The sequence below is a fragment of the Opisthorchis viverrini genome (assembly GCF_000715545.1).
Source record: "Opisthorchis viverrini unplaced genomic scaffold opera_v5_10, whole genome shotgun sequence".
Taxonomy (NCBI): Eukaryota; Metazoa; Platyhelminthes; class Trematoda; order Opisthorchiida; family Opisthorchiidae; genus Opisthorchis; species Opisthorchis viverrini.
This window is the reverse complement of record NW_008751666.1, coordinates 788577-916215: the sequence shown is the minus strand read 5'-3', so window position 1 is coordinate 916215 and position 127639 is coordinate 788577. Positions and strand designations below refer to the sequence as shown.

Sequence of the window (127639 nt, the reverse complement as noted above, 5' to 3'; positions counted from 1 at the left end):
ACATTCAGTTGCCTGAGAACATCATAAACGAGAGATTCAGCTGGGTTTCAGGTGAGTCTCTCGAAAGAACCAAATTAGTTTGCAGATGAGTGTATATTCGCCAAACTTACAGTTATTTTTTTGAGCAATATGTATAACATGCGGATCGATGACTCATTCACGTCCCTCTCCTGAAACACCCAATGCAAGAATCTTGGACTGCCGTGGACCAATTAAAGTAACGATGGAAATAATCGATAGGTTTTAAAACTGCCCAAGACACCGACGAAAGGCTTTTTTCACTACTTTTCCTTACGGCGGTTAATCGGATGACCAAAAATGAAGCATTCTTCCTCTTTAGTTCAAGTAGCTACAGCTGCAAGAAGCAGTAGACTCTCACCTCCAAAGCTAACCACAATTAAGTCACGTACGAATGAAAAAAGTGGCTTAACAGAGCTGCTCTGGAACAATACCAACGTTTTCAAAGCACGTCGACAGCATGCATTTTCGACTTATGTTCACATAAGGTTAATAGGTATTCTTTACTTGTCACTAGCTCATAGAAACCATCACTTCATAGTCCAGGTATGTTGTATCATCAACGACCAGAGATTATGGGCTATCAGTTAAGATTGTTTTGAGAGGGTTAGTCATCCTTAACGGCCAAAGATTGTGTAGTAGAACCCTGCTTTATATTCAAGAGATGTCTGCCAATGGTATTTCCAGCAGAGTGTGCAGCAACTTTAGGTTGCTCATGGATTTTCAACGCAGTTTTTAAGTTCTCACGCACGGAATTCGCACGGTTTGTGCTTTTTAAAACGAGCAAATCCTTCACGTATCTAATATGTATCAACCAGAATTGTTATCAGCATGAAAAGAGGGCCCAACAAAAAGCTGTAAGCTAAGCGGGCAACGTTTTGAGAAAAAAGAAGATATCTGGTCTTCTCAAGTGTGCATGAATAGGCGATGGCTTTTGTTTCCTGTCCGTACTAATTTTTCCCAAGACAAATGTGCTGGCACCAGTAATTGATGTATGGTGCCTTTTGCCTTCCCATATCATCCATCCTGCTGACGTTCAGTTGCCCGGTTGTTTCTGTGTTGCCAACAGATGTGACAAGAAATTGTGTGTAAAACATGAAATCACCATTTCCATCACACTGCATTTAAAGAAGTCCATAAATTTCTCTCACTGAATTGTGCATGTATATGTAAGCCACAATCACATGCAGACAAACACTACAAAGACAGACGAATCAAACACCTAGAAGCCATGACGTTTTCAATACAGCCGTTGCTGCCGTGAACCAGACATCCGGCACTTATTCCACGGTGTACGTTGGTTCTAAAAGACCAACAGGTCAGTTTCAAGATAGGTAATTATCTGCACCTTTGAATCGATCAATGCTTAGGTCCAACTAATTTATGGGATACGACTTAAAAGCCTATTAGCTCTTGGTTCCGCCAATGTCGAGTAGTTCGGCAGACAAGAAAAAACAATCCCAACACTTACAAACGCCTGTTCAAGGCCTGTGAAGACACCATGCGTTTGATTTGTTTGTCGTAGAAACTGTAAAGAAAAAAGGAAATTATCCATGGCGTGCGCTCAACATTAATATGAAATTCGGCTGAAACGGCATGCTACTGATTCCAAACGATAACAGTAGAATATTTAGTGTAAAAAGGTAGTCTGCTGGAAGATTTCATCGGCCCACTGCCCCAGTGAGTGGTATTGCAGAGGTCGGATGTTCTGGAGAAACATTACAAATTCGCACCTTAAAGGGGACTCCTATGGGTGGAGTTCAAGCAGGTGATGATACCCAACGAGAATACGACACACATACAGGACTTCTTGTTTTTAACCCTGACATTTCTAGCTTTACGCTACACAGGTCTTTTTGAAAAATGAGAAAACTTCCTCATTAGCAGCTAAGTGATCACTTGGGAAGACACTGAACAAAACAATAAACAGCTCAAAGGAAGAATGAATTCTGAAGGTGCGTGAAACTTCCTTCTGGGCAGTCATCACTCGTGAAGCTGGTCAGCAGCTGACAATGTGATTTGACTTCTGTGTCTGAAGGATCATATACGCTATGTTCTATCTAAGTGGAAGTCAGTCACACTGCTAAATTACCACTCGTGGCCAAACGATTAAGTGTTCAATCACTGACCGGGGGGAGCGGCTTCGAAACTCTGAGTTTCGTGACATGCACAATACCGATAATTCTCAACAAGGATGAAGCAGGGCTTCTCCTGACCGGGGGAGCGGCTTCGAAACTCTGAGTTTCGTGACATGCGCAATACCAATAATTCTCAACAAGGATGAAGCAGGGCTTCTCGGCTTTTCAGCACAGAGTGACTACACTAACAGCATGACATTTTTATTGAAATCCTAATATCGTTCAATGGACGAACCAATCATCCCCCCGAAAGAAATTGTAGATAATTCTGTGTGGTATAGTTCTGTATCGTCTACCACAACACCGGGAGGTTTCTGACGCTAGGCAACGTGCACCATTATGGTTTATGAGCTGAAACCTACCACAAACCTATTCTAGTTACTTGCTTACCTCACGTCATGGCGATTATCTTCTGAGAGAAGACGTGGCGTTTTAAATTGTCACGAATTTCGGCGACCGAGAAATGGCTGTCCTGACCACCATCAAGCAAAGCACATGGGGGAGATGACAAGAGCAATTAACAATTACAACATATTCTTACACAAGTGCGACATTCACCAAAATTTGCGGACATACTCTAGGGTGAAATCGATCTGAGAATCTCGATAGAATTCCCTTTTCGGAGAATTTCAACCATTCTTGCTGACGTTCACATTTGTTTGCTTGATTGTTTGATTTCATTAAACATTCTTTTTCATTTAATGGTGATAAGTTCAATTGTCTGGTTCCACTGGTTGTGTCCCATTCTTTTAAACGTCAGTTGCAGTTATTTGAGGGAGGTGTAGCATTCAAATTCATATAAATCTCGTTTGAACAGTCCTGCTCCAGTTCTGACGCAGTCATTCCGGTTAGTCTACTTCAAACGGGAGAAGCTCTGGTCTCGATTTTTGGCTCTAATGAAAGTCATCGGCATTACTTACCCCTCGTCTCCCGTGGTTTAAACTCAAGACATGCTAGGCAAGCATGTTATCATAACACTATCAGCGCAGGATCGGCTAAGTAATGACATTGACCTATATCATTTACTGATACACCGGATAGAGTGGTGTTGAACCAACGTGTATGACTTGGAAATTATCTTTCACAGCCCAGTTGGTATAGCAGTCGCGTGGTGGGAGGGCGGTCATGAGTTCGAGTCCCCGTAATGGACTCAGCATTATCTTGTGTATCATGTATACTTGGCCACCCCTTGAACGCCTACACCATACGAGCCGCCAGTGCCTTCCCCGCGCATGCGACCGCAGTTCCCCTTTAAAAACACATTCTGCCATCAGTCTAGTGAGCTTTCATGACAAGTTGTTGGTCCAGCGATGGTTCCTCACCGTTGTGCAACTGCCTGCAGGTGAATGAGATTGGCACACTCCATGACGACAGAAGGTGACAGGCCGATCGTGGTGGAACTAACGACTCAATGCAATGAACTAAGAAAAATACTTCATACCCAACGAGTGTATCAGAGGATATTACAGTTATAATTGTGAACACATCTTGTACTGATTGTTAGTGTTAAAGTTCTTCAACACATAGTGCATTTAAAAACCATGGATGCAACAAGTTAGAAAGCGAGTTCTACACAATCAAAGCATATGATCTGTTGAAGGTATATTTTCAAGTAAAACGTTGTCTACAGCTTCTGTTTCGTTGTCAAACAGTGCAACAAATAAGAATGGCGGCAGTACGCAAGAGCTTATAAAAAATCTGAGTCAGTAGTGAGTGGCAAAACGTACGTCAGCTGAGTAGGCCGTCCAATCGGTATGACACAGCATTACAAAATGATTCCCTGCAAAATAGTGGCCCCCTATATTGTGGTTTTACGTTGGTGCTTCTTTGTTCCAAGCTCGACTTATGAGGAGTGCTTGGTGAAAGCTAAAGAAATACGGAAATATTTCATTATGAACTGTTAAAAGTTTGAACAATTGTCGCTAGGGAAGGGGAAGGTGTATTGATCTGCATTTTATGAACACACTATCAGTTCTAATTGATAGCACCAATAGCCACTCTTTCGAGCAAACGGGATAGTTGATATCCCACTGATTTTGTTTGCTAAATTCCACAACTTCATGGCCGGCTGTAAAAACATTCTTTCCCATTTTGTTCATTAGACCCGTTTTAAACGTATTTAAGAGGATGCTTCTCAACTGAAACATCACAGTTTAAAGACGACAAGAGTTTTTCTTGAGCTTCCGTTAACCTTGTTTATTTACACTATAAGATAGAGGAGAGCCATTGTTTTAGAAAGTAATCTGACTGGACGCTTGAGACAAAATCTGCCTCCAATGAGACCCTGTTCAGTTTTCCAACCATCAAGTAATAGCTATGCCATCCAGTTCTTGGTCTGTTCCTTCCAAACTAGTGTTTCAGCAGAAGGACCACCAACGGTACACAAAGTGTATTAAACGTCCACAACACAGCAAAAGCTCATGGAAGGCGTTTTATATTCAAAGTATACTTAACGATGACGCTTTAGAATTTCGTCCGCCTTCTGGAGGCGGCACTGGCAACCAGCATTCAGTGGAGACCAGAACATGACTGATTGTTGGGTCCACATTTTTGACCATTCAGAGCTCACCTAGAGGCTGGATCGGCGAGTGGTCCCCTATTCTGACAAATCACGTGCAAGTTGGGCTTATTAAAGGTTGTAACGCCTAAGTGGTGGCCGAAAGGCAGTTCTGACGCACGATTCCTTCGCCATCAGACACAGAGAAATAGCTTGCCCCACTGGTGCACTTTCACAAATGTGTTAGCCTTCATTTATGCCAGTTCCACTGACCGGATGGTTCCTCTGATCACTGCAAATTCCCTCCCAGATGAACTTTCCCTGATTCAGTGGCATCAATAACATTATAAGCATCCAGATCGAGGGCCTTGGCTACATCATCTTTAATGAATCTCTAGCTGACCAGCCAACTAAGTAGTTTTGATTACTAAATGACATGTCTGAGTGGCCGGGCCGCCTTCTTCTATGAGGCGTAGCTCCATTTTTCCTTCTACAACCAAATTTGGGAAAAAGGAACCTCATAAAAGCAGACCTGCAATGAGGACATTCTTTTGAGCAGCGGCTTTGTGTACTATATTTGCTATTCATTCAGTGGTGTAGATAATTTCCTGTGCTGTCTGTGTGCTGTACGTGGTGCTGTTGTCAGTGATGGGGCAGCTAACCAAAACTTTTCAGGCCCTCTGATTTCTTCGTCGAGATCCATAAAGTTGTGCACTGTCGTCAAAAATTTTGAACTCTTAAGGATCGTATCTGTCGAGCACTTTACGAATAAGCTGGAAGAACTACCCACAATTGCCTATGGTGTCAGTTGATTCTGTTTTCTGCAATATTTGTCAGTAGTCGTTTCTAAGCAATCACTGAGCAGCTCCTTATCTTAAAGGTCGGTATTTTGGTGCATTTACCAACTTGGCAGAATTTCCCAGTACACATTAAAGCAATATGAGCTAAGATATCCATTGTTTGACTATGTGAGCTGGATATTTCGGTTGAGTCTATTAATTAACTGAAAAAAATCAGGTTTGACCACCGGTTTCGAATCGAAATAATCGTAAAAGCAGCAGATCAGTCGAGTTTATAGAAGTGAAACAGCAATTGAACTTCATCACTCAGGGAGGCACCGTTAAGTTTCTTTCTCTAACTGACGAATAATCGAAATAACGTAAAAGCCGCAGATCAGTCGAGTTTATAGAAGTGAAACAGCAATTGAACTTCATCACTCAGGGAGGCACCGTTAAGTTTCTTTCTCTAACTGACGAATAAGAACCCTAGTAATCCGATGTCGATCCTGTGTCCAAACTTGTTATGACATACTTGCCTTGATGTAAACAACAAATTAAATGTGCAAGGGCATCAGCCCCAATAACCTTCGCGTCACTTTCTCAAGAAGGGATCTCCGAGGAGTTCGCCTGGTCTGTCCGAATGTCTCACTCGAAACAAACTAAGATAACGCGTTAGATGGGAGGATAGGCCACCTTTAATTGTACCATAGCTTACCTACCTAACAGGCACGGTTATTTTCAGAATACAACCGAATACTTCCGGCACTGCAGCTTCATTTGTTTAAGAATGGTGACATTCCCTTTTGATAAAAAAGTTGTGCCGATCCACCCAACTAGTTGGCTGTATTTATGCCCAAAAGTATGTTGGGTGACAGGATTTGGCAGAATCGTGCTGTCATTTGGGTGTTCGTCTTACCGCCGCCAGACACCTTTGCAAACAAGGTTTGAACGTGGACGACAATCAAAACAGTTTCGCTGTTACCACAAACCTCGCCAAACTCAACTTCACGAATTCGGACGTCAAATAGATCCAAGGTGCTGGTTAGTTTGGCCAGATCACATTTCTGCACCCCGGCAAAATAACGTTTCCCGTGAAATCTATTTACTGCGGTTTTAAATGAATCCAGAAGTGGGAACGCTAACTTGCCGCATTCATTCTCGTATTCGGATCATTATGATTCGTACGGCCTTCATAATTGAAATGTTTTCGCGTAGGTGATTTTTAAGCAGCCAGGGAGTGGTCAAGCCACTCTATGCTAAAAGCGATGAAGGACCGTTTACTACTTTCTTCCTCATAATTAGCCCTCAATGGCCTGCACCTCACAAAGAATAAATATACAGTGAACCGGAGATCTTTAGATATTAAACAGTCTAACTTTAGGCCTCGTCCACAGAGTCGACAAATTCCATTTACACGCATTACAGCACCCCAACCGTGCGAATGGAAGTATTGTACGCCCAGTGACTCGAAAAGTATTGTTATCTTGTTTTCTGATGGACTGCTGACATTACTTAAGCTATATCAGCTAAATTATGACGAGAAATAATGGACAAGTTATTGTGCCAGTTCAGCTTTGAAAGACGATAACAACAAACACCTCATTGGGCCTTTCGTGTTTTCTTGGTGTATATCCGCGCTTCAGCGTACCTGCAGTTCATAAAGTTCAAAAAGGCACTCCACTCCCAGGAAACAAAAACCGAAGGAGTAATCGTGCTATGAGTGGTGCATTGATCTATGAAATGAATAACAGAAAGCACAGTTTAGACATATCACTCCAGCAGAAGACAAGTAGTCTAGTTTATGTCAGTTCACAAATTGACAGCTTAACGCTAAGGACAGGCTGTGAAATCAGCTGGGTTGTTAGTTGCCTTCCGGTGGTCAGGTGGATGAGACATCCATGTTCTGTGACAGCAACAGGCGACTCAAATAAGCGCCAAATAGTATGCGTATATCTTAACTGTTGTTCCCAATCTACAGCTGTCCGTCTTTATCTCTTTATCTTTACCATACCGTTGAACCCATCGTTAATATCGGCAACATTTTACTTCGAATTGGTGGTTATCCACTTCACAGTTCCACTGCCAGTGGACTAAACAATTGCAGTTGCGACTTCTGTGGAAGTAATTCATTGTGGGTGAATGTAGTGGAGGGGAATGATGACGACGATTGTGTTTATGACGATAATGAAGCAAGGTACGAAGTATGAATTCATCTGGGTAAAACAGCTATACGTCAGTCGTGTATGTAGTAAACTCACTGCATGTACTTAGAGGTGACACAGTGAAAAGTGGTCTGTGAATTTCAAAAAAATCTGGATTACTGCCAATGTTACCACCGTCCTCCCAATATTTATTACATTAAAACCCACAACCCATAGTTAACATGTCGTTCCGAACATGGTTGTCACATGGACACGTTCCAGTGTCCGGAAATCTCATTATGACAAAAATAGCTGTCCTCTTCTGGATTCTATCCAACACTGGATTTATCGCCCCCATTATACTATTATCTCAGGGTAAACTGAATGGTTGACAGTTTTTACCGTCAATCTGTCATTACTGACGCGCTGGGTAATTTGCTTCTTCGGTACGTACATCTTAAGTGAATAACGGTTCTTCTTAACCGAAAATATGAGCCATTAGCGTCCCCGTCAATACCATCGAAAGTGTGTACCGTGAGCCGTTAACCAGGTAGATAACACGATACTCGATGTTACACACACACGCACTCGTGCGTAGTTTGGGTGGATGGCTAATTCTCCTTGGAGGAAACTTAAACAAGGACACACACACTCGTGCGTAGTTTGGGTGGATGGCTAATTCTCCTTGGAGGAAACTTAAACAAGGAGAACGGAATAGATGCCCAAAGCTGTCAGACTGTCACTCACTCTCGCTGACAAGGAAACAGAAGTGCTGTCAAGAAGAATCGGATTTTTTCTCCCCAAAATGCGTTTTAAGTGGTAGTCGTGCAATACGCGCTCTGACTGGGTAACTACCGACTCGAAGCTGGTAAATCCTCTGTCAAGAACATTGCTTTGCAGCTGCCAGTACAATCACCCATCAGTCCCTTCCGGATATCTCTCACTCCCTTTACGTGGGACTTGCTCATTTTGCTACTGCTGCCGCTGCTGACAGTCCCTTCATTCTTGAAACCAAAATAAGCTGAAGTGACTGGAAGCTTGATGCCTCACTTCTACACTGGGTTTATACAAGACGCGATATAGGCTGGCTATTCCGGACTGACAGATTGATAGAGTAAGTAATTCGCGTGTGGTTTCTGTCTGAAGCTTGTACAAAACCTGTCAGTCGCTTCCACTCGTGATGCCAACGGTCTGGATAGTTGCTGAGGCAGGAGGCGCAGTTGTATGTTTCTAAGAAATGCGTGGAACTGATGTAAAAATCACTTTATAGGTGCTCAGCTAAATAAGGGGCTAAATTGGAGTCAAAAGGTAAATGAAATCAAGTACAATGTGCATTTTATTATCAAAACGATAACATAGAATCAGGTTCCGTGCAAAGTATCAAAGTCTGGACAATCGGACTACGAATGATAGTGCTGCTGGGAGTGCATTCAAATAATTCGCGCTCAGTAGGTGTCAAGTGAACAGAAACCGTGGCTTGTATACGATGACAGAATTTTTAACTTTCGAAATTCCATGCAACGAGGCTAAAATACCTTGTAGAGATATTCATTTCATAGTGTCGAAGTTCTTGAGGTAGGATCAAAACATGGAACCTACCGGACGAGGGAAGGACTCAATGGATTCGAGGTGCAATGGTCAATGATAGGGTAGTTTACTTGCACTGAGACCGAGTATGATACTACTTTTGTCTCATCAGGGTAGATTTCAAACACATGGACATACTCTCGGGAAAATGTTCAATACTATCAAACCAGTAGCACATGAATGGAAAGCAAGTTTATAACAATAAAAGCTGCGTAACCATTGCCCTGTCCAATTGGCTTTCATGTCATGAAAATAGGGGAGACCACTCATGGTTATTATAATCATAGTACTTCCTTCTGGGACACGGTTGTGTTTTACTCGAGAGAAACTATAACTGTATCTCACCATTAAATTATTATACTGTGTAAGGCTGTTTGCTTCCCTTGATTATCTCTGTTCTATAACCGCTTTTGTTCTGTCACGTTGAAATCGGCATCAGGGCTTGCACTTAACATTACGACTAGTTCCTCACAAATAGCATTATCAACTACGCACAGATATCCACTGATTGTCTTGCTGGTTCTTTTCAGAAAATTCTCCTTTCTTCCGCCAGATGAAGATCCAGAGTGGGCGAGCTACAAAAAAACTAACTTTAACGAAAAATGGAAACTCCAACCAGTGGTATGTTATTAAGGTCTGGCGTCGAAAGAGAGTGGTGGCGTTCTCAAAATGTCTCATAGAAGAAAACGTTAGTGAATGCATTGCGCGAATGTAGTCTACTTATGAGGACCTAAATAGTATTTTTGGTATTTTTAGTTCTCATCTCGGTTGTGATAGATATCAGACTAGATATTTTAAAATCTCCGTTCTTGGTAGAACTTGTGTGAGGATAAGTCCTGTTCAAATATGCCTGCTGGCCAACATATGAAGATATCTCCTTTATAGTTGGTTGAAGTCATGCAAAGAATTTCGAACCTGACTTAAGGTGATTTTTCTGCATCAGCTCTTCGTATACAAATCGGCCATTTGGGTGTACCTGTTTCACCATTTCATCTGCCTACACATTAATGGGTGTAAAACAGAAAAAAATCATTCTCCTGTTCCCATGCCTGTCGGTAATATGGATTTAATGAAGGTTCAGTCTCGCAGGCGGATTCTATCTGTACTGAACTTTAGAAAAGCACGGTACATTCGTTCCCTCCTCACCACCAAGGATGAAAAACTTATGAAATGCCTGTGGGATTTTCAACAAATGCCAGCCTCAGACAGTGGCATGTTCCAGCAAGGTAGTTCCAAACAAGTTTGAACCTGTCAACCTAATTCCCCCAAAATTTATAAGCTAAATGACACCAAACTCCCAGAAATGTTCGATGAGAGAAAGTCAACTTTCATTTAGTTCCTGCCGCTAAGCATCATTACTAGGTCCAGGCTGTGTAACGCTCTGTCATTCCTGTCTGATCCAGTGGATTCAACCTCATTGGTGTCCTTGCCATTCCAGCCTGAGTTGTAATGAGTGAAAAGCGCTTATTAGGCGTGTTCACTTTCACCTTGATGGTCCAATGTCACTGGGCAACGTTTTAACGGTCAAGATCCATTTACCAACGACACCCTAGCTGTCATTATATGGGAACTCTACTAAAGTGTCCCCGCTTCTACAGTACGGTTTTGTTCCTCAAGGTTACCATGATTATACCAGCAATCAGAGTTGATCTATGTTGAAGTGCCAAGAATCATCGTACCGCTTTCAAGAGAAATTCGAGTCAGTGATATTCAGGTTGGCAGCTGAAAACTCGACCACTAAGCTACGAATGACTGGATAATAAACGGATTAACCTACTTTCAGACAATGCAAAATCCCATTCTTCCTTAGACCACGCCGTGTCTACCACGTGATCCGGTGTTGAAAGTCTCCATAGCTGACACCTACTCAAATAGAGGAACAACGAGTTATGTGGGATGTCTTTCTGAGTATACCGTCTGGACCTTGTGGCTGTTATCACCCATGTGGACGAACTTCAGACCATTTGTCTCTGATGCAAAGGAATAAGTTTCGGGTTCATTCAGGTTCACCTATTTCTGGTCAAAACTTCCTTAAAGCTAGTTTTTGTTTCAAAACTACTGGCAATACTAGTTCCATAATTAGTTGCGTAAAATTCAGCGGTCCGGGAGGTATTCAGTCAAAACGAAAGTACTAAAGCATGAAACCTTTGAAGATACACTTACATGATATTGCTAGCAGGATTGAACCATCTCTGCTTAGTGTTGTTTTCCATAACGTGTGTAACGTGACCTAGAGACCACGTGGACAAAACCAGTCAGCACTTCTAGTATAAGCTGCCGATAATTTATAGGCAACATACTATTCGACCTGCATGGGGCTCGTCATGTATGTGCAGGTCCCAAGTTTCCGTCAACTTTCAGTTCTACTTGAACCTAAACTGGACGAATTTCCGTAAACTCTCATTTTTGCACAAATTTCGTTTTAACAGGCGACTTAACTAAATCCAGCTTATTCTGTTGCTTATGATGGTCGTGAGTGGTCGAACAGTTTTCAACAGCTTAAGGGCTAGCGCGTTACGTATTGCGATATCTCAGGTATCATATCAAGTGAAATATTAGGCGGCCTGATGCAACACATTCAGTTGAATTGGACCATTACAACCGAGATGTACAGCTGGATTCAGTTGAGCCTCCTGTCAGAACCAAATTTGTGTGCAAATGAGTGTTTGTCGACATCCATATATTACTTCGATTGCTCACGTTCGCATACACGGGCATTTGTGGACTTGAAAATGTGGCATTAGATGTAAGATCATGAAGAACCGTGAGGTCTTTTGTAAAAATTATTATTCAACTTTCATTAGAGTTCCCAGCTTCCACCTCATTGAACCTTGCAGACCTAGTGCTTTGAAAATATGTTCATTCCACAGTATTGTTTGTTTTCCCAGGAAGGTGCCTTCATACCTAATTTCCAATAATTTTCTACAGTCTTCCCAAAAATCATTCAGCTATGTTCAGCGAAATAAATGGAACAAGATTCTGACAGAGTGGAGGTACTTTTACAAGGAAGGAGGCATTTCGACTGTGCGACAGCGTACTGAGTCTTGAACGTCTTTGTCACGGTTGTTTGCAATTATTGACCAAGACGGTAAGCACCAATTAAACCAATGTTATCTTGAGTTAATCTACTTTGGTAATGCACCAGGCTGCAAGGACAAGCATTTATAGAATGTTGTTTTGTTGCAGATTATTCCGTCATTTTTCTGGTTCATTGTCTCGGGCTTTGGCTTGGATAACTAAAAATGTCCTCACCTTTTGAACATCTTTTTTGTGAAACCAATTTGGTCACCTCTGTTTACACACCTACACATTGGCTTGGTTGAATTTCCCGATAGGGTTGAATTTGCCCGCAACCAACGACCAATTCAGTTGATAGTTGATATTTCACTAATATTACTATGATGGATCAATTTTGTTGAAAAGTACCCTGGTCTTGGTCGGGGGTCAGTGGTTTGCCTCTGAGTACCATCCGTATGAAGTGAGTTCAAGCAACCTTCTGGCACCCGCTCCACTTTGATGTGCGGTGGAGTAACATTTCAGAGCCGTCGAATAATGGGGAACAACTTCAAAAGATTGGGAGTCTTGAATCTACTATACTTCGGCATGTAGGCCAGAATACATCGCTATAGTTCATATCAGCTATCACTGCTCTATTATCTTCGTGACCATTCAAAATCGGGGTCCACCTGCCGTCTTTGATGGCAAGCACACTCATTTTTAATATGGTGAATACTTTCCCCTGACAACTCTTGAAGAAATCAACCATGTCTGGAGTAAATTGAAGACAATGGAGAACAGGGCACCTGAATGAGGAATGATGGGTAGTCGTGACTATACACCTGCCTCTTTCAGTTGCATATGTGAAGACCAGCCATTCATTTACCGCTTTTACACTTTACTATTTATAATTAACTGTACTCTGTCTTAATCACAGACACAAACACACACCTGGCAGGCCAAGCGGACCCCAAGCATTCGCTATTCCCAATGCTCGTCCAAAAGGGATGCTGATCCATTATCATTGTCACTAGACTAGATACTGTCCCGCAAGCAAGGTGGAAGTTTGCGTTATAATCTACTAAATCGCAGCTCATTCATTAGCAAAATTTTGATATAAAAAACTGCAGTACAAGAGCGTCGTGGAAAATTAGACGTATTGCGATCCAACCCATTAATCAGTCTACATAATCTTATCGGAACCATCAGAGAACTGTTTCGATAACAGGATTTGTTCATTCCTGCCACCTGCCGTACTTTCAGTTCGCCCTTTAACCATAGTCAGCCGGGTACTTCACTCCACCCCAATTCCGCATGCCCAGTACCAGCCTTATCAAAACCCTACCCCTCCCAATGGCCATCAAACTTCTCACTCCCACCCGTTGATGAGCTGTTTGAGTGAATGAGTGAGTGAGAAATTTAGACTCATTTGACTTGTCATTGTTGTCGTAGGTAGCCCAAGTGCTGATACTGCTACAGACGCTGGTTTGGGAGGTGGTGTTGGTTCTGTTCCACACCGTCATCGTAGTGCGGATAGGCAGAACAGCAGAACAGAAGGGTTCGGAAAGTAAGGTAAGCAAGCAATTTATTACACCAATCAGCAGATCAAACGAACCGCCTCATAGTTGGAGACAAGCAGAGCATTAAATGTAATTAATGTTTCTTTATCAGGCAATGTATGCATATGTTAACTCACCCCGGTTGTTTATAGGCAGTGCGGCATTGATGCACAAACTAAGTTTATTGCGCGCGTGTAGTCATGTATGGAACACTAGAGACAGAATACTGCCTCTGTATAATGTAATATACAGTTTATGTAGTCCGCAAATTGGTAGTCCTGATCTTCGCGAAAGTCCCTGTTTCACATTTGTCCTGGCAGCACTTCGAATTCCAGCTTGTCGTCATCAAGAATGGAAGAGTAGATGATTGCGTTGACATCACAATACAGGGGTGCTGTCGTTTGGTGAGGACAGCGCAGTTTGGACACATAGGTATGTGTGCACAATCATGCTACACATCAATTACGTTTGAAGATCGGATGTTCTTGGTGGGTGAGGGAATTGTAGCAGAACTGAGAGTTAATTTATGAAGTGTATGATTTGGTAAAGGAACTCGAATACTGAGTAAGAAGGCGAATGCCACCCCAAGCGATGTCCTGACGTTGTGTGCTCAAAGCGATTAAACGCACTGATGTAAGTAGAGTCAGATGATGAGTTATATGCGACGTTTTTTGCTACGGAAATCATCTGAATTCAAAGAATGGAATGTGAGGTAGGTCACGGGATAATTGATAGCCCCTCATTCACAGCAGCTTAGAGATTGTCCTATGAACATGGCGAAATAATTATAAAGGGGCTGAAAATTTCCAGCGAAAAATCATGAGAGGCCTGGGGAAAATTTGAAAATCAAACATTTACTAATAAACAATGTGATGTTTTAAAGTCTAGAGTTGAGTAACTTCCACACGGCAAAATATTTTATGTATTGTCAGATTTTTACTTACCAGAGACCGGAACGCAAAAAAGGGAAACGGCTCGAACTTTGTTGACGTTAAATTAAATTACAAGCCCAGAATTTCTGGCATACAACACAAATGATGCTAATAAACCAAAAAACAACAAAAGCAACAACGATTGGAAGATTTGAACAAGGACTTAGGTGTCTCGTATGTGACAATGCGTTTGAGCCTCCCGCTATTGAGTACATGTTAGTAACTATCCAGGATACCCGTTTTGACTGACTGACTTTTTGTCAGCTTGCTGATATGAAGACAACAACTTTTAAACTGAGCTTCTACCTTCATGTCTATGCGACGGGTTTGGCGAAATTCTAAACCAATGAGAGATGAGGAATTTCTTAATCTCTTACTTAGGGAAAGCACGGGTACAAGTGAATCACAGCACAGAAGGTCTATTGTAGTTGCATCCCCTCGTAGGATTAAATGAACCAGTCGCCAGAACTTAGTATCTTCTAGTATTTTTCACCTCCCGAGAATGAATCAGTGAAGGACTTATATAAAAGTGAGAAATAGTTACTACTCACACGGTTGCTGAAAACTCTTCGAAAGCCCACTGCCGGTTTCACCTTCTTGGGGCTCATCAGGTAGGTGCAGTCCCAGATTTTCCGTCACTAGTTTCTGAAATGGGTTTTGTGGTGCATTTACATCTATAGTTTTCCTCCAGTTTATAGTGCTTGTTAAAAGAGTTTCCGTCACTAGTTTCTGAAATAGGTTTTGTGGTGCATTTACATCTATGGTTTTCCTCCAGTTTATAGTGCTTGTTAAATCTACATGTTGCTTTTTCCTAAAAGCAAACGGGCTGGGTTCGCTCAAAGTTTGGAATTCTTTGAGACAAGATATTGGATCAAAACTAAGAAGCCTCAAACTAGAACCATCCGCGATGGTAAAAGCAGTATCGTAGTTAGAGGCAGATGGACAAACACGCTGTCATGTCTAATAAAGTATTTTAAATGAGCAACTAGAACAAAATGCGTGGAAGCTTTTCAATTATATCAGCTTCAAGCTTAACAACATAGCACAGAATGACTAGAACAAAATGAGTGGAAGCTTCAAGCTTAACAACATAGCACAGAATCCAACTAAGGTCATTAGTAGCAGCATCCTTGTTGCAGCTAATAGCTAGGAGTGACAGCGTTCCTCATAATATAACTTGCCTGTGCCTCTACACGTGAAAAAACATTAAGGACCTGGTTTTGGTGACACAGAATCGTCTATTGTACTGTTCAGCGCGTCGGACAAATAGAATGCGCGATAATTCAGGTTGTTTTCGAGGTTAATTTTGACAAGTTGAGGTCATGGAAACATATAAAGACAAAAGTATTATGGCTAACGACACTGATTCGTTATTAGCGGGTTTTGACGGCTTGGCTTGTACAAGAACGTGGTTCAAGTTCATTGATGTTACATCCCATAGCCCTTAAGAAATAGCCACTGATACAGGTGACGTCGGAAAATGGACAATCACATCCATATCCGGTCAGCCCTGTCAATGACCAGCTTTTGTACAAAGTCCCAGATCCGAATCTGGAGGACTAAATGAGTGAAAACGACCTAATCAAACAACAATGGAGATAGGTTCTCATCAACAAAGGTTGGCTTGAAGTTTTAATCGGATTACCCTTTGCATCTTATTCTTCGGATGTACCGCAAACGATAACTGCTAACTAATTTGATTCGTACTAGCCAGTATTAGGAAAGGACCAGTAAAAGGCATCTACCTTTCGTGATTCATAACCTTTTGTGTCACTCTCAGCTATTCGACCGTTAGGGTCAACGCCCAGTCTGTTATTTAAAACCAACAGTCACAATTCAGTGCTGCTTACTTCCCCCGAAACAGCAAACTATCCGCGAAAGTTTGGTGCTAGACAGAACTAAACAGGCATGAATAAACCATTTGAAAGTCCACGAGTGGCAGATGGAAGATGACCCTAAAGTTTAAACCTTCAACTTCAGTCCAACAATAGGCCTCTTAGAAGATCACGTCGTTTGTCGTGATATTGAAACCAATTCCATTACTTCACTATTCGTATACTTCACATCGATCTTCACAAATGGTTAATGAGCACTCAACCCCCTAGTTGGATACAACAACTAATAATCTTTTAGAATCGTCCCTGTAACTTTGGCTATGGACACTTAATTGATTAGATGCTGACATTTGTAGTATTACTGGCTGGAATGATTCCAAATTAGGTCAAAACGGATCAACCGCTGACGTTTTCTTTGCATAAAGTAACTATAAGCTGTTTAGTATTTCACCTTGGACACAAAATTAAAACAGCCAGCTCACATATTTCTAGCCCTCGATCAAAACGGACAACCGCTGACGTTTTCTTTGCATAAAGTAACTATAAGCTGTTTAGTATTTCACCTTGGACACAAAATTAAAACAGCCAGCTCACATATTTCTAGCCCTCGATCATCTGTGACAGTCAACCTATTCATCGACTGAAGATAAATAATTTTCATTTCCACATGTCATTTATCATTCTAGATCGCAAATGTCGAAACACCCTTTGGAAAAATCTTGAATACCTTGTGTTTTGAACTCCTGTCTTCTGCCAAAACCTCCTGCCCACCACCCATGCTCCTTTACTCCCCCGGTTCATGCAGCTGTCTTTGTGTCAGTACTCCCCAACCTATTGATTGGATGGCAGTCAGACATCTGCAGTCACCGTAATAGCAACAGCAGCCGTAGCCTCGTACTACTGTTACTGCCGACACAAAGAGGTAAAATTTCAAAGTTCCATAAATCAGCCTTTCATGCTAGATGACATTCAAGTCGGTGTATTGGCAGGCTGCTTACACTCTGACAGTTCGCATGCAAAAAAATGCCTGTTCAGACTGACAACCTGAATAGACGTGCATACGGACAATGCGCGTGTGTGCAGAGTAGCATAGAGGATGGGGAGCGAATCACATGCTCAGCGCTTGCCAACAATCAGTTTCCAAAGCTGGAATCAGGAATAGTTTAGGTTCAAATGGGTACATATGCGAATGTAAGTGAAGTTTGTAAACTGGTTCTCCTAGAGCTGAGAACCGATTTTAGATTCTTATTATACGTTTGACACACTGACATGGGATTACGTTGACCATAAACGGAACTTGACTGTTTGAAGCCACCAGAGGAGGACATCTGTCTGACTATCGAGATCTGAGGGTTCAAGATCAGATTAGAACTGGACTGTGGTTTTTTTCATTTCACCTTTGGACAGTTGATGTCTAATGTGCTGTCGCTTTTCTAGGCAAATATGCAAACTGTTCTTCACAATGGTATACCACTTGTTAGTAGTCCACGAACAACCGTAGAACATTTTTCGTAACATCAACTATCACCCTGTGGTGTCTAAGGCACAAAAACAATCCCAATCTCTCGATTCGAGCACTTTCATTAATCGAATTACATGAGTGTGAATCAGCTGTGTTTGTCACTGGCTACCAAATCGTGAACGTTTCAGCTGGGCTCACTCGATGGGTTTTCGAAAGTTCTGACTGGCAATATTGACTTCGAGTTGCAGAATTCCGTTTTATTGATTAACCTGGAACATAGCCTTCCAAACAGGAGACTAAGCTGCGAATTCGCATTCACATCTTCAGAATTCTTGGACGTGGACAACCACCGTAAAATCCAAGCAGTTTTTACACTACTCGAATAATTGTAGTGGTCTGTAAAAGAATACTTATCGAAAGTGCGTTCCACTCAATAACACCTTCACCATGACCTTGAGGCAATGTTCATGCGTAAGTTTCTACAGCTCCATCGTCCTATATAAAGAATCAGTCAGATTTGTACCACCTGTCGCTCGATCGCCCGCAGCTCCGCTGACGAATGAGTGTTCTGTGCCAAGAAATGCGCTCTTTTCTCCAAAGTAAAGGTAGGTCTCAGCCCTGATTTGAATTAGACAAATTTAGCATTGACTAAGCATCTAAAGTTTCGATAAATTTGCTTTCATATCTCCCTCTCGCAGAAGCCAATGCACAGATTCTCCTGCAGCTGATGATGATGATCCCCTGGGAGTCACCATTCAACAAAAAACGTTTGCTAAGGCCAAGTCTTACAAGGAACTTTTGTCCTAACCATACATAGCAGGTCAAAATCAGGACTCCCTCCTCAATCATCAGGCAAAATCCTTCTAACTCTCTGAAAAAGGCCAATGCCTTCCGGACTACCGGTAAGTAGCGATATCTGATACAGCTAAGTGAAATTGTGTACAATCATCGGTTGTGTCTCTACTTACTGTTGGTTGGCTGCCTAAGGCATGCGTCTCACGGTTGTCTGTCTATTTCAATATACCGGCGTTGACTCGTGAATCATCAATGTACATCAGTCTGGAACTGACATTGTACAATACACCAACTTTCTTCATTGTCCAGTAATATGCCCTGAAACTGTGCTTTCGCAGGTGTGATTCGTTAAAAAAGCACCGTTTCAGATCCATTGGATGTTTTGTTTGCCAGTCGCCTTTTTCTTCTGACATCCAGTCAATCTTTTTGTAATGTCAAATTTTAATGGGTTGCAAATAGACAACCAAATGAGATATCACAAGCTTGCATCAGATCAATTAATCCTGCCGGAAAGATGTTCGTTCCTCATCTTGTCTTCAACGGGAATGAACGCACGAAAATAGGAAACCGACCAAACCAACTTCATTAAAACACGCAAACTCTAGAAGAACAAATATTCGGATTTATGTTCCGGGAAAACTAGAGAACAGAGTTTGAAGACTTGGTAGCTTCACCTGACGTAGATTGATAAAATATGGGTTCAGAGTTGAAATGTACTCCATCATTAGCCTGGGCTGCATTGACTGTATATTTTCTGATGGAGGAAATTACTTAGGAATATTATAAGTCTTGGAGTTAATCTCTTTGAGGTTCATCAGGAGATCAGCCAAATATGATTATTAGTTTTGATATTAGTTTGATATTATTTGTTTTGATAAATCTTAGAGAAATGCTATTTATTTACATGTGGTTTAGAGTTGAGGGTTCACCAAGTTTCTAATGGGTAGAGCAAATGGATCTGAGTTGCCGAGAATTTTGGACGCGAAGTGAAATCGTCGGTCATAAGTTTCATCAGCCTACACAGGACTTCCTAACTATCACAGCTCTAAACAATCGTAACTGTGGCTGTAAGAAGTACCAAATGCTATGTTTTTTATTTCTGGTAAAGTCTTGGGCTGTTGTAGCCTGCTAAAAAGCGAAAACTTGCTTTTTTCCAGGTGGCAGACTTGTTATTGCACTAATGTACTGACATTAAGAGCGGGACACAAAAATTTCTCACCAATTGAAGTGCACAACCAAAATCAAAGCTGAAGAGAAAATTCGAAATTTTGATGAGGCAACTTGAACTATGTATATCAGAGGTTGAAGCGCCAAGACGTGTATTTGGAGGAATAAAATGTGGTTGTACAGCTGGGGACACATTTTTGACCGGACTACATCATTTGTTTAATGTTAAAAACACAAGCCCCCTGAGCAGAAGCTGGGAAATCAGCCGTGCAGTATATGTTAGAAGAATGAAATGCCGGATATTATTTATATTTCCAATCCAGCAAAGGACTTAAGGCCTCACATCAAACCCACCTGACGTTAAGAATATGTCTTGTACTTAAAATAAATTATCTGAAAAGTTCATAGGTATATATGTAAGATGTTCTTTTGTGTATATGCACTAAGATGCCTTCAGCTCAGTCCCCTGAATTGTTCATAGCTTCGGATCTATGTTGGTTTCAAAGAGATTACACTTCGTGATCTCAATCAACTCTTTTAGAAGAAGGAGTGGTTTTACTCAGAACAAAGCAACTGAACGGTCTTTTGGAGCAAATCCCTTCCACCACGGGACAGAAAATCGATAAAGACGATAGGTATTGTCATGGTCCAACAGAGCTAGATAGACGCGTCCATCAACTACATAAGGGCGGACATCCGTGCACTCTGGTACGAGGCGGCCTGTTTCCAACAGGTTTGAGTACGCCTGCAAAAGTGAAGCAGGAAACTTCATCAGATAATAGACATTTCAACACATCTAATTTAAACGTAGCTTATGTCTAGGAATGAGTTTCACATGTAGAAAAGTCCCGTTTGCTGGGAAGACTTCTGGAAAAGAAACATCATCTGCGGAGTTTTACAAATAAAATCTACGTGATTTTCAAGCTGCGGTACTCACACAAAGTAAAATTCTTCTGACAATTAAAACCTAAAGTACTAATTGCTATTGCTGAAAAGACTCTGGTTGCACTCCAGTCACTCAATCAAGTTCTCTCAGAATGGTGAACCTTTCATAAAGTTGGAGGATTTAAGGAGTCACTTAAAAGGAATAAAGCTGGCCTATTCTGGAAGTGATATCTTCTAAAACTGGACTCGTCTGAGTGAGTCTCAAGTGACCAAGCCATTCGGATTTTGTTCTGATGAGTGCTTTCTCCTTAGAGTGGGAGCTCCGTGGCATGATGATTATCTGTCTCCTATAGACTGATTGCATAAACATTTGACAAGGTAGTTATGTAGAAAACGGCAACAATTAACACAAATTTAGAGTTACGCACAGTTGTGATTATAAACTGTTGTCATTTATAAATATGTCTACTGGAATGTGAGACAGGATTTTCACAAGTATTTAAAAAAAACGTTGGGAATTCAGCTATTCACTGGATGCAGGCATTTTATTCAGTCTGTCGCCTTGTGAACGCTCTGTGCTCCGTGACTGATATGTTTGGTACCGCTTGCCTCTGCTCAAAAACGTTGGAATTCAGCTATTCACTGGATGCAGGCATTTTATTCAGTCTGTCGCCTTGTGAACGCTCTGTGCTCCGTGACTGATATGTTTGGTACCGCTTGCCTCTGCTCCATATTCCGTCATCTTCAAGGCAACAGACTGTTAGAAGCTTGAGGTAGAATACTTTTAGAATACTTTTAGAAACTTTGCGTACTAGATCTGGTTTAAATCATCAGGTATCCCACACAACCTTGGTCTGAGCAGACATAACAACTCCGCTGCATATTCTAGAAAATTTTCAGCCCCGAAGATGTCCCATGTTTGGAAGCATGCTTGAACTTCTTAGTCAATTATTATTCGTTATAATATAAAACAACACCCAGTGTTTTTAAATGAAGATAGTCGCATTACACAGCTCGGAACAGCAGAAGAACAAATCAACTTGAAGTATTGTTTGTTTGATTAGTTACCTAGGTGCTATAGGCAAACCACGGAACTGTTTAGTCCACTTGCTCTTTTTTATCGAGAAGCAAGCTACGAAGAGGTTAGCACAAATGAACTCCCAAAATGTGGTCGGTTTAAACACATCAAGGTTTAATGCAGCGGGCGACCAATCAATCAGGCACGAAACGCCCGAGCCAATATGTTCGGTTATGTTCTCTATTCATATTCGATTCTGTCACTTCAGTGGAGTAATGAATAAATTTACAGGCGTGTTTCCCAAGAAGCATTGCCTGTCGTGAAAGTGCAGGCCTGGGAAGTTCAAAGTTGGAGTGAATCTCAGAATATCCTTCTGAGATTATGTTTCACTAACCAGCCAAACACTTGACAAATGAACAAACTAGTGACGAAATTGTCTAGTTCTAGTTCTGCACATTCTTCACAGCATCACCAAACATCACTTTTATGTGCAAAAGCAATACCATACACGATACTGGTCTCCAAACTTCTAGTAAATCTTTCGTTTGCGCCAACTACTGAGCATCACTGTCGTTTAATTAATCTGCCAGTACCTAAGCAAAGTCTGGTAACGAATTGGGTTTTCACCGAATGAGTATCATGCCAAAATCGTATATGATGCACATATCCATCAAATTGATGCTACGGCGTCCGAAAGCACTCCCACAAAAAATGTTTTGCAACCGCCGAGAAGAACTGGAATTTTAATCACTTGAGTGTTGCATGTTTAGGTTGTTTGCGGTTTCAGAACCTCAATATCCCCGTTTGGGCACGCTTGTTGTAAACATCGGATGAGAAGTACACTTCTGTCAGCTGAGGCGGCTCCACTTTCAAGCAGCTCCGAACTAAGCATATTTGCAGCGGTTTAAAACTTCAGAAATGTGGCGAAAATGCTGAATATCCCTCAAGTTAAAAGAGTAGAAACTATCCATCTAGTCAAACTCGTGCTGAAAGCCACAGAGGAACATTGTGGTGTTCAGCCATCAAACTGCGAAGGTTTTTGGCATTCGTGCGATACTAGCTCAATTCATATCTATTAGCGGAACAACCTCAGCGGACTCGCCTAGTTTATTCCGCTCATCAGTTCGACAAGTTTGGATAAGTCACTATGGTGGCACGTTTCAGGTTTGCATTTCTGGTTCACTGGAGTCTTACTGGTACGGATGTCGATGGGGTGTGATACAACCTCAGTTTAGTGTGATCAAAGGGCGTATGCATCTTTGATGGTACTCAGAAGTTATTTCACACGCGACTTATAGTGTATGTTTCGTTAAGTTATGATATTTTCCCCACACAAAGCGGCTTCATAACGGAGTTTTTGGGTGGATGGGAGAGGACGATGCATTTTTTCTTCGAAAAAGGGTTGGATTTTTGGGATACTACTGCAACGTGCTACTGTTAACCCATTTTTTTATTTTCAACAATGATGTCTATTATTGCGTATTTAGCTTGTTTTACGCTACATATCCCATCTTTCTTCGGGAGAAAGTCGCCGTTAAACAAACTTAAACCTAATATACGTTTAGGTAAGAGCTGATGAATCATATGACAAAGCACTGACAGGAGTAGAGCCTCATTCATTTCAGCGGGATTTTAGAAATCGGATAATAGAAAATGGTACGGTGAGATGAAATTTTGGAATTGCTGGAATTACGTGAACATGTGCAGACTTACAATGCAGGTGGATTCGTCATGTTCATTACCCCAGATATAAATATTGGTCAGTGTGCTATTGGTTACGAGTGATTCGGCAAGCGCGCACAAACCTGGGCCTCTCAGTTCACAAAACTGGACTGCGAGTCTGGAGAGCAAAGTAATCAATAGACCATGTAAAGAATGTCCACAAATATGGGGCAGCTCACTTACAGCAACCTCTCTTATGAGGAACCAATGTCCTTTAAAATTCACAACAGTCCTTACTGTTGGTCACGATGACCTCTTTGAAGAGTGGTCACCCTTGAAATATGGGCCTAATACGCACTGCTCCCGTAATGGACTCTCTCGAAGAGAAAATACACAGATCTTTCGTGTCTTGGTGTTTTGTTCTGCGTCACTAACCCCCAACACATGAAGAGCTTTTGTTGCTGTAGTCCTTCTGGAAGCTCTTCAACGCGCACTGGAGTATGACAATTTGGTAGTAGCTCACATACCATGCCCCTCTTACTATACATCAAGCATAACATAAAAACATCCAGTTAAAAAACATCGTAAACGAGAGACTGAGTTGGACTTCAAGTAAGTCTTCCGTAAAAATCAAATTGGCATGAAAATGAGAGTATTTGTCGAATTTGGTGCAACTTGGGTTCAAGTAGAACCCGGGGACGGCGCCCATCTGATGAGCACAAGACAGGACAAAGAGCTTTCAAAAACTTACGAGTATTGGTTAGCTGTTTACACATTATTTCATTCCGCTCAATATTTGGTAACTTGAGAAGATTCTGAGGGAAATCTGTAATACCTGACCTAGTCTGTGAATAGTCGTGAATAAACTCATAAGATTTATTCAAACTTTCAATATGGTCAATCATGGTAAATTAGATTAGGATGGCAAGCAAATTATTGGCTAATCAGCACACTTGCATGGATGTCCCTAAAGTAGTCGAAAAAAATATTTTCCACCTTTTTGACTTAGTAAATTCTTACTGCATCATTTTCAAGATCGCCTCATTAAAAAGCCTCAAATACACATGATATAACTTAGAGTGCCCTACGAATAGCTGATAATAGCAATTCTGAAACCCTGAGAATATTTCAGACCTTCCGTATGGAAACATCCTGCTGACGATGAATTCTCTCAGTGGCTCATTCCCATTTGTTGATCATAATGCCGACTGGTCAATGCGCTTAACGGAAAGCCAACATATCCAGATCAATTAGTGATGCCTTAAAAGTCGTTAGGCGTTTACTTGGTACTAATACTTCTCGCATGTGAACCATGTTAGTGGCGAAACTTCATGATTTACTCCAAAACAAGCTTTGAATTACATTGAAAATCAGGTGACAAGCTGATCAGAGAAACTTGCCGATATTGGGCTTAATTTTTCGGCGAAAAGTGAAAAAGATGTACTAGAAAATCTGAATAAATAAGAGGATTTTCCACCCAGAAATGAGTATATGGCCATTTTTCATCTGTAAACACTTGGAATGTATCATGAATGAGATGGCGCAATCTAAGCATCTTCAGAATTTTACCAACACTATAAAAGTGAGGTTTATAACACTACTTGTTGGTCCGGTTGGACATGGCAATCGCAGTAACCATACGTTCGCATATCAAATATTGGGTTTTTGACGGAATCATGCATATCAATTACTTGTATGGCTGATTCAACTTTAACCGGACTATTTCTTATTTTGCACTAAACTCCGGTGAATACGGTAGGTTCTTTACACATAGTTATGATTTTGTGCACCTGTACACTCAACGACTTAGCAGTGATTTTCTGATAATCACAGAATGTGATGACTCACGATAACCCAATTTATTGTGATTAATTCAGAAATCCCTACAGGCCCAAAAGATAATATTCGACAGGAACCTCTGACAGATAAGGATCAGTTTAAATCGGATATTCTGTTCGCTCATTACTTTCACGCGGGCTGAGCAGATGGTAAATTTATGGACCAGGCGTGCCCTACGTTTTGACAAACGAAATTCTCCAAAACCCGCCAAAATCGCCCCGATTTTGCCCAAATATGACGGAAACATCCTTTGAAAAATCCGTCTCATCTGGTCAACATTGGCAGTTAATGAGGAGGAGAGCATTTTCCACTCACTTACACTTTCAAACGAGTGTTGGTAATCAGGGCTGTAGCAAGTGCTTTGGCACCAGCACACTGAATGCGATTGAAGGCCAAGTCCAAAATAACAAGGGAACAATTGGCCATTACCACACGAGAAAGAGCGATTGCACCGTCACGCGCTACGCGGTTGCTGAAGAGAAGCGAGGTTGAAAGTTTTGTTCAGAATGCTTGCAGAGAGTGGGGGAACAAAAGTTAGTTCAGTAAGAACATGGTAACGCTCATCATGAAGGACGCTTTTCCAGGCGAAATTTTCTGGCCAATACGATGGTGCAATAAGCACTCAGTGCTTGCCGAGTCCACATATTCAGAATAAAGATGAACACGGCGTGTTACTATCAGGAAACTAGTTAAACAATAACGAATAAAGCAAATGGAGGCCAGTCAACTTGTTGGATTTTTCGAATAACTGGAGTCATATTTCATTTTCTGTTTGTGGTAAACACTTTACTAGGCGCTCCACTTCCGTCATTCACAGAAAAATATAGAGAATTTACCTTCTGGCGGTAGTTTAAAATGTCGAAACTTGCTATTTGTGAGCTATTTTAGGGAAAACTTAATGATATATTCGTGGTCGCCTCATCTTTCAAACAGTTCTGGTTCAGTATCCGAATCCCATTAATTCGGATAGTCCTACTGCCAGGCCGTTACGAGCGTTGTGATCAATAAGCACCAAGGCAACCAAATCTTACAGCGACTCACAACGCAACCAATTCTAAATGGTAAATGCACATTGGTGTCCAACTGCGATTTACAGAAAGCCAATTAGATATTTCTTTCACTTAGATGCGATGACCAAAAATGCTTATTTCATAAAGGCACTAATAACCCAAGGTTTGACATTTCAGAATGTGGCCACTATTGGAAGCGTCAATTTGTTTCCTCAGCTGCGTAGAACTAGAGCAGTCAATTATCCCTACTTGTGGAAAATACTCTTTAGAAAATTAAAGTATTTTACTGCCTCTAATGGAATGCTTATTGCTCTAGTCAGACAGACCAGATACAAGAATGAACTAAGTTAGTTCGTTGACAGTGGTTTATCTTGGCGGAGATATTGGTTCGACTGGTGCCGGCCAAAAACGAAAAGCTAAATTTCCCTGTCAAAAAACTATTTGAATAGGATCTAGCTGCTGAAATAGGGTACTATAATTTACGGACATCAACTTACGCACTAATGTCCAACAATTCCAACATGTGGTTTCGTTCCAATGCATCGGCCAACCGCTTCGCGCCGAAGTCCCTCATGTCCACCTTGGATAAATGTAGCTCCCTCAAGGTGTTATTGATCTGAAAAAGAAAGAAGACGCCTATATGCAGAATTTTAGCACTCACAAAAGACTTTCTACAGCGATTAGAAACCCTCACGCAGTGGTTTTGTTCATCTACGGAGCCCACACATTGCTCGTTCACAAAGCGAAACTCATTTAAAGCATGACTGACATCCTGTACCTTAGAATGATAAGGTGTGTAGGTTCACTTTCGCTCTCGGCGCTCTATCAAGCTCAAATTCTTCACTCTTACGCCAATCCATCCTGTCAGTTTGGAGCAGTCAGCTGAACAAAATAAACGACGTTCTTCCTCATCCACTCTTTTATCCTCTTTCGTTTCAAGACCTAAGTGGTTGCATAACAATGAGGCACAACAGATGTTACTATCCCTAATGATGATGATGTTGACGCGTAAGCACCGAAGCCGCCATTTCAACCTGAGTGGCTTCAACTTACCAAAATACCACGACTGCATATGCCAAAAATTTGACAATAACTGAATGATTTTACCCGTGGTCGCACATTTAATACTTACTGAACTTTCAGACAACCAATTTAGCTACAGTCATTAGCTTAGACTATTGCATTCATGTATCTAATCATTTAGCGAATATCCACAATAGGCTATCAGGAGATTGCTGTGAATCGTGAAAGGAAAGCCTTTTCTGTTGGTTGTTTGTCAATGCGCTTATCCGTAACCTTATGCTGTCTGTTAAGGATAATTTTCCTTCATACGAAATTCAAAGGAGTGACCGAACAATACAACAACTGCTTCTCTAGAAACTTGTCGTTCCAAACTGTAAATGTGAAAAATTTTCATCGCAAGCAAGTTATCCTAACAAATAAACTCACGCAAAGCATTTCGGCAATGTGCACTGTAGGTTCCTCTTGCAACGTCCATAATAACTGACGATTCAAATTCAAACTTTTAATTGTTTTGTTCTGGTGCAACATCGTGGCGAAGGCGATGCAGCTGGTAATGGTCTAGCGAAATAAGGAAAAAAAACTTTCATATGAAAATACCGAATATATTTCCACAAGATGGCACTGCGACTTCAGTGGTTGTGACCTTGGCGAACCTGTGAACATTGTTCCATATAGCAAAACGAATGGTAAGGTGTCACTTTGCCGTTCTTTTCTCGTTCATAGCAAGCGAAGACAAAAGAAAATGATGTCACCAGATACTGTTGGCGACTGTCTTGTTGGACTTGCAACCAATTCAGCTGAATGCAAAGTTGTGCCACATGGATGATGAAATTCCTTAAGGTCAAGCAAGCACTAATCAGCGTCTCTTCATGAAAGGGTGGCTCAAATTCTCAAGGATATCAGGGACTACAATCCACATTTGCAGCACTTCTCTGTAACAATAAGATGATAGCTAACCCCTTTCTGTCATGCAGTGTAGGCCACTTGATCAACCACCAATAAACGTACCCAAGCTACCGGTGTTCCGGAGCTAGGCTTATTCGAAGTCACTCTAATGGATCATTCGATTATGAAGCAGAATATAAGTACATTTTTACCGACTACCCTCGAATAGGCGACTTTTGTGAAAGACTGGGTACACTCTATACACACTCAAACACAGTATGCCTCACCTATTTGCTCTACGATCTTAGAAACACATTGTACCAGAATTCAAAAAATTCTTCCAAAGTCGCATGGTAATTTAAGTAATAGGTGACTTCGTTGAAAGCAGACGTTGAGCCCATCTACCAGCTTAGTGATTTATAGGTTCCCTTTGTTGGTGATTGGTTTCAAACTTCAGCTTATAATCAAACTCAAAATATGGGACATTCAGAGTCTCCCAATTTCATTTTCTGGCCGTGAGAATTCAATTTTTCTCAAATGACTTCTAATATCTCACTCGCTTTCCTGAGTTCAAACCAAGAAATTTCAAAACTTCGTTTATTGTCACAACTTGCATCAGTAGTTCGCTGGAAACATGGAACCTACTTTTTCATCATGTGCGTCGGTGCTTATTTGACATACTTAGAGAAAAATACATTGAAACCTTAAGCTTGAACTCCCGAATGGGTCATTTTAGATTCCCAGAAAAATCATTTAAAGGTGCTTTGACAGGGATGACGGACCATTACATTAACTTTTTGAAACGGATTATTTCGCAATAAAAAGTACGTTAATCGCGTGGAAGATTTAGTTACATACTTTTGCGTTTTAATAACTCTTCTACAGAGTGACAAATCGTATCAAATGGCGTGGTCAATTACTACTACTCATGAACAGCATTCACTGGATGCTGGACCAAATTTCACGAATGCGAAAAACCGTCAGACTGTTTCCAGTCGACTTTATTCTGTTTTTATTAGCAATCATAACACTAGTATTTTTAAGACTGTTAGTTTTTTCGCCGAATTCACTGAATGTATCGCTATAATATTACAAGCAGGTCGGTAGTCTGTCATTAAAATGAGTGTCATATGTCCTGAAGACCTTCAAACTAATTTGGATCACTTCGGTCGATAGGTGGAGACGTTCACATGCCTGGCTATCAGGCCATCCTTAGTATGGTCTTAGAAAATATAACTCTTCTTAGGAAAATGTTAACGGTAAGTAATTCTGATACGCTCTAGTTAAGTGGTTCCTAGATTAGTTGGTACGCCTGGTTCATTAGGTAAATTCATATGTGAAGCACAGAAAATGATCTTTTGAGAATCAGAGCATGGATTATTTTCTGCTGGATAAAGGAACGCAGATCCTACGAAAACCCACTTGATCACACTCGCCCAAGTCGATGAATTCCAAAGTACGGTTCACTTGTAGAGCCTGGGCTAGGCGTAGTCCTCCGGTAGATCCAATCGGGTTTCCGGTCATTTTCAGTACGAGTAATACGTTGTTCGTCTAGAGAACAGCAAAAAACGTTAAACTAAATTAAATGCGGACTTTTTATTGTTTTGTTCGGCAACAGGTTCTTCTTTATTACATGTGCTGACTGTTGTAATGACGTACTCAAACACGAATTCCACAAGCAGTCTCTTGGAAATTTTTCAGCAACTCTTCCCACACTCCGAAAAGGAGAACGATTTGACGTAGTTCAGTATCATCAACTAAGCTTCTAACCCGAATAGCCATGGACTAAATTGTTTCAGCCATATACAAGTTACTTCTTAAATGCTGCAATGAACTCGGCCAACGACACATCCAAGTCACATAAGAAAGAAGTAGGTGGTTGACAACTTGAGTTCCGTGCACATACGTCACACACGCTGTTCAACATCCGAGTGGGATCAAGTACTCCGGGTCGTTCGACACATTAGCAGCATGAGTGCTAGATTTAAAAAAATTTAAGATTCTATTAACGCATGTTAAGTCGTCTGTTTCAGCTGTCTTTCGCTAAACGCTGCAGCATATATTCTCCCACTTCACTCCCACTTTGCCCATAGACCCAGAAAGCCATCTCTGGATATTATTTTCTCATGGTTTTCACAGGATTTAGACTGTACATGACTTGCGGTTAAGTCTAGTTTCACCATTCAAATACCTAACCTCTTACTACCCCTATGCAACGAGAAAAATAACTACACAGCCGAATAACGCGTCACAACTTTGCTACAAAATTTTAGGCTGCGAAGTCATCCAGGCGATGGCTACGCATAAGATTGGCTGAAACGATGAGCAGAGTGACTACAGTCTTAACATCCCGATGGCCAGTGCCTTGCTTGGTGGACTTTTGCTTCAGCAGACAGTGGTCCTCGGAAAAAACTCGTCTTTAATGTTTGGAAAAAAACTTTGGTCACCAATTCTGTGGAAGTTTACGTAATTGTAATGAGGGATGTACGAAATGACTGAGAAATTTTGTGATTACCCAGTGATCACTAACCCTCATCATCATCATCATCATCATCATCATCACAAAACCAGTCATCGTCATCAAAAGCATCGGCAGCATGAGACTGGTTTTCGACACTTATGCTTTGCTGCCGCAAAACCATGATTCATTTGAAAGCCTTATTGTGAACAGTCATTGGTGACTAGAAATATAGTGTTCCTTACCTAGAGTGACTCGTCCTCTTTTTAGCGGCCACTCCGTCAATAATAACGCTTTTAGTGGAAATTCCCAAATCCTACGGAACATCTACAGATCATACTCCTAACCCACACAGCCACCATTTTGAACGTAGGCTTCTGCTACGGAATCTGTACGGCGTAGTTTCGTCCGCCGGTTTGTTTGCTTTTATATTATCCGCAACGGATCTGTACAGTCAATACTTGTGAGAAACGTGAAACCCTACTAATCTGTGTACCTATAGCAACTCCCGGTCTAAATTCCTAGGTCGCCAAGGGCAAATTGTGGGATATTCTGCTACTAAGTCTCGACACAAAACATCTTGCAGATTTATCATCGTCATTGTCAGCTGTAATAACCGCGTACTTGTCGTACAGTGATTGTAGCTGCTGCAGTTTCGTTCACCGAAACGACCGCTCATTTTTGAACACTCACCGTTGCGTCCCACTAGTATGAGTCTAGTTCATGTACCTACCTACTACCTTGTGTCATTCCAGAAGAACGATTCTCTTGTTGTTGATTTGCGTAGACAATTGCCATATCAATGAAAATGCACTCCGCAAAACGGTAGGTCCTTCTAAAGACTCCAGGCTTCGTTGGGAGCATAGGAAAAGTTGTCAGTAAGTTACTACGTTGACTAATGGAACATTGCATTTACCCTGATATTTAGCCGCCTTCATGTTGTCTAGCTTTTGTGAAGATCATATGGGTAGGAAGGATTGACTGAGGGCTAACCTTGGACGCCAGTCACTACTCATTTCCAGGTTAAGTCTATATAGCTCCAAAAGAAGAATTAGGCTATATAGGTAGTAATGATATACCAATCGTGCAACACCCTTTCGGTGCCCAACTCCCATGTCATCCGAAGGAAGCATGGGGGCTGGGATACCCCGAGGTTGCCCAAGCCTAAACAACACAACTTCAGATGCAGTGGTCGAGTTCAAACCACAGATGGCAAACAACAAGGTACGTCGCCAGTTACCACGACCCCAGCGCAAAAATAGACAGAGTTCTGCTGTGGGAAGTTGATGAAATCCAGTATGATCTGCTACGGTGCTCAAGCAAGGCACTTTCTCGCGCTTGTGATGCTTCCAGGCAACTGAATGTGTGCTGCACAAGGTCGCCTCATGTTTCAGTTGCCACGATATTCGAGATATCGCGATACATGTATATATGTATATACTGTTACTGCTGTTCTGTTGGCTGTGGATCGTAGTGCATACTTTCCGCACTGTCTAGTCAATGGGGAGGTTTCCTCTGAGAGAAGGACGTTTCCACTTTCTTTCCATTCTCTTACTTTTGGTCTTTTGAGGATGCCAGAAGATTGGCTATTATGCGTTGCTCTGACCATGAAATTTATCTTCGTGTGCACACTATCTCCATTATCCATGTATGCGTGCGTCGACGCTGCCCGCGGCCTAGGGTGCAAATGCTTTAACTGTTTGTCGAACTACTTAATTATCTATGAGTAGCGCAAAATATTAAAGCAAAAACACAAGCCAGACTGACGGCATCAGAGGACACCCTTCACGACCACCGCTAAAACAAAAACATTACATTTTCTCATTCAGTGCATTGCCGATTATTCAGCCTGTACATCACGAGTTACATTCGTAAGGGAAGTGCCACCGCACAATACGGGATAATACACACAATATGGCAGAAATTCCACTACTTTCCCCACCAACAACAACCAGGACCGCTTATCCTGGTCCGGTTAACATCTGCATTCCCAGTAGCAGACTGCTTTGCATGCACGAACACGGAAAAAGAAACAACTCATCGTGGTTTACTTCAGTAGACACAAATATTTTGCACACCGACCTGTATCACCGCTGCCCATTAGACCATTATCCACCATTCCCGACCAATTAACAGCCTCTCTAAAAAAGGTCTATCGGAGTTTTGGGGTGCAAACAAGGGAACACCTATTTTTACGTCAACTAGGGTAAACCTAGAGCTCATGTTTGCCGTCATGTGAAGTTCAAGCAGGATGGAACATCTAAAATAATATTCTCTGCGTTTCCCAGTGATCAGGAAGTCTTACATACCAGGCGGACTCACGTTACCTGAGGTTCACATATATTCATCTCATAGGAAGAAACACTATTGACCTTGAAACTGCTATACTTCTGCTTGTCAGTGTCAAGTCGGACGAAATCTTTTCACAGAGAGAATCGACCTGTAACTTTTTCCCCTTTTCCCCATGGTTTCTACGTATGACATCTGATTTGCAATCGTGTCATCTGGTAGTCACCTGGTTCTGGGTATACTGTTCGAATTACCCAGGAAGGAGAGGTGTTCCACATAACTCAACACCCCGCTGGCTCACAGTTTAGGTCCATTCAGTACATTGGTCCAGGCATGGGTCAAGTCTAAAGATGTGTACTTATGGGAGAGGAACACCCTGGACTCCGAATTTTTGACAAATATACTCAAAATGTACGTAGATAAAGGCTTTGGTGCGGTGTAGTTGGTGTGAAAATAGGGTGAGGCCATTAAAAATAACACCACACGATTCTTCAGTTGTTCAGTAAGTAAAAAAACGTACGTTATTTTTGACAGAAAGTACAACTCACAGGGTTGTTGGAAACTCCTTGAGAAACAGTAATCGGTCTTGTCGTTCTTTTGGCTCACCAGGCAGGCGCAGTCCCCGTATTTCCGCCAATATTACGTCCCATTTCAGTTCGCTAAACACACTCATTTGCAAATCGTAGACCCAACCAAATCCCACCTGAAAATCTCCTCTGTGAAATTCTTCAACTGAATGTGTTGCACACAAGCCGTCTAGCTTTTAATTTGGTATGATATCTGAGACTTTGCAATACATTTTCTAGACTAAAATGCTATTCCAAGATTACGTAAAAGTCTCCAACAGCCCGTGAATGTTTCTGCCCTTCTTGAAGCTCCATAAACAGGCGCAGTCTCTGAGTTTAAAAAAATAGATATTGCACTGTCCTGTTTCGTCAAGAAAAGTTGATGCAATATCTCAAAACCATACTAACAGAGACATGAGATGGCCTTTGTGTGCCACATTCATTTGCAGAATGTAAGAGGCCATCTAGTAGCACCAAGCTGATATGTGAATGAGTTTTTTCGTCAATGAACAGTTTTGTCTACATACTGTTAGCACGGTACTATCCCTGTTTTCAAACCTTTCCTCGTTGACGGTGAACTTCTCTGACCAACCAACTGCTGATTGGTAAGATCAGTTTACCTGAACAGACACTGATGCTCACTTGGGATGTTTGGATATTTTAGTGTACCATCTCTGGAGTTCTCTGGATCCAACTTCATCATGACCACCTTAGGCCTATAAGAAGTATAATTTTTCGGCTTGGCAGAAAAGTCATTAGGTGGCTGTTTGGTGGTTATTATAAACCAGTAGCACCAAAGCTCTAGGAGAAGTTTGGTACCCAAATGTTGCGCGCAAAATATAATACAGTGCATTAGAAACTCATTGTTTCTGTTTACCTCCTCTAGGGTCTATTATTTACACATTGACCACATTTACCAGGTACATTTCCTTTATGTACGTTACTTCATATAGGAATAAACTCACCCGTAACGCAGTTGCAATGCAAGCGGCGCCAATTTCGGTTATATCATTGCCCACCAGGTTTAGTTCTTGCAGAAGTCGATCGTCCTTAATGATAAAATTAAATTTCAGCATACAGTTCAAGTAAATTAATATCGTATATGCTGCTCCTATTGCAAAATCATCGTATGTGGAACTTTCACAACGGTCTAATATTAATGTACCTGATTTCCTAAAAGTGACTGCTGTGACAGGCTACAACCAACCAAAACCAAAAAACGGGTGCACCTTAATTTGTTAGCTTGCTTCATATTCAGTGAACTACAAAACTACTACTGCTGCCTTGACCAATAGAAGTTTTGTAAGGTTAGTTGAATATTTTTTCACGTGACACATTTGTGACAAATCTGGTAGTATCAGTACATTAAAACAGTTCGACGAAACGAAAACACGTTACCGACGAGATATTTTTGCTCTACTGGTTCTGAGGACTACTTACAACGGATCTAGGTTCGAGTCCCATTCGCAACACCAGAGTCCATTCTCGCCATTGAAGCTCAGTGTTGATGGAAAGGTTGCCTAACACTATTTTGTTTGCCACCAAACGATAAAGCTGTTTTAGATGAAAACCCTGCTTGATGCTACCAAACTGATAGTTTTGAAGTCGTTCCAGAAAAACATAGTTTACTAAATAACTGTGGTAATTAATGTCAGTTTCTGCAATGTATTTGTATGTATGTATGTATTCGTATTTGGTATGATCTTTCAAACACAATACGGGTGTGAATAAATAATCCCAAAACAATAATTACCGTCAAAAATGATGCAATAATTGCGGCTCCCTCGTCCTTGATGCGGTTATATCGCAGATCCAGCATCGTGATACAGGGTTTTAGCAAAAGTGCTGTACAGATTGGCTTGATGTCCCGATCTTCAAGACGCACTGCTCCCATGTGACGATTGTTTCCACACAACTTCAGGTAGATCGCCAACAACTTTTCATCCCTGCAAGGACAAATTGTAGAACGATTGCTGCATATTGAAACGCACTTAGCTCACTATCTAACCCAACCGAGGAATAGAAAAAAATTATTACAAACGAGTGTGAAGGAAACGTTTGTACCTACGGATAAGAGTATAGCTTACCTCTAATGAGTTTTACTACATTATTTTTATCTCCGTATTTAGTTCATGAGTAAGTTGGTAATGGTTGAGTGATACATCTGGTACTAGATACAGTGCTAGTCAAATGAAGTTAAACGGAGATCTCATCAACCGCCCGCTGATTGTCCAATAAATGCTTAGCCCTGTCTATTGACAACAATTTTTCCAGAAATACTGGCAGCAGTTCAACGTCACAACTCATCATTTATATGAGGTTTTTAGCCTTCACCTCTCAAAAAATGAATTTAAAAACTTTCTCTATTCCATAAATTTAAACGAGCTTTTAAAATCACACTTTCCTCCTACCCTTTGTTTTTGCTAAAAAGACATTGAACAGTGCTCAACATTCCAAGTTGGCATCTTCATCATGGAATGGTTTTGAAACGGAAATGGTTGGAAAACACAAAAAAGTAAGACAGGGTTTCACACATCTTGCAAATGACAGTTAGCTTACTCTAAGTCACGCTCATACTCACGCCGGATCATACTTCTGATAAACTCAGATGCCGGAGTTTCCTCACCATCCAAGCATTTTGAGTAGGCGTCTTCCAGTTCAGAAAGAACTGACAAATTTGTCTTTACGTCCACCGTCTCCATTACATTAGTTTGGCAGATTCGCAAGACGGCATTTGACGGAATGTTGCTAGCTAAAAGAAAACGACAGTAGTCAGCTTGAGTTGCAGTGACAATATAAAGCAAACCAAACTTAATCAAGATGGAGAGAAAGCGGGCTTTCCCTTATTCCTTCGTGACATGAAGCTTAAAACTTATGATGCTATATAAAACCTAGCTTTAATTGATAAATGTGATAAAGGTAAACCACTCTTTTAGTGCATATTAAGCTTAAGCTAAGTCTGCACCATTCCTTTAGCTTTATTCATACAACAGTTGCGTATTGCGCCTAGGTTTAGATTTAGTCCCGCTTGCTCCTCGATTGCATGTGTTCTCTCAGGCGCCACCGAGCTCCTGGTCCGGATGACCTTCCACCCGCACTGTTCAAAGACTGGAGTGAAGTCCTCAGTCGGCGCCTGTCCGATCTGTTTGCTTGCATTTGGGAAAAAATCTGTTCCAGACAACTGAGGAGAATCGGTGATAGTGCTCGTCCTCAAAAAATGGGCGCGTAGTGAGTGTGGTAACCACAGGGGGATCAGCTTGACTCCGGTTGTAACGAGACTGTTAGCGTCAATTGTGCTTCGTCGCCTTACGGTGGCTCGTGAGATACTGACTCGAGAGCAGCAAGCGTGATTCGGGCTTGGTAGGGGTTGACCAAATCTTCACACTTCGCCAGGCGATAAAACGACGCCATACGTAAAAGCGACCCACAATTCTAGTATTCCCGGATTTCCGAGGCGCATTAGACTCGGTTGATCGGTCTGTTCTTCTTGAGACGCTTGCCCACCAAGGAATGCCCCGTAGGTTGTAAACATAATACGTTCTTTGTATTCTCAGACTTCCGGACGCGTGAGAGTGTACGGAGAGCTCTCCAAAAGCTTCCGCACACAAAGCGGTGTCCGTCAGGGATGCCCACTCTCTCCATTCTTTTTTAACTTCGTGGTCGATGAAACAGTGAGACAAAGGCCGCAAGGTCTCTAAAACCCTGGTGTTCAAATAGCCTGTGAATAAAAACTTGTCGATCTGGAATATGCAGACGACATCGTTCTCATGTTCGAAGAGGAGGAGAAGGCGCAAGTATTCTTGGATGAACTGACCAATGTCATCCCGTTCTTTGGAATGCACTTTGCACCAACAAGGTGTAAGGTCATGCTCATGAACGTGCAGTCAGTGAACACTTACAATCCAGGAAGAGGTAATGAAAGTCGTGGATCGTTTTACGAACCTTGAAAGTTGTATTAACTCTGATTGTAGTGTGACAGATGAGGTAAATGCACGAATTTGCAAGAATCGGGCTGAGTTTGCTAACTTGAGACACCTATGGCGTCAGAATAGTTTATCTCTGAATCTGGAGGGACGTGTGTATATGGCTGTGAGACTTGGCCTACTCGAGCAGCGGAACTGAAACGTCTTCAGGTGTTCGGCAATCATTGTTTCAGAACCATAGCTAGCGTGGGTTGGTGTCGGCGAATTCGTAACAAGGCAGTTGGAAAGTGCGTTTTCGGTTGTGTAGCGGGTACTTCCATTGAAGAGTGTGTCCAGTACCTTAGCTTCAAAAGTTATTAAATGGTAACTATCCTTGTTTGAGAACAACTTTTACTTAGCGGTCTTTAGTGCATGTTCACCGCGGACGCATAGAAGATACAATACATTGAGGGTTTAATAATTCAGCGTAGAACATAACAATTTTGTACAGAGGGGTTTTAATTGGCTTGGGATAGTTTTGGAGGATATTAAGAGGGATCGTTTATCAGTCTCTGAATGTCATTCTACTGAAGATAATGACATTGTTGTAGCTTATTAATGACAGAGTTTTTAACATGATCCGCGCCCAGATAGTGAAGAGAGGGCTGATGTTATTTTCATGTAGAAAATAAGTTCGCCTCAAGCTCAGCTCCAGTTCTTGCTTGTGGCTGACCGCATATTTTGTGAAGTAATGAGACTCTGTCGACTTCCAGAATTTATCATGTACGCACAATTAAGCATTCACCATTTCGCTCCACGTACGGAAAGGCTGTTGGTGTTGTTGATTCATTTATTGGTTTTACACAGAGCTCCAAGAGGTCATGCACACATGGCACTAGTCAGTAATAAAACATCAACCGTGGGACCGCTGGCATTCTCCAAGATGTTACGTAGACCGATTCAAACATTCAGATCTGCAAATGTTTGTTTAGTTTGTAGTGAAATGTCGCCAATGAGGTATTTTCAGCCACTACAGGATCCTGCACAGTGCATTTTCGGAGATGAAATTCTTGAATATCTTAAAAGTCCTATTACAGTGGTTCTCTTTGATGCTTTTTCTAAAATTTTGCATTCATTGGCAAACATCTCTAGGCGACATTTGATGCTTTAGAGCATTAATTTTCGGACAAATTTAGGAGAAATTGTTTTTGGCACCGTATAGGCATAAGACTCAAGATGAATTGTCTCGCAGAAATGTATGCCACTCTATATGGGTTGACAGACACCATTCGCCTTTTTGGTTTTCACGTGTTAACCGAGAAATCCTAATAGACCATTCAGAGGAAACAGATAAAATTACACAGCAAATGCTCAAAAAGCATGCTTTATAAGGAAGCTTGTTTAAACTAAGTACACTAGATTTATGCCGTTTGAACCACAAATTTTATCAATTTTTTCTGTTGTTTGAAATTTATTTGCATCTGCATCTATGTGTTTTAGAACGCTTCTAATCACTTAAAGGTATCCTTTTTTGTGGATAGTCTGACGCTACTGTTCTCCATTTAGAAGGGTTCTCATAAATTAGAAACACATCTATTAGCTGAATGTTTGGGACTTCCATTGATGTCATGCAGTGGTGTCAGATTAGTGGACAAATCGGGACATGGCTTACTGAAATCAAGATTAATGTCGATAGGCTCTACCTTCACCATGTTCTCGTCGTTCGTCAGTGGAAAACAAATTTGACCAACGTATGAGACGTTTTTGATTCAGATGGTTGTACTTTGACTGCGATGGACCGCCTAAACTTACCCATGTGCGCATCAATTACAGGCACAATTAGATGCAGACAAAACCTCTAAGGTTTAGGAGTATGGTAGTGTACAACTAAGCAAAGGAGGATCGGTTCACTTTAGTGAACGGCTAACTTTTGTAGTAAAGGTTTCCTTTCCACCAATATAAATGGATCGGATTAAAATTTAGAAAGGAGTTGACCTAGACTGCAACGGCTCCTCGATAACTATAGCAAAAAGGTATAAAAGCATGTATTTGTCATCTCAAAATCCCTTATGTTCTCTTTGAGCCATGCTTCAATAACGTGAATAACAGCCGGGTGTGCTTTTGTAGCTTATAATCTAAAGTCACTTTTCTTGTTGAAGAAGTTCAGAACGCTTGCATGGATGAAAAAGAATATCAATCCATTTATGATCTAAAACGTCATCGTCATTTTCAAAGACGGCAAATCAGTGTTCATACTGACGTTACACTGCGTACAACCATAGGGTCTGTCTAATTATATATATAATTATATTTGAAGCTCGAGTGGAAAGAAAAGAAAAAGAGTGGGTGAGAGAGAATATAGTTCCGGCCTATGTCAAGCATTATGAGGTGCCTCTACCTCCAACCGCTCAGTCAGACAATCTGGAAAGAAGCTGACAGCACGACCGCCACCTACATTAGTTAGCCGCTATTTCTTGCGGCGTTTCCAGCCAAGCACAGGTGGCATAATTTTGCGTGTTGGTTTGCCCTTTGCCTCAAAGATATTTTGGCACTTGATCAATAAGCTGCTGCTTTCCGCAATGCTATGAGGCTCCATAAAACTATGTTTGTAAGAGTTCGGGTGCGTTAAAAATGACAGGCCTCCTGAAGCAACCTTCGGTAAACACGGTTGCTGTAGCTGCAAAAACCACGTACTTGGCTGTGGTTGCTGGTTGCCAATTGCCTGCCATTTGTCGAATTACCAGTTCGGACGGTTTCGGTCCTGGTTTCTTTGGGTGGAGGAAGTTGCTGATTACGGTCTAAGTCAGCGTTTTACTATCCACTCACTCAACTCATATTGGTTGAGATATCTTGACGTAGCTTAGGCATACTTGTCATAAATGACCAGGGAGAGTTCTTCTTTATAGTTGTGAGTTCTGCCCTATCAGATTCGTTGATCGAATAATGGTACTTCAGTCTTCTAAATTCTTGCTGTTTGTAGCTGTGTGACGTGGTATGCTCAATGGTACAGAATCAAGCGTGTTCTTGTTTTCAGCAACGTTTGTTACAGAGCTGTTATCTGTGCCTTTTCTGAGGTCTTTTTTATCGGTTTGAGTCAAGATAGAGATGAACCTTAACTCCAATTTTAAAGTGCATAACACTTAATCCACATGCTTAGAAATCACCGTATGGTCTCAAATGCTTATCAGTACATATTCCAGGTGATATTCCAAATAATTTCAGACCACAAGTACTACAATTGAACTGCGCACCGAAATCCGCTGATAGCCCTATGTTTTGAGCGCAGAGTCAGAATCCGTCTTCGGAGTAAACAAGTGGCGTTCCTATACAAGTATTAGAAATAAATGGAATACGACCTAAGAGGTTATACTTAATTAACATCATCGTCGACCGCATGACACCACATTCACTGCGGTTGCTCCGCTTAGGTACGATGCTGATTTATTTGTAAGCCGTGTTGTGAATAAGTGAATAAATCTGGATGGAGAAAGGGACTTGGTGTTAGCCTACTACAATCAGTTCGAGATTCCTCCACTCCCAAACACTCACTCAGGCAATCTAGATAGATAACGGGGAAGTTATTGATATCGATTAGCAGCCATATCTCACGGCTTCTTAAACTAAGCACAATTGGGATTACGTGACCCTCATCCTGGCACTGACAACACCCAGACTTTTTCTAACTTCATTCATGCAATCCGCCAGGTGAATGGTTGGCCAAAACTCTGCTTCGGCTAACCTGAATTGGACACGAAAAACAGCACGCTTGTTGGAAACTGATGGTTCAGAATGTGCGCTACATCATCCTAGCAACGCAGCTTCTTGTACTGGACACATTATTTGACGGAAGCACTCATTTCACACCCGCCTTCTGGTTACCTCTTTACGGGTTCGTCGACGTCAACCCACACGAGCTAGGCTATAAGGACAACGATAGACGGTACAGAAAATGGTTATTACTCATCAGTATAATTTGGATCTGAAACACATCATAACACAGTGCATCAATGATGTCAACGGGGAGAATTTAAAGTGGAAATTTTTGTGTCATAAAGAAAAACATGCTCGTTCCTATTTTGGAACATCTCGGGAGATGAAAGGAGCCTCAACCAACACTTCGCGTTAGAGGTTCATGGTGAATCCGCCTACGTAAGTATGATTACAGATAGTCACCCAGTACTGACCATCTCCTGAATACAAGAAAGCTAGCTAACTAGCTGTTGCAAAACACTGAGGCACGCCATGACGACAAATTTTAGCAAGGTTTCTGTGGAGTTCGAGATAAATAGCATGAAGATACTGAACTATGGAAGAAGTTATCAGGAGTACCCTGGCTCTAAAAAAGCCTTTACAGCATATTTTTGCTACCTGCCTTGGTAATTTTGGAGCTTCTGGCCATCGCACTTGTTCCCTATCTATGTCAGACGCATACAATCATATCGTGTCTTCACAGTTTTGCTGTAGTTGTCTGATTATATTCTTCGACGAGCATAACCTATAGACGGCGTGACCATCAAAAATCTGCGCGACGTCGCTACGGTACTCAAGGTCTTCTGCTGGAAAGTCCTCTTGAGTATTAGTTCGCTGAATATTTGACCCCGATTATAGTTGCTGTAACATTGCAAGTAGGTCTATTTTTCGACTCGTCTCGTCTCGTCTCAAAAACGCCGAGAATCATTGTCCTATACCTTACCAGTAATTCTGATTGTATGTTGCTCTAATGGAGTTTTGGCCAAGAATGCATTCACGGATTCACGGATTTATACTCAAGATCGATGTTTTTGCCCAAGATTCCCGGGTGGGTTTCGTTCTTGTCGTTCAGCGGTTGTCATCCACCTGTAAGGCACAAGTGAAAAAAGGAAGTAGGACCGCTCTTTATGTTCTCAGCGCGGGGCAGTGTGCTTGCCAGCGCGAGGATTCGCATAAGTAAATGTCTAATAGTGCTTTGAACTGGGATCTAGAAGGAACGTGGACAACCGTCGGGGGCAGATCATTCCGCGCAGCTACCGACAAAAGTGAGAAAGAACCTTGCCTAATGAATATGTGCGCTCTGAGCTTGAAACTTTTCTTACCATCTCCCTGCCGTGTTTGCTGGGTTAATGGTAATTTCTGGTGTCACCCATATTTCGACGATTTTACAAAGGAATAACAAATCGGCCCAGTAGATTATAATAATAACGTTTAGTCCCAGCTTGTGGATGGCACACCGTCAGGCATGGTCATAAGTTTACAGCCGGAATAAAACATGGCTGTGGGGACTTGCACGTACTGGAGAGTGCGCGGAAAAAAGCACAATGTCATAAACAGTGGATAGTATCTGATTCCGCATTCAAACACCCAACAATTAATCGCTGACTGATTTGCTGAGGAGGGAACAGGATAAACCGTCATAGTAAAGCTAATATACCATTCACTGGCTGGCACACAAATTGCGGTACGGTGTTGTAGCTGTCTGTGAGAGATGTGCTGGGTGGTGCACCTTGTCGTCTTTTGCATATCTGCCAATTATGCCGCATATTCAATCACAAGACAGGCAAAAAGCGAAGGTGGTGCACCTTTCACAATGGGTGGAAGTCACAGCAAAATTTGATGGCCCTCTAAGGAAAAATACAAAGTTGGGTCAGTGAGAATGGGCAAGAAAGAAGCATTTACGGTTTTGAACTAACCGCCCAGAACAAAGGTAGATCAGGGCATTAAAAATTTGCAAAATCACAAGACCTAACTTGCCTGGCTTGATGAGCACGGGCCTACAACGTAGCATGTCCATGCCCAGTCGGGAGTGAGCAAGCGTTCGGCCTTAGCTTAAATTTGAGTTTTCCTTGGTGACCCAAACTACCATGCCAATAGAAAACACATGGTTAATAAAGAAGTTGAGTCAATTGAGGCATGATCGGGCCGATAAGAACTGAGCGAGACAGGCAGCAACAACACGGTGAGAAGGGCAAAAACGGGGAGATGTGCCTATCACGTGATAAGTCATCGCAGCAGTGGAAACAAAAACCGGAACAATGGGACTTGGGGTATGACAATTCAATGATGAAGCAGTTTAACTTATTCTGAATTCGAAAAGAGATTACCTGTCATGACTGGGGCCGGGCGGTTGTGTAAATGGCCGGAATCACGAAAAGCTAAATTGAAGATGAAGGGACGGAAAAATTTGAAGTGGAGAAAAATGGCAAGTTTCATCTCAAAATTATGGCTTACAATGACACGTTTCTCTCATGTGCGTTTTAGGTGTACGACAGCCGCTGAACTACAAGAACAAAACCCACCTGGGGAAACTGGGCGAAAGCATCGATCCTGTATCAATCCGTGAATCCGTGGCATCCGTGAAGTAGACTCGCTGATGTCGCTTTTGGAGGTAATCCACGCGTAAAAAATATTTTCGATGCGGATATAGTGCTAATGCATTGCTCTGAAGTAACACAGCGAATGAAATCGTTGAGGATGTGGAAGGGGTGAACTCAGACTCGAGTGGAAAATCTGAGTGGTTAAATCCGGACGAAAAGTTTGGCGGGCTAGAGTAAACTCGTCTTAGGGGCAGTTGGATCCGGGTGAACAGTTTGTTCGTGGATGCACCTGCAAGCTCGGGTGTGAGAGCTCTCAGTCGAGTCGGAAGGAAATAGTTGCAATAATGTAATCAGAGCGGCTATGGTAGCGCTGCACCATCATTGTACTGACATGCCTCAGTTTGTGGATAGTCCCTAGCTGACATCAGCGTTGTAGCAATCAGACAAGTGATGCGCATTCCTGTTGTAGCTGGGTCTGGGTTAAACAAAGGTAGTGGCACAGGTAGAGTCGGACCGATGTAGATTAGTGGTTACTTTCGGTTTAATGGGTGTACACCGGGGACCGGCCAGAATGAACGACGTTTAGGCGTGGCGCTCAGGGCAGATAATGCCGAAGTTTGAATCCTGGGAAGAGGAGGGAATTGAATGACATAACTAGAGTGTGGTGAATTCACGAGGTATCAAATAAGACGGCATACACCATAAAAATCTGAAGGGGGATGAGAGCAAGCTGAATGAATGTACCGAAAGGTGATGTTTTCGGTTGAAGTAACAACCAGGGACCGGCAGTGGGTTCCGATGTAGCAGGACGACACAACAACGCTATTGGTCTGTATCTTCTCGGGAAGTATGCAATACATTCAGTTAGCAATGCTAGAGGACAGTATTGGTGGTAAGATTGGTCCCGTGGGTTGCACTGAGTGTCAGTTGGTCAGTAAGCGGAAAGTTAGGGCGAGTGCAATTGGCTTATTTTTGAAGGGGAGGACTCAGCCAACGAGGTAGCGGACAGGGATTATGGTCTTTGGATTTGTGAGCAGAACAAGCAGATGCTACAGAAGAGTTGTAGGTAAGTTGTAGACAGTCATATGTGCACAATTAACAAGCTTGGTCACCATTCTGGGTGACTTCATATTTTGGCTCCTGATAAGGATGTTGTGGTTACATATAGCCAAAGAATCGTGAAGGAGTGAGTCCAATATAAGGAGAGGATTTCCTTGAGTCCATTAGGGGCGCAGCCTCGGTGGTGAACGGCGTTATTCTTATCCAAAAGAGGCACCGATACTAAGGCAGGGTCGGAAAATGGGACGCAAACAGAAAATGGGCCATCGGAATGTGTTCGGAATAGCAAGTTTGGCGCGGCCTACGGTAACACACAAAATCAGGAATGGTTATAATTGCCAATCATTATAGAAGCCCAATAGTAACAGATTTTATAAAGAATGATACTCAGGGTGGTCTTGGAATCGGTGCCTTAAAAGCTTATCACTGAGGTGGGAGTGGCAGGATATCGAAGTGGATAAGTGTAGCTATGCAAGAGTGTGAGGCACGCACGCCACACTATACACTATCTGGTTTATGTCAAATTGTGTGGTCTGGCAGTCTGGGTAAATAGAAAGCTAAAGTGCAAAAAGTGCAAGTCATCCGCATATTGTTGCAGGACATGTTGCCGCTTCAGTTTCTTGGTCTTGAATAAAAGATAATTCCGCCGTAATCTTAGAAGCTGGTTTATTCATGTGCCGGACAGAACTTTTATCCCTGTCTTGGGGGATGTTCCGCAAACTCGAGTCTTACGTGATTCAAAAAGATAGTGCACTCGCTTAATGCCTTTCTATCAGACAGAACATTTTGGGTGATAGTAGACTAGGTCTACTCTTCTCCGATGCCAGTCTCCATCGGAGTTACTCAGGTTGCTATTTTGAGGCCATTTCTGTTTCTGATATACCTCAACGACCTTCTAGATATTCTTTCAAGTCCATGTCCACCTTTGGAGGACGGTCTGAAAGCCCGTAGTTCTAGTTTCGCTGCCCTCCAAAGGGATGTAGATGCAGCAAAGTGGCAGTCTCTGGAGGGACACCTTCCTCTGAATGACGAAAAGGGCGTCCATATGTCATTCGGAAGAGATTAGGCAAATGTCATCTTCCTGCATAGTGAGAGTGGACACGAAGATATTATGAGCATAGATGCTCAAAAGCATTTTGGTATCTGACTTTCCTGAGACTCGTCTTTATCAATGCAACATGAGAAATCGGCTCAAACCGCATTCGCCGTTCAACAGATGATTCGGTGAACCTGTACGGGGCCTGTGTCAGACCGCTTCTTGAAAATGCCAATCAAGTCGTCTACTCATGACCAACCAAGGACGTAACCTTCATTTGGCGTGTCCAACAAGCTGGTTGGCGGCCTTAAATCCAGATTATTAAACGCGTCGAGCGGTGCTTGACCCCTCCCCTCTGGACCCCGAGGAGACCTAATGCTTACTTATGCGCTGTTTGGACATGTTAGACCAACAGATTTTTCACAGTTGAAATTTTTCAATTTTTTCCGGGTATTTGGTTCATGAAATAGCCTTCCTCCGACGGTCGTCCATGCTCCAACTAGAAACCAGTTCAAAGTAATATTAGATACTTTTCTACGCGAGCCATCGCGCTGGTAAGTTTACTGCCCCACGCTGAGAACTTAAGCAGCAGTGCTACACCATTTGTTCGCCCGTACCTTCCGGGTGAACTGCTGTCGCTGATCGTAAAGAACGAAACCGCTCCGAGAAGCTTGGAAGAAAGCTTGTATCTTGTGTATCAATCCGTCAACTATGGTGCTAAACTGGTGCGTTTTAACCAGCCCACTTGTTGGCCGAGAAAGTGCGGTATTTGAAAAATGTACACAAAAGTTGTAATCTGTTAATGCGCACCAATGCTGCTAAGCTCGATGGTTAACGTGAAGTAAGACATTAGATATTATTCTCTAGGACTTGTTTCACTAATGGTGTTTCCAATTTTGAATATACACTGCATTGCCTACAATATAAACGCCAGCTTAATGCCGCTAGGTTGGACTGAATTTCATTGATGTAGCCTAACGACACCAAGTAAGGTAAGAAAATAAAAGGATACCAATATGAAATTTGGCTGATGCTATTACCACAACATCGGAAGCCATTTAGCTTAGCTCGTAACATACAAATTGGACCTGCACGATAAATACCTCATTCTCGAGTGTATAGTTATACATAGTCGCTGAATGGTGCTTCAGGTATCACTGATTTGTGTTGACAACACTCCCATGCATGTAGAGACCGTCAAGTGGGCTGGGGATTATATTTAAAAAAGTATTACAACTTACGCAAAGACGGAGAGCGACTAGAACAAACACTTAAAAACGCTGTTGCAGTGCGTATAAACCAAATTAAGGTTCTATTTATTATTAGAATCCCACGGAGCCTTTCATGAACTCCTCATAGGTCACAAAAATGAAGGATCGATAAGTTGTGGTAATAATGATATTCATGAAATTTCGCGGGCCCCGACTGGTGTTGGTCGCTTTCCCTAATAGAATGTTTGTCCAGTAGCCTAGGTGGTTCATGGAGCACTAGGACTGTAACCCAATCAGAAGTCCTGGTTAGCGCACGCCGCTCTACTAAGTCCTCCTTAAGGTGATGTCTTCAGCACTACTTCAGAACCGGGCTGGATTATAGTGAATCGTGCTATTACACGAGCGCCTCACACAGCAATCCGTTTCAAACAGCCCTTTATCTATAACACAAGGTCCCTTTCATCCACACCGGAGATTGGCTGACGCTTTCGGATTTATGCTTTTGTCCTCAGTCAAGCTGTACACTTTGCTTTAAAGTGAACATCAAATCCTCTCTCGTCGCGGTGGTTCTTTTGGTATTGACGTTTTGTTTTGGAAAATCTCCGAAATACTTATAGCGCTTGTTAAATGTATTTTGGGTTGAGTAATCGTGGAGGCCAAAAGCTGGGTAAACACATGGACAAGTAACTCCGTTTTGCTCTCTGTAAGCATAAGAGAGCCGTTTGACTGGTGGATTTGTGAAGCAAACTTTTGTGTGCTAAAAGGCATCCCATCAGCATCCTGTTAAGAATATTTTGTCTTTTTTGAGTAGCTGTCTCCAGAAGAGTTCTAGAGGACCTGTTTATCTGCCCACTCAACCCATTACGTTGTGTTTGAGAAGCTTCAACTTCCAGATCCTTGCGCATTTTGTGTACAAAGATACCTTTAGAGTCAAATCCACGATCACAAAAAATTTTAAGCTCTCACCTCGGAGACAGATTTAGTGTTTGATTGTTGCATTTTCCACAGCGATTTTACCGACCATCTGAAGCAGTTTGGTAAAATAACTCACCAGTAAGATTACATGATTGCTGTCTCTTCATGCTTCATCTATTAGGCCCATGATAGCAACTCCGAATTTCCCTCCTAAACAGACGGTTTTCATTCTTTGGAGAAATGCTGTTTGGATGCGTCAGGTGCTTTGTTGGCAAACGTGTTTGGCTTGATTTTCAAGGATGATAACGTCCCAATGATGCTGTGATTGCTGGCATGTTCTGTTTGGCTATATCAAGGTGGCTTAAATATCTTCATGTTACTTTTTCAACACCACTGAAAGCGGTGGTTTACTCTGTACTGCATATGACTTCGAAAAAGTTGGACTCGGAAAAGGGCAGAGTCCTTGCTTCTGCATGATAAAAAGAATGTTTTCACTGTCCAGAAACCTATAATTCCGGGTTGAACCGTAGAGAGCTACCACTGTATGTGCATAATCCTTCAAAACCTGTAGCCTCATGAAACTGTGAAAATGCACTTATTTTCATGGTCTTGGTTAAGCCGTCTACCGTCGTTGATATATACCCTGTTTGATTAGATTATGTTAGAGGTAGACGGTTTAATGGCACAAGTCGTATTTAGAAAATTTTATCGAAAGTTCCAACTCCTGAAACTTGTATGGCACCACCTTCAGGAGCTCAAATGCAGGCTTCCTGTAGATATTGATAATGTTCAAGTGGACCAAAGTAATTAGATCTGTTGTTGTAATTTTTATAGGTCATTGAAAGCTATTTGAGTTGCGTAACAACACAGATGGCGTCGCTTGATATTGTTTAGACTCAACAAAAACCAGGAAGCCATTTACTACCTATATTTTTTATCCATTTTTACCCACCAGTAATCGGATTCCGGGTGTAGCGCGCTTAGCTCTTTAGCCTACGCAAATGCGTCACCCATATTTCTGAACTTTGGTTGCGTAAACATGCTATAAACGCTACCTGATTCAACATTGCTTAGTCAACAGTGGGCAGGGTATTATAACTTAGAGGCTTACCTTTAGTGGAATACCCGAAGTCTATTGGATATAGGGCAGCACTACTCTGAGTCATCTTTAGGGAAGATGTTCAATGACCTTGTCCATCTTAATCTCTCGCAGACAAGGCACACTTTTGGTTTATTAGCAATTCATCTTCCTGCCTCTGTTGGTAGAATAGTCTGACTGGTGTAGTTTGAACTCTTGTTGATGTAAGAAACTACATGGATAGTCCTTTGCTGTTCGTTGGCTTAAGAGGATGCCAAAGCATTTATATGTCAGCACTCAAACTATTGCCTTGGATTTGTGGTAATTAAAATGCAATAAACCGCAAATAAGCGGATGAATAAGATAAGAAAACGGTTGGTTTTTGTCGGTTATATCCAAAAGTGATATCTCGCTAAGTAACCTTTCATTATGTTGAAGAAGAAAAGAGCTGACTAGCAAGCATTTATTGGCGACCAATCTATCCTCCAAACAGTGGATTTATGAGGCAAAATTTGTTTGTTTCTTGTCTCTTAAACCCCGAGCCATGCAAATGATTCGTTTGGAACATTTATTGTCCTCTTAAAAGGCAAAACCTTGAAGTGTTCTGGTGCTTGGGTTTTTCGGACGATACCGATGATACTTCTTATAACATTATTTCAGGGTAAATTAGTGTCAAGTTTGCTGATGTTTCTTGACCACAAACTGCCTAGTGCACAAAATTAGCTTTGTATGTACGTATTGGCACCTTAGCGCACACGTGTCTAGACAGTCATCGTAGTATCTTTTCTATATTATTCTAGTCCATGAAAATTGCCGTCACTGCATATAATGTAAGATGTTTGTGATTTGGCACATGTTGAAGGATCATTTTTATATATTTTGCAAACAAATAGTTTTAAAAGGAAATCATCTTTGTGGCGACTCTATAAAATTGCCAGTTGGTGATAAGTTGTATCCACATAAAAGCCACTTCTGTCATAGACCTTTGACCGTTGGTTGGCTGCTGGTCATGCTGAAAATGAGCAACGCCAGCCAAAAATCAGAAAACATTTTTTTCGTGGAGGAATACAGTTTGGTGTTAGAGGTATTTTGTTACGTCCATTGCTACACGCAGTAATGATCGAGGAGGATGTGGCTTTGTACAAGGCGCCCAAGAAAGGATAAAAACAAGCTCTTTAAAACCTTGCTGTGCGATCAAATGAGAAGTTGTGTACTCTTGCATCAACCGTCCCGCGCTTTGCTTTGGCTTTTCTTGGTGCAGCACAATTTCTCACTTGTCTTTTCTGCTCTGATTGCTCTGAATATTTGATGAAACTCACATTTCCCGTTCCTCTGAATTCGCAAAGAGTTTAGTGGCCATCGAACATGTGACCGATTCCGTTTTTCACTAAAGCTGTGCAGTACCCTATGGGCATCTAATCAAATCTTCCGTATTAAGATATGTTATCAACGTGTCCGCTGTAAGTGAATGTGTTTGCACAGCACGCTTTGGTTCTGCGGCCTAGAGATGTGAGCCGATGATAACCACAAACCGTGAAATCTGGTCAAGTTACCTCATTACTAAAATACCTGCCTTATAAATCACCGTACGCGTCTGTATGCGTCAGATGCGTGCGATAATTAAAACTTTGTTGAGATTTCTCAATGTTTTTCGCATGCCTATATGACCACGTAAAACAATATATATATGTATGTATATATTTGTGGCCACCAAGTTCTGGTTATTTTCAGTGATTACATCTTGCGTATTCGAGAATGCAAGCCAAACCAATCCAAAGTGTGTAACTGGATTAAGCTGATAGCTCACTGACTTGGGTACAATAAACTGCCAGTCCCTGAAAATTCTCCTTTGATAAGATGCTGAGAAAAACGTTCGGTTCTATGAGTCTAGCCTCCGCAACCAGCAGAAATAACCACACAAAAAGGAGGGCAGGGTGAGTCAGTCAAATGAGCTTGGTTACTTAAGGGTGGCTTCAAAAATATAATTTTACGTAATTATGGCATAATTCATACCACTATATTGTAGAAAAAAATAGATTGTAAGAATTACCTTGAAAATGTACTTTGTTTGAGCTTTGAGTGGCTCATTAGTTAAGGCGCACACTTATTGACCTGAAATTTTCATGATCAAAACGCAATCCTGACATCTCAGTTACTCTATTCTAGCCCGGTGGAACCTGAAAATACCTCTGAATTCTTGCTTTCTTGATGTGTCATTGCAACCAGGCACTAAAAGAGTTATTGTTCCATTGTTCTGCTTGTGTAAATTGCTGGCTTTTATTGAATATTGTATTCAAATGCGGCAACAACTACACTCTAATCTAATAAGGTTGCGCCAGACACCCTGTTAAATGATGCATTCGAATGACAAAGATTACTGTCAGTTGCCATGTTGTATTCAGATTAAAACAGCCATGTTTTATTTGGGTAATCTCGCCTACCTGGCTTGTGTTTTTGCTCAGCTTGGAAATGTTGCATCCCAGTTTTGTAGTCCTGTTGGCACAAATTGATGCCTACAGAGGTTGTATATATGATAGCCGCGGGGTGTTTTCACAAGACAAAGAAAAACAGCACCTAAAGCTAAAACTTAACATACGTGCTTCCGGAATCAACATATTTGTTTATTTGGGTTTCTCTGCTAGTGATTTTTTGTTGTCATTATCGCTTCTTGAATTGGGACTTTGAAGCCTTTTGGACTCTGAGGGTAATCTAGCCAGAAGTTAAACGATATCTTTAGCGGACAAGTGGTTACAGCAATGTGTGACTCTGGAAATAAGTGAATAAAGGAGGTCTTGGAGATTACTCCACCTTGTGTACAATCTTGACGCCTAAGGAATAAATTTTGGAAAAAGCATCAGATGTAACGTCAATAAACAACAAAAGCCAGCTCTCTAATCTCTAAACCGAGTAGTCTTTGCAACGATCAACCTAAATGTTCCATTCAACCCGTCTTACTCAGGCCGTGAGCCGCATTTTGATACTCCATTGGCTTCTGAAATAGTAATACGCATTTCTAATGTTTAAACCCGTTAAGTAGCGGGGTTAGATTATGTCTCTCAGTTGTATTTAAAGAAGATAGCGGATCGAAGTGCTTTTTTCCGGATTATACACTCTAAAGTAGGAACAAAACCTACGCTAGAAAACGGAAACTAGTCAATTATTGTGTCTTTACTCAAAACAAGCCAATCCCAGATTCAAAGTGGATAATCTCTCCGTGGTTTGGAAACGCCCCGTCTTGAAACGATAGTCTGAGAGCACTAGGAAGATTTTACTAAGGTAGTGGACACAACATCCACCTGTGCATATTAGGCCAGGCTTTGGGCGGCGTTACGCATGCCGCCGACAAATTATAGCTTTTTTAACGTCAGGAAAGCCCAACAATATTGAAAAGTTCGTATACAGTGCACCATATACCACCGTGAGTGACTTAGTGTTTTGTACATCAGAACCCTCTCAATAGTATTGAATATCCACTTTCCATATCCACCCCTCATCGTCCGGCAGGAAGACTCATCGGAAGACCCACTAAATCGCTAGTGTAGTGGTGTCATCTCTAACACGAACATAAATATTTTTCTTTCTATTTGCTACTTGATGCTTTTTACATCAGCTTCAAAGCAGTTTACATGTATAACATGTACCAGCCTAAGCTTTTAACAAAGAGGCACTTAATGTTTTCTTCAAAATCTTGCCAAAGTTTGACGACAAATGCAAGCTGGGTAAAAATTTTATCTTAAATGATAAACTCATCTTAACCAAAGTGGTAAATTATGTAGCTCTCCCCAGTAAAGGTGACAGAGTGATTGCCATTTGGAATCCTGCCGAAAAACTGAGTGCTATCTAGTGATATGTTCACAATTCATACTAAAAATTTCTCTATGGAGACGGTGAAAGCTATTGCATGGCCAACAACTTTGTGTTTGAATAAAGCCAAATGTTCACATTTGCGTGCCTTCATCCCACCGATTCACAGGTTGCTGATCTGATGTATAGCTGTCGGCTTCCCAGAGAACCTCCGCAAAATGAAAACGCTTATGCACGGCTCACTGTTTACATACATACATACATATTCTGAATTATACTGTGAATACCACCAACATCCAAGGGGTGCGCAAATAAGCTCTCTAATTTCAGAGTTGATCAGCGCCCGCATCGTAGTTCCATATGCCATTTCAAATTAACTAAAGCCGGTACTCAGACAAAACTTGCTTCTCGTCAAAAACAGTGAGCTGTCACGGTCGATCAGACTATATTGTTTTCGATCATAACAATTCCACGATGGAAGCTGAAAACAACGAGAAACTGGCTTTATTAGATGCCACTGTCCCATGAACATCAAAAGGACAAACAGACAAACGGAGTTATAAACAAAGTCTATGCACGTGGATCCGATTTCAACGTAATACAGCAAACATCCAAGCTGTTGCTAATAGAGTTGCATTCTGACACTATTTAATGAGCGCTAACGCATTTCAACACATGGAATCCAAAGTAAGTGGAAAGGTTATACAAATTCCTCCAGTAAAATGGTTAGGCAAAGAACTCCATTTAGAGATCTCTTTGGAGCTGTTATTCAGCTAACTCAAAAACCTAAAGATGAGGTAAGGGAACTACTATACCATACATATAAAAAATTTATGAGACTGACGCAAAGATACTACGGCGGCTTGATATGTTTAGCCTACTTACCTACACTTGCAATGTGAACACTGCTAAAGTCTTCTAAAATGGAGAGAACCGCTGTTATTTGCAGAGCTCAGTGCAAAATGTACAACAAAACTCTACACAGGTTGAAGAGAACTACCAACCGTAACTGGTGTACACCAGAAGACACACGCCGTATGGTGTTTTTGCACATGAAGACTGCAACGGATACGCTTCCAAATGAAACGATATCAGTGTAATATATAAAGCAAGGAGGAACGAAGAAGGGGAGTTTTGGAGGAGATAATACTCCGTGGATTATTGGAAAAGAGCTCTGTTGAGATCAGTTCTGTCTGTCTGCATATAAGAACAAAGGAAATCCAGAACCATCAAACCATGCTGCACAATGAATCAAAGAAGTAACCAACACAGATAAAAAACATCCGGATGCAAAGATTATTTTGACCTCACCTGAATTCACTACCCAACATTGAATAGCAAACGCTAATCGAAGTGGCCCAAATGATGGGAACTCTGCAGGAAGTAGTCGTGCGAATCAACCAATCAGATTCAAGAAGAGAAACCACAAGCTGGGAATGGATCTGTCAGAATAAAGACAGGAAACTGCCAAAAATGGGGGCGAACAAATACACAGTCAACGACAATAAAGCAGACCAAAACGCAACACAAGTCACAAACGGACGCTGAGAACGGGTATCAATAAAGATCAAGAGTAGTATGTAATGGCTCAATCGAACGCAAGACATGCAAACAAGGAAATGACACAGGTCACAAACAGACAACTACTTCATAACAACTAGTCACATCAGAGCGTAAGGACACTTATTGACAACTGCATAGAAGAAATCATGAAAATGAGAATCGTCCACCCAACCAAGCACTGATAATGTCTGCCTGAATGGTGAAGAGGCGTCCGCTGGTTGGTCACCAAGTTCGACAAGTAGCTGAACGGTCACCGGTCAAATACCAATAACTGTATCCGAGCTGCCACTATTCCAACACATTATCAATTACCCTGCCTAAATTGCGCGCAGTGTGTTGTTATCCGTTGCGTCTTATTATGTCCTGAATTGTGCATAATGACCTAAAAACAAACAGCTGGCCTTTAGTCACCAGCCCTCAGGTCTGCCGTATTTCTGCAGACTCAGCACATTTTATATTAACTTTGTGTAGGAAATAACACACGGACAGGCGAAAAGCAACTAAGTTATATACTTTGTAACAAGCAACTTTTAACTGCGATTGCTGCCTCTCACCCACACGTGGAACCATAATAGAACAATGGAGGTTAGCTGTGAAGAGCAATCAATTTTTAATAGTCAACAGTGAGTGACCAGAAGTTCTCGTCTCTCTGGAGGTATGTAACTTGTCTGAAGGAGTCAGTATAAACCATTCAGGAAAAAGTAAAAAGCCTCCTTTCTTAGCAGCTGGATCCCATGGGACAGTCAGTTGTATACCTTTCTCCGGATATCTTGTGGCATTTTATTTTGACTGAGATGCGAGATATGTAAAATACGCGTCGTTCTGCAGCAAAAGCGTTGAGGTTTTTCAATCCGGCATGTGTACTGAGAACAAAACATTTCGACTGAGCCTAACCCAGCCATACCGCTCACGGCAACTAGAGCTGGGAACTGAAACAATGGGTACTATTCATGTGAGTTGGGATAATGTAAAACAGAATTGTAAAAACTTTTATGTCCCAAAGATTTCTGCCAGAACAGCGTCGAGAACTCCGAAATACCAAGTAAACCTTGATGATAATTATTCGGCTTTTCATTGATACAATGCTTCATTCCGCACGTAGTGTACACCAAGAACAACCTCTATCCGACTAGTGTCATCAAACTATTGTTTGGTAACTTAGATGTTAGCACAATCTAGAGCGTGTTCGCCTGTTTAGGCGTGATATTTCAGATGTACCCAGTGTGCGCTGGTTGATTGGTGGCAGCACGTTTGCCGCACAGCTCAGACGCACATCGTTCAACTATCCAAAAAGCCAAGGATATACGCTCCTGATGAGTTCTAATAAGATAGAAAATCGAATTTACCACCTCCCAGTTTGGTATACTTTCATGAAACACTAAGAGCACCGTAAATGATCTGAATGTGGGAATCATACGTGTTCGAGTGCCGGACAAGTGCGGAGGGTGACGTTTTGTCTCTTCTGGACAGCATATGCTTCAGATTGTGACTTCCGACACTTAGTGATAGATGAACCTTCCAAGATTTGCTATTCCCAAGCTCAGTGGACAGAATGACATCCAAATCTACAAGGCCCAAGACCTTTCTGTAGACACCTCAAAATATTAGGTAGATAGTGTTTAGAGAGGATGAGCAGTAGCTATATTCCAAAGAATGCGAAGTTTTTTTGGAAGAAAATTCGGCGTTAAAACTTACCACGGCCATTGGCAAGCCTGTTTCAAAATCAGCCTGATGAATACAAGCCAGTAGCTTCATGGCTTGAAGAAGACATAATACCCATTTTGCTGATGCGCTTCATTTTTTTTGCAGTCAAGACATAATATGGGGAGGTGGTCACTGAGTTCTTTTTGCAACGCTGGTACTCGAAAGGTTCCAAAACTCCAGAAACCGATGAAGAGTTGCACTCTAATATATGAAATTCAGATCTCAAGCCGGATACCCTTCTTCTAGACTGTCGGAGGTGCATCGCTTTCCAAGTACGCCGTAGCGTGAAAAGAATAGCACCTGTAAAAGCGTGCGTATATTCTGGAATTCAAACTTGGTACAGGAAAAGCATTGATGACGCCACCAATACTTCGTGCGTCTCTGGTCTCTGCACTTGAACTTAGAATTTGTAAAATAGGATAAGACTGGAAAAAAAGGTAGATCATGGTCACCATGGCTGTTAAATTCCAATGGTAATCTGACAACCGCCCAATACATCGGTCCTGCTGCGCTTTCTGGCCGATGGTGATCCAGAATCTAAGTTCATCCAGTGCTCCCATTCAACTCCAGTAAGAACACCTGTGCACCGGAGGAAAGAAAGCTTCACCATATAAAGTTCCCCAGAAGTAGCTTCATGGAATAAAAAAAGCCAATTTGAGTCTTTTTTAGCCCAAAATCATGCTGAAGTATTTTAAAGCATTCAAACGGTTTTAGCTGCTCTAGTTAAAGCATTTCAGTTTTTGTATCAATGTACAAAAACCCAATTTTAGCAAAATATTTGAATCTCTATTCCCCACCACAGGCTTTCTGAATCGACATGACGTCGCCCCATCTGAAACGACGCCTAAATGTAACTGAAACGCTTCCTAAACCGGTGCGCTCTTCCTCATCCAACCAACGGGCTTTTTACAACCTACCGGAGAACAAGCCAACCGCTGCCCAAATCGTTAGGGAATCCCGCGAGTGGCTGCAAGCCGTTTCAACTCGACGACCCTACACACCAAAGGATCAAACCAGATCTCTCTTTGGGTCATCTAATCACAATGTGACTTCTCGGCCAGCTAGTGCCTTCAAATTTAGCGCCAAAAACTTCGATCCTCTTGATGCAACAAAAAGTCAGCGTTCATCGTTACACCAGGCTGAGGTTTGTTTATCTTCATTGTTTGTTCCTAAGTCCTCAATAATCGAAACTTTCATCTATAAAACAACATTAACACTGTTCAAGAAGCCAGTCACTCAGGTCATACATTACCGGGTTTGGAGGTTGATGTGATTCTCCCTTAAAAATACTTAATAGGCAAGTTGGTCGCCCCCCAAATTTTACTTTTTTAATCTCATCTCCCCTGAGGCATATTTTTTGTGCTAATTTTCGATCCATTTGTTTGCCATACATTGCACACAACTGAAGTACTTGTCTTTAGGCTCTTACTGACCGTTCCTGTGAGCGTTTCATAATTTCTATTTGATCAACAACTGTGTACACGGAATGTATTCGTATTTTTACTAGAGGCAGAAACGAACTACGTTGACTTCTGACAACAGTCCTTCTGCAATTCTGCGGATAAATGTGGAAGTGTTAGGCGGTGAATAATTTCAAAAATCGTCCTATTTATGGCTATACAGAAGCATGGGTTGGAAAATTTGTTCAGATTGTTTATGAATTTTATGTGACTCAATCCGCGAAGATGATACTGATAGTAAATGGTACGGTAACTCCAAAACTGAGAATTGCAGTGCAATATACATTGCTGTGTTCCTTGACAATTTTTATTATTGCGCTCCAAATTGAGCGACAACGAATGCATGTATCCAAGAGCGGCGTTTCAATGAGACGTTGTATGTCATTTTTGTATGTTTGCCCAGGCTTCGGATCAAACACCTGTTTCCCCTTCTCTAATGAATGTGAATATGTGGTCATTAATGGCCAGTTAACTCCAAAATCGTATTTTGTTTTGGACTGACCGCCACCAAATCATTTTCCCTTTGGCCAGTTACTCCAAAATCGTATTTTGTTTCGGACTGACCGCCACCAAATCATTTTCCCTTTCGTTGTTTCATATATTCTCATAATGTTTTTTTCTGGGATAGGCGAAGTGGACTTTGAGCTGAGTGTTTTAACCCTGATACTGCTTTCGTGTTCGGTTCGTTATCCTCAGATACTTCGTGGTTTAAGATGGATTTTCGCGGATTTTACTGGATGCCATCCAATCTCTGAGGGCTAAGTTGTCGTGGTCAATTAAAACGTCTAAGTTGTGCTACAAGTTTTGGCCATTTTGCGCCTAAAGCCGGCTCTGAATTTTTCCAAAGTTCAGCAACAAATCTACGTTAAGATAGTGAGTAATGTGAAAGCATCAGCAACTGTGTCAATGTGGCATTTAGGTTGTTGGATCTCTGACTATCGGCCAAAATATTGCGAATACATTGATTTCAGACTGGAAGATTAACTGATCCAACGACCTCTGGCTTCCAAGAGGAGATGACATCTAAGTCCTTTAAGATCAGGGACCGCATTTTTTTTATTTAAGGCGAGGTCATGTGTGTCCTAACTTGTCTGAATTGCTGTAAATGAATTCTGACTCTTTAGTTCATTTATTTTGTCGCACACAATCAAGGTGGTAACTAAAGTCTATACAAGTGGGAGCCTGAACGCGCACCCAGACATTGTCCTCTATATCAAACATTGATCGCAAAACTACGGCGCACCAAAGTCTGGAGTGTTTGGAGCTTTATTTCGTCTATCTTTGATAAGACGAAGTCCCCATTTTTTTCATTACCGTCAACAATGTAACTATTAGATATGCCGATAAGATGCAGAAGGCTACCAAGTCTTGATTTGATTGCACCAATGTCACTAACTGACCTGCCTGGAATGAGTAAATACTAATGCCAGGCCCAATTCAGTGGACTCATCATCGGTCTATTTTGGGTACGAAAGAACATCAGAGTTGGTCTTTTCCTATCCCCATTTGTTCTATGGTTTTACCCTCACAACGAAGGGGCTTCTTCCACATTATCCAGCCTAATTTCGTATCAATGAATCTTTGATGATTCTAACCCAGGCAATTCTCACTGACACACTGACACAAGCTGAGCAAACAATCACGCCTAAACTGGATGGTCATAGTCAAAACTTTTGAACGAAAGCTAAACAAACGCAAACCATAGGGCAAACTCTCATGGAAGGTCATTCATCTCCGCTGGGCTTATGGCTGACTTTAAGCTGCGCATCATTCGTTTTTTAGTTCAACATTATTGTTGGTTCGTCCTGAAATTGGATCCCTCGGTTAGAGGAAATAGAAACGCTTAAACGTGCTGATGATTTGGGATAATACTTTTAGTTGGAAATAAGATTTGAGGACTCTTTATCGATAAAACTACGTACTTCACGTACCATCTACTAGGATCAGTCCTGCTTGTAATATAATTGCTTGAAGTGTCATTAGAATGAATTTTTCCGGTAAATAGATGCGTAGAATTGCAATGCATGTAGATACAGTTTAGTGTTTCTTAGTACCAAAATGTGTCTTAAAAGACAACGACAAAAATTACATCCACCATCCGGAGTGTTGTGGCCATCGTGAGCTTTAAAAGTGGAGTTATTCAAAGGACGGTCTCTTATGATTAACTGTCAAATTCAGTTCCCATTATTGATATCGTTGCGTAAAATTCTGTTTACATGCCTTGCACCTAGCAAGGGAAACGGTCTCAAAGACTAAACGAAATAGATGGGAATCATCCATCTTCTGCTACGGATGGAAAATCAAAGCCAAAAAGACGTGAGGCCACGCTGAAAAAATGTAAGTTCTTATTATTATTCAAGGACTTACACCGTTCTTACTCTCCTTTTCGTTTTATTGTTTTTAACCTGTTCAATGAAATACGTTTTTCACAGATGCAACACTGTTAGGCGTTAGAACTAACTGAAAATAGGGCGAAAAGTGCCTATCCCTACCGGGTTATTGTATGTACCTCTGATGCAAGTGTTAGACTGTAGTTAAAAACATTTATATCTGGGTGAGTTTGGGAATACTCAGCCACAGGCACTATATTCAGTGAATTAAGACTGCTCTTCTACCGGGTCGTTCATCTCAAAGATCTTCATACTAAGAGCTAAAAATCACCTATATGGCGGAGCTATTCGCCCGAAATTTCCATAAGCTGTATAACTATTTTTAGCCTGCAACTCTGTAGGATATTTTACAATGGTAACAAAGAGTCAGAACTGAGCAATGTATCGCTTTAACTCAGTGAATTCACTGTCTTCCATAGTCGTTCCTACCTCTTCAAAAGAACTTATATACTCTCTAGTTTTCCGTGTAATTCATCGCTTGTTCTACATGTTATAAGGCTTTTTGGCCCATTTTTAACCAAAGCTTGTTCTTCACAATATGTGTCCTGTGTGAAAAGTATACCTCTTAACAGCAGCCTTTAACATGTCCTGGATGAAACTATAAGTACATCTGAAATACAATACAATATAATACAATGGTTCTTAGACAACTCGTGCAGTTCTATTGAGGACATATTTCGTGCCCAATGATTTTTTTCCGCTGTCCCAGTCTTGTACTCTATACTGGGAACATCTTCTGTTGGCAGCTGTTTCCGTATGGTCCATATGTAGGAGTAGAAAGCCCTCTGCTCGTGATTTATTTTGAGAAAATAGTTACGCTTTCTTGCTTTTTACCACAGTTACATCCTTTGATGGAGCTATCCCAACCCAAAAAAGGATGATCAAGTCGGCCACAACATCCAACATTGCATCGGCAAGTTCTACTGCACGTGTGAAGCAGCCACAATGTGGGTCTCAGCAACCAACTGAACTACAGCTTGAATTAAGAGGAACACAAACAAAGCTTTTATCCCATTCACAGTGTCGCTTAATCTCCCCCACGTTCGCGCACCACATTTCAGAATCGATGCTTGGCTCAGCGGAGAACATTCAGAAGGGAAATGGTGGGGCTGTTGTGAAGGGTAATCCACGTTCTTTGTCCACGTAAGTAACTTATCTTTAACAATAATTTTACCCTACAAAGGACCTCGTCAAGTAGTGCACCAGAGCTTCACAACTGAATCATTAAGCTTCTGATTAACAGACCGACAGTTGACAGCATAACTCTTGGTTACACGCGCGACATACAGCGTCCGACATACAGTGGTCGTCACATAAGAGGCTTATTAATGGCATGTAGTGATATAGGCTATTTAGTAAGTATGGCGAACCCACTCTGTAGTATTGGTGAAGGACAGTGAGGGTCATCGGTATCTAAGCTGGCATGGTACCTTCCTGGTGAATGCGAGGTCAGTAATTCAAAACCCCTCAGAAGTGTCTTTTTGTTGGTGCTACATCTCTCTGGGCTTCTTGATCTATAAAATCTTCCTGCAACTTTTGAAATTTTATCTCACTTGAATCAGGTTGTTCAGCTGTTTAGCTAATGAATTGTCAATTTTTGACCTTCTCGCCAAGTTGGCCAGTGAACCAAGTGACAATCGATTAAAGGATAACCGGATACTTACTGCTTACGTCTAATGACGCTCCAGTGAAACCCGACAATTACCCAACCAGTCAGATTTTTGTTCTGTAAGAGGCTGAGAAGCACCGTACAGCTTTTTCACTTATATGGTGAACAATTTCACGAGTTTTCAGGGGATTCTTAAGTTTCTACCTCTCAGTTAGTAGTTGAACACCAAACCGTTTGGCCATAGGGCCGACCATCAGTCTTAGTAACTCACACTGAGACGGTACTTTCCATTGCTCATCTTCCAATAAAGGAATTCGTGTTACGTGGTCACTGATGGACCGGATCCTTGAGTGATGACTTCTCAAACGGATGGTTCATAACACTTGACTTATTCCTCTTTTTGCTTCCAAAGAACTTCGAGCTTTCACAAATGATGCATGCATAGATGGCTCATCCTGGAAACGCATTTCAACAAGTATTTCAAGTTTTGGTCTCATCAGGTTCAGCCAGCATGATTTTTCCGCCAAATTTCACACTCCTAACCACAATCCTGAAAACACCACCGATCCCACCTCAGCGTATGGCGTTTATCCAAAACACGCATCGGGACATTTCAGGAAGCCCGCTTAAATCGTCGGAATATTAGTATCGCGGGTGCGCTTATTACCTATCGGTTATCTAATGACTCAGCTCAGTCATTTGTTGGCAAGCTTTTGCCACAAGTCAAGAAGAAAACAATCAGTGCGCACAATAAAGAAACTTCCTCAGGATCTTAGCTAATTTCTCCAGTTAACCGGGGTTATCGAGACAGTTCTAGTCGAGCAATTCGGACAGCATTTTCCATTGTCTACTTTGGCAAGCGGACTAGGTGTATGTTCCACATTATTTGCCAATTGCGCAGTTATCAATTTTATGGGTTTCAAAAAGCTTGGTAATCCAGCTGTTTTTTTAATTTCAGGTCAACAAAGCGAGAAGAAAGTGCGAACTTCAGGCGAATCCCTACACCAACACATGCGCGCTCTGGATCCAGAACTGGAACTCCTCATAAGTTATTGGATCGCGCTGAATTTGGTTCTGAGACAGAATCTCACCTAGATATGCAAGTGACATACCATCAAGAGCGAAGTTCATCTCGTTGGTCACTGTCCACCTCGATAAACAATCCACAATCCAGGCCGAATAGTCCAGTGGACGCTTTTCTCCAAGATCCTCTGAGGTCATCCAACAACGTCCAGTCCGCTAAAATAATAAAACCAACACCAGATTCGGAGATTATGGTGCATCCACAAAAGGTACTGGGCTCAGCACGCGCACTGACGTCTTACAAAAAATGTCCTGACATTTTGCTGCATTTTTTTCTGCTACTTGTGGTTGTGAGGCTCTATTTCCCAGTTGGTGGGGTGTATCCATTTTTAAGAGAGCCGGAGAGGTCAAGTGGATGTAATTCCCAACAACGAGAAACGTCCCAAAAATGCCACTTGCTCAGAGTCTTACTCCTAATGAGGTTATCTTTTGTGAGTTGTGAAAAAGTCACAGGAATTTCGTCCCTGCGTCATTTTTAACCGCACTGGGTCACACCGCTTGCTCCACAAAGGCCAAAATTGTAGTGTGTCGATACTCAATGAAGTGCAAACATTAACATTTTCTGGAAAATACAAAATACCTGAGACGCCTGGACGGCGGAGATATTACCTAAATTGATGTAAAACACCGTTCTTCGCGGAACTATATGTAGATCCTACTCAAACGTCCCATTGTTCGAAATTCGTATTAAGCGCACACCGAAAGAAATGGAATAAAATGGAATGCTAACCTGTATATTGATAGCCATGACACTAACGGTCAATTTTTCGTCTCGGAAGTTGGGATGCGGTTGCTGAGGATCCGAAAAGAATATTGCATAATGACCACTGTTCTTACACTAATAAACAGGCCACCTTCATCGGTAGTTATGGTGTGCCAAAGTGCGGAAAAGGTACTTTTTCTTAGGCGCAGTAGGTAAAATACCATTGAAGCCAAAGAACTGCTTTATTATAGCAACCCATTTACAACATGACGTCATAGAATTCGGAAATTCTATTATTAAGAAAACAGCAGGCCTGGTTTTCCACTCCCTTACCCTTTAGAAGGAAATGGAGGCGAGAGCTGATGCGTGGCACAGTATGCTGGTGCGATGTGGTAACAAAACAACATGGTTGAAACTTTTTTTCTCTTCACGCAACAAAACTCACCCACATATTTAGGACGAATGGTGCTGAGGAGGTTATAGAACGTGAAAAAAGTAGTGGCGCGTGATCAGATTCCCTGTGTCAGGCGGGGGAGCAAACACTAGCTGTCATTTGAATATTTGGTTTTGCTTGAACCAGATATAACACGTTTTCTTCATTACTTGATGATAACCATCAAATTTAGGAAAAATTTACCCGAACCTTGTTAAATATTTGACCGGTAAAGCAGAGGTGCCGTCTACACCATATTTACTTAGGTCCGTATTTGAGGTTTTACAATTTCATTCCTTGTTCTACGCCGACTCCATCCACCAAATGTACTTCATAATAACTTCTTGACATCCTTTTGGACAACAGCCGTTGTCGGGCGGATGCTCGGGTCGGAAAGCAGTTACAACTGACGCTATGTTGTACAGCTCTCCAAGCGGTGATTCGGGTCTGTCATCCGGGAGCGAACTCGATCATCTTATCGCCCGACTCACGGAATTCCCCCAGCTTCTTTCTAATGCCTCCCAAAATCCAAAGGACCCACTTGAGATAAAAGGAAGGGAAATGGTCCACGACTATTCAACTGAAACGGTTTGCCAGAGAGTAACTGACGTGGAACAAAACACTCGAACGGAGGAAGAAGCTATTCAAATAGCAAATCGTCTATATACCACACTTTGTGAGAGCGGAATTCACGAGAGACCGAATTGGTCAGGGAGACCGATGATATTACACACGGTCTTCGCACTGTTGGACAAACGTTCTGCAAAGCTTCACATTGCTCTCATCAAGATTATCTTTCTGGTGAGCACACAATTGTTTGGCCTTAGTGAGTAGACGGACTGATTGCTGCTGCCAAGTATTAAAGTCTGTCCGACAAATGATACGCGCACTTGAAAAACGTCCTTACCCATCTAGTCACTCAGTATGTGATTCATAAGATTTGCTAACTCGTAACTAGATTCAGGGCACCATAAAGTTGGAAAAAACATGCCATATCATTTCTTTTTTCGCTAGCGCGATAGATATGTAAATCTCAGGGTTTTTTTGTTCAGTACTCAAGAAAACCATATTTATTTCTGCCCAAATATAGCGGCACTCTTTCAAAATTGGTTTGCTTGCTCCTAAATTGGTTCATTGCCTCTAGCAGACGTGAAAAGATAGGTAAGATTATGTGGTACAATACTCTTCTTATATCATGACCCCGGGAATCTCGGGTGAATTTGGTCATCTGAGAAGTATACGAATTAGTAAAAGTCGAATAGTCTTACATTCTGACCACCTTGCACATCCATGTGGTCGAATGAGAGGGTGATCCAATAACGGGAAGGTAGCTAGCTTTATCACGCACACTGAGTCCGGTATTGAACAACGTACATCCGGCTCATTTCCAGTATTATGTTTTGAACTAAGGGACGCCGTCCTTGAGTAATTCGCCTCTAACATAATTATTATTGATGATAACCAATCGCTTATGCATGCCAAGAAAATACTACAGATTATTAACATTTTGGTGTATGAAAACTGCACTGACCTGGCTTGTTTATTTCAACTTTAGCTTTTTGAAAAGAGTACTATAGATGTTTGCATCCACCGTAAGTTCACTCAGTCATTTTAGAATTATTATGCTTCGTCTAGGAGTGAAAAACAAGACTTTAAACATATTATGAATGCTAAAGTCAGGCTCTAAAAATGTAAGGTTGTTACACTTAAGCAATATATAGGAAGAAAGAAGCTACTGTTGTGTTCTGGTGACAATATTTGTTGTTCTGAACCGATACGAATTTCTTCTCGGTCAGCCATTTAACCTAACAAGTCCCCAAATCTTGTCACAATATTGCCACTATAGCAGCATCCGTTTTTACTGCTGACCCCTAATAAATCATTATTTCTGTTTGTTAGCTTGGCGTGGGTGGTTCCAACCTGGTCAACTTGTGTAAACTGTTGTACGGGATAGCTAAAGACTCTGCAAATGACGCACTGTTTATGGAGCATCCGAATACGCTTGGTAAGTCCGAAAGTCGTATGACGGTTTGGTCAAGTCGTTTACCTAGAGCAATAATGTACGATGCAAGCACTAAATTTGGAGCCATTCGTAGAATCTGGAGTCATACCTCTTTTCCCCTACCCACACAACCGAATCCATGGTTGCGGATCACTCATCACCAGTTAAAAAAATTAACAGTCAGAACAGATAGGTAGTGGCGAGTGTTCCAAGGATAATTTTCCCAACCTTTGGAAGACTTTTTGCGTTTAAATGGTTGTCAAGTGGCTAACTTTCAAAAAAATTTTTGGAGATGTGCGATGCAATTTTAGTTAGCTACTTGGTTAGTTAGCTACTTGGTGTGGGTAGTGCTTATGACTCACCAAAGAGTATTCAAAGCTGTACTTTTAACGGGAAGGATCAGTGAAATTTTGTTATGTGGTTCTTTCCCCAGCGTCTGTTAGCTGACATTTTTTGTTAAGTTGGAGGTTAGATCCGTAGAATTAATGTTCATGCTGGGGATTTTTGATTATCTGTAGGTGGTATTGAGATCCGTGGAACCTACTTTCACATCCTGCAAACAAACACGACTAATCAAATATTGTGTAGCAGGTCTCGAGCCATCGTGGGGCTACCTGACCGGGTAGTACCGACAGGCGAGTCATTTTATCCACAAAATCGCTACTGAGTCGTTGTTGGCGTCGTCAGACAAACCAATAACACCACTCAAGCCTGAATATATTCGTCTACTCTCATTTGATAATTCAGGTACTCCAACGTGCGTTGGTGGATTAGTTGAAGCAAGCCCGCGTCACATCAGGTGAACGGAGTTTGAACTCTAAGAATATGCACTTGTGAGTAGCTCTTAGAAGAGCGTGTCCAATGCTTTCCCGCTTTAGTACAAACTACCCAGAATACTTCCGCCAGGACTGAAGGAGGAAGTATCAAACGAGATTTATGTGAATGCGAAATTTTTGTTTTCACTTCCAAATTCTGGAAAGTTATGAAGCTTGAAACCTGCAGTCCCTGGTCTCGACGGAATTAAATGTCACCTCTCGGAAGCAAGAGGTCGTTGGATCAGTTAATCTTCCAGTCTGAAATCAATGTATTCGCAATATTTTGGCCGATAGTCAGAGATCCAACAACCTAAATACCACATTGACACAGTTGCTGATGCTTTCACATTACTCACTATCTTAACGTAGATTTGTTGCTGAACTTTGGAAAAATTCAGAGCCGGTTTGCGCTTACGATCTAATTAGCTTTCCCTCATTCACCAGTGTGTGATAATAATAACTTGTTTGATGAGGCTTTTGCGACTTAGGTGGTTAATTGTGCATCCCAGAGTTAAATTTCTCAACTGCATATCGCTCTGTTCCATCTGTCATGGTTTTGTGATGTTAGTGCCTTCACTAAGGGTTGATGATGATCACTAATTCATATTGAGAACTCAAAGAGTAATGCAGTTTATTTATCTGATTTCATTTTAGATGCTTTGATCAATACATTGCATATTGGAGAAGATTTGGACTCTGAAGTGGCAGACGATCACCCACAGACAACGCTAGATGCTCTACTCTTCTTAACTGGGACATTGAAATTTTTGTCTACCAGTCCAGTGGTATCTGACAGACTAAACTCCCATCCAGGCTTCATTCCTGGACTTCAAGACGTGCACCAGCAAGTCGAAAAGCGACTGCAAATCCTTGACCGCGAGCGTAGTTGTGACAAGAAAAGGAATGAACCATTCAGTCAGCTAGGAGAACGCTTGTATCACGTACTAGTTCAGGTAGATGACAGTTTTTCGTTTGATGGTCATATGATGCTGTCATAATTCCTACGTGGGTTCAGTAGTGCTTCTTAACATGGAATGTCCTTTACCATCGACTGTTTGATTGTCTGTCAGCAGGTAATGGAAGCCGGTGCGAGCCCCTACTTCCCCTATTCGGGTTATCTTTTTAAAAAGCTTTTACTGGTCAGAGAAAACACTGAGTGCTAGACTAGATGACACAATGACCTTCCTTAACTTGCCACTTATATACGCTCCTGTTGAATTTTTCCCAGGAACCAGAGCTTCATACACCCTTTTTAAAATTGGCCCAAACCATCCTATTTGTAGAACTCCTTATGCCAGGAAGATACTTGATATCTTCGTACCCCAAAGCTGACTGTAGACTATGATGAACAAAAGATTCATTCCAGCAATTCACTCATTCGCAAAAATTACCATGCAAATGAGGATTCATTCAGTTGTTTGCTGAATAATTCAGGTGAATGGAGCAAGACACGGAATACGTTTTTCACCGACTGGAGCAATGTACCAACGCGAACGCATACGACTAACAAGCGCCCGATAGCTGGAAACCCTTAAAGTAAAAGAAAACTGTTCTAGGCAACGGTGATGACTTCACGACTCATCAAATGAAACAGCCACAGGGGCGCACTTACCTTATGACCGCGGTCAACGTGTATTGTAGGTACCTGGTGGGAATGGCGCATCTCACCAATCAGCAACCATGCTTTAAGCTGAACAATCCCTGTGATTTTTACTTGTAAAACTGAGTTGGACTTCATTTCACATGCGATTCCGTTTGAACTCCCTAACCGATAGGTTGTTTGACTTTGAGCAGTTGGATCAAACAGTCAATGGTTTGTCTTGGGTTTATTCTAGGGTGTCACGTTTGAAGTAACATCGTTACTTCTGTCGACGGTTAGTGATTGTTGGGCAAAAACGAACGAAAACTTTAGTGTAAAGAAACCGGCTACTGCCACTGACCGTCAGGTGTTGACCAACGTTTAGTGCCTACTAGTTAATGTACATGGCATACTGAACCTGCTTTTTGTGACCGAGTTCTTAAGAAGCTTTAGAAAAACCTATTAAAATCACATCTATCCAGGTGGTAGTTGATATCCTTCAGGTTATTTTTTGCCATACCGGTCAGTCTGTAGTTAACAAGACAAGATAATGGTGAATGAAAGCTGCTGCACATGTGATAGTACCACCGCAAGTTCAACGACAAATCTTCTAGTAAGCTACGGGTCTATCCTTGAAGGATTACTCCTGTAAAAATTTGCGGCTTTTGTGCAATGGGTAGACCAAACATATCAGTGACTACAACTATCACTGCCTTCCAGAAAACATATACTCTCCACTACGAAGAATTTTTATCATACTTTCGGATGACCATACCGTTTGCGCGTAGTTACATCAAAGGTTAGAATGTCCCATCTATTGCTTTCCGAGGAAAACTACAGGGAACAAAAGCAGCAAATTTAAAACGCAGCTGGTTGACCTAGCTGCATACTGAAATATGAAAAGCAAGCAACTAAGGATGTCCACTACATTTTTTGTCACAAATCGTGGAGTTCCCCAGTATCACCTGCTCGACAATGGTCTACTTAATGTGAACTTTAAAAAAAGGACTGTAAGTGGAAGTCTCTTTCGACAACAATTAGTAATCAAGCTCTGATCAAGGTCGAGGTTGCGTGCTTTATTGGGGTTTAAAACAACGAACCGATTGCAGTGGTGGTTGGCTTGTTCTAGTCTCCATGTAATTCAGTCGAGCAGTGCTCACTAACGCTGCTTGACATGCCTATTATGGTACGAACACAATGCCCTATGCGTAAGCATAGAAATGAGTGCACACAAGTAATCCAGAGTGAAGTGATTTAGCCTTAAGAGCTCTCACAGTAACTCAGCAGCATGGTAAATTGGTTCAGCTATGTAACACAAAGACTGTTTTCAAGCCCCCCCTAAATTGAGCTGTCTTCGACCAACAAGTTGCGATCTTGTGCATGATAATCCTAGTTAAGAAATGGTGCTTAGGGTAGTTTATTTATCTCTTCTCTTTACGATGACTTTTTTGGAGCAGACTGCAGTAAGACCTTGTCGTTTAATACCCTGGAACCGATCAATTCTCGGCCACATACGTCAGCTTTGTGATTTTCCCATGAGTTCTCTCTATATGCATTCAATTTTGTTCTAATGGATTTCGGATTCCTTTTAGCTTGAAAGCCTTAGTAATTATAAAATTTGTGACTACAGTTTATTACTGCTACCTCATCTGACAACTTTTTCTCATCACATCGCTAACAGCCTTTTGTGTATAATTAAATTTGGTTAAGATGTATGGTAGACATCGCTAACTGCAACGTCGAAGGCATCTTTCTTTTTTTGTTTCCATTTTTTGGCACTCGTCGTGAGCCCTCCAAAACATGGTGATTTCCGCCCGTGATTTCCTGCGGCTTGGTTCGCCTGTTACATCGCGGAAAATCTCCAATCAGCTTGAAGTTCAGAGAAGAATACACTCTTAGTTTGGTCGCTGGTTACCTTGGTTACTGATGCTACAAACAGTGACATCATTGATCTTCTGTTTCAAGTCCTCCTTTTGTTATCAAGACAGACTGCTCAAAATGTGTATAGTTCCTTTGTGCGGACGCTTCGTAAGATAAACAAAAAAACAAGACCGCGCTGAATAAGTTACCATTGTAAATAGACCACACATGCCGTATTTTCACGTCCATTCCAGATAAAAATAGATAGCTCATGAATAAGCTTAATCATTTTCATAGGATGAACTATTCACAAGGTTGCTCAAAGCTTTTCGACAGCCAACGACCGCTTTTACCCCTCTTGGGGCTCATCAGTCACGCATAGTCCCCGAGTTTCCTTCAACCTCCTGTTCTACTTGAACCCAGGTTGGACAGATATCCACAAATACACTCATTTGTATATTAGTTTGGTTTTCACAAGACTCAGCTGAATCTCTTCTTTGTGATATTCTTCAACTAAATGTGGTGCACCAGTCGTGGGCTGTCGAACGGTCTTCAGCAACCTTGTGAGTAGTTTCTTTTGTGAAGATATAATGCGATACCTCGAAATCTTACCAAGTGAAACATGGGGCGGCCTTTGCTCATCAGATTCACTTGAAGGATGTCATATCATCTCCCGTGAAACACGGTTGGTATGCAAATGGGCGTTTTCATAGAGAAACTCAAATATTCTACATCAGCATCGACTGAAAGTTGAGTTTTTAATGCACACACCATCCTGAAGTTAGTTACTTTCTGCAAGTTGGTTTCGTCCTTTCAGGTATTTCGAATTTTCGTACTTCATGCCGACGATAGCAAAGTATCAAACTGCTGTCGCTCCCAGTGTGACAGATTATGAACTGGCTGAAGATACGAATGCTGTAGATTCCATTCGATCACATTCTCAGCAACCCTACCTAACTAGACACAGTCCTGGACTAAGATCAGTGTAGTTACATCGGTATACGGAAATAAATTATGGTGCAAAATCTACTAATGTTGAATTTCCAGGCTTTTTCTTTGGATTGTGTGGTGTAAAATCTTATCAGTGAGCCTCTTTGTTAGGTATCTTAGCTTCACACCTTTTTTCAGACATTCGTGATCAGATGTTTGCAACTATAGAGCACCTGCAAAATGTACAGGGTAAATGTCTTGCGATGCAAGTGTATTTATGGAAGAGAAGATTCGTTAACTCAAACCTCGACCTCAAAGTTAAGGTATTTCCGTGATACATGCTGGCATTTGTCAGACATTTGGTCTGGTCTAGTCGTGCTACAATCCCTGGCACTCAGTCGAGCTCAAGCATTTTGGTTTCCCACAGTCCGTAATATCTTAAGTTTCCTAGGTCCATAGTAGTTATGAATTAACTCCATTTTCGTCATTGTAAAGGTGGTCTTGTTTTGGCTGTCGGGACATTTGGGGTGTTGGATATGAAGGTCAGAGCATAAAAGTATAGTATTATTTACTGCTGGTTTTCCGAATGTTTCCACCACACGGAATTACCAAGATCTTGACAGAATTCATTAGCGCATCTCATAATAGTTGGCCCACACGTCTTTTAACCTTACTCAAAAGGAGCCGTCCTGTAAGGCAGATAAATTCATTTGACCTGCTCTCATTGACCGGTTTTCTATGGCCACAAGCTCTAATTGGGCCTTCGTTTGACATGTGCTGTACGACTATATTGTTTCGCTGTTGTGAGAAGATCTGTTAAAGCAAACTCTATGTGGCCATGAAAATAAAAAAAAGCTGGAAAAACGAGAATGGGCTTGAAGCAATATTAGAGTTCCCGGGTTACACCCTGTCTATAGACTACATTAGTCCTTCTGCACAACGACAACTCACAGGAGAACGACTCAGATTGGGGATGGCCTTTCTCGAACAAAAGATATTTTATTGATCGCACAAGCTGATTGCAATATGCATGTTCAGGAATTGGTTGCTAACACAAGGAAGCATTGAAAATGGTAAAGTAACCCCTTAATAAGACCTAGAATAAAACGAACGCCTTAGAATGACCACAATTACCGTCCACAGAGGTTATCATCCTATAAGTTGGGATAACTACGTTAAGAAACAATTAGTTCACAAACACTTCCTAAAATAGTAACAATAGTTTTCGTTTGTATTAAAGAATTTGTGCCACCTCACTTTGAATCTTCTCATTTCATCAAATAACAGAGGTCAGAACGTATCTGCAACGAGAGAATTCACTCTGTTGATGTTTGCATACATCAACATCATCGGCAGCTCAGCGTCACTGTTTAACATTGGCGCTTTGTCACTTTACGACCAAGATTTGTTTGAAAGCCTTGCTGTAAAAAAATCATAAAAGAGGCTGGCTGATTCATCACAATTGGTACTAGATGTTTATGCCTCCAGACACTCATGCAGACAACATGGATGGAAACTATGCCGTTGACTTTGATTCAGTGCCATATCTTGCAGCACTTCCAAGCACGCACAGTATAGATCAAGGGGATCCCATCCTGGAAGGCGAGTTACACCAACAACAACCAAAATTTTATAATCTCTTCTATACCTTTATCAAAGACAAAGGTTGACCAAGTCTCTGATTTTCGTCAATCTGCGTTGGTCAAGAAAGACCACATGATGAGTCACACGCGCAATACATGACCGAACCTCACTGTTACGGCTTAACGATTATCTTCCTTTCCATTTTCATGAAGAATACAAATAAATTATTACATTCACAAACTTTAGGGTCATAACTCGACGAATAAACACGTTGAAAAGAACAGACAGGTTAACCGTGTCGAATGTGCCTTGGAAAACCAGAAGTAGCACAATTGTGAGTAGTTTATATGTATGGCACTGTTTTAGCTCACAACAAAATGTAGAGATGACAGCGCGCCTCCACTGGACCAAAATCACGCTTGCTGCTCTCTTAGCTCACTACTCCACGAACCGAGGTAAGTAGTGTCAAGAGTTTCGTTACTACTGAATTCATAACGACCCTATTGTGACTGCCACATGCCACTGTGGGCCTTTTCAAGAAAACAGTCACTATCCCCAGTTGGGATGGTTTCCTTTCCTCACTGAAGCCAAATGAATCAAACAAACGCCGACTGGCGACCTAACCTACAACGTTGGATAATGCGGGTGGGATGGTATTCGGTCCGGAATCTTGACAGCGCTTGAGATGGTTCTGCATCCATGAAGTTCAGAAGCTGTAGAAGAGTCCAGCCTTCCCATCCAGGTTACTAGTGTAGTAAAAAAGATCCAACTGAGTAGCGGCAAACAGCTATGAGTGCTGGTGATCAAAGTGCTCATTCTGGTGTTTTTCTGTAATAAAGCTGATCACACCAGCTTGATTGTTGATCGTTTTGCAGCTTTTGGAGACCGGTCAAACAGTCTCCAAATCTACAAAAGTGTTCAAAAGAAATGGACAGTCAGTACTTATCCACGCCACTGGTGACTGATAATGAACGATATGATCAAATTGAGTCTGCTAATGGCGTGCTGTTGGAGGGCACCAAAAAATAAGATAATTCCGTCGTTCCGAGACGTAATGCGACATAAAGACAGTTTGTTGTAGGCACATGATTGAGATATTCGTTCGTCGCTGTCCTTACATACTTAGCCCATTTCAGTCATCGGTACTCGAATTTCGTCCACTTGTGCCTTCAAATCCCAGCAACCATAACGGTATCCGAGTTTTGGCTCTCCATAACAAAGCACCTAAGATGTTTCGAAAGTTACTTTCAATGGTGATAGAGCCATAGTCGCTGTTACTACTGTCACTGGGTACCCACCCAGTAGAGGAACATTCCATTCGGTGACTTCAAACGCTGCTAACGCCTCCACAACCTGACACAGTGGGTTGTGGATAGCTGGATAGCCGGATACGATTAGATAGTGCTAGGGTATTTAGCTCATCTGCCATGTCTGCGTTTTTAATTGCGGTTTCTGAAATGCAGCACATATCCATGTCAAGTAGGTCCAGTGTGAGAGCATGAGCAGTCTGTTGTTCCGCTTCCTCCGGAATGCGAAAATTAAAACTGCCAGGTAGAGTGAGCGTTGAAGCTTGAAGGTAATTTTGAGATGCCTGAAGCCATCGGCACCGACTGACGTGCGGATGTTGCTACCAGAACCAATGCAAGGCCGTCAGTCCTAACTGATAAGCCTACATGGAGAAGGTTGGTAATAGGTTGAGTGGAGGGGAAGAAAAAGTATGTGAAAGAGGAAGAAGGAAAGCATCAGCTTTGGCCTGTTTTCGCTGACATGCCGAACTGTACGCACCAAGTGAAGTGACGTAACTGATTAAAACACACCGTAGCCGATGTAGCGTGAAATTACTCCTGCTGGAATCGTGCTTGTACGTGGATTGGGAAACCGAAAACTAGACAGAAGGATAACTAGCGCTGTCAACCAAAGCCTTCGATTCAAAAGCCTATCTGCGAGGCCTGGCAAGAAATGAGGTGTCCGGTGTGAAGTGCTAGTTCATTACATTTGTTTAAAAGAGCAAGTCGTCACAGGCACTGCAACCCCAACCGGTGAGCTGCATTGATCAGAATTCTAACCGTTGACATCCCAGTATACGAGGTCACACATATCGCACAGGCACTGCCAGCTAGCTCACTGGGACATGGAGGTGCACAAACCCTCACACTAGGGTATGTCTTACTTGGATGCAGCTTACTGCAGACCAAGTTGTCTGCAAACATATACCGTGCACAAACGGGCCAACAACTCCAGTATGACCTATCGGTATGATTACTGGTATGTTCTCAAAGATTGTAACTCAGATATTGTGCCCCGAGACACAAAGCGCGTAAAAGTATCCATTTTGTCATCAAATTTTATCAGCATCAACCTTTAATATATGGTTTATCTAGTTTGTTAGGACAGATAAAAGACTGTAGAAGAATGACTAAATTTAGAAAGATGGTGCCATTAAAACCCCTAATCTTTCAACTGAGTGATGACTCTATCTTTTACATGGTTGTTTGCGTCTGAATAAAATATCGCTAGGTACAAACCGGTACTGGTCTGTTCTCGATGGTGTTTTTCTCTGGTAGAGTTGTGATCACTGAGGCTTCAGGGAGCATGCAGAACTGGCCGCTTCCAAGACGTAGTTTCTAATAATGAGGTTCATCTATAGGGGGACAATTGTAGTGCCATTTGGTTCATTCTGATAGCAGCCTACAAAGGGGTGCGTCGTCAAGAGATATTCAGGTTTAGTGCTTAGTGCTGTAGTGACTTTTAGAATATTAGGTCACAACTGTGTAAGCTCACTCATCTGGCGTTAGCTGTGGCATAGTTTCTTTAATCCATTCTATCCTCGCAGCGAATAAGACAGCCCGGCTAGTGCCACTACGCTGGTATTCCCAAACCTTCGCACTACAATACGTTGAAGCCTCTTCGCAATTGATCTTTTGTCAACAGGCAGTAATTTGACATGCTGAATACTTGACAGAAGATGCTGTGTCTGCCTCTAAAGTTGGTCGTTTATTTGAAGAGTGGTTCACAACTTGCACTCCTTTTTTGATTTGGCATTCGGCGAATAGCGTTGGGCTAACGAGATAATTGTCGATAGCTGTTCAATGAAATTCTAAATATATAGGAATAAGTAACATACATTCTCAGTTTTGTCCACTTTTCAGGCACCTAACTTTTCTCTTTTTTGGAAAAATTCACAGATTTCTGAAATATTCTGTAATCTGTCCAGCAAATCCGGTGCACGTTGTAAACTCTACTGTCCTAATGGAGTGATGGATCACGTGATAGACTGCATCATCTATCGAAATACTTTGGACCCTGCCAATCAGCACTGGACTTCAACGCACGAGACAGCCTCCTATTTGGTCTACTTCAATTGGATAAGGCTATTGGCTCGCTTGACTGAGTATACTGACGCATGCCACAAACTCGATAGGGAAGTTTCTTGTCAGGCTTCACACGAATCCTTGGCACTAGAAGACAGTCTGGAATTCAACGGTATGACCTCAACGAAACTCCACTCTTTGGTTAGCAAGACGAACGACAGAATCAGGGCGTTCTGTTTGGCCCTCAAAAATATGTTCAACTGGTTCCCAGATAATGAGGTACGTTGCTATTGGCAATCTATATTCAACGAAAAGCCTTTTCTCCTATAGCTTAGTTTTCACTGAATTATGTCCAATGGTCATTTAGTCGGTTACTAGTCACTGCTTTTGGCAGTCAAAGGGCGCTGCTTTAATGTTCATATGATCCGATTTATCGGTGGAAAATGCTGTATTCAGGAGAACGTGCAGGACGACCGGGACGACAGGCGTAGAAAGAGCATCGTATGGCATTGGCTTAAATCAGTTGGATGGGACTGACAAGACAGATAGATTGTTTGGTCAGGGCAGAGTCGATACGGATAAACCGACCCGACGTTTGCAACAAAATTGACAAGCTTAGCAAAACAGTTAAACTGAAAAATCCTTCAACGAGTTTTTAAACTCCAGTAGTTGACAGATTTTTAGGGATGTCCTCGGGTGAGAAGACATTTTCCGGATTGTAAAATTTGATTGATTTTAGCTGCATTTTTGGCCGAAAAATCAGGTGCGGAATTTCCCCAATACAATTAAATTAAATAAGAACATTGGTGTGGAGCACTTTCGCGCTTTTTATTGTTAGTTGACTACTTATTACGGGGGTGTTACTACGCTTGTTTATTTTCAAGGAGTTCGTTGTTCGTCTGGCCTACCTACTGGGTAACCTTACGGCACGTTTGGAAAGTGCACGTGAGGCACTGTTCCCGGACAATGAGAGCCTGAAGAACTTTTGTAACCTGTGTTATCGGTACGCAAAATCGCTTGACTTGAATCAGCCAACAGTTCCCATCAGAACAAATTCCATCAGTACAAAAATGAATGCTTGGATCGGTAAGTGTGAACTGTTCCACTACTGCAGTTGTTTTTTAACAGTTTTCAAACAATTAGTTTCTATGGGAAGTAAACTCGCATTAGGCGCTTTGAAATATTAGCAAAATAAAACATAGATAATTTCGGCGCCCTACGGGTTATTTCTTTATCATGTTCTATCATACGAGCGTAGTTTCAAACTTCTCGTAAGTCTTATTTCTTGCTTATCGCAAACTTGAATGTGTGGTTAACACAAGAACAGGCAGAACTTCGGTTCTTCTGTGGCCGTTTAAATCAGTTTTATACGCATGCCTGGGCAGCCAGCAATCGTAAATAAGATATCAAGTATTGCTTATCGCTGAAGCAGTAATTAAATATCTTACTAAAGCCAGCTGATCTCACCCGAACGTAATTAAGCCGCAAGCTGAACAGTGTGAATTTTCCTCAATATTACGGAACTTGTGCGAGAGCGCTCTCAGCCTGTCCATAGGGACTTCAGAGGCAATGTCAATCCTACCCTACTCCCCAGTATATCCATTCACATACATTCATCTGAAAAAAATTTATTGTGAGAATTTTCACATAAGACATACAAGGAAGTTACGGTGTTTATAATCACAAAACTTTTAAGTTAAAGTGACTTTAGATAATATAATGCGTGTCCACGCCATTTATAAAAAATGTCGGTGGAACCGTGATGTATCAATACGGTTTTTTAATGGTTTGGGATTAGAACAAAGGTTTCTCGGTGTTACCCAAAGGACTTACAGCCTAGTCGCGTGCAAACTGTCGCTTCCCATTGGGGCACATATTTCTAGTCTCAATTCATATATCCACTGGACACGAGTGTGCTCGCGCATACAGCTTATGATGGGAGGCTCCACTGGTCAGTCTGCTAATCAGTAAGCATAACTCGTTACCTGGCTGGTGACAACAGATGGGCGGTGCAGACTTGGCGAGCAGTCTAGGGTACTGTCCGCATACCTAGGCCCTGCTTCTGATGGTAACAAACAATTCCAAAACAGTTCATTCCGATAGCCAATTGAATCTGCGATGAAACTCTTGTTGGTGAAACTGTGGTCTTGAAACACAAGCAAGGTAGCATTTATTCAAATACCTCCATATGCTCATGTACGACTAAATCTCAACGTCACTTTTTCTCCCGGCAGATAACATTTTACCAGTCACTGAAATAAAACGCTAAGCTGATTTTCAGTCAGCGTTCCAGCTCAATATGAGATCTAATGGGATAATGCTAACCCACATTAGATTTTTCCATATTTGATTAAATGCAACAACACATTGTTGTACGCACCAAGTATGATGGATTTACTGAACGGAGTACGCCATGAGTTACTTGATTCAGACGCTTCACATTTTACTGCAGACATTTTGCTTATACCTGTCTTGTTTCACAAGTTTCGCGCCTACAAAGATCACCTCCCTATTTGTGTTGTTTGCGAATCGCTATCCTTAATTGTATTGTCGTAAACGCGGTATTAGGGGAAGTGCATGACTGTTATGGTCGACTCAGGCAAGCCGGCAGTCAGCCGTGAAGTTCCCTGTTCCTGAAGTCTCATGAAAGTTACCTGGACATCCAAACGTGAAAAAGGTATCGGATGTTATGCTTCTTTGCCTATTTATAGCTACAACAGTACGTTTTCATCAGATTTTAGTTACAACTCATCACTTATCACCCGTCAGTATCCCGTACCCAGTATGAACGTGAAAATCTACCTACTGAGAAGCAAGCGAAGGCTTAGTGGATATGATAACGTTGATGGTTGAGTCTATTATAAAAGTTATGGTTGGATATGTCATAATATGTGCACAAACTAGTGCATCATTACATTTTCTGAGATCCATTTGTTATCTCCCACCTCAGACACAGTCACGCTTTGTCAATGTTATTTACCCAGAGAGACTGGTGAATCATCTCATCCATTGTTTGCACTTACCAACCTGCGCGTTATAACAAAACCGTTTCAAACTAACCATAATAATAATTAGAATTTTGAAACGATACATACTTACGTTTAATCCACTGTGTCAGTTTTCGTAAGCACTGGCCTTATTTCAGGACCAGTTGCAAAATATAGGCCAGTCAACTACGTCTATTCTGAGACCTTTTACAGACAAATGAGTTGAACCAGAGAAAGTTTAACCCTAGTTGACTAACCATGCATGAGAAATATGCCCTTGTCGTTGAGAGGTACTTGTACCATACCCATATTTCAGGTGGAGTAGAATAAATAACATACAAACTGAGCGAATTCCGACCGAACGAGGGCAGCTCGCCTACTGACTCCCTTGGTGAGGTACTATGTGCAGTTCGGTTACCGCAAAGTGCAGATACCCTGTCTACTAGGGATTGCTTTTCATGTAGAGCCAGACAACGCTGATCAGCACTACCGGCTCCTTCCATTGCTTGATATGTTATTCATGCCGACTACTGCCAAGTGAAGCAGGCTCTAACCATGTAGATACCGCTCAGCCAACTGCCATGTCTACACAGTTTGTTTGATCTGACTATGACTTTATTCCGATGCGTTCCATACTCTTGTCAAAAAAGTTTTCAGAACATCAACAAGATTTTACAAAAAACAAAACTTTTCAGACGACTGGCAATGTCACTCAGTGTTACCAAAATTATTCTCAAAATCAAAATCTCAAACCGGCTGCCCGAATGCGGTTAGAAAGCAACATGGTTGGTCGGAAGCAGGATCCTTGATCATCAAGCAACAGGTCTGAGCGAGTTCACTCAGAAGGCACGTAGCCAGAAGGCACATAACCAATCATGTTCCACACCACTGTACGCTTTTCCGCATGTGCCAATTGCATCATTAGGGCATTCGAACGCACAGAGGAGGATAAAATCCGCACATCCGCCTACCATACCATATACCGTATCTATGTATCCATGGTGGGTCTGTTCAATGGCCCTAACGAGATTATTTGGCAGAGATTCGCCGGTGCATCACCGCGTCACTTCAGAAAAGAGGGAACCTGTCAGCTATGGCGCAAACAAACCGCGTCAACACCCACACCGCCTTTTCTGTGGCTCGAAGTATACTAAATGGTCCGGAAGGCACAGCTCGGTCCAGGGAACAAAAAGTTTGAGACACTGGGCTGGATAACTGATAGCTAAGCTTAATGTAGAGAAAATCCGAACTGACGTATACTCAGAGTTCAATCATCTTATAACGACGAACTTAGTCCTCATTTTCGAAGGAAGAAATAGTTCATGGACAAAAGGTTTCCACCAGTTTTGTATCGAAAACCTATCGACAACTCCCATCAGAGTGCAACGGACAGATAGTGAATAAGGTTGGCAAGACAAGCCATCCTCCACACTGAAATACTAATTCTTCTGCTCTAAACCTAATCAAAGTTCCTGGGACCACAAAGTGTTGGAACGCGACGACGCGGCTGGCCAGGGGGGTGCTGTCAAACCGGTGAGCCGAGGACGGTGAATGTGGCATGGTTACATTGGAAGGCTTCATCGCTCGAAGAGCTCGTCAACGCGTAATCAAATGATGCGGATTCTGTGACTGAAGGATTAGTGGTGCTATATACCGCCTAAGTGAGAGTTTAGGACATTGCGGATCAGTCACTCGTTTCCGAACGGCTTAGTCTACAAACTAATAGCCAGAAGTTTCGAATTCATATCTGCCCAGAGCATCTTTAGATGAGCAACGATGTTTGTTTTAAATGAGGATGAAACAACCATGACGTTTCCTGGCTTCCCAGTACTGATTAAATTAACTTACAGGATGAAATCTCTATTGGAAACTAGACCCGCTTAGACGTAGCCCTGAAGAACGTTCCGTGAGTCATAAGTTCATCAGCCGAAGTAATCTGATTTGTGCAAACTGGCAAAACTGAGTCAGACCTGATATTATGCATATCACATATCCATAGATTAGTGCCACAAAATCAGATTTTGAGGTGTCTTGAAAAATGGGTGACTGTCTTGAAATAAGAGTTTAATGAAAAGACCACCAACTGATCAGATATTTTAGGACTTACGTGCCGAGGGTCAGTTTGTGTCTTTCTCACGAAAGGGTATGCGAAAAACAGCTGTGTTTCTCATCATGCATCTACCCATCACTCATCAGCTATCTATTTTTAACACATCTTGGTAACATGGAATACTATTTCGTATCTTTTTCCCTAGTAGGTTTCCGAAAACGAAGGCTTTCATCTGGAACCAGGGGGGTGTATAGCCATGAAGATGCCATGATTTTGTTTCCTTAATCGCGATTTTTAGTCGTCTGTTATCAAGACTTACATGGGACTTTGCTATGCTTTATTTGGGTGAACTTAAAAGTTCCAAGTGCCATGTTTTATAGGAGTTCCGGTTTTCTCCAACTGAGTTAACGAGATTCGCAATACGGTAAGGAAACCAAGGAGTTTATCTGATGCAAGTCAAACTTTGATAAGCTAGACATTTACCCCATCAGTTCAGTTTCTTCCACCGAAATTTATTTTTAAAATATTTACTCTTCTTTTGTTGCTTATCGGTTTGCGCCATAGGAAATATTATAATCCTTAGGCCAAACAACACTTGAATATTACTCTAAAGATGCACACCATTGGCGTACTGTTACCCTTGAGATTAAAATATACTCGTCCGAGTTGCTTTACGGTTCATATGGCAATAAGATACCAGAAGAGTTCATTTATCAGGTGAATTCTGAAAATACTGCTACATGTTCTCAGAAAAAGGGCTCCAAGTAAAAAGCTATGTGGCCTACATCTGCTCAGCAAAATCAAACCCACTTGGTAATTTGCGTTTTGCATGTAATTTCTCTTAGAAATTATACCAGCCCTCGACCTCTCATTGGATAACAAGTTATGACCCGAGTCATTTGAGTTTGTATTCCAGTGTGCTTCACCGGCAGCAATATCATCAGTGGTGTATAAGCTGCGTGTCTGACTCGAACGTCAGACGTTTCAGCCTTAGTCAGAACTGTGTACTCCATGGGGAGATTGTCTGAGACAATCACATAAGATCTAGCCGCTAGCCTAAGCTCTTCAAAACTGGGAGCCCATTTTTTGACATGAAAGGATTTCGGATCCAGAAATTCCATCTGCCCACTTTCGGTTATAATTAACAATGAGACAATTACTACAGGACGGATGCTTAATCTATACAATTAGCTAGGGTGATACGCAGACTAGGTTTAACTAGCAAACTGCAATTTCCAAAACGGAATTTCACTGCGTAATGTGAGCTTGGGGTCCAATTCTGTTAATGAGTTTCTGAACGGCTAATCGTTGAGTCTCAAATTTTTCTGTCAATGTTTTCATTTTCGCCACAAAACATTTAGAGTCAAAAGCTCCGAATCAGCGACACACGAACGTACAAGCTGGCACAGACGACAAAAACTCGGATGTTTTGGATAAGCTTGTGCGGATACTGGCCAACGCTGCGATTGGCGATGCGGTTGGGAGGCTGGCAGTTACCGGTTCGGATTGTTTGAATCTTTTTCTGACTGTTATTGGTAAGTGCACTAAGATCTCGGAAGAACACATCCTAGCACATCACCAACAAACTGGTTGAAGGGATTCTCACTGTATTTCTAAAAGCTGATTTGACATTTACTAGGGAGTTAACCAGTTTTTTAATTAGTTAGTCTTAACAGCTACATTTCCATGTCTTCTGCGAGAAGGAGGATAGAGGTGAACCTTGTCTGTTGATGGTGACCAACCCTAACTTATCAAGCGGAAAATAAGTTAAAAAAAACATTCCGCGGAGAAAGACCACGTCAAGCATAGGATATATTGGCCACTGACCCTTGATCAGTAGTGCAAACAGTGGCATCGTTCGTCCGTAATAAGGTTCGGATTTCTCACCACTTTCTGGAGTAACTAAAATACTCACTAGTTGTTGTGAGTTGTTGCTCACAATCAAGTTTGCTTTCCTGAACTTAAGCAAGACGCAACAAAACCCCGTATTCGCCCCCTACTTTAAGCGAAGGCAGTCTGTAACAAAGGGCTTGGTATTCAGGTCCTCTGATATAAAACTGATCTTTACTCAATTTTGGAAAGTCTCAGACGACGTATATGTTCAGATAGTCTCTGTCTCTCTGAACGAAAGACCGCTCGAATCCATTTTTCAAACTTTTGCGTTTTGGTAGACAACGTAACCCGGACAAAGTTGAGTCACATTCTTAGGTGGACCAACCACACAAAAATGAAAAATTCATTCATAAGTTTGTGGAATTGGTTGGATGCGTGTTCAGATAACTCTCTCGCGAGCACTTCTTCGAAATTTGTGTACAGTTGTTACTGTTAGTCCACACCAAAGAGCGGGGGCTGGCGAGTTCGAAATTTGACATTATTAAGTCGGGATTAGAATTCACGCCATCTGATGTTCAAGTCAAACACGTTGCTGCTACTTCCTCAGCTCATGCTGGATGTATCTGGAGCCAGCAGTCTACTGAGATCACAGCTTGTCAAGTAAATCAAGATAGATTGCTAATTTTCTAGTCTCTCTAAGAATAAACTAGACGATAGTCTTGACAAAAATGGCGACTCTGATGCATTGTTATGGCTAGCGAGGTGCTCCGACAATCTAATTTCTGCCTAACCGCTCGCAGCTGAGTGTGGCTACAACTAATCCCATAAAGGACGCTTGAATTTTATGTTTCAATCAACCTTAATAAATGGATTTCCCACGTTGACAGTCAGTTATTCAGTATGAATTGATGAGGTTTTATATGACAAGCTGTGAATTTAGCCTTCAACATTCCCTCAAGCACTCACGTTAATTTGAGGAGGACCGATGGAATGGGCGGTTTTTGCTAATGTTGTGGATGGGAATGGTATGACAATCTTTCTTCGTCACTTTTGCATTTATCTTCAGGTAGTTGTTTCCTCACACTCCATTAATTCCGTCTATTTTATTTTCGGAACACGACTGGGAGTTTAGGGATTCCTGTGCTACATTAGGCCGAATCTTTTCTCTTTTTGACCGGGATAGTTGCATCCTCTAAGATTTCATACATTCTGAACAAAGCCCTACTCTCCATTGTTTAGTGAACGAATTCTCTCGTGGTCCAACGGAATCGCTTCTCAATTGTTTGGCAGGGCTGAACAATATCACTTACTACATCAATGCAGATAGTGAACCCGAACTGGTTGCAAGGCAGTTCGATATCGCAGAAGGTAAGAATATCTCGTATAACCTGATTTTTTGTCCGCCCTTCTCTCCGATCACCATACATTCAATATCGTGACTATAGATTAGATCTGAATCTGACAAGCAATAGGTTTTCCTATATGGAAGGGTTTGGTCTCCCACATTGTGAACTGCTTTAGTGGTTATGTTCATTGTGGTTTGTATCTCATCTTTCCAGTGTTACTGCGCGCACTCGCGAGCCCCGACACACATCCAGAAGTTGTGTTAGGCTGTATCCGCATCCTCGGCAACTTGACCCGACAACGAAACCTACGACTTTGGCTCGTAGAGTCTGGTGGTTCAGTGCTGCTTAAGTCTAAAAATGAAACACACACCAGAGAAACGGGTGCCCGTGATGCTATTTTGCAGCTTCTCATTGAAAATTTGGATTCAGCGCAACCTGAACTGGTATACAGTACTTTGGGTGTGTTGATTAATATGATGGCCGATATAGATCAGCGGTCCAGTTTCCGACAACTTGGCGGACTAGCAAGGTAAGCAGATACCCTCAGTTCTCTTCCGTTGGTTAACTCACCTATTTGTCACGTGGATCGTTTATATTTGTCTGCACCTTAGAGTCTTCATGAAGACCACTGAAGCTTAAGACCGTTTGCCGTCCATGAATATACCGGCGGTGATGTCAATGTGCCGATAAATGTGATGAAAAAGGTACACTATAGAAGGAAGAAACACAAACGCTAGGTCAGCGCCGAAACCTATATACTGATTTTTGTAATTTGAGGTGAAGTTGAACGTTGAACCGCCCGTTCACAGCTGCCTTCGTCTGTTACAGCCAAAGGTATCAGCATGTTTGAACTACATTTATGCAAGAGTTGTCTGAAGTTTGGCAATCGAACATGTCTATGGTGTCGGTTCGAACCCATTAAGTGAATGTCGGACTGATCAACCCAACCACAACTACGTAAGTGAAAGATGCGAACGAAACAACTCTTCATCAGGTTTCAATGTGGTATCCGTGTACGTGCGCGCGACTGTAACCAAGACAGAGTTAGGATAGCGAGAACAGGATGCATTCGCTGACCCGGAAGAGATGAAATTCCCAACGATAATATGGAGCTCGTTCATGGTACTTGCAATGCATACACCACGAGCAAAATCCCTTACAAGGACCATTGTCGTCCGATCCGTGTAAACAGGCTGAACTCGGGTACGCGACTTGTGATGTAACACCAGGTTATGCTGTCATACTGAGTTTTGATTTTGCACTTCGTAAAACATGACATTTGTTTTTCAAACCTATTGAGCTTAGGCAGTAGTTGGATGCGAATGCTCAAAATGCTCATTCCAGAATATGAACGAACATGAGTGCATTCCATGACCTATTTTCGGGCAGATCTACAGTAGAACGACCTAAACAGTGATCCTTCAGTACTTACAAATTCACATCACGGAGTAAATTTAGTCTGGCCGTCAAATTCCGTGCTAACGTATTCTNTCCGATCCGTGAAAACAGGCTGAACTCGGGTACGCGACTTGTGATGTAACACCAGGTTATGCTGTCATACTGAGTTTTGATTTTGCACTTCGTAAAACATGACATTTGTTTTTCAAACCTATTGAGCTTAGGCAGTAGTTGGATGCGAATGCTCAAAATGCTCATTCCAGAATATGAACGAACATGAGTGCATTCCATGACCTATTTTCGGGCAGATCTACAGTAGAACGACCTAAACAGTGATCCTTCAGTACTTACAAATTCACATCACGGAGTAAATTTAGTCTGGCCGTCAAATTCCGTGCTAACGTATTCTTGTTGTACTCTATGGAATAAACCGAACAAGGGTTTCAGATGAGCCCAGCACATTCAAGTAAAGGAAGAAGCAAGGGTAGACCTCTAAGCAGCCGGAGTTTACACTAAACAACTTACATTGAAAGCTTCCGTGAGAGTGCGTCACTTCCTATCGGCCGACTCGATTTATTGGATTTAGTCTTCTTAACTCTTCGTGTTGCAACTTGAGTCCTTCCAGTATTTTTAATCATTACTTGACAGTTACAGACCATCAGAAGCTTTTGGTCCATTATTGTTGAGTTGTTTCAACGTGTTCACTCTTTGACCAGTTTCCCACTGCTGTCATTATTAGTCGAGAGTTTGAGCTGTCACAAGCTCGATTTCGATTTCTCAACAGTATGGGTTGACCTCGTAGCACAACAGAGCATGGGTCATATGAGCTCAACAGAAACAGCATCTTTATCCAAGGACGCCACCTGATCGTCAGCTAACTTACGTAACACATGACAAGTTACAATGTCATTTGGTGGTAGTCAGGCTGAAAGAACTTTCTGGTCCGGCGAACCAAGTCCTGTGAGCAGTATTCAGCAACAAAATTAAAGTTAAATTGCTGGGGATATTATATGGTTCTACATGCACTTCCTACAAGTATTCAGGATCCATTGTTCTGGTTTATTCAGGCTGGTTGCTGCCCTTCGGGACTTTGCGGGTCATGACTGGCAACTAGCGGGCTTGGCTTGCAAAACGCTGTGGAACTATACGGAATCCCCAACCCAACCTATTTCTGAATTGATTGACGTTGGGACGATGCAGGAACTCTACCACCTCCTAACGGAGTTCACTGGTAAGTACCAATGTCAACTGTCCCTTGCTGAAAGCGTCCAGCTAAATGGATAGATACTCTTGAGGCACCTAATCAGAAATGGAGTACCTTTAAAAGGACAATTCCTAAAATTCTTTGGTCTTCCGCAGCATTTACTAGTTGCATAAACAGAAAGTAACCCCAAGAGGACTTGACGATTTTGAAGTGCCATTACCAGTGACGTTAAAAAAAATCCAACCTAAACTTGACAGATTAAACTAATTTTCCGAGACAACCACGGAATACCACTATTGTTACTTTCGATAAGAATAAATCTTGGTAAAGTGAGACAGAAATTCGCCTAAGTATTTATCCAATTCTACTGTCTCCGCCGTTAAGACAAGCAGGTTGGCCAATAAGTTAATTGTGTGAGCCACTTGACTTGCGAGCTTGTGTTCCTTCAGTTGCATTTTACTAATTACAGAGCTGTATGGCCATACTACCCGCTGTTACCCTCGACAGTGCGTAAGCAAAAATTTTCACCTGAGAAGCGAAATAGGTCGCACACATTACGAGGGACACCGCATTCCAACCCACCAGATCCCTCGTCGCAATTTTTGTCCCAGTGCTGCCGAAAACAGGAAGTTACGAAAAATTCAACCCAATGTACTAAATTTTGTCCTTGTGTTTCAGATGAAATTGTGGTTTCCCGTATTCATCAGAGTTTTCTACTCGACGATCCTACAGCCGAACCGGACAGTGTCGAAATTTGGCACGCAGCTTGGTCAAGCGAATTTCTACCGGTCGCAAATGAGTTAGCTGACCGGCTAATCCAGCAGTGCTAATAGCCACTCAAAACTCGAACTACGAGCGTGATGCCCAAACATCCAAACAGACATCACCTGTATTTTAGAGCATTCTTCATCCAGATCCAGTCGTACTCATAACATCAGACCTTGTGATAGTAGATGCATGCAATTTCCGAAACTTCAGACCACTTACTGCCTCTTTATCACCCAGATAACTATTTGTTATTCATCAGTTTGTTTGCAATTGGACTCGCCTGCAGCCTTCAGAATAATTGCAGTTTCATTCCTATGCCTCTCATCAGCCTTGAAAAGTGGAAGTTATCAAAACCTTCAGTCACCTAGGACCGCCATTTTCACTCACCCAAACTCCCGCGGATGCAAATGGTATGTGCACCCAGACGTGTCAATTGTATGCTACAATGAATCAGCCAAATCCGCAATATACCCCCGTCAACCTGAACTAATAGACAAATTTCGTCGGAATTAAAAAAAACATGGTCCAGACGAGTTGCATCAGTCAAGATTACTATAAGTGTTCGTTGATCTCCTGAGCGTGAAAAAGGATTCCACACCATCCACCCTAGAGAGGCACCTTTAAGAAGAAACCCTCATCGAACCCGAATTAATAGAACCACAAACCATTTTTTTACTCATTCTATAAATAACCAGACCTAAAAATAATCCTTTGATGGCCCAAACTAGTTCCAGCTTTCGAAAGCTTGAATACCGGTCCAGCTGAACGCTGCGGTCACCCTTTATAGTGAAAACCATATAGTAGGTGCGACCAATACAAACCAAACCTACGCTGTCAGACGTAGAAGTTGAGCGCTTTACCCACAAGTACAGGTGGTCGCTGGAGGTTAGCTAAATTCTGGGGACCACAGCCAACTGGCGAGGTCTAAACAATGCGCAAACTGTCGCTGGCTTCGAGCAATCGCCCCATGCGACAAAAGGCCCTGGGATTAAACCCAATCGTTTTCCCGACGCAACCATGGTTGGTGACCTGGCTCTACATTTTTTTCTCTATCCCAACAGCCGTATTGAGACGAGGACCTCACAGGAAACGTCTGGTGTGCGCCACTTATGGTGGGGTACCAGAACAGAAAGCTCGACGAGTACAGAAATTGAAGGACGAGACCCAAATAACAAGTTTTCAACTCCATAAGCAGTCCTGCCAAAGCTCAGTTCAATCGCTTAGTAATTGAGCGCATGCCTAATGTACGTTGCTTCAACTGCTACAATTTCGTCCGCCGAAGTGAGGGAATAGGAAAGGGATATGCATGCACTGGTGACATTTGCTCGACCAGTTAGGTGCCCTACCGATTTCGCCAAGTGCGAAAATGACGGAGTTAATGCCATAACACCAGGTTTCGGGACTGAACTATGTTCAGTAATCACTGACAGAATCACCGTTGAGAATTTTGGCGGAGCCTTGAGAAAACAAACTCTCCAGAACCGGAGGGGATCCATCAGCCTCCTAAATTGAGCTCACCGTCCAAAAAACGACACTATGGAATTGACCCCTCCATATTTTTGGGTCTAGCTTTGTCTGGGTTACGTGCATAGAATCCTCATAACAGCAACTGGTGATGGAAGTAACAGAATGGAGTAGATCGAAACTTATTAAACACCAATAGGTTGCTTTCCCTCTCATCTCCGGGCACATCCTCGTGGCTAATTTCTTACACCTTTGGTTGTGGCGCGTTCACAGTTGTCTGGATGGGGGTGGCGATTCCACCACTGACAAACAGTTGGGAAGAAGATAAATCCACCACCTCATTACAAAAGCCAGCGATACCGCTTTTTCATCTTGCGAGGAAAAAAAACAAGTTGATGAAACGCTTCGCCGAAGGTGAGCACTTAGTTAATAACTTCCCATAAAGAGTTCAAAGTGAAGTGCGACAGGATGCAAACTTTTACTATTGACGTTCACGGTAACTCAGCGCATATCCAGCTGACGCACAGCCTCGTTCATTCAGAAACCAAAACGTAAGAAAGCTATGTGAACCGAACTGCAACTGATAAACTCAAGTTGTGTTAACATTCACGAACGTGGGACCCAAACTCATCTTGTCAATGCCTACTCCAGGGAAATTCGATTTATTTATGATCTCACTAGCTCCTAGGGTTACAAAAACATCCAAAAGCACGTAAAATGACCACGAAACGCTTGTGGTGTACAGATTACAATAAGTGAGACAATGTAGTACGATTGCGTCACACCTCCATGCCGAAATTCTCCCTTTGGACGGAAGAATGCCAGCTGGAACTTTTGAAAACTAACGGAAAATAGGAACTGGAGTGATCCCGATCGAATGACCGGCGGAACCATCGCGATGACAGGACTCAGTGATAAGCTATTTCAAAAGACTATCCCAGCAGACATCTCGGAATGACAGGAATAGCAGTCGGTGCGCCCACGGTAGAAAACCAGTGGCTTCACTCAAGAAAAAAACCAAACCAAAAAACCTTTTATTCATTAAACACAGGCCTAAAATGCTGTGATAGGCCTCCTGGTTGTGAACCGTGGGTGATGCAGAGACTTGGTGATTCGGTGCGGTAGTGGGAATTTCAGCTTGTTGTCGTGGAACTGCGTGATGTACGCCCGCTTGCACTTGGACGCAGGGATGGCCTTGATGTCAATTATCTGAATTGACTCCGCACGGGCACTATGACGAGCTGCCATCTCCCGATACATCTGTGTGACAGCGCCTTCCTCCGTTAGGTCGCGGTACTCCTTGTACATATTGTGCGTACCAGAACGGCTGTTATAACGTAACCAAATCCCATAATTCTTCACCATCAAAGGCTTCCGTGGGTGTATCTGAGAATATAAGACAAATGTGAAAACCCCGATTTCGTTCATTATCCAGGCCAATATAAAAATTAACCTGAAATCACAAGTTCAAGTACAAAGTCGTTGTGATAAGAGAATACTAATGAGGTGTATGTGGCAACGTGGCGACTCAACACATACGACACCTGCATCTTTGTATGCACGGTATTTAGTCCAAAGCAACAGCTTGCATCAGACCGGTAAATGTGCAACCGAAAATGAACCTGTAATTGAGAATCACATCTACCTTTATAAAAGAGTGACGGTGAAAAGCGGTCCGGAGTATGAGAACCGGATGACCGAAACGGGCAACTATTGCACGAACCAGATTGCAGTTATCCGTGTTTGAAAAACGCATCAACCTATTTGCGTTCCAGCCAGAGCTCATTACGAGGCTTGCGTTAAGTAAGAGTACAAAAGTACCATTTGCGGTTGAAAACCTAACAACCAAAATTGTACACAAAAAGGCGTAACTAACCAAGCTCCCTATGTGGCAATGTGTTAATACGACACAACTGCATCCTTTTATGCACAGTATTTAGCCCAACGTAACAGCTTGCGCCGGGCCGGTAAATGTGCAGCCGTTATTGATACGAGGCGGCCACCCGTCGGCCAACTTGCAACCTAGACCAGCCAGGCCCATCCGTCAGTCGTTTAGTCGTCTTGGGCTAAGGTAAAAATGGGGTAGAAGGGTCATTCTTAATATAGCCCGAAACATTGGCATGGCAACTCGGCGACCGGATAGGCCGGATTGCTCTACTGGCCAGCTACCACGACAGAGTACGTGTTTTGCGACAACGAACCTTATAAGTCATCGCACCATCATTATCGTCCGATAATTAGGCCCAATCAATCAAGCCTATCGTGTCATTGTGATAAACCAAACCGAGCTGAAGGATGGACTGGAACACTACTCTGTGAACGTTCTTGTTCTGGTTAGAGCGCGAATTTACTGACCGGGAGGTCCGTGGTTCAACCCGACCTCTGCATCCCAACTTGTCCTGTTTAGCCTTGGGAAACCAGGCAGAACAGCCCCCATGCTTTCTTCAGGTGCCATGGCAGCCAGGCACCGAAAAGGGTGTTACAACTGGACGCTGCACCCAATCAACTGCATTAAACCGTCTTCGATGACGCGTAGAAAAACTGTCCGTGAGTGAGTAGAGTAATAGGTCAAATTCGCTCGCCACAAAGCGAAGCTCACTAGATAAAGGTGGTTGTAACACGTGCCATGCACACCGTCGCCCACCATAGGTGTGTTCTAAGATCAAAGGGGCCTTCTTTCTTCTTTGTTGTACGACTATTACCAGACGTAAAGGAAACTATTCACAAGGTTGCTGAAAACTCTCGACACCAGACAACTTCTGCAGAATACATGCGTGAGATATAAAGGAGTACAACAAAAATAAAACGAAACCAGTAAGCTTGAATTCGGCGTGCTTCAAACATGGTTATATAAGTTATCAAGCGATATCCCGGAGACCTGAGAAGGCAAGTCCCGGCTCGCCACCCCGTTATAGTGCGGAAATTCCAACTACTCACCCCGTATTTCCCAAACATCACCGCGGCATGAAATTAGTGATCAACACTGACACCTCGCTGTCGTACACAAGCTTGCAGCTCAAGCGGTGAGCGGAGGCCACTTATCCTGAGAAAAACTGAATTCAATGGCTTTATTTCCTCCTCTGGTTCGCACCTTCCCGACCTTTGGCGGGATACGTTTACTGGACACGCCAATAGGAATTCATCTGATTCGGCTAGAAAAACCGTTCTGGTTAGTGATAATATCCCAGAAGAGCGATTGAATGCTACGAATACCTCGCGGTATGCTGATACGCACACCAGCGACGAGGTGTTTCGAATCGTACAGATTCCATACACTCCTGCAATTTAGCATCGGACTTCGCAGTCCACATCCCACCCACATCCAAAGCCTGTCTGTCAGGTAATCAAGGTTTGCTATAAGCCTCACAATGGCATGTCTAAACCCAAGCGTGAGACGTCTTCGGGACTCCAATCATATTATATCCTTTGCGTGAAGCCCCGGAATGATCAGATCGTTGGGAAGCGTTCGACATGAAAATGACCCCTTCCCACTTATCAAGTGATGACGGCAATGGTCAGAGACGAGACCTCTGGAAGGAACACCCACGGGACTGACCAGAATCGCTTTATTGTTCGGAGCTGGTTCACCTAACCACAACTGGATTAAGGACACCAAAAAGCGCATCCATGACTAGCAACTCCACTAATCGGATGCTTCTGAGCTGCACAAATGGTATGTGAGAACGAATTAAATGTGGTCATTCTCATCCCTCCGTAGTACTAAATTTAAAGGTAGTGGACGCAGAAGTGCTGTCCGAGACCCCCCCCATTCCTGAGCAGCTACCACAGCCACTAACATCCGATAGCGATGCTGTCTCAATGGAGTGACACATTTAGGAAACGATACGTCATCTAGTAGTAAAAAGGCCTTATCGGAGAACAATGGCAGTAAGCGGTGAGAACCACAGCTAAAAAACGAATTTGGTTTCCGTATGCGTACTACTGGATCTCAGGAAGACCACCGCCATTCTTTTATGCAACAATGTATCCTATCTAGCTTGGGACACAATTCGGCTAGGTGGTCGGTAGGACGTCAGCTCCAACTGACGCTGTTAATGGAAACTGCTTCAATTAATCCACTAAACGAAAACCTTGCTATGGTTCGTTTGATATTGCTTGCACGTGATAACATACTAGAGGGTACGGAAGGTAACTGATCTTCGTAGCGAGCGTGCTATCACATCCTGGTGGGACCGCTTAGCCGGTTTGTCTGGTGAGGTCATGTTAGTGAGTTGTTGACTCAATCTCAGTGATGACGTCCTATTTTGATACGATGCCCAGGCGTGTTTATCTTGTGGTTCTGAGGCACCGTGGAAAGTCACCACCATCAAAGACACCAACAGCTTCACTACCAAACAACCATGAGGTTCGTCTAACTATACTTAAAGCGCTAGGATGAGAACAAGAGTGGGTGAGAGAGTGAATCTAGTGTTGGACTGTCAAGCATTCTGAGGTGCCTACACCTCCAAACGTTAAATCAGACAATATAGAAGGAAACTGACAGCAAGAACGCCACTGACATCGAGTAGCCGCCACTTCTTGCAACGTCTCCAGCCAAGCACAGGTGGGGCCACGGGAGCCCCATACTGGAATTCCTACAATACCAACGACACCCAGACGTTTCGTAATCTCTTTCAGGCCTTTCTGCCAAGTGATGCGCTGTCCACCTCGCTTTTTGCGCCATTCTGAAAGAGGCGCGGAGAACAATACTTGTTTCGGTAGACGGAGTTGCGGAACGCGTAGCACATCACCGAGCCACCGTAGTCGGTGGTGCTGGATGTTTTCCCGGATTGAAGTACTTGCAGCACAACCAAATACCCGTTTTCCAATCACCTCGTTGCTGACACGCTGACGCCATCCAGAATCAGCCACGCATGAGGCACCGGCTGTCGAAAACCAGAAGACGCCTCACATCACCCATCCGCAGAGACCATGTCTCGCACCGTGATACTCAGGCCTAGTCAGGAGCAGTCAACATGCAGATCAATTGCTGGTGGACGAACCTTTATCTACTTTTCTCACTGACGTGTAGGGTATTTTAAAAACCGTTTATTGCACCTGTCTGCGACTCTTCAGACTCTTCAGACGTGCTGACCTCAATTCACTTGTTATTATTGAGAGGGCAGCTTGATCTACCAGGTGATGCAACCAACATATGCGACAGATATACCCGATGTTGGGGACAGGGGAAAGTACTGGCCGACACTTTTGGCGTCGATAGTTGAAGAGGTACACCCCACTTTTACAGTTGACACATCTTGATGCGAAACCGTAGAAATTCGAGTTGGAGATTATACTATTCAGCGGCGAAAATCCAAGTAACGCGCATGGGATAAAGACACCATAGTTAAAACCAAGATTGGAAGTGATAGTTATATTCGCGAGGTGCTAGTTGGGACTGCACCTGGTAAGCTTAGGCGCGATATACCTCGCAACCGCCTGTTGGAGGGAGTTGAAGACTAGTTTTTCACCGACCATGGGTGCATGCTCCGGATAGCGGGACGCGTTTGTGAAGAGAGAAATTGTACCATTGGCATTTATCTCATTCCTTGCCATCGGTGAACGGAGTTGACAGATCAAGGAAAACCATGCCTGCTTCGGAGGGGGGTGTGATCCCTCTCTTCTATTGTGCAGAACCCTATTTTTCCTTTATCTTTTCCGTTTTACGCATATACCGTCTTCCTTGTTTTGAGCCGAGCGTGAACAGCTCTTTGAGATTATCGCACGTGTNATCGCACGTGTAGTTGAGCCAATCACGAGTTAATTTGAACCTACCTATTTGTGTAGGATCCCATATGGAATTAGCAGTCCCTAAATTGGTGTATAGGATCCGGCATAATCCCACGCGTTAATGTTTGTGCAGTTTTATTGTTGTATTCATAGTATCGCATTTGTTGATACACCGCCCATCCATTTGAAAGATTCGACTTTTGAAGTTTTATGCGCAGGTCAACGTGGTTCAGCTGACAGCTGGAAACGGCCAATGCTCGGTCTCACTTCAAATGAAACCATGTATGACTGTCGATCCGGTTATCAGTTTGATCCAACAGTGTTCGGAGGTTTGAAGAGCCCATTTTTAGTGATTTCCCGGGGAAAAATCATCGCTTCCGATTTAGTTCCACCTACATGCCAGATGCCCAGTCAGAAGGGTGTGACCAACTGACTTCAAGAGACTGTACTTTAAACTGGCTACACGGCTCTATAGTCTTTAAACAGAAGTAATTTTCTGAACGTATTAGGTTACGCCGGCTTCGCCACCGCCGCGGGATCAAACCCTATCTATTCCCCTCCCACTCGAACAAAATAGTGATGTGCCGAGGGTCACGCTTGAGCGGACGTTAACAGTTGTGCCAACGGAACGACCATTGCCCTAATATTTACCCGAACAACCATGTGTGCATTATACCCCAGCCAGCGTACATACAGAGAGGGTGGTCGGAGACGAATCACGGCAGAGTTATCTACCACCAAATTCCTGAAACAGGGTGGCTGACAACCTGGCGATAGACACCGTCGGCCATTCAGAAGGGGCGCTAAACATGGGACACCAACTAGACTTCTAGAATAGCACTCTCGTTTACATTAGGGGCGTGACAGGCCATGTCAGCAGCCCATATTGGAGGTGTGGCCTGGTGTGCGGTGGGCGAGTGTGCACCGAGACCCCCTGGCTAAGCCGTCTCGGTAGTGCGATGGCCCAGGGATATGCGCATCTCATGCTTAAACACGATCCATGTGATCCACATCGTCAAGCATGCAGAATGAGTTGCCTGATAAAAATAACTAGCCGGCAACCCAAACGAGGGGTATCAGTGGCGAACCATGTGTCAATACGTTTGAGCTAAGTACACGCGGAATACATCTGATATTAAACCAGATGAACAAAGGTTTGTCAAAACAGTTTTGTAGTGAAAGTTACGCTTTACTGCTATTTCCATTAATTCACTTTCACTTGTCATTTCAGCCTATACTGTGCTTATATGTTGAATAAAGCCTATCCTTAGGCGAAGTCTTCTCATTCTACTCAACGGATCAATAATCGATTAACTAAGTCATCGACTCCCACTACAAGTTTATGTTAACAAAATGCTACACTAAGCTCCATATGTCGTAATTACCACGAACGGACAACCTGGCAACCCAAACCATATACATCAGGCTCGTCTTAATCGTCTTTAATGAAGGCAACACCAAAGGAGAACACTGATGCTTCGCCCCCTCCCCATAAAATTAAGTTGATGTCTGATTAGACTCATAATGGAAGAAAAGTGGGATGGGGGCCTACGAAAAAAGGCACTCGGTCATTTCCGAAACCGTCAAAGGTTCCAAGTACATTGTCCAGAGATGTGTTGAGGATCCAGAATCCGAATGAGCAACTACAGGCGTTAAGTTGGATTTTTCTTGGGAGTGTTTACCCCAAAGATTCCAGCGATGTTCTTGGAGGTAAGCAAGCCGTTTTGTCTGACTGTTTCGCTCAGTGGAGACCCCTTCGGGTCTGTTGCGCATATAAGCTGGAACACTATATACATTTTGAGTTTCTCGTTTCCTTCATCTTTTCGGTCTTCTAGATCCACCGGGGTTCTCAATCCACGCAGATGCTCTTTTTGATCAGAACTTTGATTGTTCACCTAGTGGTATTACAATTTCGACCAGCAGGAAGGCATCCGACCTTTGAGCAATTTTAATGTTGCTCGATATCTAGTGCTTCCATCTGATTGGTCGCGCCATTTCCCACATGGAGCGCCCAGTTCTCTGCAGGGTTGCAGACCCTCCAGTAAGAGCCAGCAACAGAAGCCGTGTTGTCCGAAAGATACATTGGTAGGCGGCTCTAGAAGGCCTGTATCACGCCAGGAGCCGGTCTAGCGGTGTGCATACCTTGCGCGCCTCTGAAGAGCGCAACGGGAGGCAGCAACGAATAAGCGAACGATCGGAATTCACATAGGTGTTACAGGACGAGCGGCAATCAGTGACTGACTCACACCGTCTATACCCAGTCCTGATGTGGTCTATCTGTATCGGGGGTTGGTAAACCTGAACAGAGTACCATGTGGCCAGGCGCCTTCGATGTTTCGGAAGTCACTGCTGCAAAGTCTATGGATAGCACGTAACTACCTTTTGATCCTAGTCAAGGACGATCGCCCAAATGAACCTCAGCAGTCTACTGCTCCCATTCACAAATCATAGCCCACCGTAATAAGGCGTCGTAAAAGCTATCTTGGATAAAGCTGCCGAGGCGCACTTACAAGCATGGAAAGCTTGGAAAGGGCGTCCCTTGGTGTTAGTCAGACGAATGCGAGGAAGCATGCTGCAAGCTAAAGACGATGCTCAGTCCTGATCTGATACTTACCCACCACGACCCAAAGATGCCGATCGTTGTGGCAGCTGATGCCTCTAATTTTGGTGTCGGTGCCGTCATTCTGCACGTCTTTCCAGACGGATCGGAGAGGGCCATTATGCACGCGTCGAAATCACTAACCCCAGCAGAACAGCGATACGGACAGATAGAGAAAGAAGCGTTGGCCTTGGTGTTATCGGTTAGGCGTTTCCAAAAAATGTTGTATGGCCGCCGTTTCACCCTACTTACCGATCATAAACCATTGCTCTCCATTTTCGGCTCAAGGAAAGGTGTTCCCGCACACTCTGCCAACCGCCTGCAAAGATGGGCCCTGATTATGTTGGGTTACGACTTCGACATTCAATATCGCGGCACCACCGACTTCGGTCAGGCCGATGCATTATCTCGCCTGATTAGTTCTTCGTCAGTTCCACCCTGGACATCCGGCAATCAACCGTATGAAGTCAATAGCTCGCAGTTACGCATACTGGCCGCACATGGACCAGCACATCACTGATTTTGTAAAACGCTGCTCCCGATGTCAACAAGCTTCAAAGAATCCGCCACACCAACCACCGGTTCCCTGGCCTCGACCTGAAAAGCCCTGGTCTCGGATCCACATTGATTACGCAGGACCGATAAATGGCACTTTTTATTTGGTTTTGATTGACGCTTTTTCCAAGTGGCCAGAAATCGTTCCGGTGTCATCTCCAACAACATCTAGTACGCTGAGAGTGTTATCCAACATTTTCAGTCAGCATGGATTACCGGAGTCCATAGTCTCAGACAATGGTTCGCAGTTCACCTCTGCTGAGTTCCGCGACTTCTGCACTCGACATGCGATAACACACGTTCGTTCACCACCGTACCACCCACAATCGAACGGTCAAGCAGAAAGGTTCGTCGACACATTCAAGAGGGCTTTGCTTAAAGCTCGAGGGGAGGAGACATCCGTCGAAGCCCTTCAGAGATTCCTGTTTGTGTACCGAACGACCCCGAATGACGCTTTGGCAAACCACCAGTCACCTGCAGAGGCACTCATGGGCCGTAAACTTAGAACTGTGCATTCTTCCATGTTGCCAACACAACCTACTGAGTCAAGGTCCATACCGGTGGCAGTTGGAACTCCATTCAAGGTGGGAACGCCCGTGCTTGTCCGTGACTATCGCCCAGGACATGATTCATGGATTGCAGGTCGTATCCTGCGCAAACGCGGTAGTGTAATGTACGACGTGTCGGTTGGTCAAGACACCTGGACCAGACATCAAAACCAACTCCGCTTTAACAGCACGCCGGAAACTCAAGTATGTTCGGGTAGCATACCGTTGGACATATTGCTCGATACTTTTGAGCTGAAAACTGAGACAGCTTCGAAAGAGGAGAGTGTGACCGGCAGCTCAGTATTTGATCCAACACTTCTTCCCAGGCGGTGGACAGACCGACGCCGCCGCCAGCCGGAGCGTATCCAGGTCGACCCCCGTCGAGTACGCTACTGACTTTTCACAAGGGGAGGTGTTGGGGATATCAATATCCCCCAGAAAACGCTGTTTTTATGTGTGCTAGCGAACTCCTGGCATCTTCAAGGTCAAACTATGAAAAATCAATGGCCTATTGATACTCCAAGAAAATTTAAATCCGACCACGTACAGGATACCATTCTTTCCACTGACTTGGGTTCGGAAGCTCCGGGCATCGCCTGTTGATCGTGTGTTGTTGGATTATTAAAGTTTGTGTCCGAGGTTCTCGTCTTCTTACTATTCGCCGTGCTAGGAGTCTGTATCAAGCAACATAGCTGGGGATAGAGTATTGCCACAATCCGCATTATCATATTGTTTGCTCGCTGCGTGACCGAACCGTAACATATTTGGCGACGCAAGATGGAGGCAGAACAACTCAAAGTAATGTTTGAGCAACAACTGCAACTCATCAAAGTACTTACGGAGCGACTATCAACTACATCTTTGGCTTCACCGGCGGCGTCGAGTGTCCCACAGTCGGTTGATGGAATCGCTGGCAGTATCAACGAATTTTGCTATGAACCCTCAGCTGGCATAACGTTTGATGCTTGGTTTCGTCGCTATGAAGACCTGTTCAGGGTCGATTTTTCACTTCAAGATGATAGTTGGAAGGTTCGCCTCCTGCTCCGCAAACTTGGACCCGCAGAGCATGATAAGTACGCTAACTATATTCTGCCAAAAAACCCGCGCGATTTCACTTTTGATGAAACGGTCAACACGCTTTCACAAATATTCGGTGAGCAAACGTCACTTTTCAACATCCGTTATCGATGCATGAAGCTAGTGAAGAGTGATGCAGACGACTTCCTCACATATTCTGGCATCGTGAACCGAGAATGCGAACGGTTCAAACTCGGATCGTTAACGGAAGATCAGTTCAAGTCGCTGATTTTCATATGTGGTCTACAATCCCCGAAGGATGCAGAAATCCGTACCCGACTCCTCAGCCGCATCGAGCAGGACCCATCCATGACGCTGCAGGCCGTCACCTCGGAGTGTCAACGGTTGCTTAACCTGAAGCATGACACCGCGATGGTCCAACTCGGGGGTCATGGCGGTTCCGAGGTTCATGCAATACACCAGGATACGCAACAGCCTGGCCCTGTCAATTCTGGCCCAACCAAATCGACCTCGCAGTGTTCTGGTCCGAAGCAAAACAAAGGCTCAAAGAAGACACCACCTTCACAATGTTGGCACTGTGGAGCCTGGCACTTCGTCAGGTTCTGTCCTTACAAGAAGCATCGGTGCCGCCAATGTAAGTCCGTGGGACACAAAGATGGATATTGTCAGTCACTGATGCATACGGCCTCTGCTGTTTCAAAGCAATCATCACGCATCCGTCCCAAACCGAAATCGAACCCTGTTGGCTCCTCTCTCAGTTTGCTGGCTACTTTCCAGATCAACACGCCAGGTAACCGGAAGTATCTGACAGTCACCGTAAATGGTCATCCAATCCGTCTGCAGTTGGACACTGCGTCGGACATTACCATCATTTCGGAGAGGCTTTGGCGCACGCTCGGGCAACCTCCGATCAGACAAGCAGCTCGAACTGCAACCAGTGCCTGCGGTGGAGAGTTAAAACTTTCCGGTGAGCTCCAGTGCTGTGTATCTTTTCGAGGAACTACATTTGTGGGGTCGTGTTATATAACGGCAACTGAGTTGAACCTATTGGGTCTTGATTGGTTCGATCGCCTTGGGTTAGCCGACATTCCAATCAGCGCCGTTTGCAATGCAGTTCAGTCTCCTACAGCGCATCCAGATCATGCATCCGACATTATGGAGCGATTTCCAATTGTTTTCCAGTCCGGTCTCGGTCAGTGCACTGCGACACAAGCAGTCCTCCACCTCGTGCCGGGAGCTACGCCAGTCTTCCGTCCAAAGAGACCAGTTCCGTACGCTTCCCTCCCACTGGTAGATGCCGAACTTCAACGGTTGGAAGAACAAGGCGTTCTGTCCCCTGTATCCTACTCTGCCTGGGCAGCGCCGATCGTTGTAGTAAAGAAACCTAACGGTGGCATCCGCATATGCGCCGATTTCTCAACCGGCCTAAATGCAGCTATCCAGCAGCACCATTATCCACTACCAGTACCCGACGATCTATTCACTGTTCTGAACGGTGGGAAGTTCTTCGCCAAAATCGACCTGGCTGAAGCGTACCTTCAAGTTGAAGTCGCACCAGAATCACGCCCACTACTGACAATCAACACACACCGCGGGCTGTATCAGTACAACCGTCTTCCGTTTGGCGTCAAAACCGCCCCAGCAATTTTCCAGCAATTGATGGACACCATCCTTTCTGGCATTCCAGGTGTGGTCGCATACCTGGACGACGTGCTGATCGTTGCTGTTTCCCCCGAAGAGCTTCGTGAGCGAATCAATGCCGTCTTACTGCGCATTCAGGACAATGGCCTCCGCCTCCGTCCCGAGAAGTGTCAATTCTTCTTGACAACTGTGAAATATCTTGGGTTCATTTTTGACGCCTCTGGTCGCTATCCTGACCCGGAAAACGTTCGAGCTATACAGCAGATGCCACCTCCTAAGGATGTACCATCATTACGTTCCCTTTTGGGGTTAATCAGCTACTATTCGGCATTCCTGCCTTCGTTGCACGACATCCGGCCCCCGCTAAATCGGTTGCTTGGAAAGGATGTCCCCTGGTGTTGGTCAGACGAATGCGAGGAAGCATTCTGCAAACTAAAGACGATGCTCAGTTCTGATCTGCTACTTACCCACTACGACCCAAAGCTGCCGATCGTTGTGGCAGCTGATGCCTCTAATTTTGGTGTCGGTGCCGTCATTCTACACGTCTTTCCAGACGGATCGGAGAGGGCCATTATGCATGCGTCGAAATCACTAACCCCAGCAGAACAGCGATACGCACAGATAGAGAAAGAAGCGTTGGCCTTAGTGTTCGCGGTTCGGCGTTTCCACAAAATGTTGTATGGCCGCCGTTTCACCCTACTTACCGATCATAAACCATTGCTCTCCATTTTCGGCTCAAGGAAAGGTGTTCCCGTACACTCTGCCAACCGCCTGCAAAGATGGGCCCTGATTATGCTGGGTTATGACTTCGATATTCAATATCGACGCACCACCGACTTCGGTCAGGCCGATGCATTATCTCGGCTGATCAACAACCAGCCAACACCCGAAGAAGACACGGTTATTGCGCATGTTGCATTTGAGGACCCAGCCGACCCACAGTTGGTCCAGTCCGTTCGTGCCCTGCCCGTGACAGTAACAGAGGTTCAAAGAGCTACCACAGCTGATGGAACGCTTCAAAAGGTGATCCGATTCATGAATTCTCGGTGGCCTTCGAATCTCAAAGATGATTCCCTTCGACAGCTCTTTCATCGCCGAGATGCATTAGCGATCGTAAAAGATTGTTTAATGTTTGGAGATCGCGTGGTGATTCCGCAACCTTTACGCCATCGAGTTCTTCGTCAGTTCCATTCTGGACATCCAGGAATCAACCGTATGAAGTCAATAGCTCGCAGTTACGCATACTGGCCGCACATGGACCAGCACATCACTGATTTTGTAAAACGCTGCTCCCGATGTCAACAAGCTTCAAAGAATCCGCCACACCAACCACCGGTTCCCTGGCCTCGACCTGAAAAGCCCTGGTCTCGGATCCACATTGATTACGCAGGACCGATAAATGGCACTTTTTATTTGGTTTTGATTGACGCTTTTTCCAAGTGGCCAGAAATCGTTCCGGTGTCATCTCCAACAACATCTAGTACGCTGAGAGTGTTATCCAACATTTTCAGTCAGCATGGATTACCGGAGTCCATAGTCTCAGACAATGGTTCGCAGTTCACCTCTGCTGAGTTCCGCGACTTCTGCACTCGACATGCGATAACACACGTTCGTTCACCACCGTACCACCCACAATCGAACGGTCAAGCAGAAAGGTTCGTCGACACATTCAAGAGGGCTTTGCTTAAAGCTCGAGGGGAGGAGACATCCGTCGAAGCCCTTCAGAGATTCCTGTTTGTGTACCGAACGACCCCGAATGACGCTTTGGCAAACCACCAGTCACCTGCAGAGGCACTCATGGGCCGTAAACTTAGAACTGTGCATTCTTCCATGTTGCCAACACAACCTACTGAGTCAAGGTCCATACCGGTGGCAGTTGGAACTCCATTCAAGGTGGGAACGCCCGTGCTTGTCCGTGACTATCGCCCAGGACATGATTCATGGATTGCAGGTCGTATCCTGCGCAAACGCGGTAGTGTAATGTACGACGTGTCGGTTGGTCAAGACACCTGGACCAGACATCAAAACCAACTCCGCTTTAACAGCACGCCGGAAACTCAAGTATGTTCGGGTAGCATACCGTTGGACATATTGCTCGATACTTTTGAGCTGAAAACTGAGACAGCTTCGAAAGAGAGTGTGACCGGCAGCTCAGTATTTGATCCAACACTTCTTCTCAGGCGGTGGACAGACCGACGCCGCCGTCAGCCGGAACGTATCCAGGTCGACCCCCGTCGAGCATGTTACTGACTTTTCACAAGGGGAGGTGCTGGGGATATCAATACCCCTCCAAAAACCCTATTTTTATGTGTTAGCGAACTTCCGGCGTCTTCAAGGTCAAACTATGAATATATATGAATTGCCATTTTTTCCAAAGATCGCCTGTTGATCGCGTGTTGTTGGATCATTAAGGTTTGTGTCCGAGGTTTTTCGTCTTCTTACTATCCGCCGTGCTAGGGGTCTGGATCAAGCAACATAGCTGGGGATAGAGTATTGCCATGATCCGCATACCATATTGTTTTGCTCGCAGCGTGATCGAACCGTAACATAGGGTCAGGGCCACAAGGTCGCTTTGGTCAGCGTAACCATAAGGAAAGTCCTTGTACCATGGAATTCACCCGTAGGAGGACCAACTGAGACAGTGTCATCATATCTGAAGAAACCAGAGACTGCACGACTAACACTTTTGAGTAGAACACATTTAATAAAATTCCCGGCGGAAATATCAACATCACCGAACTCTGTAAGTTAATAATCATACGCTGAATTGGTGGGGGGAATCGATAAGTTGTTACACCCTTTCGGTGCCTAGCTGCCATGCCACCCGAAGGTACCAAGAGGGCTTGGATACCGCCAGGTTGCGCAAACCTGGACAGGTGATGTTGGAAGATAGAGGTCGGATTCGAACCGAGGACCTTACGGTTAGTTAGTTTGCGCTCTAACCACTCGAGCCATCTCTTGTGGAATGTTGGGGCTTGCCACTGAAAAAAAAACTAATCCGGACCTTTGGCAGCTATAGTGTTTGTGCTACACTTCAGCACTTCGTAACTCAATATGGTACAGTTCGACCGGTAATTCGGTTTCGAGGTTTATTCAAAACCACTGCATTGTTGAGTATCTGCCTCAAATAGTGGAACTTTAAACGCCATCGTCCACACCCACCTTTGCGCAGAAAGCGCAGCGAGAACAAAGGATTCCGCCAATTAGTGCTGCCTATGAACGGAACCATCTACGCGAAAATGTTAACTATTCGCAGACGGGACGACTACTTCACAATGGAAGTGGTAGAAATCCTCCCATTTAAAACCCGCATTGTGGTCCGAAGACAGTACCATTCGGGTGGAATATGCAGTGCTTCCAGAACTTCAAAATGAGGACCGGGTCAATTCGGTGTATCAGGTCGTCTGTGGTATGAAAGAACGGACTGCACATCGATGTTTCTGGACACCTGGTGCCCATGTATTCCGAGTTATCCTGGACATCCCGTAGAGAATTAACAAGGCACGGAATCTTACAGACATGACTTTGGATAAACAATGTTTTCAGGAAACGTAGCAACTTACCACCTCAGTCTTGCAGCAAACGGCTAAGATTGTAAACATCTGCATAGAAAGCCGATGATCTCAGAAGATAGTTGTTATTCCTTATGAATCGCATGAAAACGAGGTCGTGTATACATTTCCACAAACTCGTAAAAATTTCTCTTTAGTTCGTACCACACAAATTGAACCTGCATGATAAATACCTCGTTTTCTACCGTACATTTATACACAGTCACTAAATGGCGCTTTACGTATCATTGATTTGTGTCAACAACACTCATCAGATGCATGTAGAGACCGTGTAAGTCGCCAGGGAACGTACTTAAAAAACGTCACACCTTGGGCGAGGACGAAGTGTGACTGGAACAAACACTCAAAAACGCTGTTGCAGTGCATATAAACCAAATAAAGGTCATATTTATTATGAAAATCCTACGGAGCCTTTCATAAACTCCTCATAGGTCACGAAAATGAAGAATCGAAACGTGGTGGTAGTGATATTCTATAGATTGTCCTACAAGCACGACGGCTGGATCACGAGGGTGGCATGGGGTTCGGTAGCTAACGCCGATTGGTTATCCACTCACTCTGAGTTTAACGCAGTGAGAGGAGAGCTCATGACAGGCATAATGTCGCGCTTTGCTTCCAAAAGCTGAGAGTCGAAAAAAACACGGGCTTCCTCTTGGGCTCCTTATCAATTTTTGTCACCATTCAGGATGGTTGTGCTCGATACAATCGATGTTCCAGTTTTATACATAGGTCAATTACTCAAAAGCAAACATTCACCAACCTACGTTTGCACTCGACTACCGCCGAACAGCCTGAAAAATATGGATCAAATGATGGACCATCCCAGCAAACCTATTTGTTAATGGGCACAACTGCACAGGCCAAGCCGTTTCGGAAGCGCATTCCGTAAGCTCTTGGGCTTCGTGATGTGTAAGTTTGGGTTTAGACTTTCGGGATATGTAAAGAGCCGGGAATTTTCGGGCAATCCAAAGCGAATCTGCTGCAAGTACTATGCCGGGCGACAAAAATAGCAACAGACCAGATAATGATATTCACTGGGTTTTAATATGCACTCACGCGTTCACAAGCCAAAATTTCGCCGTTGCCTTTCTTCATTTTTTTCAGCTGGCGGATGAAGTACCAAAACCTTGATTTCGCAACAACTGAATTTGGAGCGAAGATGCGCATACGGTAGGGAACTGTCTTCGGTTCCTTGTCGGTCGGTAGCTTCCGCCCGACAACAGAGTACAGACGAAGCTAAACCATTAATGAGTACCAAGAGACGACATACATCACCCGACGCCTTCATCCTCCACGCGAAAGGATCGAAGTGGCGCGCACCGAACTCACCGGCGAATTAAACAAATAAAGTGCTACCACAATAATCAGTTCGTTCAAATTTAATTCATTAACTCCTGTACAGAATAGAGCTGTGGGAAGGTGATGGATTCTGAAACTACACTGCTGCGCAGTTACTTTGACGGCGGTACTTTTGAAGCATTCCGTTTTTTGTTATCTGGGGAAATCGCTGACAATTTTTTCGCTTATTTACAGTTGTCTCATCTTGTGGCCTAATCCATATATTCCACTTTCGCGTGCAAGCTCATAGTAGATGCCACGTAGTGGCGGTTTAGTTTACTGGGGACCGGGCAATTTCAATTAACTTATACTTCTCAGCCCACCTGCGTCATAGTATAGCGATGTCCTCAAGAGACTTCCGAGATTGTGAAAAGGGATTCATTCTACTCTGTTTGACGTGGCCAAATGCGTACATTGCGGCAGTGGCTTTATTTGATTCCATTAAGTTTGCTGTGGATTCTCCCATAACGAGAGCGTTACTCAGGCAGTACAAATCAGTGGCTCCTGCTGCATAGTACATAACAGTGCTGTACATTTATTTCTGCTTATTATATCACAATTTCAAAACTTCCTCCATTCAACAACTAGCTTATTCCAAACACATCAAAACACTCAAAATGCGCTTTTTTCGTAGCGCCATTTTTTTTGAAATCTCGGACCGACTAGTGAAACGGGGACTTTCGTGTTGGTCCACTTTCCGCGATCTTTCAGGCCTCTCAAGAAAGAACAGCGCTGAAAACCTCACTCACCGAGTTGCTACATCGAAAGGTGGACTTGCAGTAGAATCAGCCTCTAAAATATTCCATGGGTGCGGCAATCGCCGCGGAGGGACTACACCTGACCGCGCCGATGCGCAATTAGAAAGTCTCGTTATGTGAGCCCTTCAGTTTGTAACAAATGATCCCAGGTGGGATGTGACCAGTCAACGTTTTTTAATAGTGATCACGCAACCCTATGCAACGACCAATTAGGCAATCTGGTTTTCTGAACGTGTCCAACCCTCGCCCTACCTCGCCAAGCTTGCCCCTTCCCCACGAAGAAGAGTCCATTGTTTTTTGGCTCCGCGCGTTGTCAAAGCAGGATACAGCGAATCGTATGCTCCCGGACTCCCGTAAACCAACAAATCAACGTCCGGGGCCGCAAGACCCAGGACTCCAGGGTCCAAAGCTGTGGTATTTTATTTTCTGCGCGTGCGATTATCACCGCTCCCTTTCCCGAACACGATGCCTGGTTTATTCTCTTCGACTCCATCGAATCGTTTAGTCACAAACCCACGCAATCGAAACGCCCCATAGCCAACTCAAACAACACGGTCTCCTACGCACCTGCAGTCGGCTGGTTTTTTATATTAGTGACCATATTTGTTGCCAAACCATATCATCTCTCGACAGAGTATCACCTTAGATGATCCAGTCGCCACCGATTGATCGGGCTCTATTAGCCACCAAAGCGAATTGGAGCGCTAATCCCTAAACTGAGAGGCCAATTAACTGAATATTTGGACTCTGTTCCATTCCAACCCTGCAAGTGGCCCCCTCAGGTCTCTATGTAACTCTTCATCCTGTAGCACTTATATGGAAGCTCGACCTGTTTTCTAGTTCAAAAAATATCCGCCCATTAACTTGCCGATATCCATGGCACTCAACTGTTCTCCTTCCATCTAAACCCTAACAATCCACCATTCGCGTAATCAACATCATCTGCCAACTAATTCCCCCAAAAATCCGGTGTTTGGTTCTCCATCCAAATGTCAACACAGGAACCATTAATCTGTTCACGACACTGTTGGATATTTCCATCTCCACCATTCAACAGCTTACATTCAACCTCATCCAACCAGATAGCACCATTCCCCTCCAAGCTTTAGCTGGTAAAGCAGAAAAGCAACCAAGAGAAAACTGAATTTTTTTACGCAAACTCCGTTAGCTTTTGTAACAACGCCTACCAAAGGCGTGCATCACTGTCCCCACAGCCTCCCAGTCGAATCTCCCTGGAGTTTCGCGAGATTCGAACAGCTGTTTCCTCCCGATGAAGGTGAAAAGCCGTAGACTGTTTTTCATTTGCTGAAACTTCACTCAATACGAATGTGTTGTGTCAAGAAATTATCCCACATGCTACGTGGTGGGTCGCTTTTATTCCTCCAGCAAGCATACTGAGTGAGTACGCGCCCCGGCTCAGTACAATCTACCATGAATAAAACAACCCAAATCTCCACTGCCACTTTGTAATGCCTAACAGTTTACGCCGTATTTGCGCCATCGTGATCCACGGCCTACAGGACTTGCATACAACCTCCGCGTACAATGAAGAAGAATTCATTTTTCACACACCAACCGCATCCCTATTTCTCGACTGCTCACAATATTTCGTTCTCGGTCACTTCAACGCACCATGCTTTGATGAGAGGGCTTCAACCTCGTTATTTTACGACAATCACAACACACAACAAATATAATCCATCCATGCTGAGCACTGTCTTCGTGAGCGAGCAATACCAGATAGGCGATATCGCAGCATTCGACCAAATGGACACAGCGACTACCTTAATCTTTTCTGGTACTCTACCTGCTGTGAAAAATCTTATGGCATGCCCTTCGCCGCCAAAGATCTCCGCAAACGAAACTATTCCTGAGTACTTTCGACCGGGTCCGACTATTTTCCACCTCAGGGAAAATCAAGAAAGCCTCATAACTGCCTCCTCCCAAGTAATTCCCCTCTTCCACCGTCAACAGCTTGACAACTTGAATCCATAGGCTCGTTTTGACGTCTCTTGGGCCGAAACATATGGGAACATCCGGACAAGCGGCGCCTCCTTGCCTACAACTGCTGCTTGTTCTCCATCGAAGACAAGAAATGGGTATCATGTCCTGCTAGAGGCGAAGCGGAATTGCCATCATCAAAGGACTAACGGCCCACCCAAGTCCGCGATCCTGCATGTCTAGGCCTTACAATTGACCGAACTTGTGTCGATGGCACGCCAAAACCCTCCTGATGAGTTCTAGGTCTCTTTGTTTAAAGTAGCACAATTGCTTACGGAGAAATCCATGCATTTGATCGTGCTATCCTGGGTCCGAACGAGCGCCAACCCTAAGTCCCTGTCACTATTAGGTACCAAGGGACATCTTCTGCCCCTGAAAGATGCATCCATATTCATCCTTCCTGCCTGGCGTTCGTTTCACAACCCATTTCAATCATCATAGGAAAAAGCCATCATAAGATATCCAAACACTACACATTTGATTCCAATGACTTGTGCATGTACATAAAAGTCACCAAAATGCATTAAAAATATTTATTCTTTCTAGAAAACTCATTTAATCTGTTCAGAAACAATTTTCGCCTCGTTCCCGTTGAGTCAATCTGCTCCTACTTTATCCCAACCCCACAAACACGCCCGAGCCAATGGTAGGCACTCATCGAATCTTTTTTACATTTCGGGGGTCTACGACAGGATTCAAAACGAGCCTCAGCAGGAGTTGCGTAAAGCTTCACAGTAACTGCCTTCTTCCTCATCATGAAGCATCCTACTCCGACTCGGTGTCTCTCTTAAAAATCCTTGAGTTCCTGATAGTCACCAGTAATTTCTCTCGTCACATATTTTCATGATCGTCACCCACCCCTTACCCCTGCTTTCGCAAAACTTTCCAGTATTGCTATATGCAGATGGCCTGAAAATTTGGAGCAGTGGCTCAATAATTTTCAGAAGCCTTTGGTAACTGCACACCCTGCGGTCCTCGGCACTCCTCTGGAATAACAACCATAAAGCAATATACATAGGTTTTCGCGACACCCACATGAACCCATTTCCGTTGCTAGCCGAAATAAGTAGCATCTCAGTCGGGCATGAGCAGATAAATAAAGGCATGTGTGGCTGAATCACCGCTGATCATTTTCTGACAAACATGTGCCTCCAAAAACTATGCGAGTTATCCGTTGCGCCCGCTGCTGTCTTCCAAAACGTATCATCAGAGCCGACTTTATATTTAGTCTGCAGTAAAATAATGGCTACGTGATGAACCACTTATTTTGGCGTGGCTCAGGCATCTTTGAAGCTGCCAAACAGATAGCAATTAGGATGTTGATCACTTAGACGCACGCTTTGCTCAAAAGTATCACTATAGACAGACCATCACTCTCGAATACAGGTGTGCAAGCGGTTGCCTGTTTTGTACATCCGCTTTTTTCAGGACGTAGTCTTCATTAAAATTTTCACTCTTGACAATATAATCACCACTTCGGGCCACAATTTACTGTGGACGATTTCTTCTTGGAGCACAATTCCTAGGTGGAAAGCCAACGTTGGAAACATACGATGCTTCAAATGAATCCTAGGCAGAATACGCCCGAGTAGTCTTTTCGATGTACACGCTGAACTGTGAATCAAGAAGGCAAATTACAACAACGTTAAACGTACCAAATAACTGTTGTCTTGGCTCTACGCCTTCTAATCAAATGGCCCTCGGTGCACATAAAAGACAACTCTCATCAACCATTATAGTCCTTTGCATGGTTGCCTGCATATACTGCGTACGCGCCTAGCAGTAGCTCGCTAACTGTGATTTGTTGTGTCCACATAGCACACCAGCTACCTCAGCTAGACCAGCCAACAAAATCCCCCTTTCGTAGGTTTACTTGTCTTGCTGCCATCGCTTTAGGATTATTTTTGTACTGCTCACCTTAATATCTGATGCCCCAGCATCACCAGATGCTTTGGCTCTCATCTTACTACTTAACCATTCCCTCCTCTCCACATTATTTGAACTTCGCCAGCAGCTGCTAAAAGTGTTCGGTACTACCGTTATACATTCAGTATGGCTGGTCTGAAGGTCACACCCGGATGGTCTCCCAACCGAATCGAAATTACCCGGGACTCTAAATCGGCCCGACTTTATATGGGTCAACTCCCTCATCTAAGTCAGATCCAGCTGTCTCAAGAATGTGTATCTTCTGTCCGGTTACTGAAACCCTGACGTCCGTTACGGGGCTGTACGAAAACCAAAGTGTGTCGCTACAGTGATGTCACAGCACCGCCGTGCCCACTCTGATGGCAGTCCCGCAACATTTTAGTCACCCTCTGCACTCACCTCTCTCCCACCCGAGCCAGTAATTACAACGTTTTTTACCCAACTCTAATTGCCTCTGGGACGTTCGTCCCAACCCAGTGAACCCTTCGTTTGGATTTGACCGACCCGGTTTTCCGCTGCAAATTCAATTTGCTCCTTCCACTAGTTCAACCATTTGAATCACGGCGTCCGTTATGCATATTATCCTATCAAAATTACCATCTACAACTGACTTCCCTACAACACCAACACCAGTGAGTCTACTTCACGGAATTCACGGATTCATGGATTGATGCACAGGACCGAAGCCTTCGCTCAAGTTTTCCGGGTCGGCTTTGCTCTTGTCGTTCGGTGACCGCTGTTTATCTGAAACTCACAAGTGAAATTAATAATTATTTTTATTCCCAACTTGTGGATGGCATAAAGTTAGGCATGATCATAATGGTTCGGTAGAAATAAAAGCGTTACTGACTGCAATTGTGGGCACAGGGGGTAGGAAAAGGGACAGCGTCACAGGGTGTGGGCATAATCCGATATAGGCGTAGTCACCACCAAACCGGCACGTGCAGATAAGCACAGTTACTATGCGTTTTCCGAGGGAATCTCCATGAAGATCGGATAATAATAATAATAATAGTGTTTATGCTCAACTTGTGGGTGGCATACCGCCTGGCATGATCATACATTTACAGTCAGAATGAAGCATGACTGCGGGATTTGCAGGTAGCGCGCATTGCGTAAACAGACGACAACCTCATATACAGTGAGAAATATCCGATGAAATAACAACGATCAAAAGTGGAGATGGAGATGAAATAATTCGCAGTGGGAGCAAATTCTTTGAAGTTCGGTGATGCCCGGTTTAGACGACCCGGTTGGTTGTTATCCCCTCAACCTGGCCCATGACCTACAACCACAGGATCCCCAAACGGACCAAAACAAACTTGCCATCTCATATCGGCTTCGTTCCACCTTGTTTCTTTGGACAGCCTGAAATTAATCCCGCTGCCTAAAAAACTGCACACCCCAGCCCAATCACCTTATATGTGACGTCTGTTACGGGGCTGTCCAATGACTGAAGCATGTCAGGCCAAGGATGGCAAGACACTGCCGTACTCAGTTTGTAGCACACACGCGGCCATTCCAGTCCCTCTCTAGACCGTGCCCTCATCCACTCGTTCCATAACTGCAAATGTGATAAACTTCCCACCTGTCCCCAGCTGCCTCCATGGCATATTCATCTTAACCTCTGTTCCCTTGCATCCCACAAAATTCAATAACTTTCTATGCAGTTCGTATGCCGGCTTGCGTGCTGCCATCATATCACTCTTCCAAAGACCTATTATGCCCGACCCTAAAACAGCGACACCTGTGAGTCTCTACACTTCCGCTGTACACCGTGTTTCTGTGATTCCTGTTAACACTTATCCGCATTGCCAATCCCTCCACCTCGTCATCCCCACTTACATATTTTGTGACCCCGATCATGAGTCCAATAGACCAAGGCCATTAGGCCTTACCGGTTGTTTGAGGTTTTCTTTCAACATGACCGGCTGGATGACGTCAGCCCTGTTGCTTCACTTGATCTGATGTTCTGGATACTCATTTTTCACCATTACGCTTTTCCTGTCGTGTGTCAGGCAGGAAGCCTTTTGTTTAGCCCTTTCTCGCTTTGTTTTTTGGCCCACCACCTTCAAATCACAACGATCTGATGTCGCCCGTTATTCTCTCCAAAAACGCATGGTGACTGTGCTTCCTTCCCGTGCCGGTTTAGTGGTGATCATGCCTACTTCGTCTAATGCTCTCCCTCCTGTGCCCATAATCCCCAACAGTCATGCATTTATTCTGACTGTAACATTATTATCATACCTGACTGTATGGCATCCACAACTTGGGAAATAAACACCATTATTATCAACTCTGCTGACGAACATTGCGGGGAAGACTAGACCGTTGCCCTTAAGTTTACAAGTATCAGTAAAAACCGATCGGACCAGTTAAGTTAACTTTGGTAAGCCCAAAGAGATGCCTCTAGGTGTTAACAAAATCGTTTGACTAAATGATACGAGGTTATACGAAAGCGTCTGTATTCATGTAATTCGTCGAGACGTTGGAGAAAGTGTGATGTAAATTGAGGTGCATAGTCGCTGGTTATGGTTGGACGTACCCCAACAAGTTAGATACATCCTTAGATGAACGCTCGGACGAACGTTCCTGTAAATGTTCCACGTATGCAAAGCGATCGGTATCTATTGGGTGTCGGCAGAGGACCGGCAATGTCGGCTCATACATGGACAAAGCGGCCGCTTGTGGTGGGAAACTATACTGTGTGGGTCAGTTTGACGAGTTCCCAATAAACATCGACATGCGAGATAAGATTTTCCCCATGAAGGAATATCTTTACTCATATTTAGCCATAACAAAACGTTGACAAATGAAAATCACTATTGCAATGGAGTGTGAAAGGTGATGCAAAGTATCGGAAACGACACAACCCAAAGCTCAAGGCACGACAAGTCTTGGAATGGGTGTACAAAGATAGAAGTCGATAATGCCAGGCACGCTTTGTGGGGGTATCATTCTGACATGCAGTATAGATTATTTGTTCCCTTCCTATTGACCCTATCAACTCACTACCTCCCATCTGGTAACGAAGTGACCACGTCCGCTAACAAGACAAGCCTCACACTCTACACACTCTCAGTTACCATATCTGAAGTAACTCTGTCTCTCGTCTGCCTTAGAGACTTTCATTCCCCGGGCGCCGACGGTATCCCTTCGCTTATCTTAAAAGTTGGTGGCCCAAACGTCCCCACCGTCATCCTCAATCGCTTCAATATCTCTCCTATCACTGGCACAATCTCAAGGCAGTGGAAGCATTCTACCATATAATACAATGTAATGTATATTCCCAACTTGCGGGTGGCAAGCCGTCTGGCATGATCATGCGTTTACAGTCAGGCTGGGGTATGACAGGGTCGTTTGCGGGTAGTGGGGATCGAGCAAAAAGGGGACAACGTCATAAGCAGTGGGAAGTACTCGATTAAATAATAATAAAATGTTTCTTTTGCAACTTGTAGGGAACAATAGGCATGAGGTCCGACTAGCTCAAAGGCTCAGTCGGCTGACATGAACTAAAATTGAAAAACCATTTCTGGCCCTGAGTGACCTTGGGCGGTCGGGTAAATGGCCGGAGTCGCAACGAGCAAAAGTGGAGATGGAGATGAGATAATTCGAATTGAGAGAACATGGAATGTTTAGTCTCAGAAATATGTTGCAATCTGAGAACAGGCAGACTCACTTGTTGCACTGTTGTAGGGAAGTCAGGTGCAGGGTTTGGTTGGATGGGACACAGAGGAAGTTGAATTCGAACGAGTAGTCCAACAGATTGGAATGAATGTCATGATTGGCAGTTGGGTCAATGAAAACAAAAGGTAAGAGGGCTCGGTTAGGAAGAGGAATAGAACAGTTGCGGGTGTGCTATCAAACTGAGTATGGTGGTGCGGTGCCATCATTGGCCTGACATGCTTCAGTTTTTGGAGGGCCCCGTGACGGACGTCACGTTTGAGATGATTTGGCTGGGATGTGCAGTTCATTGAGCAGCGGCATTCATTTCTGCCTGGTCGGGGAAACAAGCTGGAACGAAACCGATATGGGATTGTAGGTTTTCTTGGTACGCTTGGTGATCCCGAAGTTGTATAAGTCGGGTCCACAAACTGCCTCAGCCATCTGTCGTGGCATCCACCATACCTGCTTACTGTCCCTTACTCTACTGCGCCTTATCAAAGTCCCTGCCATGGATTACGTGCTCAGCGCCAAAACCCTTAACAATTGGCAGTATAGGTCTATGGCATAGCGGTCAGCTAACACATGCCAGGTTGATTTCTTTAATCATATTTATTCCGCCTGCGATGCCGGACTGTGTATTATTCTAATCTATGTTGATATTCGTGAGACATTCGACCAAGTTCCCCACGACCAAGTTCCTCGACGAATTACGATCTACGGGGTGTTGAGGCCCACTGCTGCGATGGTTCACTTCTTACCTCACTGGGAGAAACCAAGCCACCAAAATCGGGGATCTCTCCTCCTCAGCCCTTCCCATTACCAGCGGAGTTATTCAGAGTAGTGTGTCTGGCCCCTACTGTTCTTACTGTACTTCAATAATGTCACTGATTCGATTATCCATGGATCCCCTCTTTTGTTCGCTGATGCCATTAAGATAGCTTACACGTTTAAGGCCGGTGACTTTGTTTCTACTCTTGCTAACTTTCAGCCTGACTTGAAATCTTTAACTTTTTGTTCCTCTAATCCGTCTTTGTTTCGCTGTTCCACAATGCCCAGCCCGTCACATCAATTCCAGATTCCTCCTGGGATGCTTATTTTTAATGATCTCTCGATTCCTGCCCTTCTCGAAGTGAGAGACATAGACCCAAGGTATTTCAGCACATTTAGCTTTAACAGGCATGCAAGGTACCGAGTGGCTATAGCTCGCAAGCTCTGCGCCTGCATTCGCAGACCCTTCTATAATAAATCATGTTCAATTGCCATCTTTGGACAATTTGTAAGACCCATTCTTGCATCCAGCCCTGAATTCGCCTCACAGGATTCACAGGCATACCGGACTGCTGCGGAGCATGTACAGCGCTTGTTTACTAAGTCCCTGTTTCCGGTGTCATCCACACTACCGTATCGTCTTCGGTGCTCATCACTTGGGCTGGATCCATTATGGCTAAGGCGCATCAGGTTGAATCTAGGCCTCCTGCATCGCTTAATCTACCGGCGGGCACACATAGCTGACTGCTGCCCTGAATTTTCTTCCTATACTCCCTATACTATCCGTAACTCAGGATGTTTACTCTCACTGTCGACATGTCGAACTGCCTTTAGGCAAAACTTGTTTATTTGCCTGTATTCCAAACTATGAAGCAAACTCCCCTCCCATATATGTACTATCACATCTCACGTGGGCTTTCAAAGGTCATCGATTCTTACCTTTCTAGTGAGGGAGCTGGGCGCCTTTTCAAGCCTCAGCTTACGCTAGAAGCTTTTTTGAAAAGGCCCTAAGCCGTTCTAATCTGCACACTCACCCTGGATGCCCTGGCATCTACACTCACCAACCTGAAACCCTTAGCATTAACCAACAAGTGCAACAATCACCCTGCCAAATGTTCTTTCCATAACCTGCCACTTTATCTATCTCTTATGTAGACGTTCACCTCCTGCGACCACGTTTCCTCAGTTCTATGAAGCGTGGCTGAATTGCAGAGAATATCCAGCGCCTGCTATCGTAAATGTGACAAGCTCGTCTCCACTGACCTGGTTGCATTTCGTACCTCTGGCCTTAAGCTATTGTATCCAGCCAAATTATTCCTGGTTCTTCAGGCGTGCTCTCATCCCTAAGTAACTCTGTCAGCTCCATTAAATGTCTAATGCTTTGATTTGACTAGATTTAACTGACCTCAACCAAACTGAAGCCTAAGCGCCTCGTTGTTTCGAACCATTCTGCATCCCCAAACACGCGCAGTACACGGACATCAAATGGTGGATCTGAAGATGCGCTACGAATGGAATAATTGGTTAGCTTCATAGCCCACTCATTCTCACGCACATAATACTGGGGTGCCTGTACATGACAAAAGGTTCTCACCAACGCTTCGTCGCCGTTTAGCCTAGGTACACAGATTCTGAACATCTTCAGTTCACTCCCAAAGCCCCAAAAGATAGTTGTCGTTTCGTTTGTCTCCGTGACTGACGTCTTCTGTTTGCTGTGTGCTTGTTCGAAACGACTGGGCTGTTTAACTGGTCTGGCATCCTCCCGACCGGATATAATATCTGATAGCTATAGTTGTTTATCAATGCACAAAACGCAGTTATGACTGCTCACCCAAGAGATCTGGTATTTTGCACAAAGGATGTAAACCTCGTGTGGTGGACGGGTACGCCCTGCAGAGAGGGTCGTCCTCTTACGTTGCACCGTGGTGCGTTCGTATGCTTGCCACCCATCCAGTAGCACGGGTGTATCGCCCATCGCCGGTGGTTCCGAGCCTGACCTTCAATTCAGGAAAACCAAACCAAAAAGAGTCCCGTTGCTGTTGGTCTTTAGTTCGACTGGACTTGTCCCGGTTGTCACTAGTCTCGCAACACCATGGAATATAAGCAAATGACAGCTGTCCTTCCGTTTGTTTTTAAATATACATCTGTGCATGATGTAACCTAAGGGTACTGTGTGAGGCTCACGGCTAACGTCGACGTACAAGGAGTTGGGTCACACCACCCTAAGACTACTTCACAAACACGTTCTTCCCTCTTATCATCCAGAGTAATCGTATGCACAAAATGCAAATAACTTATTATTCCCTGATTACAAGCGGTCACAGCTAGTGCTCAATGGCTGCTTTTGCCACGCACCATTCGTTTTTTAGGGTTGACAGCACTGACTCGGCGACTGGTGATCCTTAATCTTCTCACCTGTTAAGCGGACGTGGTAGATCTCATCTGAACTGCGATTCTTATCCATTATCTGGGAAGCTGTTGCCTGACCGCTTTTCACTTGTCTCTGCCACTGCTCACAATAAACCCTCTTTACCCTATGTCATGATGGTTTGGTGAGCCAAAAATTTCGCCCGTTCTCAACTAACCCAATAGCTAGCCTCCTTGCTAGCTACCTCGACGACAAAGTTTTCACCTTCCTAAGTCTAGGCCCCTACGCCGGCCCAACCAGCACTTCGTTTCTAGATCAGCAGACGTATCCATCTTTCTTAAGTCCAATTAGCTTGCTGTCATCTCCCATCAGATTTTTTCTATTGACGTCGTTGTATCTTAGGCCTCCTGACACTCGCCACACGCTACTGCTTTCATTCTATTTCTCGTCACCCCCTGCCAAGCTTCAAACCTAGACTGCAGTTGCCCAAACACCCCATAGAGCTGTTATTCATTCAAACTGGTTTGTCCTTGGTCTACACTCACACGGTCCTCCACTGAAAGGGAAATTATCTGTGAGGCTGCATCCACCTGACTCTCTGTCAGTCTCCGTCTCGCCCAGAACCAGCTGCCACGGAACTGCGTATCCCTTCTCCGACCGCGGCATCCTTGACGACCGTTACGGAGCTGTCCATAAACTAAAGCATATCAGTGCGATGATGGCATGGCAATGTCATACCCAGTGAGATGGCATTCCCGCAACCATTTTCTCAAGAATCTCGACCGCAACCCTTCGCCCACTCAGGCCTGCAGTTACAACTACAAGCAAATTTTATATCCGGCCCCGTCTTTGGGATGAGCTCTTCCGTACCCGATGAATTTTCGCTCAAATATGGCGATCATGTTTATTTCTGCTGCAATTTCGGCTTGCTTCCTCCACAAGTTCAAATCCGCATACGGTGTTCGGGTTGCCCTATGTATTCGCAACTTGCATTCATCCAACTTATCCCCTGCACCTGACTTCCCTTCAACGGTGCAACAAGTGAGTCTGCTTAGTTTCAGATTAAACCACTTTTAGGACGAAACTCGCCATGTGCTCCCAATTTGAATAATCCCATCTCCATCTTCTTTTTTGCTCGTTGTGACTAAGGCCATTTGCCAAACTGCCCTAGGTCACTCATGGCCAGCAATGTTTAGTTCACACCAGCGGCCATGTCTTTGGGCTAGTCTGACTTCATGCCCATTGTTCCCAACAAGTTGGGAAGGAAGCCTATTATTACTATTTCATCGGATACTATCCTTTGTTAAGGAGATTGTCCTATTTTTGTGCAATCCACACCCCCGCAAATCTCCCAGTCATGCTTCATTCTGACTGTAAACATATGATCATGCCAGACGGTATGCCACATACAAGTTGGGAATAAACATTATTGTTATTATTATGAATTTTCCCCGTAAAGTGTTCCAACGTCAAATGCTACAAACTGTCGTATGGTGCCCTGATTTCGCATACGTTTTCAAACGGCAGCCAAAAAATCATTAAACATGTGACCAGTCCCCTGACACCAACTGAAGGCAGCCACAGGCATTTAGAAAGAGAAGATTTGATGGTCTATCTCCGTCAGTTGAATTCAATGACCAAAGCGAGCGGCTCTTTACGTTGCTTGACTCCTAGAAAAGGTCCCCTGTATACCGCCAAGCGTCTCTGCGGATTGGCCGCTTTGTTGCTGGAATACGACCAGAATCAGGAGACACAAACGAACCTCGAACCGGGGGTGAACCGCACGATATCGGAAGTAGTTGGCATTCCATTGTTGACTGCTGACGTGCTGCACCAGGATACCAACCAATGTCTTGTGCAGCAGCAGGTCATTAAGCACCACAGCAATCGTTGACCGCGAGACTGCTCAAAAGACGAAATGAGGCCTTGCTTTAAACTGTATCACTCTTTATCATCATTCGATGGGTGCCTTTTAATTTCGGAACGCACTGTCATTCTAAGGGAGTCTAAAGACCTCGTTGAATCAGTTTCATAAAGGACATCCGGGAACAGAGAACATGAAGACTATTGCACATGGTAACGTCCACTAGCCCCTGATGGACTCCAAAAGTGAGAAAGTATCCAAACCTTGCCGGCCGTTTGGTGAAGCCTCCATGCAACTCGCGAACACTTCGGTTGTACCCGCAGCCGACCGAGTCCTGGTCTCTTCTTCTCATCCACTATACAGGTCCAGTTGCTGGTCAACACACTGTGGCTTAAAGCAGGTAGCCGGAAATTCTTCCGGTGAACAGTCTTCAACCGCCGCTGCAGTTCTGGAACTTTGAAGCTTGTTCATTCACTTTGAGACGCCACGGAATATTGATTCCGGCATCCACAATCGGTTTACGTCGCCGGAGTTTCGCAGTTCCGCCAGGAGTACGGTTCGACAAACTTTTGCTCGCAGCCGAATGGCGGAGCTAAGCGCTTCATTGGCACTGAGGCGTGCACTTTTTTTCAAAGGTTCCTGTTAATATATCGAGCTACGCACAAACCCAATCCATCTGATAGAATGTCATCAGCAGAGACACGGTCACAACGTACACCTCGAGCGCCGCACAACACTGCGGTTACAGATAACGCAGCCAAGCTACTGAAACACAACAATGAAAAACGACATCAACCGGTATCATGGCGGCACTCTTCTTCAGCGAATACCAGAAATTGTTGGTTCGTGACTACAGCGCAGATTCCAGGAAGCACACTTCGCCATCATTCTCCTCCAACCATCTCCGTTGTAATTCAGCAAGGCTGCGTTTTGGGGCCACTTTGTCTCCAATCTACGCCAACGACTTTCCGAACGTTTTCTCAAGTCAATTTCCACTTTTCGCGGATAAGTTGAACTCCTAGAGCTTCAACGCCAGCACCCTGCAAAAGGATGCCAATGGTGTAAATCAGTGATCGCTAGACTAGTACCTTCCTCTGAATGACAAAAGTGCCGTTGACCATTCGGGGGGGACTCAGAGAAAGCTTTTGCCGTGCATGGTGGGATTAAACAGAAGACATCGGGATGATAGATACAAAAAGATCTAGCTACCTGGCGCTCTTCGGACATGTCCTTCTGAACGTGGGTGAAAAATCGGCCCAAAAGTCATTCTTCGTTCTACGGATGTTTCTGTACACCCTCCCTGCACTGATTGTATAGATTTCCAGGCACTATGGGGTCCACGTCAGACTGCTTCTTGAGTTTGCCAACGAAGCTAGCTACTCATGACGCAAAAAAGACACAGCCGTTATTGAGCCTGTTAACCGAGCATGCACAAAAATGGTTGCCGGTCATAAATCCGTTTGTCGTGGATCACGTCTCGCGGCGCTTGTTCTATTATCCCTGGAGTATAATCGCGTTCGAGGAGATTTATTACCTTCTTAAGTCCTGTTTGAACAAGGTTTACCAACAGGTTTTCCGCCGCTGACCCAACCGACAGATGGTGGGGCCACGGTGAAAGATTTCCAGGCTCAGAGCACAAATATTTATTGGGTAAAATTTAATCATTTAGGGTGCGTGGATTGAGCTTCAACTAATGATTGTTCACTTGGCACCTGGTACCTAGTTCGGCGCAATTTTTGACCATTTGTAGCGGACTAGGACCTCATCAGCGTGTTCGGGTAAATTATCAAGCAAAGCAACCAACACAAAATCACAAAATCACAATAATGGTTCCGCTGAGCGATATATTCCACGGTAGAAAAATTATTCACGGCTAAAAAATGTCACAGGGATTTATTGTGACGTTCAACAGTTGAACCTGACACAGAGATTTAGTCCCACTGGTTCAGCAGTCAACAAACAGTTCAACGGAGCGTAGATACGCTCGTTCAGCAAGAAGTCAGGAGGTCGCCCCGGAAAATCGTGTATTCGTAACATTAAAACAAACGTCATGATACAATGTGAACGACAGTTACAAAGTGTGGTTCAAGTTCAGGAAGAATGGTAAATGTGACAACGGATTACAGACACTACAGTACTCCCCCCCTAGAGCGTCAGGAATAATAAAAGGGAATGACGCTCGATAATGTGACAAAACTCAAGGGGTGTAGTCTGCGAAGCGAACAGGAGTCTTGCAGGTTCGACCAACACGTGTTTGCTTCAGGATAGGTAACGGGTGATCGTCAATACGTCGTGCTATATGTTCGGGGTTCCCTGGGATGGCTGTACTGGAGGTTTGGGAACTTGTGGGTAGAGTGACTACAGTAGGGGGATCTGAGTGAGACTCGTCATCGATGAATGCAACTTTGAGTCTGTCGATACTGACGGAGTCCGGTTTTCCGTTCCTCTCAATCACAAAGTACTTGTCCTTGCGAGAAATGACTTTAAACGGACCATCATACGGATATTGCAACGGTCGTTTGACGCTGTCAACACGGACAAATACATGTGTACAAGAAGATAAACCGGGATCCAAATGTGTGCGTCGACCGGATTTCCGAGTGTCAGACGGGCGAAGAGTACGCATATGATCTTGCAGTCGACTGACGTATGTCGATGGTGAGAGGTCTTCATTGGGTGTGGATACACATACCATATCTCCGGGAAGACGTAGCGTTTGTCCATAGACAAGTTGGGCTGGAGTGCAACCAATATCCTCCTTCACGGTATTGCGAATGCCAAGTAATATCACTGGTATCGATTCGGTCCACAGCTGTGATGATGATTTAGCCATAATGGCGGCTTTCAGTTGTCGATGAAGACGTTCGACTAAGCCGTTGGCTGCAGGATTGTAAGCTGTAGTTTTGAAATGGTTGCATCCTAATAGCTGGTTCAGTTCACGAAACAAGGAACAGGTAAACTGACTCCCACGATCTGTAGTGATGCTCTCAGGGACACCAAAATAGGATACCCAAGAATCGACAAGGTGTCTGGCAACGGTTTCGGACGAACAATCGCGCATGGGGGTCGCTTGAGGCCAGCGTGTGAAGCGATCGACTATTGTTAACACATAGGAACATTCGTTGGATGGTGGAAGTGGTCCAACGATGTCTACATGTATATGCTGGAAACGGCGTGTAGGCAAGTTGAAACTTCCGGGTGGCGTAACCGTGTGTTTGTGAACTTTACTCAGTTGACAGGTTTTGCACTGTTTTGCCCATTGTCGGATCTCTTTCTGCATACCAGGCCATAAGAAACGCTCACAAATCAATCGAGCGGTTGAGCGGATACTCGGGTGTGAAATAGAGTGGAAATGCGTAAAGACTGACCGACGATATTTCTGAGGCACAAATGGACGAGGTTTACCAGTGGACATGTCACACAGAATTTTAGAATCACAGTTTAAGAGCGGCGTATAATCGAACTTCAGGGAAGGATGAGATCTAAGCTCATGTAGTACTTCGTCATGCTTTTGGCTTTCAGCTAGTAATTGCAGATCAAACGGAGTGTGTGCCAAGTGGTTGATATGGGCACGGGATAAAGCATCTGCAACTAAATTGCTGCGACCACTAATATGACGGATGTCACTAGTGAATTGGCTGATATAATCCAACTGCCTGGTTTCCCTAGGTGGATAACGATCGGACGTCGCGTTGAGTGGAAAAGTGAGCGGCTTATGATCTGTGAGAATCACGAGGTGTCGGGTTTCCACAATATGTCGGAAGTGCCGAACAGCTAAGTAGATTGCGAGAAGTTCACAGCCAAAAGTGCTATATCAAGTCTGTGTGGGTTGTAAGCGATGCGAAAAGAATGATAACGACCGTATTTCACAGTTGACCTCCTGTTGTAGGACTGCACCAACTGCGGTTTGTGGGGCATCAGTAACCAGTAAAAGAGGTGAAAACGGATCAGGATTTATGTGTGCCAAATTAGTTGCCTGATTTAACACTTCCTTAACCGTTTCAAATGACGCAATGGCCTCCGCTGTGAGAATGAAATTGCGAGTTTTCAGTCTGAGTAGGTCGGTGAGCGGTTGGACAACCTCGGCACAATTAGGGATAAAGCGACGGTAATAATTGATAAGACCAAGGAAACGTCCTAACTTTTTAATGCTGTTGGGGGCTGGAAAGTCGCAAATGGCGGAAGCTTTAGATGGCAGAGTATGGATGCCGTCCGAGTCAACAATATGTCCTGGAATTTTTAGTGACGAAACACCAAACTGGCATTTACTACTATTGATGACTATACCATATTGCTGAAATCATTCAAAAACTTGCCTGAAGTGAAGCACATGCTCGTCTTCGGACCGACTGGCGGTGAGGACATCGTCAATGTAAGTGTAGGCGAAGTCTGATCCCCGTAAAGCTTGATCCATGAATCGTTGAAATGTTTGAGCTGCATTTCTGAGCCCAAATTGCATACCAACGAATTCATATAGACCGAATGGGGTGGTGATAGCAATTTTGGGAATATCGTCCGGAGCGACAGGTATCTGATGGTATGCTCTGACAAGGTCTAGTTTACTGAAGACAGATTTGCCGTGAAGAGTAAGGGCAACATCATGCAGATGCGGAATTAGGTATTTGTCCGGGATAGTGACACGATTTAGTGCGTGATAATCGCCACATGGTCTCCAATCTCCCTCGGACTTTTTGGGGACCATATGTTGTGGAGATGACCAGGGGCTGCATGATGGTCGTATGATACCCAGTTGCAGCAAATGCTGAAATTCGGTCTTGGCTGTGGCAAGCTTTTCCGGTGCTAACCGCCATGGGCGGGCCTTCTGTCGAGATATGGTGGAAAACATCATGTTTTACGGAAGTGGTCTTGGAAGCAGGTTTCAGGATCTCTGGAAATTGACGAAGCAGTGCTGTGTAACGGTTATCCGGCAAAGCTGGGCGGATTCTAATAGAACTAATGGATGAAGCTTTGCCATTTATAGAGTCGTCGAACTGTCCAGCAGCTGCCGTCTGTGGAGACCAAACGTAAGACCAAATGACGTGAGGAAGTCCAGACCAATAATGGGTTTTTTAACGTCGGCCACTGTGAAAACCCACGGGAACTGACGGCGAAGAGCCAGATCGAGATTAAGAAGCTTTTCACCATAGGTCTTAATTCTCGTACCGTTGGCTGCCTGCAGAGTATATGCCACCGGCTGTAGGTTATGCTTGCTTTTAGGAGGAATTGCACTAACCTCAGCACCAATATCGATAAGGAAATTCAGGGACGTGGAGCGGTCATATACGAAGATCAGGCGACAGGTAGAGGGGTCGGCTGCAGTGATCGCCATGGCGCTTCCCGAATTCGAAGGCTTTGTGGAGAAAGTGCAAGGTCTGGGGCATCGGATAGCGCGGTCGCCGAAGCGACGGTGGTAGTAGCACCAGCCAGGTTGGTCACTGTGCTTGTGAGCACGACTGTGGGATCGAGACCTAGATCGTCTGTGTTGTTGATGGCGACCAACGAGTTTGGTGACTTCATTCAGTTGGAAGGATAACTCAGAAAATTGAGCTTTCATTGCATTGAACTTGACCTCCAGGTTAGATTGCGTAGTGGATTTTTTCTGGACGTCAGAGACCACGAATTGTCTGCAGGTTTCATGGACGCGGTCAGCCACCTCGGCTAGCTTCTCTAAATGAGAATCCTGCTCGATGACAGAAATGACTTTACGGACTTCGATGGCCAGGCTTTGTTGCCAAAGTTCCGCGTCGTTGACCGGACGCTTACCTTGCAGGTGCATCATGAGGCGGAGATGTTGTGACGGTATTTTATCGCCGACGTCAACACCGGAGAGAAGCTTCCGCAGATTCTGCTCATCGCTGGAAGCGGTACGAGAAATAATAGCTGTTTTGAGACCACCGTACGAGTCGGTGAACGGTCGGGTGTATATTAAATCAGAGACTTCTCGGGCAACAAAGTCTGGTATGCATCCTACCACATGATTGTATCTGCTGTTCGAAAGTGGCCTCAAGTTGGGCGAACCATAGCCTCGGATCACGTGCACCAAATTCAGGCAACTTAACGTAAACAACACTGTCTATTTCGGATGTCTGTATCCGTTCAGAAGCCATGCTGAGTGGAGAATAAATGTAATAAAGCACGGGAGTACTGCAGAGAAAAAATTGAGGGATGATTCGGGCTCACCAATTATGTAGCGGGCCAGGGCCTTATCAGCGTGTTCGGATAAATTATCAAGCGAAGTAACCAACACAAAATCACAATAGGAAGAGAATGAGTAGTCAAATGGAGACTCGCGAATGTGTAGATCCAATAGTCCGCTACACCGATCCAAACGCGGCAACTGGCTGCGAGAGGAAGTATTCACTTGTCGGGATTTCCCACAGATGGTTCCGCGTGAGCGATATATTCCACGGTAGAAAAATTATTCACGGCTAAAAAATGTCACAGGGATTTATTGTGACGTTCAACAGTTGACACTGACACAGAGATTTAGTCCCACTGGTTCAGCAGTCAACAAACAGTTCAACGGAGCGTAGATACGCTCGTTCAACAAGAAGTTAGGAGGTCGCCCCGGAAAATCGTGTATTCGTAACATTAAAACAAACGTCATGATACAATGTGAACGACAGTTACAAAGTGTGGTTCAAGTTCAGGAAGAATGGTAAATGTGACAACGGATTACAGACACTACACCTTTTTATCAGTCCTCGCATTTGCAAGCTCACTGTCCCGCCCTGAAAACATAAAAAGCAGTGCTGCATTCTTTTTTACTTGTGTCTTCCATGTTGGCAAAAGCAGCCGATCGACAAGAACAAATCCGACCCGGGAAACTTGGGCAAAAGCCCCGATCCTGTGCATCGATCCTTTACGCGCGGTGCGTTCGAAATCGGTTTCGTTTTTCCCTCGTGCAAATTCGTGAAAATTTTTTTCGTTGTTCAATCTATTCACAGAGTACACAAGAGTAATTGTTGAATTTTGTTACTCTAACAAAACATTTGAGTGATAACCCTCTGTATTTTGCGCACACCTATTTTACATCTAGTCCGAAACATGACGTCAATCCATACCGATCGCCCTCCGCAGCCATTGGTAGACCACAATAGATGTGGGCGGAATGGCTGCCCGTCGAACGTCAAACGCGGTATGCAATGCCACGCCTGCAAGGCCTGGTGGCATTTCAAATGCACGGGTTTACAGGACGACCAAATAAGCCGACTAGCCAACTCTCCTGACCCGTTTGTCTGTGCCAGCTGCCTCTATGTAAAGGGTGCAATGCATACCGCAGCGAAGAGAAGAGTCCCCCGAAACGGTACCCAATCCCCAGTGCAGATGCCGAAAGACCACTGCCAGTGTTCCGCTTTAATCGGGATACTCGACGCGAAAATAGAGCGTCTTTCGAAGGCACTGGAGGACTCAGGCGCTAAGAATGCAGCGACCTGGGCGAAAGTCGACAAGGAACTTTCCTCGCTGAACCAATACCTCGCGATGTCCATACCGGGTCCCATGGCTGAGAAGAAAGTCATACAACTTTCTGACGCAGCTATAAAAACCGCCACAGCGTCTCTAGTGGACAGACACCTAATGGAAATCAGACTAATAATCTGGGGGTCATTCTCCGGAAAAATCACGCCAGCAAAGCTGGCACAGTCGATCCTCAGCAAGCCTGATCAATCGCTCCACGCAGAATGGCTACGCCAGAAGGGAGGTAAGCGAACCCTTGGACTTCTAGTTACTCTTTCTACCCCGTCCGACGTACAGGCAATCTTGGAGCGGGCTGACAGCATTCAAAAGGCCAACCCAATGATCAGGCGCCTATCTGAGGATCGTCCTCTAGACGCGCGCAAGCTTGGTCACAACAAGTCAGGAGTGGAAGCACGAAACAGGCTTCCACCGGGCACCAAACCAGACGAGACCAAACCCATGACCAACCGATTGTGGTGATATCTCTCTGTGCTCCCGAAAGCAGGCAGTATCAGAGGGCACATCTGCAGCCGCGCAATCGTCAACAAAGTCACAGCCCCTGAACTGGACTGAGTCAGATGTGCGGGGACAAGGAGCGAAGCCAATCTCTAGCTCAACTCCGCCAAAAGGTGCATCCCTGCTTGTGGACCCAACCGTCGCCCAATCTCTAAACTCCGCCAAAAGGTGCATCCCTGCTTGTGGACCCAACCGTCGCCCAGTACCCCAACACCCAAAGCTACAAACATGACCGACCACATCCGGGAAATCCCTCGTACATCCAGTTGTCCACGCTGATCGCTGGCGGATCGGGTGTGCACACAAACACGGAAGAAGAGCGACTGCAGCCAAAAAAGCCATATAAAACTCGCCATATTAGAAAACTGCTGGCTGGCTTC

At 43.5% G+C, this 127639-nt stretch overlaps 3 protein-coding genes across 3 annotated transcripts; 1 reads left to right on the top strand and 2 right to left on the bottom strand.

Moving 5' to 3' along the window:
- Window positions 1-20201: 20201 nt before the first annotated feature.
- T265_12680 (hypothetical protein) lies at window positions 20202-36723 on the bottom strand (the record flags this gene model as incomplete). The annotated part of the gene is made up of 10 exons (XM_009164943.1): window positions 20202-20652; window positions 23524-23650; window positions 25631-25783; window positions 26819-26937; window positions 27771-27902; window positions 29652-29780; window positions 34508-34591; window positions 35296-35488; window positions 36102-36294; window positions 36534-36723. Coding segments are annotated over 10 exons (1506 nt in total), but the record flags the coding sequence as incomplete, so codon positions are not given.
- Window positions 31801-87914, top strand: T265_00955 (hypothetical protein; the record flags this gene model as incomplete). Its single annotated transcript, XM_009164870.1, has 14 exons — window positions 31801-31911; window positions 59796-59901; window positions 60794-61097; window positions 62522-62855; window positions 64149-64583; window positions 65682-65787; window positions 67254-67552; window positions 75738-76142; window positions 76748-76949; window positions 82262-82435; window positions 83973-84101; window positions 84293-84608; window positions 86545-86708; window positions 87360-87914. 14 exons carry the CDS (start codon window positions 31801-31803, stop codon window positions 87509-87511), a joined length of 3237 nt encoding a protein of 1078 aa, XP_009163134.1.
- Window positions 87915-89538: 1624 nt separating this feature from the next.
- On the bottom strand, window positions 89539-105921 carry T265_00954 (hypothetical protein; the record flags this gene model as incomplete). Its single annotated transcript, XM_009164869.1, has 2 exons — window positions 89539-90299; window positions 105653-105921. The coding sequence occupies 2 exons, from the start codon at window positions 105761-105763 to the stop codon at window positions 89967-89969; spliced, it is 444 nt and encodes a 147-aa protein (XP_009163133.1).
- Between the last annotated feature and the right edge of the window lie 21718 nt (window positions 105922-127639).